The 144,179-nt window shown below is 42.5% G+C and overlaps 1 protein-coding gene, 1 long non-coding RNA gene and 2 pseudogenes across 5 annotated transcripts; 3 read left to right on the forward strand and 1 right to left on the reverse strand.

Moving 5' to 3' along the window:
• Positions 1 to 672: 672 nt before the first annotated feature.
• On the forward strand, positions 673 to 76,926 carry MAP3K21 (mitogen-activated protein kinase kinase kinase 21). Of its 3 annotated transcripts, XM_002717355.6 has the most exons (10): positions 673 to 1,780; positions 22,283 to 22,463; positions 28,637 to 28,785; positions 29,671 to 29,846; positions 39,502 to 39,742; positions 61,583 to 61,705; positions 66,965 to 67,115; positions 67,473 to 67,570; positions 69,059 to 69,823; positions 73,926 to 76,926. In XM_002717355.6, the coding sequence occupies exons 1-10, from the start codon at positions 961 to 963 to the stop codon at positions 74,327 to 74,329; spliced, it is 3,108 nt and encodes a 1,035-aa protein (XP_002717401.2). In that variant the 5' UTR covers positions 673 to 960; the 3' UTR covers positions 74,330 to 76,926. The 3 variants fall into 3 exon arrangements, with proteins under 3 accessions (XP_002717401.2, XP_089168407.1, XP_089168406.1); XM_089312280.1 differs by lacking the exons at positions 673 to 1,780; positions 22,283 to 22,463 and having other exon boundaries at positions 28,647 to 28,785; positions 29,727 to 29,846; XM_089312281.1 differs by lacking the exons at positions 61,583 to 61,705; positions 66,965 to 67,115; positions 67,473 to 67,570; positions 69,059 to 69,823; positions 73,926 to 76,926 and adding an exon at positions 44,135 to 44,250 and having other exon boundaries at positions 786 to 1,780.
• A 19,799-nt stretch (positions 76,927 to 96,725) lies between these two features.
• Positions 96,726 to 98,210, reverse strand: LOC100355066 (serine/threonine-protein kinase NLK pseudogene; annotated as a pseudogene).
• A 647-nt stretch (positions 98,211 to 98,857) lies between these two features.
• Positions 98,858 to 129,266, forward strand: LOC127483487 (uncharacterized). The gene is made up of 3 exons (XR_007909792.3): positions 98,858 to 98,939; positions 101,757 to 101,993; positions 129,120 to 129,266. It is a non-coding gene; the product is annotated as an uncharacterized LOC127483487 (long non-coding RNA).
• Positions 129,267 to 137,479: 8,213 nt separating this feature from the next.
• LOC100345097 (large ribosomal subunit protein eL24 pseudogene) lies at positions 137,480 to 138,004 on the forward strand (annotated as a pseudogene). Its single transcript, XR_016219327.1, has one exon. The product of XR_016219327.1 is annotated as a large ribosomal subunit protein eL24 pseudogene (transcript).
• Positions 138,005 to 144,179: the final 6,175 nt, after the last annotated feature.

The raw sequence follows: 144,179 nt of genomic DNA on the forward strand, positions 1-144,179 counted from the left end.
TCCGCAGGCAGCGAAGCGGAGGGCCCAGGAGTCCCTCAGGGTGCATGCCACTGTGACACAGCTTTAGACAGGCTTCCAAGTCAAGGGCTCACACTGGGCTCCTGCAGGCGACGTGAGCCGGGAGACTCGGTGCCTGACAATCTGCTTACGGAATGACGTCCAGAACGTGATTTCCTCCATCCCTGCTCACCCTCTCTGCTTCCTGATGGCCTCAGGTTCCCACTCTCTTACTAGTTGCCCCCAAAGTAACACGCCCATTAATTCTCCAGCCACTCCCACCGATGTTTAGAGAGGTGTCGACTTCCCAGCCTTCGCTTTGCCTTCATTTAAGGGTTTCTGAAAATGTACAGCGACTCGGCTGCCTCCGCCTGCCAGAACTCGTGGGGACTAATCACCAGGGCCCCGGGAGCGGGCGACCTGGCACCGGCGCCGACTGGGCGGGCTCGGGAGGGTGGAGCGGCCCAAAGGGGTTGGGCGGTTGGGCAGGGTGGGGACACTCTCTGAGGGGCGGCACTGACCTGCAGAGGGCCGGGCGGGAGCAGGAGGTGCTGCGGGCTCCGGGGCCGGCTCCAGGGAGCTGGGCGGGGCCAGGAGGGCGGGCCGGCCCGGCCCAGGAGGCGGGTACTGAGGGGCCGCACAGACCTGGAGAGGGCGGGACGGGCCCAGGCCACGGCTAGGCGGGCGTGCGGCGGGGCGGCCGCAGGCCCAGCGCGCCACCATGGTGCGACAGCGCCCGGGGGCTCGGGTATCGCTGGAGCCAAGGAGGCGGCCGAGCAGGCACGCGGGCTGAACTGAGACCTTCGGGAGTGGACGGGAGCAACGCCGTCCGGGTCCGACTCCTGCCCACCAGCCTCCCCTCAGGCGCGGACGGTCACCCCGCCGAACGATGCGCGTCCCCGGCCGCCCCGGGGGCTGAGCCCGCCGCTCCGCGCTCTGCCCTCGCCCCACCGGCTGCCCCCCATGGCTTTGCCCAGCGCCGAGGGTGCGGCCGACACGCCGGTGTCAGCGGCCCGGGGCGCCCGGGCCGGCTCCGCGTCGTCGTCCTCCGGCTCCTCCGGAGGCTCGGCCTCGGCGGGCCCCGGGCTGTGGGCCGCGCTCTACGACTACGAGGCGCGCGGCGAGGACGAGCTGAGCCTGCGGCGCGGCCAGCTGGTGGAGGTGCTGTCGCAGGACGCCGCCGTGTCGGGCGACGAGGGCTGGTGGGCCGGCAAGGTGCAGCGGCGCCTCGGCATCTTCCCCGCCAACTACGTGGCGCCGTGCAGCCCGGCCGCCCGCTCCGCGCCGCCGCCCGCGCCGCCGCCGCCACCGCGGCCCGGCTCGCCCGTGCACGTCGACTTCGAGCTGCTGGAGCTCAAGGAGCTCATCGGCGCCGGCGGCTTTGGGCAGGTGTACCGCGCCACCTGGCAGGGTCAGGAGGTGGCGGTGAAGGCGGCGCGCCGCGACCCGGAGCAGGACGCCGCGGCGGCGGCTGAGAGCGTGCGGCGGGAGGCGCGGCTCTTCTCCATGCTGCGGCACCCCAACATCATCGAACTGCGCGGCGTGTGCCTGCGGCAGCCGCACCTCTGCCTGGTGCTAGAGTTCGCCCGCGGCGGCGCGCTCAACCGCGCGCTGGCCGCCGCCAACGCCGCCTCGGACCCCTGCGCGCCGGGCCCGCGCCGCGCGCGCCGCATCCCCCCGCACGTGCTGGTCAACTGGGCAGTGCAGATCGCGCGGGGCATGCTGTATCTGCACGAGGAGGCGGTCGTGCCCATCCTGCACCGGGACCTCAAGTCCAGCAACAGTAAGTTGGCGGTGGGAGGGGGGGGCGCCGACCACCCCTGTACCAGCAGCGGGCTGGCTCCGCAGGGCGCAGTGCCAGGTGCCAGGAGGCGGGGGTCAGTCTTGGCGGCGCCGGCGCTATCTCATGCCCCGGCCTTGCAGGGCTCAGAGGTGCAGCTAATCCTTGGTTCCCTGCTGTGGGACAGGTGACAGGCCTGCCTTGACGTCCTTGGATGCCTTTTTAAAAACGCGGACCAGACTTGCTAGCAGATGCCACGTTTGTGAAATACCTGAATCTACTGGAGAGCCCAGGCGGCATTTTGGTCTTGCGGTACCGTGGGTGGGCAGACCTTGCCGACCAAGGCCTTCCACGGAGCGTGAGGGACCCGTGGTGGTCCTTCCCCACCTGGTGGCCCGCCTCAGTCACACTGCCCCTTGCCTTTCTCATTGCTTTTCTCTCACTTTAAACGTGGCTTCACTTATTTTGACTTTTCCCAAACATCTTCATTCGGATGTTTCTGTATATGAAATAAAATTCTGTCATTCGCTCGGTGAGTTCATTTCTCCAGACAAGAGGCATCTGTTTGTGCTGCTATGCATTTTTGGCTTAGGGGTAAGTGTACAGTCCTTGCCCAGGTACTTGAAATCTTAAAGACTTGGGCTGTGTCTCTTACCTTTTTGTTATTTATTTGAAAGAGTTACAGACACACACACACACACACACACACACACACAGAGAGAGAGAGAGAGAGAGAGAGGGATTCCATTTGCTAGTTCACTCCTAAGATGGCCAGAGCTTTATCCAGGCCTCCCACGTGGGTGCAGGGGCCCAGGCACTTGGGCCATGTTCCACTGCTTTTCCCAGACCATTTGTAGGGAGCTGGATTGGAAGTGGAGCAGCCAGAACTCCAACTGATGAGATGCCACAGCCACAGTCAGTTTTTCTCACTGTGCCACAACATGGGCCTCATCCCTTATGTTATTTATAAATCAAAGAAGAACTGCAAGCAACATTAATTTTTTTCTATATAAAAGAGCTAATAGATTGACCGTTTGAAGTTGTTTCTTTAATATTGAAGATCATTTCATTTTCTTAGCATGAGGTGAAATCTCATGAAAGAGTAAAGGTTGCGGCCTGAACTGGCATTGGCCTGCCACAGCTGCATGTCTTTCAGCCTTGTAAAACCTGCTAGGACAGGAGCTAACTGAAATGGAAACATTGTCCTCTGAGTGCAGAGAGAAGCCTGACAAGAAGGAGTGATATATTTGCTGCATTCTTATGTTCTTTCCTATTCAAAATTCTTCAATACTGAAAATTTACTTGAAAATTACCACTGTAGCATTTTCATTATGTGCAGTGGAAGTAACTTGAAGGTTGTAGCTTTATACAAGCATTGGATACTTTCAGGTTTTATGACCTTTCTTCCTGGTAAGTCTCTCATTATTTAGATTGCAACTGCTGAAACAATGGGAGCAAAGTCTAACAAAATACGGTGTAGAAAGTGGTAGTGGTAGAGGTGTCCTGAAGGCCACGTGAAGGCGTCTGGAGTGATTTGCATGCATGTAGACTGGTAAAAACAAAACACATGATTTGCATTGCACTTTTTGTAAATGTTTTAAACTCAATACAGTCTTCACTGCCAATTTGTGCTTTTTCCCCTAAAATATGCTTTTATTGAAAGAAATGTTTAATCAGCTGCTGTAGAGCAAGTGACTTTCCCATGTGTGCTGCTCAGTGACATCCTGCAAACCTGTGTCTGCTGGGCGCTTTCTGCAGAACCAGGTATTTTAAGGACAGCAGCAACATCATTCCCTCCTCTGCGTCTTGGCAGGTGCAGCAGCTGTGTGACAGTATGGAGGCTGGCCTTCCACAAACTTATTCTGTTCTGAGACATCAAATCTCCAACAGAAACACCTCCAATTGCATAGCCCCTTTTATGAAAGAGTGACAGGGACTGTAGCTTTTACATTTGCACTGGACCTAGTGTTGTTTAGTTGCAGTAATTCTTGAGGTCTCTGTTCACACAGCAGAGTGTGGTTGCTAGTGTTTATAAAGCATCTGAGGGACTGCTAATCCATGCTGCATTTTTGCAAATAGTGAACGTGTTTATGTAAGATGTAAACTTTGTTTTAAAAAAATGTGCTTTTTTATTTGAAATTCAGAGCTACAGAGGGGGGAGGGGAGGGAGGAATGGCAGAGAGAAATCTTCCGTCTGCTGGTTCACTTCCCAAATGGCCACAACGACCAGGGGTCTGGGCTGATCTGAAGCCAGGGGCCAGGAGCTTCCTCTGGGTCTCATTCATAGGTTCAGGGGCCCAAGCACTTGGGCCATCTGTAGCTGTTTTCCCGGGTGCATTAGCAGGGAGCTGGATGGGAAGTGGGGCAGCCAGGACTTGAACAAGTGTGCACATGGGATGCCAGCACTGGGAGCTCCGGCTTTACTCGCTACACCACAGCGCTGGCCCCGAGATGTAAACTTTTTAAAGACTCCTATCGTTATTAAATAGTGAAAGGAACACAACCCTGGAATAATAACTATGGTCAAATAATTTGTATGGACGCAAGAAAAAGTAGGACAGTTGAGTGTAGACTATGTGTTCATAGTAGATATTATATAATTTGAAGGTGATTGCATGCTACTAAGTTTTTCAAAGACTTCTCACACTTAGAAAAAAATTCTCACTTTCTGGAGCATGTTAATTTCTATAATTGTCATGTAAGAGTCCCTTTAAATTGTTATACCCTTCAAAAGACTTAATTGGCTAGTCCCCAGCCTAGCCAAATATTTGTTATCATATGACCATTATTATGGTTATTTAACTATCACAAAATGAAAATGTGCCTCAAGTGTGTGAATCATAGTGCCTAGCGCATAGCCTTGTTTTGGCTGTTTCATTTCACTTGTTCAATGAGTAAATTCAGGTATTTTGGAATTCTGCTATAAGTGAAGCTCCAATTTCTTGTTCAGACTTCTGAGCATAGCAGATACCCTATTAAAGTATATTTGTTTGACTTTACTGGATATTTGCTAATGGTGGTAGTGAGTTAATGATAATGTAAACAGGTTTCAAAGATCAATATTGAATTTTATTTTCACTCCAAAGTCTACTTATGTAACAAAGAGCCAGTGAAAGACAGCTTGGAACAAAGTTATTGGAAATTATTGTTTAAAACAAATGTTTAAATTTGTCCAAAGGATATATTACTCTGGACAGATTTTCTCTCATCTTTTCTAATGGGTCTTACATTTTTATCATATCTTGTGAAACAATGTCTATGTTGAAATTGTAGCTATTGTGTTGTAATGATATAAATAACGTTGTCCCTTTGTTAGCAGCAACAGACTGAAAGTTGAGCTAGATTGGTAGTCTTTAAGCATCATTCGTGTTGTAAAACCACTGAGTCTGGTAACTCCCAGTGTGCACAATAAGTAGAAGACACTGTGCTTAAAGTCTGTTCATGTATTTCAGCTAGGGAACAGTAGAAGGCAGCTTTGGGTTGTTGTGGAAGTTGCTCCTGAGCTTCAGCTCGTTTATTTGATACCTCCTGAGTGCCTACCGTGTGCCGGTCACCCAGGGACACACTGCCAAGCCTGAAAAACCTGCTGACATAGAGTTGAGCCTGGTAAGAAAGACCAGAGGACATCCATGCAGCTGCAGTTATGAGTATGTGGTGCTATCACGAAAATAAAGTCAAGGGTTGGAGAATGACCAGATGGAGGATGGGGGTGCTCATTCAGAGAGGTAGTGCAGGGAAGCTGCTCTAAGGAGCATGAAACTGTCAAGCCAAAATCCAGGCAAACGAAGATGGAGCAGCAATGAGCCTGGCTTATTGGAGGAGATGGGAGAAGACAGCGGAGGCTCAGGTCTCCAGGTGGAGAATAGAGGGCCAGGCAGGCATGGATCAGACCTTGTGGCATCCATCCATGTTGGATGGATGTTGGTTAGATATTGGATTCTCCTTCATCAGAGGAGTCTTGGAACATTTTGTGCCGAGGAGTAGCGTGATCTGATCTCTGAAAGAAGACATGGGCTGAGGTGCAGGAGAGACTGCTGTGGCCTGTGAGTTAGGGCTGTTCAGGTGGGCCATGGTGCTGGCTGTAGATGTGGTTTTCAGAGCAATTCCTGGGGGAAGTGAAGCTAAAACAGCACACATAGGAATTGCTGAAGATGGTTAGAATTATTAGAATTTAGTCCAAGTGTTTTATTTATCCTGGCACAGTTCAGGTTTGAAGGAAGATCATGTGGTGTCCTTCATGTTTCCTTGTTTCTTTTGGTAATGTTGCTTACTATAATCTACCTTTTATTTTCTTCAGAGGAAAATGATGATTCAAAATGATGAGCCACACATTAAAGTAGCCACTTAGATACTTTTTATGTCAATGGTTAAGCATCTTTTATCTTGATGTTGTTAGACTTTCAGACTAGTTATCTATTATTTTACAACTACATTTAGACTCTATAAATAGACTAAGTAATATTTATGGCTGGCGCCGCGGCTCAATAGGCTATTCCTCCGCCTGCGGCGCCAGCACTCCAGGTTCTAGTCCTGGTTGGGGCGCCGGATTCTGTCCCGGTTGCTCCTCTTCCAGTCCAGCTCTCTGCTGTGGCCCGGGAGTGCAGTGGAGGATGGCCCAAGTCCTTGGGCCCTGCACCTGCATGGGAGACCAGGAGAAGCACCTGATTCCTGGCTTCGGATCAGCATGGTGCGCCTGCCACAGCGCGCCAGCCGCAGCAGCCACTGGGGAGTGAACCAACGGCAAAAGGAAGACCTTTCTCTCTACCTCTCTCTCTCTCTCTCTCACTGTCTAACTCTGCCTGTCCAAAAAAAAAAAAAAAAAAAAAAGTAATATTTATTATAAAATGTGATTTTTAGTCCTTTTACTGGGACACACTGCAAAAGGGATCTAATTTTTTTTAGCTTTCCCTAGCACAGTGTAAATAAAGAAACTATTGAGAAAATTATAGCAAATATAATCTCCAAATAAGATGTTTAAATAGCTCATAACAGTGATTTGGGGTATCTCTTAATGACACTGTTATCAGTTAAAAGACGAATGTCCTCTCTCCTTTGTTCTTTTACTGGAGGCACGTAGCTTCATGCTATAGCTGCTTCCTGTTCAGGGGGCATAGAGAGGTCAGTCCAGGTATCTCTGTAGTAACAGAGACCTAAATCTACTCTTGGAACAAGGTTAGCTGTAGGCTATATCTTTATTAATAGCAATCTCAATACTGTCAATGCATCTTTCCCTACCATTTTCATACTTGAATATTAAAAATATAAATAGACCACTTTTTTTGGGACTTTTGGGCAGGAGCCATTATTTAGTTCTAGCTTATGCAAACCATACATATCTCATCATTTTTTGTAGTCATTATTAGTTCTATCGAAGCATGGTAAAGGAAGGCAGGGAGGAAACCTCTATGCCACCCATCTCAGAAGGTCATGGGTAAGCCTGTTTTCTCACACTAGCCTTTGCGTGTTAAAATGTACCAGAACAGGGCAGTGAAGGGTAAGAGCCTTCACTTTAAAGTGCCAGTGTCATTGTATACTAACTGTGTGACCTTGGCTATGTTTTATAACTTCATGGAACCTGAATTGCTTGATTTCTGATATTGTATAATGAATTCTTCTCCTGGAGATTGACAGAAAATCTGCCTAATGTTTCTTACCCCTTCTTACCCCTTCCAAGGCAGCTGGTAAACACTGGCACAGAAGTATATGGCCTTCTCAGGGAACACTGAATGGTTGGGTGTGGCTAGAATGGAAAGCGGGAAGGGAACAGGCAGTTTGCATGTGGCCAGGCAGTGAGGGCCTTGGATGCCAAACCCTGCTGTGTGGCTATTTCACAGCACAGGAGAGCCATGGAAGCTTCTAGAGGAAAAAAGTAGTGCAGTCTACTCCTCATAAACAGAGATCGTCAAAGAAAACCAAGGCCAGCTCCCTTATGACCATACTGTCAAGGATGGTGAGAACTGCAGTAACTAATAAGATGATTTACTTAGACTTTGGTTTGATTTTAATTGTTTATCATTTACAATTGGAGACTAGTTTTTATAATCCCTGGTTGTGTAGTATAAATTTAGACGACTTTCTGTCTCTGATTTCTAGCTCCTTCTAGAATTACAAAATATTATCTAGATTTACCACATCATGTTGACAATTTTAACTCCAAATGTCAGGGACTGTCCCAAACCCTGCAAGGTAACTGAGATGCTCCCAAAAGGTGGACACACCCTGATGATGAGATTTTATAGGGCAGAAGGGTTCCTGGGGAGGCTGGGAGAATGGGAAGGATTTTATTGTGGAACCTATAACTTAAGTTTGTATGATTGACCCCTCTTTGGGAATTTAATAGTTTTGAAGATTTACTTTTTTTTTTTTTTTTTTTGAGAGGCAGAGGCAGAAAGAGACAGAGTATCTTCCATCCTTTGGTTCATTCTCCAAATGGCTGCAATGGCCTGAGCTGGGCTGATCTGAAGCCAGCAGCCAGGAGCTTCTTCTGGGTCTCCCAAGGAGGTGCAGAGACTCAAGGACTTGGGCCATCTTCCATTGCTCTCCCAGGCCATAGCAGAGAGCTGGATTGGAAGTGGAACAGGCACGACCTGAATTGGCGCCCATATGGGATGGCAACACTGCAGGCTGCAGCCTTACCTACTATACCACAGCACCAGCTTCAGAAATTTAATTTTTAAAACTCATATTCAAGTATTTCTTAATGCTAAGTGAGTGCTTTTGACTAGATGGTTGTGATAACTGGATTGATTTAGGGCTTATTGACTGCTGAGCACTACTCCTAGGCTATCTTCAGTAATTTTGCACAGCAGCCTTCTGAGGCAGGTACTGTATCATCCTTGTTTTATAGGTGAAGGGCCTGAAGCCAGGAATTAATTGACTTGGTCAAAGTCACTCAGCTTGTCAGATATTAGGGTTAAGAACTGAATACACGGCCTGTGATTCCAGCACTCCAGCTTATAACCTGTCCATAGAAAGCCTAGATTAGCGGTTGACCAATACTTGTTTTTAGGACTCCCAAAGAGCTTTTGTTTCCATGGGATATAGCAGTTGATACTTACCCTATCCAATGTTTAAAATGATACATTTAAATTATTTAGTAAGACAGAAATAACAATGGGCCCATTACATGTTTAACATAGAATTTTTAATGGGGAAAAATGGGCCCATATTTTCCAAAACAAATTTATTAAGGAAGGTGACATGCTTTACACTTCTGAAGCTCACTTTAGTGCCCCACTTTGATGGGAGACACATAGGTACTCATAGGTGCTCCTGCATTCCATCTATTGCCATGCTAGGGACCCACAGGTCCCGGGGACATGTACTAAGAACCTCTAAGGCTAAAGGATTTGTTCTGTTGGTGGAGAATGGCATTCTCTGGAGCAGAAATTCCCAACAGAGCATCAGATAACAAAAAATTCTGATACAACAGGATTTAGTCATGCATTTCCTTTCCAACATTTTTGGAAATCCTGAAATGCACAGAATTTTAAGCAAACATTTACATACCCTTTGACTAGAACCTGCCATTAACATTTTACCGACTTGCCTTAACACAGATCTCTCATCTATCATTCATTAGTGCATTCAGTTTATCATGCAGCAGCATGTGTGTGTGTGTGTGTGTGTGTAAAATCTTTCAGTTGGTTCTAATAGAGAGCCAAATTTGTGGACCAGATTTGTGGATTCCTTCTCATGGTTGGTTATCTGGGTTGATATATAAATTCTCCCATGGCCACAGGCTGTATCCAAATCAAGTTAATGATGGTTGGAATGTGCTGGGTGAGAGTATGCTTGGCTTTTCCTGTGGCTCTCAGGAAACGAACACGTGTAAGGATGTGACCCTCTGCCTCTGAGGACAACTGGTGATTGTGGTGTTTGAGATTTGAGTACTGACTGCACTGTATGTGGGCCTGGCTTTCTGGATAGGTTGATGTGAGGATCCAGTGAGATAGTGTGTATCTGGGGTTAGCAAACTTTTCCTTTCTAGGCCAGATGGTAAACATTTTTAGCCTTGCAGGCATCATGGTTTCTATTCCAGTTCCTCATTGCTGCTTTAGCTGAAAGCATTCCTGATAATGTGTAAACCAATGAGTGTTGTTGTGTCCCAATAAAGCTTTATTTACAAAGGAGGCATGGTGTGAGATTTGGCCCATTGGCTGCAGTTTGTCAATATCTGATATATGTCAAAGTGTGTAATTAACTCTAAGGCAAAATCTACATGTAAGCTTGTAGGTAGTTGCATTTTTTTTAAAGATTATTTATTTATTTGAAAGCCAGAGTTACACAGAGAGAGGAGAGACAGAGAGAGAGAGAGAGTCTTCCATCCGATGGTTTACTCCCCAGTTGGCCGCAATGGCCAGAGCTGTGCCAATCGGAAGTCAGGAGCCAGGAGCTTCTTCCAAGTCTCCCATGCAGGTGCAGGGGCCCAAGGACTTGGGCCATCTTCTACTGCTTTCCCAGGCCATAGCAGAGAGCGGGATCAGAAGTGGAGCAGCCGGGTCTTGAACTGTCACCCATATGGGATGCCGGTGCTTCAGGCCAGGGCTTTAACCTTCTGTGCCACAGCACCAGCCCCATGCATTTTTATATTTAGTTTAGGGACACTTGGAGTCCTTTAAATATTTCCTAATTTATTTTTATGTGAACCCAATGATACTAACAACTTTCTACAACTCTATATAAGCTAAAAGCATTTACTTCTTCTTTATTCTGTACAATGTGGTACCATTTAATCATAGTTATCATTTTGCTTGTGGGTAAGGGTATTTTAATTTGGCTGAGTTGGTTGATACAGGTTGGTCACGCAAGCACGTGGGGAAACAGTCCATGGCTTTGTTCTCTGTGGCAGAGCTGAGATCTGCATGTTGGGCAGGTCTGCTTGTGACTTGGGTTGATAAGTTGGGTCAAGGAGAAGGCATAAAGTAATAAATTGCTCTTGTAACTGTTTCATTCCCTTGGCTCATTGTTAGTTTGTGCATTTTTTTCAACTATTGGGAAAAGAGCAAATCATTTGCCATTTGGGGAAGTATTTTGATTTTACATACCGTGTTTGAAGATTTGGTTTCATAGGATTTTAAGTGAATTCTGTAAAGTTTTCTGCAAATAATACATTATTTTGCCAAAAATGTTGCTTTCTTTTTATAAATATATAAGTTTAGGATATTCTAGAAGATTCCTGCTTCAGTTTGCTTCACTGTTAAAATACGAAGTAGGTAGATTTTGGAACTAGATTGCATATAGAATGCAATCTAATACGTTTTCTAAGTTTTCTCGTGAACACTGAGTATTATATGTGTGCATGAAATGCCTTGTTCTGTGAAAAGTGGTTCAGTTTTGTGGTGAGCATGCTGAAGCTCTGTTTTAGCTGACTGCTTCTATATTTTCCTTAGGGAAGTCTGGTATTTGCTAAGTTAATGTGTTCCTTCATACAACGGTTACTTATTGATAGTGGACTGTGTGCTAGGACCATCCCTAGGCTCCTGGACATTTAGTAACTAAGAAGCAGGAAAAAATTCCCTCCCCTAATGGAGCACACATCCTAGTGGGTGAGACAGACATTAAGGAGAATAAATAATAAAATATGTAGTATGCTGAATAGTGGTGAGTGCTTAGTGTAAAAACCAAAGTTGAAAAGGAAGATGAAATTGATGGAGTGAGCAGTACAGTTTTGGACTGTCCAGGAAGGCCTTATAGAAAAGTTTGATTTTCAGCAAAATCTGAAGTGGAGTTGATCATTTGGGGAAGGGCACTCTTATTAGAGGGAACAGAAGTTGCAAGATTTCTGAAACAAGTACCCAGTAAAACAGGAAAGGAGTTAAGGAGTATGGAAGAGAAGGACATGAGGGAGAAGCAGAGGTCAGTAAGGACATGCAGGGCCTTAAGAGGTCTTCCGAGGGTTTTGTGGTCCATGTTCCATTGGTAGCAGTTTGAGACTAGAGGTAGGTTGGAAATATAAACTTGGGAATCATCAGCATAAGCTGGTATTTAAAGCCCTGAGCTTGGCTGAGATTACCTAGGGAATGAGTGTAGATAGAGAAGACCAGAGGTCCAAGGCCTGAGTCCTGGAGTCTCCCTAAAGGTCAAGGAGGTAAGGAACCAGGAGGAGACAAAGTGAGAGAGTGTTCTCTGGGGGCCACCAAGAGAGTTTCAGGCAAGAATGTTCGGCAGTAGCAAGTGCCACTGATAGATCTGTATTCAGATAACTTTCACTATGATGATTTTAAAAAGTTTTCACTTAAGAAAAAAAGATTTATTTACTTATTTTAAAAGAGTTACAGAGAGAGAGGGAGACACACACACACACAGAGAGAGAGAGAGAGAGAGAGAGAGAGAAAGAGATCTTCACCCCACTGGTTCACTCCCCAGATGGCTGCAATGACCAGGGCTGGGCCAGGCCAAAGCCAGGAGCCAGGAGCTTCATCCTGTTCTTCCACATGGGTGGCAGGGACCCAAGCATTGGGGCTATCTTCTGCTGCTTTTCCCAGGCCATCAGTAGGGAGCTGGATCAGAAGTGGAGCAGCTGGGACCTGAAATGGTGCCCTGATGGGATGCTGGTGTTAACAGGCAGCAGCGTTACCCACTGCACCACAGTGCGGACCCTTCATTCCTTCATTGTATAATATCCTAATACATTTTCAGGAGGCTAGATGTGAAATAGTTTTATGTAATTAGCAGCTGACAACATGACACAGCTTGTAATAATTCATTTTCATATTCATTCTTAATAGTATTCATTATCCATTTACTTGTTCATTTAACTACTTGAACATAAAAAATGTTAGTTGCAATACATTAGTTAAAAAAAAGACATAAGTTCTGTCCTCAAGCTACTTTTCTTTTTATAATTTCTAAAAATTCTTTTAATTAATTAATTAAATTGTGTGTGAGAGAAAGGTCCCCCTCCCACCCCATCCACTGGTTCACTCTCCAAATGCCTGAAATGGCTGGGACTGGGCCAAGCTGAAGAAAAGAGCCAGGAACTCATCCAGGTCTCCTACGTGGGTGGCAGGTACTCAACTACTTAAGCCATCACCTGGTAGATCCCAGGGTGTGCACCAGCAGGAAGCTGGAGTAGGGGAGCATAGCTAGGACTTGATCCCAGGCACTCTGCTTTGACATGTGAGTGTCTAAAGGACATCTGAACTCAGGCCAAATGCCTTACCTTCAAGCTACTTTTGATTTAATAAGAGAGATGTGACTGTATCTAAGTATAACCAGAACGGCACAGTCCAAATGTGTTAGAAATGTAGGGAATAAGACTGCTGAGAAAAGACAATGAGAATGTGTTCGTTGTGTATAGACTTACCTAGTTCTGGAGCAGGGCAGTATTGAGATTCCACAGGCTAATGGACTTGGTAGCAGCCTTGTAGTTAATGACTGGACTACTAGTCCCGTGCTCTGGTGCCGTGGTGCTCGAGTGGGAAGTAAGGTTTTTACAGTGAGTGGAAGGGAAGGTTGTTTCCTAAGTAGGCTTCCAGTACATGGAATTATTAGAATGTAGGGTTCATTTTGTACAGTACAAACAAGCCAGAAAGAGATCAAGAAGGGACTTGCATGTAGGCCAGGATGAAAGTTTGGGATTTACTCCACAGGCTGGTGAGTTGGGTCTGGGGAGGAGGCGGTAATGTCACAGTAGAAATGGATAGAAAGCAAAGGGAGAGACATTCTGTGGTATGTGGGAGGTGCAGAAAGTTGCCAGTTGTTGCCTGTGAATCCTTGATCATTGTCAGAGTTGAAATTCACAAGTCACTTTATGACTTCGGATTGCAAGAAGTGATGTTTGTAAATATATTTGTTCACACTGTTGCTTTTCTCAACTTGTTTTCTTGCTTAAGACATTCCTTTTGGATAATATATTCCTAGTTAATGATTAACTGAAATCCATTTGTCTCATTAAGTGGAATTTGGACACAGTGATCCTATAAATGTTGGAGAGAGACATTATAATTGCTTTTTAAAAAATATACATTCTATTCTATAACTCTGAAAATACCAACATGAAGCTTCAAAGCAGCTGAAAAAAAAATCAAGAGTCTCAATGGTTGAATGAATAGGCTAATTACAAGGTTATAAAAACCACTTGTTAAAAAATAGAAACAACAAGGGACAAATGTCTTCACTCAGGTCCCAGGAAAGGGTGCTCACAAGGGTTTGCCACTTCTCTGGCCGTGAATGTTTGTGTACCCGGGTTGTACAGGGTATTGCTGGTAGGCAGCGAGTGTCCTGCGGTTCTCCCTGAACTGACAGGAAGCGGAAGTTGGCCGCCAACCTCCTGTCTTTAGGCTGAAACCTGGCCAGGCTCCTGATTATATTACCTGTTGTGAGACAGGCTATTTTTGGTTTCGGTCACACTGCCCAAAAGATAAGGAATTTCAGGAATTCTGCTGGAACACCTCCGAAATATAATCCCAAACAATGGAGCCTTTCATGGAACTCTAAGTGTCTAATATTCAGATTGTTATTGTAACTTGTTTCTGTTAGTTCAAAGTGTGGAGGCTTTTAGTTCCTATGGAAACTTTAGACCTGGAGAAGGAGGATCCTGCCTTGCAACACATACTTATATCACTTGCTGCCATCATCCATGGGTAGGCAGGGAGCTCATTTTTTAATATTTCATTTTCTTTCTCACATTTAGTTCTGTTTTCATTGATGTCAGAGCTGTCTGGCCTTCGCATCTCAGGGGCTGCCAGCCTTCCCTCAGGGTCTGCAATTTGGTACCAGTTTTGGGTTTGAGGCCTATTTTATTTTATTTGTTTTATTTTTAAATAAATTTACTTATTTATTTGAAAGAGAGAGAGAGAAAGAGACAGAGAGAGGTCTTCCATCCACTGATTCACTTCCTAAATGGCCACAAGGGAGTGTGCCAGGCTGAATCCAGCCCAAGATACCCCCAGGGGGCCCCTGTAGACAGTCAGCAGGAAGTAGCCAGAGAGACTCATCGTCGCCCCCTTTCCTATCATCAGAAGGTCAGGATGGTAGCTTTGGGATCTGCATGGAAGGAAGGCCTACACTTCCGGGAATGGAGAAGTCCCTACCTGTACTTGCGGGGGAAGAAAAGTCCTTGTCAAGGTCCCTGCGGGTGCCTAAAGGTCAACCAATGAGGATCAGACCCGCCTCAACCTTTAACCCCCAAGCCCTGAATCTATAAAAGGAGCTCTCCCAATCTCTGACGTGCGACTTCCCCGGCCCCCGCTCTGTTGCTCTGTTGGGATCGGGGGACCTCGCCTGGGAGCAGAACCCCAATAAAAGCCTGTGAATTAATTGATTCGTTCTTCTGGGAAGATTTGTTACACACTGGACACCTTGCAGCCAGGAGCCTAGAACTCCATCTGGGTCTCCCACGTGCATGGCAGGGGCTTTAGCACGTGGGCCAATCTTCCACTGCCTTCTCAGGCATATTGGTAGATAGCTGGATTGGAAGCAGAGCAGCTGGGACTCTAACCCATGCTCATATGGAATGCTGGTGTCACAGTCTTAACCCGCTGGACCACAATGCCTTTGTATGTGGATTTATATAAAAATGTGCTCTGGAAAACAAAGTTTTATAGGACCATAATCCATTGTTATCATCCATTTGATGTCTTTTTGATGGTTGGAACAATTATTATTTAAAAGTCAAATTAACTGCTCTTATAAGGGGGCAAGAGGAGGTAACAAACTACTGTTGTTTTGGTTTTCATTTCTGTGATTCCAGTACATAAGGATAAAGGATTGAGGCTCTGAATTTCCTTTCCTGTAGGTATTTATTTTTCTTGATGTTCTTGAGTTATAAGGACCAAGAAGGAAATATGCCTTTAGCTGACATGGAAGAACATTGAAAAATTAATCTCTTCAGCAATGCACAAAATAAGGTTGATTTCTGCTTGCCTTGCCCCCTTGTTATAAGCAGTAGCGTTATGGGTAGCACGGAGGAGGGAGGAGAAAACGGTGATGCAGACTGCAGCTGAAACCCAGCCCTGTGTGTGCAGCCCTTTGAACCTGCATAACCTTTGCAGATTGTAATTCTCACCTCCTAGACTAGAGTGAGGGTCAGATGAGATGGTGAGTTGTGTGGAAGCAGCTCCACAGAGCAGGGTGTTAGCAAATGGGAGGCAACATTCTGATCGGGACTGTAGTAATTATTAACAGAAGCTATTCCACTGAACATTGTGATATATGAGGAGCTGTATTAGTGTTATGGTGGGTGCAGGAGAAACTATAAAATACAGCTCCTGGGATTAAGGAGTTTGGATATAACTTAGGCAGAGAAATCTTAGGTAAAGCAAAAACTGACAAAGCAATATAAAATCTGAGCAATGAATGATAGAACAAATAAAATAGTATCCAGTACGCAGGAGGTGTTCCTAAGGAAATTGGACGTTGAACATTGGTACAGTCTGAGGGATCTTGGGCAAGTTCGTGGAATACATATTGTGAAGAAACGATCCATGATTTAGAAACTTTTTACACCAAAATAAGCTGATTTTTTAAAAAAGATTTATTTATTTATTTGAAAGTTAGAGTTACAGAGAGAAAAGGAAAGACAGAAAGAGAGGTTTTGCATCCGCTGGTTCACTCCCCAAATAGCCTCAATGCTCAGGACTGGGCCAAGCCAAAGCCGGGGGCCAGAAGCTTCTTCTATGTCTCCCACATGGCTAGCAGGGGCCCAAGCACTTGGGTCATCCTCTGCTGCTCTTCCCAGGCCATTAGCAGGGAGCTGGACTGGAGGTGGAGAAGCTGGGATACGAACTGGTGCTCATATAGGATGCTGCCCATTAAAACGCAATGCCACCCCTCCATTCCACCTTTTTTTAAATTTATTTATTTATTTGAAAGTTAGAGTTACAGAGAGAGAAGGAGAAACAGATAGGAAGCTGACCTTTTAATTCCATTTCTCCACAAGCATTTTGAAGTACCCTCAGATAAGCAGGAAGACTAAGAGGCTGTTGCAAACAGAAGTGGATCTCTAACTCCTTTTCCTTTCTCTCCTTCCTTTACTGACTGCATGCCTCCCTGTGCATGTTGGAGAGCATTGAGAATGGAGTAAAAAAGGTGGTAACCATGGACTCATACCCACCCTAAACCTGATTCCCCATCTCGCTAATGGATACAACATTGGAAAAAGGGTCCTTGCTCTCTAAGTCTCATAGTTACAGGATCAAATGGGAGAAGAAATGTGGCAATACATCCATTGTTAGTATTGGTTACTTCTCTAGTAAGTCCCTCTTCAAATATCCCTCCGTGTTTAAACCTAGTGTGGGTCATCTCCAGTTGCATTAAATTTTAAGACTAATGACAGCATGATGCAATGAAGTGCAAATCCATTGCTAAGTGAAATTTCAGACTTTGCCAGAGACATAGGATTACCTAAAGTCAGGGTTAAGCCACCATCTGCAGCACCGGCATCCCGTATGGGTGCCAGTTTGAGTCCCAGTTGCTCCACTTCCAATCCAACTGCCTGCAAATGCACCTGGGAAAGCAGTGGAAGACAGCCCAAGTTCTTGGGCCCCTGCACCCATGTGAGAGACCTGGAAGAAGTTTCTGGTTCCTGGCTTCAGCCTGGCCCAACCCCCTGGCCTTTTCAACCCTTTGGGGAATGAAACAGCAGATGGAAGATCTCTATCTCTGACTCTCCTTCTGTCTCTGTCTCCCTCTCCCCCTTTCCCCCTCTGTTTCTCTGCCTCTCTGTAACTCTGCTTTTCAAATAAATAAATAAACCTTTTTTAAAAAGATTTTTAAAAAAGATTTGAAAGATTTATTTTTTAAAAAGGATTTATTTTATTTATTTGAAAGACAGAGTTGCAGAGAGAAGTGGAGACAGAGAGAGAGGTCTTCCATCTACTGGTTCACTCCCCAGATGGCTGCAATGGCCAGAGTTGCGCTGATCCGAAGCCAGGAGCCAGGAGCTTCCTCTGGGTCTCCCACGTGGGTGCAGGGGCCCAAGGACTTGGGCCATCCTCTACTGCTCTCCCAGGCCATAGCAGAGAGCTGGATCGGAAATGGAGCAGCTGGGACTAGAACTGGCGCCTATTTGGGATGCTGGCGCCTCATTCCAGGGCTTTAACCTGCTGTGCCACAGCACCAGCCCCAAATAAATCTTTTTTTAAAAAAGAATGCTTAGTGTCCCAGGTTCTGTTCTAAGCACTTTATTAAAGATTTTTATTTATTTATTTGAAAGTCAGAGTTACAGAGAGAGAGAAGGAGAGACAGAAAGAGAGAGAGGTTTTCCATCCACTGGTTCACTCCCCAGTTGACTGCAATGGCCAGAGCTGCGCTGATCCGAAGCCAGGAGCAGGAGCTTCCTCTGGGTCTTCCCACGCAGGTGCAGGGGCCCAAGGATTTCAGCTATCTTCCACTGCTTTCCCAGGCCATAGCAGAGAGCTGGACGGGAAGTGGAGCAGCCAGGAGTTGAACTAGTGCCCATATGGGATGCTGGCACTGCAGGTGGCAGCTTTACCCACTACACCACAGCACCGGCCCCATCTAAGCACTTCACATGCAGTACTATCCATTTAATCTTCACTATGATTTTTTTTTTTTTTGACAGGCAGAGTTAGACAGTGAGAGAGAGTGAGACAGAGAGAAAGGTCTTCCTTCCGTTGTTTCACCCTGGAAATGGCCCCTACGGCTGGTGCACTGCGCCGATCCGAAGCCAGGAGCCAGGTGCTTCCTCCTGGTCTCCCATGCGGGTGCCCTACATAACCTTTGCAGATTGTAATTCTCATGTAGGGCCTAAGCACTTGGGCCATCCTCCATTGCCTTCCTGGGCCACAGCAGAGAGCTGGCCTGGAAGAGGAACAACCGGGACAGAATCTGGCACCCCAACTGGGACTAGAACCTGGAGTGCTGGCACCACAGGCGGAGGATTAGCCTAGTGAGCCGTGGCGCCAGCCCTCACTATGATGTTAAGATGTAGGTGCTGCCCTCATTCCCAGGACATGCAAGGCAACAACAGCGCAGAGGTCTGAACCAAGCAGGCTGGCATTCAGTTCATCACTAAGCTCTGTCACCTCTTTAGATCAACTGATACTTAGCCAATGACAGAGGAGAATGGGCACTTTGAGGGTGAGAAGTTTCCGAAAGAAAAAGAAAGCACTTGTGCAAAACTTACAAAAGTGGCCAACGCGTGCAGAACGCGATTAGAAGCAGACTGCTTGATCATCACCGTGCTTTACCCCTGTGACTTCAGACAGATCACTCGGCATCTCTGCACCTCGGTTTCCTTACCTGTGACTTAGAGATGACGGTGTCTACCTGAAGCATTGTGGTGTGGATGATATGGTGAAAAGACCTCTATTGCTCTCTGACAAATCGAATGCACTCAGCCAATGTCAACCATTCCCACACTTGGGAAAGTGTCCCTCTCCATGATCATATTCCGCAAACCAGACATGAAGAATACCTTGTCCTATGCCATTCTCCAGTTTTTTTGGATAATTAAACATTTCAGTTACTTGTTTTTTTTTTTTTTTTTTGTCTTCTAGGAATTTGTACATAGTTGATAGCATATTTCTGACAAAAATGTCATTTGATAAATGGGGAAATAGACTGATTTTTACATTATTTTTCAGGGTAAAACCTAAAGAACAGTTCTTCCACCCTCACACATTTATTTTTTGTGAAATTTGTATTGCTATTTAAGTGGATTCCCCTTGTCATTTTAGTTTTTCAGTATGATTTCTCCTTTGGTAATTAACGCCTATCTTTTGGGGATTTTATGAGGATTGAATGAAATAGTGCATGTAAGGCATACAGTGAGCACTCAGTGCTTGTGTGGTGATATTTTTTCTTAATTATTTTTATTAGCTGGAAATGGCATGAGCAAAGTGCAGATATAAAAATATAGGGTGGGGTCGGTGCCTCGGCTCAACAGGCTAATCCTCCGCCTAGCGGCGCCGGCACACCGGGTTCTAGTTCCGGTCGGGGCGCCGGATTCTGTCCCGGTTGCCCCTCTTCCATTCCAGCTCTCTGCTATGGCCAGGGAGTGCAGTGGAGGATGACCCAAGTGCTTGGGCCCTGCACCCCATGGGAGACCAGGAGAAGCACCTGGCTCCTGCCATCGGATCAGTGCGGTGCGCCGGCCACAGCGCGCCGGCTGCAGCGGCCATTGGAGGGTGAACCAACGGCAAAGGAAGACCTTTCTCTCTGTCTCTCTCTCACTATCCACTCTGCCTGTCAAAAAATAAAAAAATAAAAATAAAAATAATATAGGGTGGTGAAGTCACCACTTAGGATGTGCACTTGCCACAGCAGAGTCCTGGCTCCTCTGCTTCTCATCCAGCATCCTGCTAATGTGTACCCTGGGAGGCAGCAGGTGATGGCTCGAGTCCTTGGGTCCCTTCCACCCATGTGGAAGCTATAGACTGAGTTCTGGGCTACTGGCTCTGATCTGGCCCAGCCCTGGCTGTTGGTGGGCATTTGGAGTGTGAACCAGTAGATGGAAGATCTTTCTCTCTCTCTCTCTAAAATAAAATGGAAACAAATATATTTTAAAATTTATTTCTTCTGTTAGAATTAAATAGCTACTGTAAACCAGATTCAGCAGACTTGGTCCAAGAATTTGAAGAGAGATTGTACATGTTTCTCCCAGTCTACCTCTGCCCTGAGAAACCTCTCCCTTGCCACCTCTCTCTCTCTCCTCCTCCTCCTCTCTCCTCACTCTTCTCTCTTCTCTCCTCTCTCCTCTCTCCTCTCTTGGTCTCCCACTCACTCAGAGCAGAATCTACTGCAGGAGCAGAGTTAAAAACAATTATACACTGTGCTTCCTAAATGTTTTAATAGAAACACACGGTTCATGTGCTTACAGAGGAGGAACATGTTACGTTGCTCAGGGCGATTTGGAAGTTTTCCCTGGGACGGTAATATCCAAGCTGCACAATGAGCGTGTCTGGTGTGAGTAGATGGAGCTCACCTCCAGGAGAATGAGGTGCAGTTTGCAATGTAGGTTGCTATGCAAATACAGAAGCTCATGGATGCCAAGGTTAGGAGTGTGGAGATTGTCCCTGAGTTACAAGGACCATGAAGTTTTCTTGTTTTTGATGCAGGTTTGTTCAAGTCTGACTTACATACGTCAGTTCACCCCCTGGGGGGCTGTACAGTGTGATGAGTTTGGGCAGATGCTTATGTAATCCTTTAAGCACCCCCACCACCAAGGTCTGGAATTCCTACTTCCATCACATCCTCCAGTGTCCCTTTGCAATCTGATCTTCTCCTTCGCCTCTGGCAGTCACGGGTCTGGTTTCTGTCCCAGCAGTTCCTTATTCAGGTTATGTACCTGGTATGTCTGGCTTTGTCCACTTCCCATGTAATGGTTTTGAGACTCATCCACGTTGTTGCCATGTGTTGGTAGATTGCTCATGGAACGTTTACAGAATGAAAGAATGCCATGATCTTGTGGGAGTCTGCAGTAGGTTAGAGGGGAGAGAGCGCCTCCCCGGGAGTGTTTCTGCGGGGTTCCAGGCAGAGGAGAGTCAGCCAGAGGTGGGGAGTGCGGGGGGCTCTGATGGAGGATAGGATAGGGAGGGCGCAGGCAGGGAGGGACTGAAAGTGTGTTTGCTGTAGCTGAAGGGACAGGAGAGCTCAGGGACGGACGTGGACGTGGGCCTTGTCCCTGGAAGAGGCTCTTGTGCATCTTGTGCCTCTCTGAGGGAGCTGGGGAAACCCATCGGATGAAGTTTCTGGAAAGTGTTTACTTTTTTGCTAAATTCCAAGTATGTGGATGATATCTGGAAAATTATCTTAATGATTTTAAAGTCTCCATAAGCATGTTGCAGATTTAATATAATATTTGGAAATGAATTATGGTAATATTTCATCCATTTGCAGTGTGTACTGGTATTTTGGGTAGGATACACTGCATTTAAGTCAGGAAAGAATTCTTTGGAAGAAAATAACATTTTTTTTTTACGTCAGGTAAACTTTCACAGACTTCCTGATCTTATCTGTGGTATCTTAGTAAATGTTTCTTGCCCTTAGAAATCATTTACTTCTCGTAAAGAGAAATACTCATAAAGAAGTATGCTGAATTGTGGCTGTGGAATTTTTTAAAAACTCATAACTTGAGGCACAAATTACCCACTAAAGGTTATGATATGCAGATGTGCATGCTGTGAGGTAAAACGGTGAAATACATGCTTATTCTTGTTTTCTCTGCCAGCTACAGTGAAAATTGTGTTCTAAATGCTATAGAAAAATTGTGACCGGGGCAGGTATTGGCCTAGTGGTTAAAGTGTTACTTCCACATCCCGTATCTGAGTGTGTGGGTTCAAGTCCAGGCTCCACTTCCAGTTCTATCTTCTGGAAGGCAGCGAGTAATGGTTCAAATACCTGGGTCCCTGCCACCCACATGGGAGACCCAGATGAAGTGCCAGGCTCCTGCTTTTGGCCCTGTGTAGCTCTGGCTGTTGTGGCATTTCTGGAGTGAACTAGTGGATGGAAAACCTCTGTCTCACATAGATAAAATAAACAAAACAATTTTGACTGACACAGGAATCTAAAAGTCTGCTTCGTTTTGTTTCTCTTTAGTCTTGCTGCTGGAGAAGATAGAGCATGATGACGTCTGCAATAAAACGTTGAAGATCACAGATTTCGGGCTAGCAAGGGAGTGGCACAGGACCACCAAGATGAGTGCCGCAGGCACCTACGCCTGGATGGCCCCTGAGGTCATCAAGTCGTCCTTGTTTTCCAAGGGAAGCGACGTCTGGAGGTGAGTGCGTACTGCCTGGAGGTGAGTGCGTGTTGGCTTCGGGAGGCGTCAACAGAGACTGGTTGCTAAGCCCCATTTCAGTGAGTCCCAAAATATTCACTAATTCTGAGCAACCCTAGCACAGGCTTTTTTGAAGACAGTGTTACGCTTTTTTTTTTTTTTTAATTTTTTATTTTTGACAGGCAGAGTGGACAGTGAGAGAAAGAGAGACAGAGAGACAGGTCTTCCTTTTGCCGTTGGTTCACCCTCCAATGGCCGCTACAGCCGGCGCATTGCGCTGATGCGAAGCCAGGAGCCAGGTGCTTCTCCTGGTCTCCCATGTAGGTGCAGGGCCCAAGGACCTGGGCCATCCTCCACTGCACTCCTGGGCCATAGCAGAGAGCTAGAATGGAAGAGGGGCAACCGGGACAGAATCCGGCGCCCCGACCGGGACTAGAACCTGGTGTGCCGGCGCCGCAAGGCGGAGGATTAGCCTATTGAGCCATGGCACCGGCCTCAGTGTTATGCTTTTGATCAAGATAATCATAATGTCAATGGAACGGGTAACAAGGGTTTTTTTTTTTTTTGTCATAATCTATTTGATAGGAGAACATTTTTGTTAAATCTGAAGTTTTATTAAAGACTGGTTATAATTTAACACTAATGCTAAGATTTCGTAACGCCTAAATAAAATTTAATTTTCACTTTAACACATTTGTGATTCCTTGTGGATCACAAATAGTATTAGCATGGAAGGAGTTTGAGAACAAACTTTGGACAGATTCCTTCATTTTGTAGATTGCATCATGGGAAAAATAAAGCCTCCTGTTTGAAGATGGAAAGCTGCACCCAGTGCAGCACCACGTTATCTTGATTTCTTATTCATTATGGAGATGAAGATGCTAGCAGCAGAACAACAGAGGCGCGTCACACTGCTCAGTAGTTACAGGACACCCAGAGCTTCCTTGCCTTTATTTTAATGCTCATAGAAAATCCTGTGTGGCAGGTTGGATTTCCAATTTCATGATCAAGAAAAATTGTTTTTCTCCTTTAATCTCTGGAGGCAGTGAAATTATTCCCTCAAATTCACAAATGCATTCAGTGGCAGAGACCCCTGTTGGTAAAAATGCCATAAAATTGCTTGCACTGCAAGCTTAGCCTCCACATTGAAAATGTGATCTAATTGTTTTCCTTATAATGTTTGGAATACTTGTCAGTTGAGTTGGTGATTCCATAGTGTCCTAGGGCTTGTTTAAAAAATCCAAGTGCCCAAACCTCACCCTTTATGTAATGAATCAGACTCTGCCTGTCGTAGCTGAAAAAGTCTCTTTTTATAAAGCATTACAAGTGTTGTCATTGATTTAATTACAGTAATTTTCTAGCCATATGAAAATAACAAATTGCACAAGGGAAACTGGCTATTTTTAAGAAATTATATTTTAAAACCCTAAAACTATTGAAATGCATCATAAATCAATTTTTCATTAGAATAATATGTGTAAAGACTATAACCATTTTGAGTGCTCTTGTTATAAACTGTGTAGTTGCAATGTATACAAATGCTGTGCAATCAGTCATGCTCTATAGCGATCTTGTGAATTATAAAATACAGAAGAATCAGAAAGCAGGGAGAAAAGACTTCTAAATGAAGTCATAATATGAATTTTTTAATTAAAAAATTATTATTATTATTATTATTATTTTGACAGGCAGAGTGGACAGTGAGAGAGATACAGAGAGAAAGGTCTTCCTTTGCCGTTGGTTCACCCTCCAATGGCCGCCACGGCCGGCACGCCGCACTGATCAGATGGCAGGAGCCAGGTACTTATCCTGGTCTCCCATGGGGTACAGGGCCCAAGCACTTGGGCCATTCTCCACTGCACTCCCGGGCCACAGCAGAGAGCTGGCCTGGAAGAGGGGCAACCGGGACAGAATCCGGTGTGCCGGCGCTGCAAGGTGGAGGATTAGCCTAGTGAGCCGCGGCGCCGGGTTAATTAAAAAATTATTTTTATTTTTTTGAAAGACAGTTACAGAGAGAAGTAGAGCCAGAATGAGAGGTCTTCTATTCCGCTGGTTCACTCCCCAAATGACCACAAGGAACAGAGCGAGCTGATCCAAAGCCAGGAGCCAGGAGCCAGGAGCTTCTTCTGGGTCTCCCATGTGGGTGGAGGGACCCAGGGACTTGGGCCATCTTCTACTGCTTTCCCAGGCCATAGCAAAGAACTGGATTGGAAGAGGAGCAGCCGAGACTTGAACTGGCTTTAACTCACCGTCCCACAGCACTGGCCCCAGAATATGAATTTTTTTAAAGATTTATTTATATTTATTTGAGATTACAGAGAGAGAGAGGGAGAGTCAGAGAGAAAGGTCTTCCATCTACTGTTTCACTACCCAAATGATCCCAATGGCTGTAGCTGGCCCTGTCCAAAGCCAGGAGCCAGGAGTTTAAGGTCTCCCATGCGGGTGCAGGGATCCAAGCACTTGGTCCATCTTCTGTTGCTTTCCCAGGCCATAGCAGATCAGAAGTGGAGCATCCAGGACACGAACTGACGCCTATATGGGATGCCAGCACCCCAGGTGGAGGCTTAGCTCACTATGCCACAGCACCGTCCCCAGAATATGACTTAAGTGCATACATTCACTGGAGAAGTCTGCCTCCGCAAATCTGTTTAGTTGTAATTTATCCTCAGTTTTACAGAGGGTGATAATCTGATTTTTTAAAAGCAGTTATTTAGAGAGGGGAGAGGGATGCCAGTGTGGTAATAGTAGAAACTGGTAGCTGAAAGCAAAGTGCATGAGAGGAAGAAAAAAGCATGACCTAATATGAGTCAGACTGAGAGACTACCTGCACTGACAGCCACCCGTCTCCAGCATGCAGCAGTACGGGCAGGCACATCGTAGAAGGTCAGGGTGGGTGAGGGCAGGGAAGGGCATCACTCTGAATTATACACCTGTGGCTCTAGAACCCTGTTGCATCATGTTCTCATACAGATAGTCTCATGCAGGCAGTGCTGCCTTACCCGCATTGTGCTGGGGACTGGGGACTGGGGATTTCCCGACTGTCTTCTTCTATTCCCCTCCCTTCTTCCTTGGCAGTTGTTATACTGCCTGGGAACTGTCCTGTGTGTTGAAACAGATGCCATCAGCTACTTTTACAGTAGCTCTTCTGATGACAGCGGTTTTACAGATTAGGTAGCAAAGGCACTGAGATGTTGCAAACCTGGCTCTGGGTGATAAAACTAGTAGGGAGCAGATTCCAGTGCCAGGCTGTGATCCAGGACCGCTAGCAGCGCAGCCCTGAAGCCTTATGCTACTGAGTTCGGGAAAGGCTGGATTGCACTATCTCCTACCTAGGAAGAGGTCAGAAAAGTACATATTACGTTTTAGAAAAAGTTCTATCAAATTAGGTATATTTTTCTCATTTTTTTTCATGATATAAATCCTCTTCTCTCAGAAAAATGGCCTATCATGGATTATTCATTCTCTGACACTTCCAAGAAGCCAAATTATATGTTTTTTGTTTATTTTATTTTGTTATTGTTATTTGCCAGTAACTTTTTTTATTTAGACATGTTTTAGTTATTCTCTCTAAGAATGTTTTAGGCCCCTCCTCTGAGGTGATTTTTCTTAATCTGTGAGTTCAATGTGCTTATTCTTGAAATTATTAAGGCCTCTACTAATGAACTCTAATACAGATAATTGTTAAGAAACTAACCAGATAATTTGAAACATATTTCTTTTTTTTTTTTTTTTTTGAAGTATTTCTTTGAAAGGCAGAGTGACAGACAGACACAAAGAGAGAGATATTCTACATACTGGTTCACTCCCCAGATGGCTATAATAGGCAGGTCTGACCCAGGCTGAAGTCAGGAGCCAGGAACTCCACTTAGGTCTCCCACATATACAGGGGCCCAGTTACTAGGGCCATCTTCTGCTGCTTTCCCAGGCAGATTAGCAGGAAGCTGGGACCCAAACCCATGCTTCCATGTGGGATGCTGGTATCCATTGTAAGCTATGGCCTAACCTCCTGCGCCACAGTGTGGCCCCTATTTCCTTTTTAAGTTTTTCTTTTAAACAAAACAGTGCTTTGAGGTGATAGAGCAGATTTCACTGCTGTTTTATAGGTGAGTTAGTTGAAGATCAGCTTTAAGGGCCTAGCGAGTGGAGCTGTACCTTGTGAATCCAAATTCAAGTTTCTGCCTCCAAATCCTGATGCAGTTACTGCTCCCACTGAGCCCCCAAGGCTTAGCTGCAGGGCCTCAGGGATCAAGTACCTCTACCTAGGACCAGTAGAACATAGCTGGAGCATTCCCAGGGCCCTTTGATTGGCACATCCTATTGTTTTCTGCATTCTCTCTCTGAATCTCTCTGAATTAATCCAGAGTCCAGTAGGCACTAATGGACAAGTCTTTAAATTAATGATCATCATATCCAGGGATGACATGAACCTAGAGCCAGGAGAGTTTCCAGCCCTTTGTAGGTTAGGACTTCTGAGTGGGCTTTTTCTGTTGTACCCGTGATATTGTGAATCTCCATCTCTCTCTCTCTGTGTCTCTCTTTTTAATGATTTGTTTATTCATCTGAAAGGCAGAGTTACAGAGAGAGAGAGAGAGAGAGAGATCTTTCATCTACTGGTTCACTCCCCAGATGGCTACAACCTCTAGAGCTGGGCCAGGGCGAAGCCAGGAGCCAAGAGCTTCATCTGAGGCTCCCATGTAAGTGGCAGGAGCCCAGGTACTTGGGCCATCGTCACTGCTTTTCCCAGGTGCATTGGCATGGAGTTGGATTGCAGCTGGGACACGACCTGGCACTGATATGGATGCCAGCATCACAGGTGACAGTTTTACCAGCTATACTACAATGCTGGCCACTCCATCTCTCTTAAGACTAGGAAGTAATCATATGAGTTCTGTAACCAAATTTATGTAAACACTGGGGTCTTTGTCTTTCCTCTAATCATCATTTACCACCTTCTGTCTGCTGTGTTGAAAAACCATGCTTAAATGTAATGTGAAAGCAACACATGGTGTAATGATTAAGTTGCCTTTAAATTTCCAACTTTTTTTTTTTTTTTAACTTAAAGCTAATAGGATTTTGAAAGGTCAGGACAGTAAATTGGGCTCACTAGTTATGTTAAACATGACAGTGTTTCTTATATGCTCATGGATTTGACCTTAAAGTCAAGTGGATCACCTGGAGTAACTTCTTTTTTTAATTAACAGAAGATAATAGAGTGTACTTTGTTTTGAAGAATAATTAAGGAAAATAAAATACTGACAAGTACAGTAGAACAGAATAAATATGTATAAGGTGCAGGGCTCATTTCTATGTCACTTTGTGCAAAGTTGAATTTTGGGGTATCTTTGCGTCTGTGGGATGGACAAACAGTGAAATGTTACTCTTCAGCTTCTTTTAAAGCATTTATTTAGAAATTCTCCTGTGTCTTTTCCCATTCCTCTTTGTGACTCCTTTTGTCTTTGAGGAACTGAAGTAGCAGGAGCAGGGATTGGGGGGTCCCACGCGTGAATGCTTTGTTGTTGTTCCTTGCTTTTTACTCCCTTTTCACCTCACCTTCCTGCATTACAAGAAGAAATGTCCTGTCCTTGCTAGGAGGCACAAGAGGCCCACACTGATTTCTTTTGTCCATTAATGTTAAGCAAGCCAGTGGAAATGTTAATATATAAAATATCAAGGGAGAGGCAGAACAATAAACAGTTTCAAAAAAAAAAACCAGTTTAAAAATAATTAAGCAGCATGATTGCAGCTCAGTCTTGTGTTGAGCAACTTGAGATTTCTCTGGGACTGGGCTAATCAAGTATCCTAACAGTCCTTTAGAGGTTTGATTGAAGTGGGGTGAACATGAGGTAGAAAGAGAAACATCAGAACAACCACATTTCTCTGAGAGTCTGGCAAACACTGGACTCTGTTGAAACCCATCGGGTCCACTCTAAGCTTTCATATTCATTAGGTCATTTTAACTTCTAGAATGAATGCCTATGTGATTCCTAGGAAGGCATGTATTTGCATGGGTTTGAGTTGTTAGGTGGAAGAGCTTATCTCCCACCTTGGGACAATACTGCACAGGGCTGTGCTGGGAGAGAGGTTCCTCTTAGGAGCTGGAGGCAGGTACCGTTGTGTTTATCCCACCAACTGTGTTGGAAGGAAAGCTTCATCATGAAAACTTTGCTTTCCAGCTATGGAGTGCTGCTGTGGGAACTGCTCACGGGAGAAGTCCCCTACCGTGGCATTGATGGTCTCGCCGTGGCTTATGGGGTAGCAGTCAATAAGCTCACTTTGCCCATTCCATCCACCTGCCCCGAGCCGTTTGCCAAGCTCATGAAAGGTATTTGTGCAGCCTTTGTTTTGTGTGTGGGGTCAAGGAGAATTGCTCATTAGAAAAGACATAACCAAGAAGTAATTTCTGTGATGCCAATTTTCAAAAGCTTTTAAGAGATTCTGCCATTTCAAGAATTAGAAAGCTTGTCTTTGATCTGAAGTGTTAAGTAAAGTTTTGATGAACTAAGTAACTTAAAAACGATCCAGTTTTATCAGTGACTCATTTATATACAAAACCCAACTGAATGGTAATAAAGTTTTCACCGAGTACACTTGTAGTTCAAACACGATATTGATTTGGCTCCAGATCTGCTCTTTTAAATTTAACCTAATGATCAAAAATGTTTTACAACCTTAACTGGTGTGGTTTTGCCATGACCTTGTCTATTTGATCCTTATCTTTTAAAAATTAACTCACTCTTTTTTGTAAGTAGCAAGTTACCTTACTTGGTTATTAGACTATTTCTTAGAACTTCTCTTGTGATTATAACATTTCAGAGAGGCTTTCTTGAGCTGGCTTATGTATATAACTGTATCAGATAATTATCAGGCACAGCAGCTTTGGGCTGGAAACACGGAGTTCATGACAAGGTGTGGAAAGCATGTGTGCATCTATTACGTGTGGTATAATGTAGACAAGACTAGCTATATTTAATAGTACTATGCATGCCTCTGATGTGCACACTGTCTGAAAGAAAGCATTTTGGTTTTTCAGATCATAAAATCAAATCTTCAAGAAAGGTGGTGCTATAGACATTGGCTTCTGTTAGAAGGACAGGCATAAAATTGCATTTCTGTTTCAGTGCAGAACATTGTCTGGAGGCTCTGGTGGCTTGGAGATAACCTGCACTGTGCAGAGAGATGGAATTACTGTGATTCTTGTTTATTTTAGAATGCTGGGAACAAGACCCTCATATTCGCCCATCATTTGCCTTAATTCTTGAACAGCTGACTGCTATTGAAGGGGCAGTGATGACTGAAATGCCTCAGGAATCTTTTCATTCCATGCAAGATGACTGGAAACTGGAAATTCAACAAATGTTTGATGAGTTAAGAACAAAGGAAAAGGTGAGAGAGCTTTTTTTTTTTTAATATTTGTAGGTTAAGATTCTCTTATTCTATGTATTATTTTAAAGATTTATTCATTTTATATGCAAGTCAGAGTCAGAGAGGTAGAGACAAAGAGAGACCGAGCTCAGCCAGAACTGAGCCGATCTGAAGCCAGGAATCAGGAGCTTCTCCCAGGTCTCCCACACGTGTGCAGGGGCCCAAGCACTTGGTCATCTGCTGCTGCTTTCTCAGGAGCATTACCAGGGAGCTGAACTGGAAATGGAGCAGCTGGGACACAAACCAGCACTTTATGGAATGCAGCGATGTAGATGGTGACTTTACCTGCTATACCACAGCTCCAGCCCCAAGAGAGAGATGTCTAATTACATAATATAATCAGTTATGAGCATCCTGGAAACTATGACCCAAGAGGCACTGTTAGCGTTATTCTAAAATATTTTCAGATATCAGTGTTTCTTGATTTCTTCCTTCAGATTAAAAATAAAAACAATCAGAAGTGTACTCAAAATGAATAATTGGGAGAATAAAGCTTTTTTATTTGTGGACCTTTCCAATGTTTAAAAAAGGAGAGACAATAGCATAATAAACCGTTTGTATGCATTAACCAGATTCAATCATTGTCATAATCATTTTAGCATTTTATTCATTTTCTCTTCCCTGTTATCATGGTTTTAAAGTATGTACTTATTTATGTGAGAGAATGAGAGAGTTCCCACGAGCTGGTTCACTCTCAAAAGATGCAACAGCTGGACTTGGGCCAGGCTCAAGCTTTAGAGCCAGGGACTCAATACAGGTCTCTCATATGGATGTCAAGAATCCAATTACTTGAGCCTCCCCCCTCCCCCCCCCCAATTACCTTCTGCCTCCCAGGGTCTGCATTAGCAGGAAGCTACAGTTGGGAGTGGAGCTGAGACTCTTAACACAGGGATGTGGATGTCTAAACTGCCAGGCCAAACACCTACCTACCCTTGCCGTATTTTAAACTGGAGAATTTTAAATCATATCCTAGATTCATATCATTTTACCTGTAAGTGCTTCACTGTGTATTTCTAATTGGTTAGAATATTTTAGAATAACTTTCTTGCCATTGCTCTATTAAATGATTAACAATAATATCTTACATGGTCCATGTTGAAATGTTACAAAGATTTTTTTAAAAATATTTATTTATTTGAAAGAGTTAGAGAGAGAAGGAGAAGCAGAGAGAGAGAGAGGTCTTCCATCCTCTGGTTCACTTCCCAATTGGCCACAACCACTGGAGCTACGCCAATCCGAAGTCAGGAGGTCTCCCATGCAGATGCAGGAGCCCAGTGACTTGGGTTATCTTCCACTGCTTTCCCAGGCCACAGCAGAGAGCTGGATCAAAAGTGGAGCAGCCAGGTCTCGAACTGGCACTCATGGGATGCCAGCACTGCAGGCAGTGGCTTCACCTGCTACACCACAGTGCTGGCCCCCACAAAGATCTTTTATAGTTGACTTTATGGTTGATTTGGGCAGATTTTGTACAAGATCTTTGTGCTGTTTTTCATTACATGTTATAAAGTCTCTTGAAGTTCTCTCCTATTTGCCTCTTCTTATTTCCAAGACTCTTACTTTATTGGAGAAACCAGGAGAATGCATACATTTTGAACTCTTTAACAGAATGATTTGTGTTTGGTTCATAAATTTCAAGGGGGAAAAAATAAGCCTGTATGTTAAACATACAGATACCACAGTGCACTTGCAAAGAGAACTATGGGAGGTAAAAACATGCCTAATTAGAAGGCAGAAAAGTTCAGCAGTGAGTTGACTTGGCATGGTCACTTTAGAATGGTGACAATTACTTTAAAAAAAAAAAGATTATTTATTTGAATGGCAGAGTTACAGAGAAGCAGAGAGAAAGAGAGAGAGAGAGAGAGGTCTTCCATCCACTGGTTCACTCCCAAATGACCACAATGGCTGGAGCTGAGCTGATCCAAAGCCAGGAGTGTGGAGCTTTTTCCAGATCTCCCAAGCGGGTGCAAGGACCCAAGGAATTGGACCATCTTCCACTGCTTTCCTAGGCCATAGCAGAGAGATGGATTGGAAGTGGAGCAACTGGGACTCACTCAAACTTGTGGTGCCCGTATGGGGTGCTGGCATTGCAGGTGGCAGCTTTACCTGCTATGCCACAGCACTGACTCCAAATAGTGACAATTACTATTAAAGGGCACTGAAGACCTCTTCATTCAATTCATAGAATGTACTGTTTTCATAATATTTTTAATATTTTTATTTGTTTGAAAGGCAGAGTTACTAAGATAGAGACAGAGATCAGTGCTCTGGTATACCCCCTATATGACCTCACTTACCAGGTCTGGGCCAGGCTGAAGCCAGCAGCCAGGAGCTTCATCTGGGTCTCCCTCATGGGTACAGGGACCCAAGCACTTGGGCCATCTTTTACCACTTTCCTGGGGCCATTAGCAGTGAGCTGGTTCGGAAGTGGCTCAGCTGGGACACGAAATGGTGCCCACATGGAATGTCTGCATCACAGGCAGTGACTTAACCTGCTGTGCCACAGTGCACATTCCTTCATAGCATCTATTTAATTAAAGACATTTTTGTGGTACATGGGCACTTTGATAAATCTCATCTGAAGTGTATAATAGTTCAATAGTTTTAATTCTTCTGTTGTACATACAGTGTTTGCACATGTATAATTATAACATGTTGAAGTACAATGTTTTAAATTATTGATTACCTTATATTAACTCACATAATCTTCTGGAAAGAAATTTTTTTATACCATACACTTGTGTTGCTAAGCTAATAGAATTCTTTTTAGGCAGGGGATTTTACTTTGTTTCAATAAAGTGTTCATTTGTTTATTTGTTAATATAGAATGTTGGCATGTACTACTCATAGAATCATAGCTAAGACTAAACTTCCCATGTTAAAGTTGTGAAGTATGGCTTTGCATGATTTCATTAGACATTCACACTGAAGGCTCATAGCCAACCTGGTAGTTACAGTGCATAAAGTTTAACATCATGCTCCAGTATAGATAAATCTAATACTGGGTAGATTCAAGTGAGTTGCAGAAGAATAGTTACATTATATACCACTTACACAAATATGAAACAGAACTATTCCAGTGTACAAAAAAAGGGATGGAAGTATAGGCAGGGGCAGGAACACACCAATTTAGTGAGCAGCAGATCTGAGGAAGCAGGGGATAGGATCAGAGTATGGTGCACAAGGGCCTTGAGCAGCTCTGAGACACATGTAAAAATTCAGCATCTATTAAATATCCGTGACATATGCACAGGTGTTTTGTACTTTAAAATGGTTAAGAAATATTGGTTAGACAGAAGAATGGCTGCTCAAGTCATTCTTCAAGAAATCAATGTGAAGGTAATTTCACTCTCTTGCTTCGACGTTTTGGGGTTTTCTAAGTTTAAAATTATGGCCCAGCTAAGTACAACCCAAGACCGTGGCACCACTAATACATACATAGAATTTGTCAGTAAGAAAAACTAACCCAGGTTGCCCTGGTCAGAACACGCCCACAGCATTCTGAGTGACCCTGAGCGCCTCCCAAGGACAGAGGCCCAGAAGGCAGGGAGCCTGGAAATCTGAGTACTTGGAGAACAGAAGTAGCCCAGCCTGGGGCCAGGAAGGTCCGGCTAATGCTGCCCTCCAGTGCTGGGAGGCCTTCCAAGTAGAGGAGGGAGGAAAGAAGTTGCACATTGTCTCTGGGTTTGGAGGTAATGACCTCAAGGTGAATGCCTTAGAAAATGTGAGTGGACTTGGGCTGAGGCTGAGGCTGAGGCTGAGGCCCAGTCCCAGGGAGTTCCAGGAACCTTGCTTGGAATGCTGGGAAGCCGCCCACTGGGTGACACTTTAACTCCTGCAGTTCTTTCAAGGATTACATTCGTGATGCCACTGAAACTTGAACACGTTACTTAAAATGACAAGGAAAAGACTTTTTATTTTAAGAAAACATTTCTCCAAATTACTTTCAGGAATTCTAAAAGTAAGTGTTTAATCACAAACAAATATATTTGGGGGACTGGAAAGTCCTTTGAGGAAAAACAAAGCTGTAAATCAGAATTTAAATTTGGAATGGATGTGATGTGTATATGTTTTTAATTATTTGTGAAGCTGTAAGATATAGCCAGACCAGTGAATTAATTCTTTTTTTTTTAATTTTATTTATTTATTTGAAAGGTAGAGTTACAGACAGTGAGAGGGAGAGACAGAGAGAAAGGTCTTCCGTCCATTGGTTCACTCTCCAATGGCCGCAACGTCCAGAGCTGCGCTGATCTGAAGCCAGGAGCCAGGTGCTTCTTCCCGATCTCCCATGCGGGTGCAGGGGCCCAAGGGCTTGGGCGATCTTCTACTGCTATCCTAGGCCACAGCAGAGAGCTGGATTGGAAGAGGAGCAACCAGGACTAGAACCAGCACCCATATGGGATGCTAACACTGCAGGTGGAGGATTAACCTACTGCGCCATAGCGCTGGCCCCCAGTGAATTCATTCTTAACTACATGTGGCCTAAAAACAAAAGCAGGCTTCAAGAACATGTGTCAGCTCTCTCCATTTTGTGGTGTGTGTTACACTTTAAAAAATTTTTTTTTGTTTTAAAACTACTTTTTTTTTAAAAAAAGATTTTATTTATTTGAGAGATAGAGTTACAGACAGTGAGAGGGAGACAGAGTTCTAAACCATTGGTTCACCCCCCAGTTGGCTGCAACAGCTGGAGCTGTGCTGATCTGAAGCCAGGAGCCAGGCTTTTCTTCCCAGTCTCCCATATGGGTGCCGGGACCCAAGGACTTGGGCCATCTTATACTGCTTTCTCAGGCTATAGCAGAGAGCTGGATGGGAAGTGGAACAGCTGGGACTCGAACTGGTGCCCATATGGGATGCTGGTGCCACAGGCAGAGGATTAACCTACTGCATCATGGTGTCAGCCCTGTGTGTTATACTTTTCATTGATTTTTGAGCTATCCTTTAATGGTGTCTTTTTTCTTTTTATTTGATTTTTATGCATTACTCCTTGAAGAGTGTTTAGAGTATCTTGTGAACCTTTTAATTTGCAGTTGAAAAATATGTAATACTTTTTTTTTACATAAATGTTTCTTTTTTTTTTAACACATATTTATTTATTGGAAAGGCAGAGTTACAGAGAGGCAGACACAGAGGTGCAGGGAGATCTTCCATCTGCTGGTTTACTCCCCAAATGGCCACAACAGTTGGATTTGGGCTGATCCAAAGCAGGAGCCAGGAGCTTCTTTGTGGTCTCCCACGTGGGTGCAGGGGCCCAAGCACTTGGGCCATCTTCTACTGCTTTCCCAGGCCATAGAAGAGAGCTGGATCAGAAGTAGAGCAGCCAGGTCATGAACCAGCGCCCATATGAGATGTTGGCCACTGCAGGTGGTGGCTTTACCAGCTATGCCACAGCACCAGCCCCATTTTTTTTTTTCCTAAGATTTATTTGCATAAAGCTTTCTAACTGCATCTTTTTGAAGGAATAGAAAGTACAGTGTATGTGCCCTATCTCCCTTTCTTGTTGACTGATTACTTAAAGTAGGAGGCGTCAGACTTGGAATTAATGGTCAGTAACTTGGCTGTGGTCTGTGTTATTCAGTAAACTGCAACCTCCATAGATACCAGGTCCTCCCTAAATTCCTGGCTTCTTATCTCGGAGTGTCTGTCTGTGTGCGTTCTGTGCCTGCACCTGTCTTTGAACCACTATGTGAAGGCATACCATTGTTAATGATTAACAGCCCCTGTCAGGGAGCCGGATTGGCTATTACTAGAGTAGCCTGTGCCAGGCAGTTCAGTATCATTGCTAGTAATCTCATCAATCAGAAGTATTGTTTTGTGTGCTTCATAATCTCTAAGTATTCAAAAGATTTTAATGCTGCAGATGCTGCCCCCCCAATTTTTTTACTTTTGACTATTTAAAAATTTATTTTGAAGAAAGATTATTTTGTTGCTTTCTTTTCTATCTTATTTTTTTTGTACTCTTAGGCAAGTAATTTTTTTTAAATTCATGAAGTTGTTGCAAGGGGAATCATTTTATGTTGGAATTTGGCATTAAAGATGGTTTCTTCCTCAGTTACCATAGTAACCTACTAAAAAGCCCCAGTTGAATTTCCTGCCCTTATCTCGTTCTTAGGCCATTTCATTTAACAATAACTAATTGGATTAATGTCAGCACCACTGAAAAGTAATATCTTAACAAAACAGTGGATAATAATGAGTTACAAATTGGAAGTTTACTGGAAATTATCCATGTCCCCAGATATACTACATTAAAATCTCCTGTTTGTCCAGACCAGTTGGAGAAATGCAGCAGTTAAGAAACAGATTACAAAATTATTCTTAGTATATAACATTTTCCTTCCTTTTCAAGAAATAAATTCTCATTTATGTCTGGCATAAAGAAAAAAATACCAGTTTATTCTAGAAATTAGATTTTGCTGGTTCATATTATCAGAAGCAGAGTAGCTTGAACATCAATTGGTGTAAAGTAATTCTCCTGAAGTTTTGTTTGTATGAAAAAACTTAATTCAAAGGATATTTCAAAACTGAATCTCAGTCCACTTTGGTAGAATTACTAGAAATTCAGAATTAGACTTGAACAAAATAATTTCTGTGTTGTTAGCACTTCCAGTTTCTCCATGAGATTTATTTGTGGGAGGATGGTCTTCCATGTGTGTTTTGTTTTACATGACAGGTGGACTCCGAATACTCTTTAGGTCCATCCACAGAAGTCCAAGGCATTAGTAGCCTTGAATTGACCTTTTAGTCACATGATTTGACTAGTTTCTTCCATATACCTCCATCCTGCAGTCTGTCTTTCATTTTATTTTCTCACTTTTTTTTTTTAAAGATTTATTTATTCGAGAGTCACAGTTACACAGAGAGAAAAGGAGAGACAGAGAGAGGTCTTCCATCTACTGGTTCATTCCCCAATTGGCCACAACGGCCGGAGCTGCGCCAATCTGAAGCCAGGAGCCAGGAACTTCTTCCAGGTCTCCTGTGCGGGTGCAGGGACCCAAGCACTTGGGCCATCTTCTACTGCTTTCCCAGGCTATAGCAGAGAGCTGGATCAGTAGAGGAGCAATTGGGACTCGAACCAGCACCCATATGGGATGCCAGCACTGCAGGCGGCTTAACCTGATACACCACAGTGCCGGCCCCTTTTCTCACTTTTTTTTTTTAATAATTAAAGATATATTTATTTATTTGAAAGGCAGAGTTAGAGAGAGAGAGAGAGAGATTGAGAGAGATTCCATTTACTGGTTTACTCCCTGACTGGCTACAATGGCCAGCTCTGACCAGGCCAAAACCAGGAGTTTGGAACTCCATCTGGGTCTCCCACATGTGTGGCAAGGACCCAAGCACTCAGACCATTTAGGCTGCTTTCCCGGCTGCATTGGCAGGGAGCTGGATTGGAAGTACAGCAACCAGGACTGTTACTGGCAGTCTTATGAGATGCTGGCGTCATAGGCAGTGGCTTAACCTGCTGTGCCACCATGCTGGCCCTCCTTGCAGTGTTTCCCTATGGATTGGTATGGTGAGGTGGCCTACTGAGAGCACTGCCTGGTTATATAAAGTAGGATATATTTGTACCACACTCATAGTGCTAGGTGCTCACAGACCAAATCTCCACCTGAGAAGGGATCTACAACATCAAACAAAGATTGTGTTGTTGGGGATCTTTATGATTAAATTTTCCTGGAGCACTGTTGAGAAAAATCTGCAGATGCCTTGATCTCTATGGAAGAGCTTTCTGTTCTGTGAAGAACAAAAAGCAGTTTGGCTAACAGGAACCTTTACATCTGTAGTAAAGAAGAGCATACTTCACAGAAACGAAATAAGAATGGTCATGTACGGGCTAAGTGTTGTGGCACAGCAGGTGAAGTCACCACTCAGTTTGCCCACATCCCCTATTGGAGTGCCCGAGTTCAAGTTCCACCTCTGTTTTCCATGTAGCTTCCTGCCAGTGTGCACCCCCAGAGACAGCCGATGATGGCGTAAGTACCTGGGTACCTGCCATCTACATGGGAGACCTGGAGGCTCCTGGCTTCAGCCTGACCTGTCCTGGTGGTTGTAGGCATTTAAGAAGTGAACCAATAGATGGAAGATTCTCTCTCTTGCTCTCTCCCTTTCAAATAAAAACCAAGTAACTTAACAAATGGACCTATCTGTGGTTTTAAATCTCTTTATAGTTCTCAATTTTACTTCTAGATAGCTTTTTTCTAATAGGAATAAAAGTACTTTTTAATGATAGATGTTCTAATCTCAGAGGTTCATTAATTCTAAAGTTTTGCTTTAATCAGTAAGTGGAGGAACTTCCATTAGTTCTTTCATGAGATGTCTTGTAAAGTGATAACTTTCCTTATGTCCCACTTTTTAATATAATCCTGAAAAGTTCTTTGTTACTGAATTTATTTTCTTTTGGCTCATGATTTCAGAGGTGTCGCATTTTAATTTCCAACAGGCTTTTAGGTGACACCTATTACCTTAGCTTTGTTTATTCCCTCGGTGTCTTCACCAAGACGTTTTATTCCCTAAGCAAACTCTTAACATGTTCTGAAGGAAGTCCCCAAATAAAGAATTGCAAGTAAAGAATTGCAGTCTTCTGTAATTAGAATAATTATATTTTAATTAGTTGAGCTCTAATTTTTAGCTTTATTTTAAAATATGTCATTCACGTGTGTACTTTGTTACTGTGTGTTATGTACATATTATTTTTTAATTTTAATTTTTTATTTATATGAAAGAGGAGCGATGCTGTGGCATAGCGGGTAAAGTCATCACCTGCAGCACCGGCATCCCATATGGGTGCCAGTTCTAGTCCCGGCTGCTCCACTTCCAATCCAGCTCTTTGCTATGGCCTGGGAAAGTAGTGGAAGATGGCCCAAGTCCTTGGACCCCTGCACCTGCATGGGAGACTGGGAAGAAGCGCCTGACTCCTGGCTTCAGATCAGCACAGCTCCAGCCATTGCGGCCAATTGAGGAGTGAACCATCGGATGGAAGACCTCTCTCTCTCTCTCTGCCTCTCCTCTCTCTGTGTAACTCTGACTTTCAAATAAATAAATCTTTTTAAAAAAAGAAAAAGAGAGACAGAGACAGAGATGGACAGACAGAGATCTTCCATCTGCTGGCTCACTTCCCAAATGCCGGCAACAGCTGGGGCTGGACCAGCCTGCAGTCAGGAACCTGGAACTCCATCTAGTCACCCACATGGGTAGCAAGGACCAAAGTTCTTGGGTCATCACCTGCCGCCTACCAGGGCACGCATTAGCAGGAAGCTGGAATCAGATGCCCAGCTGGGACTTGAACTCAGACACGCCAGTATTTTCGTATGCACACCCCTAAAGTACATTTGCTGTGTCAGGAGATTCTGAAGGCCAGAGACGGAGAGAGAGAAATGTTAAAATCAGGTGCAGATAGTTTGAGATGCCTCCTTTAGGATCAGAGGAGAATGGAGCCTGTGTGAGGGCTTTGGTTTTCATCTTAGCTAACGCAGCGCTAGACAGGTCCTTAGCTCCTGATTGCCGTGTCCCATGTGGACCAGAGTGACCAGGGGTGGAGCAGTGTCCGTCTGTGTACGGGAACCCGGAGGCCTGACTTCGCCGTGGCGCCTGACGCCTGTGCCCGTGCGTCTCTGCGCAGGAGCTGCGGTCCCGCGAGGAGGAGCTGACACGCGCCGCGCTGCAGCAGAAGTCGCAGGAAGAGCTGCTGAGGCGGCGGGAGCAGCAGCTCGCCGAGCGCGAGATCCACGTGCTGGAGCGCGAGCTCAACATCATGCTCTTCCAGCTGAACCAGGACAAGCCCAACGTGAAGAAGAGGAAGGGCAAGTTTAAGAGAAGTCGGTTAAAGCTCAAAGACGGACATCGGATCAGTCTGCCTTCAGGTATGAATCGATTTGATGTTTCATAAAGATGTTTGTGCCTCATCCTTTTGAGTCTCAGCTGCTTCTGGGCTTCATTCTAACGGGAAAAGCTGGGGAAGTAGGATTCTGAAACTGAAACATTAAGTACCCTCGGTTGACGGCTTAGATGCTGGTCCTGATACAGTGACCTGCGTCCCCACCAGTGAGGCAGCATCGGGAATGCATGGCAGTTGATTGCACAGTCTTTCCCCGTGCTTTCATGCTAATGGGTGGATGATTGATTTATTCCTTTTGAAATCAAAGCCCTGAACAGCATTGTGAAAGTCCAGGACACCTGTGCTGTTGCTATTTTGTGAAAGTCCAGGACACCTGTGCTGTTGCTATTTTGTCGTCATTAATTTTATTACTTCCACAAGGATCTGTAACATTCTCTGACGTCTGAGCTCCTCTGGGACACTGATACTGTTGTTTATCACCTTCAACAAAATATCTCAAGTCCTTCCCTTACTGTCCTGCTTTCATCCAAGGGTTCAAAACCCTCGAGTTACAACAATCCATCAATCTTAGGGAAGCTACTAAAACCATGTGTCAAACATTACTGCATCCCTTTGGTAAGATGATTGGGAGAAACTAAACCAAACAGAAAACAGCAAACATGCATTCATTCATTAAACTAAGTTCTTTAATATTATGTATGGTACCAGATCTCAGGAAAACCTAAATACCCCTACGATGTTTTGTGATTATCTAATACAGGAAGTGTGTTCACAGAACAGGAGCAACTGACACTTTGATAGCATGTGTATTGAATGTCTCTGTGTCTCTGTGTAGATGGGTATTATATGTGTGAGAGTGCTCTTTGTGGATACAAGTATTTTCCTGTGATGTTTGCTAATGGCATGGAGATTGGATTTAAATTATAATGATGACAGCTTTGTTTTATACAGCATGTGTATAAATTGTTTTGTAAAGTACTTAACTACAGCACGCTGTGATGTGTTAGGTCATTGTAGATGCCCTCAACTGGTTAGAAGGTTGCTGGGATGTGATAGTCCTAAGTACTCAGTATACATTTTTGATCATTTGGTTTGATGAGCTGAGGAGAGGCCATGGGTCCTTTATACATTTTATCACTTTTATACATTTTCCATCCCTCTGGAAAGAGAGAGGGTAGTTTTCCAGGTTCTCTTCTGATGTTTGCATATGATGCCAGCTGTCAGTTGCTAATGAAAACTTTTTTATTTATTTATGATGAGTTCTACTTTTAAGCCTGGGTGACAGAGAATTTTTTGTTTATTTGTTTTAAGATCTGAATGGTTTATTTGTAAGGCAGAGAGAGAGAGACAGATAGAATGATAGATATCTTCCATCTGCCGGTATACTTCCCAGATGATTTCAATGGCCAGGGTTGGGCCAGTCTGAAACCAGGAGCCTGGAACTCTGTCTGGGTCACCCATATGGTGGCCCAAGCGCTTGGGCCATCTTCTGCTGTTTTCCCAGGCACACTAGAAGGGAGCAGCCAGGACTCCAGCCAGCACTCACATGGGATGCCCGTATTGAAGGCAGAGGCTTAACCTGCTGTGCCACAACTCTGGCCCCAACACACTTTTGAGAACATGTATGAATTTTCTTTTCCAGTTGTCAGCCTTGTCAGCTTTTTTCTCTCTGTGTTGGGACTGTGCTATAATAATTATATACAGGGTTTCCTTGGATACTTGGGACAAAAGAATAATATGAATCTTAATGGAAAGGGAAATAAACATGGAGAAAAATAAGTAAATAATTCTGATGGTTCTTTCTCTTCGACATAGTGATTAAATATCTTGGTATACCTAAAGCCAAACTTTATCTCTTGTTTTTCTTCTCAAATGTTCCTTGGCTAAGCAGACTAAATATATTTGACTATTTTTGCCAGATTTAAAAAAATTATTGTTTTGTTCTATTTGGGTTTTCTTTTTGTGAAAATAGATGGGAAATTTTTAGGTAATAAATATTTATTTTAATTCATTTGAAAGGCAGAGAGAAGACGAGAAAGAGAATCAGAGAGCTATCTATCTGCTGGTTCACTTACTGTCCAAATGCCTGCAACAGCTGAGGCTGGGCCAGTCTAAAGCCCAGAGCTGGAAACTCATTCATGGTCTCCCACATGAGTGGCAGGGACCCAAGTACTTGATCCATCACCTGCTGCCTCCCAGGGTGTGCATTATGAAGCTGGAATGGAGGACAGTGCAGGGACTCAAACCCAGACATTCTGATATGGAATGTGGGTGACCCAAGCAGCGAATTAACTGCCGTGCCAAGTGCTCTTCTAGATGGGGCATGTTTGTTGTACATTTATTTACTTTATGATGCTTAATAAAAGTTCCCAACTAAAGCATAACCACAAAATCTTTTTTTATCATTTTATTATTATTTTTTATAGAAAGCTTTTGTTTTATAAATATAAGTTTCATAAGTACAACTTTTGGATTAAAGCGATTCTTCCCCCCATACCTGCCCTCCCATCCCCAAACCATCCCATCTCCTATTCCCTAACCTATCCTATTCTTCATTAAGAGTCATTTTTAATTATCTTTATATAGAGATCAACTCTATACTAACAATTTCAACAGTTTGCACCCACACAGACACACAAAGTATAAATACTGTTTGAAGACTAGTTTTACCTTTAATTAACATAGTATAACACATTAAGGACAGAGACCCTACGTGGGGAGTAAGTGCAAAGTGAATCCCATTGTTGATTTAACAACTGACACTCTTATTTATGATGTCAGTGATCACCCGAGGCTTTTATCATGAGCTGCCAAGGCTATGGAAGCCTCTTGAGTTCACAAACTCCGTCATTATTTAGACAAGGCCATAATCAAAGTGGAAGTTCTCTCCTCCCTTCAGAGAAAGTTACCTCCTTCTTTGATCGCCCTTTCTCACAAAATCTACTTTAACATTATTATTCATCATGAAGGAATGAAACTCAGCTTCTGGAATTAAGCCTAAGAGTTACCTCTTCTTCCCACAAGAGGGCACTGCATTATTGTAATACTGATAGCCAATATTGAAACATTTTTTCTCATTAGATTCCTCCAACTCCACCCCCCCTCCTAGATTTACTTGTCAGATATCTCAGATTATGACAGACATCCAGAAAGGGGAATGAGAACTATGAAAATAGTTTGTTGCATCCAATATTATCATCTGCTGGGAAATTCTTTGGGTTATCAAATTCTAGTTCTGTTTAATATTACAGTACTTTGAGAGCAGACATTTGGTGGAGTGGTTATAATGTCACTTGGGATACCTGCATCCCATAGTGGAGTATCTGAGTTCAGGTTCCAGCTCTGCTCCCAGTTCCAGCTTCTTATTGCGGCACACTGAGAGGCAGCAGGTGCTGACTCAGGTATTGGGCCTTTGCCACTCACATGCGAAACTAGAATTGAGTTCTGGGCTCCTGTGTGTTGCAGGCATTTGAGGAGTGAACTAGTGGATGGGAGAGCTCTCTTCTGTCTGTCTCTGCCTTTCAAGAAAATAAGCCTATGTTTAAAAATAAATTTTGGGGCCAGCGCTGTGACGCAGTAGGTTAATCCTCCACTTGCACCGCTAGCATCCCATATGGACGCCGGTTCTAGTCCCGGCTGCTCCACCTCCGATTCAGCTCTCTGCTATGGCCTGGGAAAGCAGTAGAAGATGGCCCAAGTCCTTGGACCCCTGCACCCACATAGGAGACCCCAAGGAGGCTCCTGGCTCCTGGCTTCAGATCGGCTCGGCTTCAGATCGGCTCAGCTCCAGCTGTTGCAGCCATTTGGGAAGTGAGCCAGTGGATGGAAGACCTTTCTCTCTGTCTCTCCCTCTCACTGTTTATAACTACCTCTCAAATAAATAAAGTCTTTTAAAATAAATAAATAAATTTTAAAAGAAATCTGGTACTCTGAAAGAAACATCTGAGAAATGAAGATTGAATGGTTATGCTTTCCCATTAGGGAGTTGCCCTACTGAACTTCTTGGACTCCTTTTGTAGCATTTGGTCTGATATGTAAGTAGTTTAGAGAATGGCTGCGAAACTCCCACAGACTGTTCCTTTGTGTTTGCACCTGTAGGTCTCTCAAAAATATACTAAATGGAATAATTAGTTCATTTGTAATTTTGCCCTTAAGAATCTTATGAGTATGTATAACTATAATGGCTTTTTGCTGGAAAACTCATATATAGTCTTACTCCTGTTTGAATGCCTTCTTGGCTGGTCACCAAATAAGGAACATTAATGCTCAGTATAATCTAGGAACTACATTTTTAATACTATACCTTTGTGATTACTCAATTTCTAAGAATTTATAAAAAGTGTGAATACAGTTGCTATTATTATTTTTTGGCCACTTTAAATTACTCTCTCTGTATTATGTTTGTTTTGAACCAAAGGTGGCTTCTAAAAACAAAGCAAAGAGGTTTTTAGAGATTGCAGAAGTCGGCATTTGTGTCAAGCAGTGGAATTCTAACCTCAAGGACCTGCAAAGGCCACCTGCCTTGGTGTGAGAGTGAGTATGAGAGTGAGAATGAGTGTGCTCAGAGGGGCAGAGCAGGTGTCTCAGCGGGTGCTGTGGAGGAAGGCCCGCTTGCCTGGCACCTTGATCGTCCCACGCAGGCTCTCTGAGCATTGTTAATGAAGTGTCTGTATTTCCACAAAACCTGTGATCATGGGCAGGCCAGTTGCCATTAACAGATAATCTTTTTTTTCCAATTTATTTATTTGAAAGGCAGAATTTTACAGAGAGAAGAGAGAAATCTTCTATCTGCTGGTTCAGTCCCCACATGGCCAGGGCTGGACAAAGCCAAAGCCAGGAGCCTGGAGCTCCATCCTGGTTTCCCATGTGGTAGCTGGCACCCAAGTACTTGGGCCATCCTTTGTTGCTTGCTCGGGAACATTAGCAGAAAGCTGGATCAGAAGCAGAGCAGTGGGGACTAAATGTGGGATAAATATGGGATGCCAGTGTCGCATGTGGCTGCTTCACCTGTTGTGCCATAGTGCCAGCTCTTGATTCAAGTAATTTGTCATCGAGAGGTTGTGGCCTGGTGCCTTCTGATGCAGACTGGAGGGCCTCTCTTGCTGTGAAAGTTCGCTGAGAATTGCTTCTACATGCAGCAGCAGTCCCGTGGCTGGGTGAGCCTTTGTACGTCACTGCCATCTAAAACAGCACTATTTCTTTCTTGCACTGCTTGTTTCCACCACACCAGCTGCCCCAGATCCAGTCCTCACGTCCTCCTGATCTGCTTTCACGGTCTGCTTTTTTTCTCCTTTCACTGCTCTGACTGAAGTTGCCACACTTTCTTCTTTGGTGGGTGGAAGAAATCTCCCAACTGGTACCTCCCTTGCAGGTCACGTCCACCCTGCTCTGTATTTCTCAGCAGTTAACATTAAGCACTGGTCGGATCCTGTAGATAAACCTTGGCACAACTTTCTCATTGAACAAATACTTGAGGCTCTACAGTGTACCAAGTAGTAGGGGTTATGATTCAATAGATATGCCATCTGTACTCAGGTGACTTAGAATTTTAACAAAGAAAATATTATTTCAGCAATGTTTCTTAAGTTCCCTTTATGTGTAAGGTGCTGTCCAGTTTGGAGCAGGACTTGATGTGACAGAGGCTGGACTGCTTGCTGCCCCTACAGGGTTGACATTACATTGGGAGGGGCAGACCTTCGGCTGATAATTAAACCACTGCTCCTTTACTTGCTGTAATTATTAACTCTGGTGAGGGAAAAGTCATATGACAGTGATTAGCACGGGGGGTGTAACCTGGCCTAAGGCTTTCTAAAGAAGTAACAGTTCAGTTGAGACTTTACCTAGGAAGTTTCCAGATACAGAGGGGCAGGAAGGTGAACAGAGTTAGACAAGCACATGCAAAGAAAGCTCAGTTCCTGCCAGGAATTGAAGACGACTAGTGTAGGTGAGACCAGGTGTGACCGGGGTCCAATCTTGCTCTGTTTTATACAACTGGTGAGCCACGAATGGTTTTCACACCTGTCAAGACTTGAAGAAAATCAAAAGAAGAGTAATAATATTTTGTGATTCCTGACATTACATGAAATTCAAAATCCAATATCCATAAATAAAGTTTTACCGAAACCCATTTGTTTTCATACGGTTCAGGGCTCCTTCTTACTACATCAGCAGAGGTGTGTAGCTGCAACAGAGACGGCAAGGCCCACAAATGCCTAAAATATGTCACTTAGAATGTGGCACTTTGCAGAAGAATGCTGAGCCCTAGCCTGGATCCCAGAGAGTGGGGAGAAAATGGGGCAAGATAGGGCTGGAACAGCAGGGGGAACCCTGACTCAGATTTGCAGGGGCTTACAGAGGCTGTTATAGTCGTAATTGGAAGTTTAGGAAGAATGAGAAGCCCTTGAAGGATTTTAAGCAGGGAGTGAGTGACATGGTCAGCCATGCATTTTCTAATGCTTTTATTTTAATTTTAAATTAATGTTTAACAGATTCAGTGTGATTTGTAGATACAATTTTAAGAACATAATATTTACTTCCTCCCTCCCCTCTGTGCCGCCCACCCTCTTTCTTTCTCTCTCTTCTTTTATTGTTTAAGGTAGCATATTTTAAAATTACATTACAGTAAAAGTCTTAATACTTCACAAAATAAAAATTTAACAAGTGAAAAGAAAAAAGGCCTTAGTTTAGTGAGAATATAGACAATGGCTGCAAACAATACTTGAATGGAAAAGTGACCATTTCATCCATATATAGTAAATTTTAATGTAATCAGAAATCATTAACACTATAGTAATATAACGTTTTTAACCACTGATTTGACAATGTTATAAAACAAATTATATAGAACTATATTTGCAGTAATACTGATATATACAGACATTTCTTTTTTTATTCTCTTTTGTTTTTTATATTTTAGCTTCCACATGTAAGGGAGAACATATGGTATTTGTCTTTCTGGGACTGGCTTGTTTCACTCAACATTTTGCTGCAAATTATCAAATTTCATTCTTTTTTATAGCTGAATAATTCCATTGTGTATATATACACCACATTTTCTTTATCCATTCATCTGATGATGGACACTTTGGTGGTTGATTCCAGATTTTGGCTATTGTGACCGTGCTGCTGTAAATATTGTGGTGCAGGTATCTGTTTGACATTGTGTTCAAGTCTTTTGGGTTTATCCCCAGTAGTGGGATTGCTGGATCAAATGGCAAGTCTATTTCTAGTTTTTTAAGTAAACTCCACACTTTTCCACAGTGGCTGTACTAATTGACATTCCCACCAACAGCGTATCAGTGTTCCCCTTTGTCCACATACTTGCCAGCATTTGTTATTCTCTGTGTTTTGTATTTTAGCCATTCTGACATGGATGAGGTGATACCTCATTGTGATTTTGATTTTGATTTTCCTAATGGCTAGTGGTGTTGAACATTTTTTCACATATTTGTTGGCTATTTGTATTTCTTCTTTTGAGAACTGTCTATTGAAATCCTTTACTCATTTCTTATCTGGATTGATTTTTTGTTGTTGTTGTTGAGTTTTCTAAGTTGCTGATATATTAAAGATATTAATCTTTTGTCACCTGGTTTATAAATATTTTTTCCCATTCTGTTGAATGTCTCTTCACTCTCTTCACTTGTTTCCTTTGCTGTGCAAAAGCTTCTGAGTTTGATATAGCCCCAGTTGTTTGGTTTTGCTTTTGTTGCCTGTGTTTTAGGGGTCTTGTCCAAGAAGTTGTCTCTTATACCAATGTCTTGGAGTGTTTCCCCTACGTTTTCTTCTAACAACTTCACAGACTCAGGTCTTAAATTTAAGTCTTTGATCCATCTTGAGTTGATTTTTGCATTTGGTGAGAGGTATAGATCTAATTTCATTCTTCTCCCTATATACATCCAGTTTTGCCAGCACCATTTATAGAAGAGATTATTCTTACTCCACTGAGCATTTTTGTCAAAAATCAGTTGGCTGCATATATGAGGATTGATTTCTGGGCTCTATTCTGTTCCATTGATTTATGTTTTGGTTTTTATGCCAGTACCAAGCTGCTTTAATTACTGTAGCTTTGAGTATGCTTTGAAATCAGGAATTGTGATGTCTCCAGCTTGGTTTTTCTTGCTCAGGATTGCTTTGGCTATTCTAGGTCTTTTGTCATTCCATGTGAATTTTAGGATTGTTTTTTTTTTTTTTAAACTTTTATTTAATGAATATACGTTTCAAAAGTACGAATAATGGATTACTATGGCTTCCCCCCCATACCGTCCCTCCCACCCACAACCCTCCCCTTTCCTACTCCCTCTCCCCTTCCATTCACATCAAGATTCATTTTCGATTATCTTAATATACAGAAGATCAGCTTAGTATACATTAAGTAAGGATTTCAACAGTTTGCTCCCACACAGAAACATAAAGTGAAAAATAATAGATGATTTTTTTTTAATGATGATGAAATCAGATCAGACCTATTGTCATGTTTAATCCCAGTGAGAGTCAAGTTGGGAGTTGATAGTTTCTTTTCTTTTCTTTTCTTTTTTTTTCTTTTTTTTTTTTTTTTACAGAGGATCAGTTTAGTATGCATTAAGTAAAGATTTCAACAGTTTGCACCCCCATAGAAACACAAAGTGAAATATATTATTTGAGTACTCGTTATAGCATTAAATCTCAATGCACAGCACATTAAGGACAGAGATCCTACATGAGGAGTAAGTGCACAGTGACTCCTGTTGTTGACTTTACCAATTGACACTCCTGTCTATGGCATCAGTAATCTCCCTATGCTCCAGTCATGAGTTTCCAAGGCTATGGAAGCCCCTTGAGTTCTCCGACTCTTATCTTGTTTAGACAAGGTCATAGTCAAAGTGGAGGTTCTCTCCTCCCTTCAGAGAAAGGTACCTCCTTCTTTGAAGACCTGTTCTTTCCACTGAGATCTCACTCACAGAGATCTTTTGCCAGAGTGTCTTGGCTTTCCATGCCTGAAATACTCTCATGGGCTTTTCAGCCAGATCTGAATGCCTTTAGGGCTGATTCTGAGGCCAGAGTGCTATTTAGGGCATCTGCCATTCTATGAGTCTGCTGAGTATCTCACTTCCCATGTTGGATCACTCTCCCCTTTATTTATTCTATCGGTTAGTGTTAGCAGGTACTAGACTTGCTTATGTGCTCCCTTTGACTCTTAGTCCTTTCATTATGATCAATTGCGAACTGAAATTGATCACTTGGACTAGTGAGATGGCATTGGTACATGCCACCTTGATGGGATTAAATTGGAGTCCCCTGGTATGTTTCTAACTCTACCATTTGGGGCAAGTCAGCTTGCGCATGTCCCAAATTATATATCTCTTCCCTCTCTTATTCCTACTCTTATGTTTAACAGGGATCACATTTCAGTTAAATTTCAACACTTAAGAATAACTGTGTATTAATTACAGAATTAAACCAGTCATATTAAGTAGAACAGACAAAAAAAATACTAAGAGGGATAATGTATTAAGTTGTTCATTAACAGTCAGGGCTATGCTGATCAAGTCACCGTTTCCCATAGTGTCCATTCCACTTCAGGAGGTTTCCTTTTTGGTGTTCAGTCAGTTGTCACCGATCAGGGAGAACACATGGTATTTGTCCCTTTGGGACTGGCTTATTTCACGCAGCATGATGTGTTCCAGATTCCTCCATTTTGTTGCAAATGACTGGATTTCGTTGTTTCTTACTGCGGTATAGTATTCTAAAGAGTACATATCCCATAATTTCTTTATCCAGTCTACCGTTGATGGGCATTTAGGTTGGTTCCAGGTCTTAGCTATTGTGAATTGTGCTGCAATAAACATTAGGCTGCAGACCGCTTTTTTGTTTGCCAATTTAAATTCCTTTGGGTAAATTCCAAGGAGTGGGATGGCTGGGTCGAACGGTAGGGTTATCTTCAGGTTTCTGAGGAATCTCCAGACTGACTTCCATAGTGGCTTGACCAGTTTGCATTCCCACCAACAGTGGGTTAGTGTCCCTTTTTCCCCACATCCTCGCCAGCATCTGTTGTTGGTAGATTTCTGCATGTGAGCCATTCTAACCGGGGTGAGGTGGAACCTCATTGTGGTTTTGATTTGCATTTCTCTGATTGCTAATGACCTTGAACATTTTTTCATGTGCCTGTTGGCCATTTGGATTTCCTCTTTTGAAAAATGTCTATTGAGGTCCTTGGCCCATCTCTTAATTGGGTTGTTGGTTTTGTTTTTGTGGAGTTTCTTGATCTCTTTGTAGATTCTGGTTATTAACCCTTTATCTGTTGCATAGTTTGCAAATATTTTTTCCCATTCTGTCGGTTGTCTCTTCACTCTCCTGACTGTTTCTTTTGCAGTACAGAAACTTCTCAATTTGATGCAATCCCAATAGTTAATTTTGGCTTTGACTGCCTGTGCCTCCCGGGTCTTTTCCAGAAACTCTTTGCCTGTGCCAATATCTTGAAGGGTTTCTCCAATGTTCTCTAGTAACTTGATGGTGTCAGGTCGTAGATTTAGGTCTTTAATCCATGTTGAGTGGATTTTTGTGTAAGGTGTAAGGTAGGGGTCTTGCTTCATGATTCTGCACGTGGAAATCCAATTTTCCCAGCACCATTTATTGAATAGACTGTCCTTGCTCAAGGAATTAGTTTTAGATCCTTGATCAAATATAAGTTGGCTGTAGATGTTTGGGTTGATTTCTGGTATTTCAATTCTGTTCCATTGGTCTATCCATCTGTTTCTGTACCAGTACCATGCTGTTTTGATTACAACTGCCCTGTAGTATGTCCTGAAATCTGGTATTGTGATGCCTCCGGCTTTGTTTTTGTTGTACAAGATTGCTTTAGCTATTCGAGGTCTCTTGTGCCTCCATATAAATTTCAGCACCAATTTTTCCAGATCTGAGAAGAAGGTCTTCGGTATCTTGATTGGTATTGCATTGAATCTATAAATTGCTTTTGGGAGAATGGACATTTTGATGATATTGATTCTTCCAATCCATGAGCATGGAAGATTTTTCCATTTCTTGGTATCCTCTTCTATTTCTTTCTTTAAGGTTTTGTAATTTTCATCGTAGAGATCTTTAACGTCCTTGGTTAAGTTTATTCCAAGGTATTTGATTGTTTTTGTAGCTATTGTGAATGGGATTGATCTTAGAAGTTCTTCCTCAGCCATGGCATTGTCTGTGTATACAAAGGCTGTTGATTTTTGTGCATTGATTTTATACCCTGCTACTTTGCCAAACTCTTCTATGAGTTCCAATAGTCTCTTGGTAGAGTTCTTTGGGTCCCCTAAATAAAGAATCATGTCATCTGCAAAGAGGGATAGTTTGAGTTCTTCCTTCCCAATTTGTATCCCTTTAATTTCTTTTTCTTGCCTAATAGCTCTGGCTAGAACCTCCAGAACTATATTGAATAGCAGTGGTGAGAGTGGACATCCCTGTCTGGTCCCAGATCTCAGTGGAAATGCTTCCAACTTTTCCCCATTCAATAGGATGTTGGCTGTGGGTTTTTCATAGATTGCTTTGATTGTATTGAGGAATGTTCCTTCCAAACCCAGTTTGCTTAGAGTTTTCATCATGAACGGGTGTTGTATTTTATCAAATGCTTTCTCGGCATCTATTGAGAGAATCATATGGTTTTTCTTCTGCAGTCTGTTAATGTGGTGTATCACATTGATTGTCTTGCGCACATTAAACCATCCCTGCATACCAGGGATAAATCCCACTTGGTCTGGGTGGATGATCTTTCTGATGTGTTGGTGCATTCTATTGGCGAGAATTTTATTGAGGATTTTTGCATCTATGTTCATCAGGGATATTGGTCTGTAATTCTCTTTCAGTGCTGCATCTTTTCCCGGCTTAGGAATTAAGGTGATGCTGGCTTCATAGAAAGAATTTGGGAGGATTCCCTCTTCTTCAATTGTTCTGAATAGTTTGAGAAGAATTGGAGTTAGTTCTTCTTTAAATGTCTGGTAGAATTCAGCAGTGACTCCATCTGGTCCTGGGCTTTTCTTTGTTGGGAGGGCCTTTATTACTGTTTCAATTTCTGTCTCAGTTATGGGTCTGTTTAGGTTTTCGATGTCTTCCTGGTTCAATTTAGGTAGGTTGCATGTGTCCAGGAATCTATCCATTTCTGATAGGTTTCCCTGTTTGCTGGCATACAAGTCCTTGTAGTAATTTCTGATGATTCTTTTTATTTCTGTGGTGTCTGTTGTTACATTTCCTTTTTCATCTCTGATTTTATTGATTTGGGTCTTTTCTCTTCTTTTTTTAGTTAGTTGGGCCAATGGGGTGTCAATTTTGTTTATTTTTTCAAAAAACCAGCTCTTCGTTTGGCTGATTTTTTGTAATGTTTTTCTTGATTCAATCCTGTTGATTTCTTCTCTGATTTTAATTATTTCTCTTCTCCTACTAGATTTGGGTCTGGTTTGCTGTAGGTTTTCTAGATCCTTGAGGTGAATAGAAAGCTCATCTATTTGGTGCCTTTCCAATTTCTTGATGTAGGCACCTATTGATATAAACTTTCCTCTTAACACTGCTTTTGCTGCGTCCCATAAGTTTTGGTATGTTGTGCTGTTATCCTCATTTACTTCCAGAAATTTTTTGATTTCTCTTTTGATTTCTTCTATGACCCATTGTTCATTCAGGAGCATGTTGTTCAATCTCCATGTGTTTGCGTATGCTCTAGGGATTCCTGAGTTGTTCATTTCCAACTTCATTCCTTTATGGTCTGAGAAGCTGCATGGTATGATTCTAATTCTTTTGAATTTGCTGAGACTTGCTTTATGGCCTAGTATGTGGTCAATCCTAGAGAAGGTTCCATGTACTGCTGAGAAGAATGTATAATCTTTAGCTGTAGGATTGAAAGTTCTGTATATATCTGTTAGATCCATTTGGGCTATAGTGTCGTTTAAATCTACTGTATCCTTGTTGATCTTCTGTCCTATTGATCTGTCTATTTCTAAGAGTGGAGTATTGAAGTCCCCCAGTACTATTGTATTGGGGTCTAAGTCTCCCTTTAAGTCCGTTAACAAATCTTTTAGATAAACCGGTGCCCTGTAGTTAGGTGCATATACATTGATAATTGTTATATCTTCCTGTTGAATTGATCCCTTAATCATTATGTAGTGTCCCTCTTTGTCTCTCTTAACGGTTTTTGTGGTAAAGTTTATGGTGTCTGATATTAAGATGGCTACGCCTGCTCTTTTTTCATTTCTGTTGGCATGGTATATCTTTTTCCAGCCTTTCACTTTCAGTCTGTATGGATCTTTGTTGGAAAGATGTGTTTCTTGTAAGCAGCAAATAGATGGGTTTTGTCTTTTAACCCAATCAGCCAAACGGTGTCTTTTAACTGGACAGTTCAGGCCATTCACGTTCAATGTGACTAATGATAAGTGGTAACTTTGCCCTGCCATTTGCCAAAGATAAGTTCTAATATATGCTTTGAATTCCCTGTGATCTTTTGCTGTGAGCTTTCCTTCCTTGGTTTCCTTCCTTTACCTTCTTTCATATTGATGACCGTGTTTCTTTGTTTCTGTGTGTAACACATCTTTAAGCATCTTTTGCAGGGCTGGACGAGTGGCAACAAATTCTTTCAATTTCTGTTTGTTATGAAAAGTCTTTATTTCACCTTCATTCACAAATGATAGTTTTGCAGGATATAATATTCTGGGCTGGCAGTTGTTCTCTCTTAGTACCTGGGCTATATCTCGCCATTCCCTCCTAGCTTGTAGAGTTTCTGATGAGAAGTCAGCTGTGAGTCTGATTGGAGATCCTCTGAGAGTAATCTGACGTTTCTCTCTTGCACATTTTGTGATCTTTTCTTTATGTTTCACTGTGGAGAGTTTAATTACAACGTGTCGTGGTGAGGGTCTCTTTTGGTCGTGTTTATTAGGGGTTCTGTGAGCTTCCTGTACTAGGATTTCTCTGTCCTTCTCCAAACCTGGGAAATTTTCTGCTAATATCTCACTAAAAAGGCCTTCTAATCCTTTCTCCCTCTCCATGCCTTCAGGAACTCCTAGAACCCGAATGTTGGGTTTTTTAATAGTATCCTGAAGATTCCCGACAATATGTTTTAGATTTCTAATTTCCTCGTCTTTTCTTTGGTCTGACTGTATCCTTTCCTGTTCTCTGTCTTCTAAGTCCGATATTCTCTCTTCTGCTTCTCCCATTCTGTTTGTAAGGCTCTCTATTGTGTTTTTCATTTGATCTATTGAATTCTTCACTTCAGTCACTATCCCAGTTTCCTGTTGTACTAGTTGTTTCGTTTCATTTTGATTCCTCCTTAATATTTCATTTTCACGAGAGAGATTTTCTATCTTGTCCATTAAGGATTTCTGTAGTTCAAGAATTTGTTTTTGAGAGCTTCTTAATGTTCTTATCAAATTTTTGAGATCTGCTTCTTGCATTTCTTCTATGTCATCATCCTCATAATCTTGAATTGGGGTGTCTTTTTCATTTGAGGGCTTCATGGTGACTTCCTTGTTTTTATTACCTTGGTTTTTGCGTTTGTTATTTGTCATATTGGAGATATTTGGTTTCTTCACTGTGGTGCTTTTTCTTGTTATACTATGACTCTAGATTAAGTGGACTATCTGTTTTTGATGGAGCCTTAGGGCTTGAGATGGGTGTGGCCTGAGAGCTCTGTTTGGTGTGCCAAAGGTGACACTCCCAGGTTAGGCGTGGTAAACCTCTCTCTCTCTCTCTCTCTCTCTCTCTCTCTCTTTTTTTTGATTCAAAAGGGAAGTTATTCTGCACAGCTGAACGAAGTTGGAGGTAGTTAGCAGGCAAATGATATACCCACAGGAGCCAGAGATCAGAAGCTCTTTCCCAAGGACCACACAGGGAATCTGTTCGGCCCTTAGAGTGGGCTCAAATTCTCCTTCAGTCTCCCACTGGGTTGCCAAAGTTACGGAATTGTAGCGTCTCTGGAGAGTGCTCACGTGAATTCCGTGAGTTCTCTCCCCCACCGTCTCTTTTTTCACAGTCTCAGTTCAGTAGCACCATAAATTTACTAGGTCCTAATCTCCTGTTAATTCGCCCCGCCCAGAGTCAGGTTTTTCTGCTAGGCTCAGGGCCGGTGCAGACCTGAGGTCGCTCTGCTTATGACGTATGTCCAAGATGGCGCCTGCTCTTTGTCTTGCTCGCCCTTGAGAGGTGAGCGGAGAGAGAGAAACCCGTGTCCGTACCAGTCACCTTTTTTTTTTTCCCTCTCTCTCTCTTCCAGTTAGCTTGGTGAAGTCCCCCCCGCCCCGGGGGTCGTTCCCTCTAGTCTCCTCTCTCCGCTTGCCTGCTGGTGTTTCGGGTTATTGAGGTTCGGCTCACCTCGCGTTCCAGCGCTGGTGTGTTGAGTCTGCCGCTGGTGTCCCGAACTGTGGGCTCCCACGCTCTCCACGCAGGTCTGCTCCCCTTCCAGCGCCGATGTGTGGACTCGGAGCCCTGGACGTCCCAAGTCTCCCCGCTGTTGCACTCCCCTTCGAGCACTTGCGCGCAGACCCTGCAGCTTGCGCAGCTCAGTCCCGCGGCTCGGTCCTGCGGCTCGGCTTTCGCGCGCGGTGGGCGACCTTGTTCTCCCAGTAGGTCCTCCGATTCACGCCCACTGGATCCAGAAGAGTTTTGTCTGCAATATTTTCCTGGTTCTTTTTTCTGAGGCTACCGTAACTCCCCTTTTATTAAGCTAAATTTTCCCGGACTATCGGTGCGCGCCCTCACTGTTCCGCCATCTTGGCTCCGCCCGAGGATTGTTTTTTGTAACTCTGTGAAGAATGTCATTGGTATTGTGCTAGGAATTGCATTGAGGCTGTAAATTGCTTTAGGTAATATAGACATTTTGATAACATTGATTCTTCCATTCCATGAACAAGGATTATCTTTTCTTTTTTTTCTTTTGCCCTTGATTTCTTTTATCAATGTTTGATAATATTTATTGCAGAGATCCTTCATTTCTTTAGTTAAATTTATTCCTAAATATTTTATTTTTTGTGTCTGTTGTAAATAGGATTTCTTTCATGATTTCTCTTTCAGCTGAGTTCATCATTAGCATACAAAAAGCTACTTTTTTGTATGTTTATTTTGTAACCTGCAACTTTACTCAATTGGTTTATCAATTTAATGGCTTTTTAGTGGAGTGTTTAAGTTCTTCCATGTACAACATCATGTCATCTGCACACATGGATAATTTTACTTCTTCTTTGTCAATTTTGATGCCCATTATTTCTTTTTCCTCCCTAACTGCTCTGGCTAAAACTTCCAGTACTATATTGAATAAGAGTGGAGAAAGTGGACATCCTTGTCTTGTTCCAGATCTCAGGGGAAATGCTTTCAGTTTTTCCCCATCAGTATGATATTGGCTGTTGTTTTCTTTTGAGGAATGTTCCTTCTATACCTAATTTTTGGAGGGTTTTTAGCATGAAGGGTGTTGAATCTTATTAAATATTTTTTCTGCATCCATTGAGATGACCACATGGTTTTCTGTTCTTCAGTGTATTGATGTGATTTATAATGTTTATTGATTTGCAAATGTTGAACCATCCTTGCATTTCTGGGATAAATCCTACTTGATTCTGATGTATGATCTTTCTGATGTGGTTTTGAATTCTATTTGCTAGTATTTTGTATATTTGCATCTATGTTCATTAAGGTCTGTAGTTTTCGTGTCCTGACTTTTTTGATTTTGGTATCAAAGTAATGCTGGCTTCATAAAAAGAGTTTGGTAGGATTCCTGCTGTTCAGTATTTTTTATTTTTTATTTTTTAATTTTTTTTGACAGGCAGAGTGGACAGTGAGAGAGAGAGACAAAGAGAAAGGTCTTCCTTTGCCGTTGGTTCACCCTCCAATGGCCGCCGTGGCCGGCGTGCTGCGGCCGGCGCACCGTGCTGATCCGATGGCAGGAGCCAGGAGCCAGGTGCTTTTCCTGGTCTCCCATGGGGTGCAGGGCCCAAGCACCTGGGCCATCCTCCACTGCACTCCCTGGCCACAGCAGAGAGCTGGCCTGGAAGAGGGGCAACCGGGACAGAATCCGGTGCCCCAACCGGGACTAGAACCCGGTGTGCCGGCGCCGCTAGGCGGAGGATTAGCCTAGTGAGCCGCGGCGCCGGACTGCTGTTTAGTATTTTAGAATAGTTTGAAGACTATCGTAGTTACTTTCTCTTTGAATGTTTTGTAGAATTCAGTAGTAAAGCCATCAAGTCCTGGCCTTTCCTTGCTGGAAGGCTTTTGATTATTGCTTCAATCTCATTGCTTGTGATGGGTCTATTTAGATTATCTGTATCTTCTTGATTTAATTGTGGTAGATTATATTAATCCAGGAATTTATCCATTTCTTTGAGGTTTTACAGTTTATTAGCAAATAGGTCTTTGTAGTATTTTCTTATGATCCTTAGTATTTCAGTGGTGTCAGTTGAAATGTCTCCTTTTTCATCTCTAATTTTATTTATTTGAGTGTTTCTTTTTTTCTTTGTCAGTCTGGCTAGAGTTTTATCTATTTTATTTATCTTCTCAAAAAAACCCAACTTTTTGTTTTGTTTATCTTTGGTATTATTATGTTTCAATTTTATTTATTTCTGGCCTGATCCTTATTATTTTTCACCTCTTGCTGATTTGAGGTTTGATTTGTTCTTGCACATTAGATCTTTAATTTGAGACATTTCTCTTTTTTGAATGGAAGCATTTAATGCTATAAGCTTATCTCTTATTACTGCTTTTGCTGTGTCCCACAAGATTTGATGTTGTATTTTCATTTCCATTTATTTCAAGAAAGTTTTTGATTTCTTTTTTCATTTATTCTATGACCCATTGATCATTCAGTAGCAAGTTATTTAATTTCTAAGTATTTATGAGCGTTCTGTTGTTCTTGTTGTTGATTTCTAGTTTTATTCCTTTATGGTCTGAGAAGATACATGGTATGATTTCAGTCTTTTTAAATTTGCTGAGACTTGTCCTATTGGAAAGCCTGTAAGTATACTGAGACTTTAAAGAAGTTATTTTCACAGAGTTTACATGGATGGTTAGTGGTAGTGATGTGAGCATAGTGTGTATTAATTTCTACTCCAGGCTGTTGCCTTGTACCTGGATGAACATTCTAAGTGCAGACACATATCAGGTACACAAAGTGATAAAAATTTATTCTAAAGGTGAAAAAATGAGTACATGCACACACACACAAGCATGGCTTTCTCCACACAGAGAAATGCTTGTCATGAGTAGGCAGTGGGCCAGAAGATTACCTGGAAGAGAAGAGATGGACGTGGGAGAGGGAAGGGGCATCCGCACAGCACCTCCAGCCTTGGTCTTTGATGGAAGAGAGAGAGAGCGCGCCCCTCCAAGCTGTTTACCTAATTTATGAGGAGGGGGGTAGTATCTCTACAGGTGTGAAACCACCTGGAAACTATATGGCTCTTCCACAATTCCACATGAAGTTCAATATCCACATTTCCATGATGTTTCCCTCCACCCCACTTAGGTCCTGGATGAAGCAGATGTGTGCTGGGATAGGGATCAGTTTGATTGACAAGTAAGAGGATAGAATTACGTATGGGGGCTTGTGGTGACTTCCAGCTCAGCAGACCTGCCTGTCCCACACCAGTAGCACTGAGATTCAAATCCAAGATTGCTAACTCTGGAACCTGAAATACAAACATCTCTTGTGTAACTGTAAGAAGAATGTATAACACAGATTTATGAGATATTTTGTGCTTGATGAGTACTTAGGGACAGGGAGAAGACAGATTTTCTGACGTCTAGCATGAATAATTAGATAGATGATTTTGCCTCCCAAATTCCCACTCTTGTTCATCTCAAGTACCAGGTGGGTCATTTAAGTTCTTTAAAGTATAATTTCCAAAGAGGTAAATGATAGCTCTCTTACAAATGTGAAATGAATACGTGTCAAAGATTTTATTCAACTCATTCATTAGTGAAAGACCAGATAAAACTGGTTGAAATGAAAATTTGAGGTGTTAGGTATTTATGGGCAATTGAATGAAGAAGTGTCAGGGTGAGATTGCTGGGTGAAATACAGACCTGCTTACTGCTCAGCATGGCAATCGCCCATAACCTTTGGGATCGTGTTTTTCATCAGACAGAAATTATTTGCATCATCACCAGGCAAAAATCTAGAAGTTAACTTCTGTCCCTGATGAGCTGTAAAAGTAGACCCGTCAATAGAAAATCAAAGGTTAGGCTCTCACCCAGCACTGAAAGGACAGCCAATAATTTCTTTGGCCTACATCCAAGTTTTGAATAATTTTCCTAACAGTTTACAAAGTTTTCCCAGGCACTCTAATCCTCCCTCTAGTGATATATTACTGTTTATTCCGTGTATTCCCATATTACAGTTACGTAATAGTAGCTGTCATTTGTAGAGTGCTATGTCCACAAAAGGCTTTTACTCTACATTTTCTGTTTTTATTTATTTATTTGAGAGGGAGAAAATCAAGTTCATATTCTCTACTTCACTTCCCCAAATACCTACAACAGCCAGCGCTGGCCCAAGGCCAGAGTCAGAGAGGGGAACATAATCTGAGTCTCCCTCATGGGTGCTGAGGACTCAGTCAATTTAGCCATCACTGTTGTGGTTTTTTTTTTTTTTTTTTTTTTTTGACAGGCAGAGTGGACAGTGAGAGAGAGAGAGACAGAGAGAAAGGTCTTCCTTTGCCGTTGGTTCACCCTCCAATGGCTGCCGCAGCCGGCGCTCTGCGGCCAGCACACCGCGCCTATCCGATGGCAGGAGCCAGGTGCTTCTCCTGGTCTCCCATGGGGTGCAGGGCCCAAGGACTTGGGCCATCCTCCAGTGCACTCCCGGGCCACAGCAGAGAGCTGAACCCGGTGTGCCGGCGCCGCAAGGTGGAGGATTAGCCTACTGAGCCGCGGCGCCATCACTGTTGCCTCTCAGGGTTCTGCCTTGGCAGGAAGCCGAAGTCAGGAGCTAGAGACAGGTATCAAACACAAGCTTTTCAATGTGGAATGCAGGGATCTTATCACTAGGCTAAACACGTGCTCCTCATTTTCTGTTTTAATCACTGCAACAACCTTGTGAAATATTGTTTGCATTTAACAAATCTGGAGACAGGCTTGGAGCAGTTCCTTGTTGATTTGAGATCCATGGTCTGATAGGAATGTAACCAGGATTTATTTTCTTTTTTTTTAATATTTATATTTTATTTTATTTAATGAACATAAATTTCCAAAGTGCAGCTTATGGATTACAATAGCTTCCCCCCCCTATAACTTCCCTCCCACCCACAACACTCCCCTCTCCCACTCCCTCTCCTCTTCCATTCACATCAAGATTAATTTTCAATTATCTTTATACAGAAGATCAGTTTAGCATATATTAAGTAAAGATTTCAACAGTTTGCACCCACACAGAAACACAAAGTGTAAAATACTATTTGAGTACTAATTATAGCATTAATTAAACACCTAAGAGTAATTGTGTATTAATTACAGAGTTCAACTAATAGTTTTAAGTAGAACATAAAAAATAATAAAAGGGTAAAGTATCAAGTTCTTTTTTTCTTTTTTTTTGTTTGTTATATAGTTATTTTTTTAATTTAATAAATGTGAATTTACAAAGTGCAACTTTTGTATTGTTGTGGCTTCCCCCCCAACCTCCCTCCCTCCCGAGGCCCTCCCCTCTCCCACTCCCTCTCCCATCCCACCCTTCCTCGAGTTTCATTTTCAATTACCTTCATATACTGAGGATCAACTTAGTATATACTGAGCAAGGATTTCAACAGGCTGCACTCACACAACCGCACAAGGTATAGGGTATTGTTCGACTAGTAGTGTTGTTTTTTAAGTTTCATAGTAGAACACATTAAGGACAGAGATCCTACGTGGGGAGCATGAACCCAGTGACTCCCGTTGTTGATTTAACAATTGGCACTCTTATTTATGATGTCAGTAATCACCCGAGACTCTTGCCGTGAGCTGTCTAGGCTATGGAAGCCCCTTGAGTTCACCGACTCTGAACTTGCTTAGTCAAGGCCGTATCACAGTGGAGGTTCCTTCCTCCCTTCAGAGAAAGGCGCCTCTCTCCTTGATGGCCTGTTCCTTCTGTCTACCTTCTTTCATAACACAACTCTGTTACTAAAAAGCACCACTCGACTTTCCACAGACCAGTATGTTATCCTCTTGTGCATATCTATCATTTCCTTTAAGAAATTTAGCAAGAAAGGATTTATTTTCATTTTCTTAAAATCTATGAGAAACTGACTGCAGGTCCCTCTTTCTTCCTAGAAGATTGTGAAGCTCCACAAAGACCTAGTAACGATTCATTTTTCTGTGTATGTATAACTACGATATAAACCCTGAATTGTTTAGTGACTTGAACCCTGAATTAAAGATAAGAAACTAACATAAGAAACAGATTCTGAAATACATGTCATAGTTGCTATCTGGCCATTTTTGTTTTTATTGCTCTATGTAAAGAACATGGAGGGCCGGTGCCGTGGCTCACTTGGCTAATCCTCCGCCTGCGGCACCGGCACCCCGAGTTCTAGTCCTGGTCGGGGCTCCGGATTCTGTCCCAGTTGCTCCTCTTTCAGGCCAGCTCTCTGCTGTGGCCCAGCAGTGCAGTGGAGGATGGCCCAGGTCCTTGGGCCTTGCACCCGCATGGGAGACCAGGAGGAAGCACCTGGCTCCTGGCTTCAGATCGGTGCAGCGCGCCAGCGGCAACACACCAGCCATAGCAGCCACTTGGTGGGGTGAACCAATGGAAAAAGGAAGACGTTTCTCTCTGACTCTCTCTCACTGTCTAACTCTGCCTGTCAAAAAAAAAAAAAAAAAAAAAAAAAAAAAAAAAAAAAAAAAAGAACATGGACTAACTTAAGACAATGGAATATCAATTCTTACCTTTTTTCATATCCAACAGATTTCCAACATAAGATAACAGTGCAGGCCTCTCCCAACCTGGACAAACGGAGGAGTTTGAACAGCAGCGGTTCCAGTCCACCCAGCAGCCCCACGATGCTGCCCCGGCTCCGGGCTATCCAGTGTAAGCTGTCACCACCACCACTTAGGGTTTTTGAGTTCACTTCAGTTTCTTGCCTTGGATTCCAATGAAGCAGATGTGTTTTTGTATCAGGTTGTAAGTAAGCATGTAACATTTACTAGGTGCTATCAACAAACTTTGCTGTTATCTCCCTTTGTCTCATTTTCTTACACTCAGAACAGCTCAGATTTTTCAGATCCTGCACAGTTGGTGATATGACAGGATACCTCGATTGAAGAGTGATTTGCCACAACTTAAGACTTTTTTTTTAAACACTTGCATATAAAATTAACCTGAGCTAACTGTAGCAGAAGTTGCATATTTACAGATATTTTGAAAAATGGACTTGGGTATTTAGGAATACTTCCATGGCTTTTCTTGTTTTGTGAGGACAATTTAGTTAGTTCTTAGAGGTGTAAACTTTAATCTGCTTTAGGTTTGAGCAACGTAATATTTCAAAATGCCGTGCAGCATTTTGGGTGTAGAAAGAATGTACAGTCCAGAGGAAACAAGGCATACCACTAAATTTCCTGGCAGCAATCATTTAGACACTGAATTAGGGTTTAGTGTGAGATGAAATAAACGTAGTGATTTTTTCAAAGGTGAGTCCAACTAAACCCCACAATAGAGCAGAAAGAGACAGTGATGAATCCCTGTGTAGGTCTGTAAGCCATGTGGTGATGAGCCCCCATTATGTTCATCATATATTAAGAGCCTGGCCTTCCTCCACCAAACTTAATTTCTGCTCTTTGTCATCCTTATTTGGGTAAAAAAATTCCCAAAGAATATTTCCTCTAAAGGGGCTCACACTGAATTTCATTTATTTTTTCTTTTGGAGATGAAAACCTTGGCACCAGCTGAGAGATTTCTCTTTTACTTTTTGGCAAGCTCCTGACAGCAGTCTCCTCGTAGTGACAGAAAACTGGGATCTAAAGAGGGTGTAGTCTTAGAACTCACAGTACTATCATGCCGTTACAACTGATTTGTCATCCTGAGAGTGCATTTTTCATAAGCCATGCTTTGTACCTTGCCTTTGCCCAGGCAGGGTAAGGGTTAGTTAAAGGAGTGAGCAAGGGCGTTGCAGCTGGTCCTCCAGCTCTGGCAGAGCAGGAGTGAATGGTTCGCCCTCGCTGAACAGTTTCTCTGCCCTCAATCCCTCTTCCCTGTGTCTTCAGGAGCTGTCCTTGGGAATCCCACCTTATGGAAATGGGGAGTGGGGTTGGGCAGGCTAAGATTTGCTTGTGGGATATCAAGTAAATCCCAACGCTGTAGCATGGAAGTGAGCCTGGTTAGTGAGGAACATCATCTGTGTCCGTTCTCCGAAGTAATAGACTGTCGGAAGTAATAGACTGTCCAAACAGGACCAGCTTCCTGTGCAGGAACACTGGATTCATGTTCTCTAGCCCTCATCATGGTCATCTTCATTGTGGCCCCAGGTACTGCCAAACCGACTCCTGCTCATGCCCGTGTGATCCTGGCCACTGGGCGTGCAGGTTCAGGACAGCCTGACAGTTGACCGTGAATGCTAGAGCTACTCTTGGATTGAGTCCCAATCTGGTCCCACCCCTGTGACCTGGGCAAGTTCCTTAACCTCATCACGTCTCAGACTGTTTCTGTGAACCGGGGAGGATAGTGGTGTTGCAAGGCTCCATGTTCGGATCAAGCACTGACAGCACTCAGAACCTCTCTGGGAGCTGAACCACTGTTATCGTCATTTTTACTGCAGTGGCTCTGAAGTCCTTGTGGCCTTATGGTCTGTCACCATGGCCTGCCTGCTATAGTGTCAGCATATATTCATTGTGAAAACGTGGCCTCTTTTAGGTGCTTCAGTGTGCATTTATGTGCACATCCAGCTGGGGCGATGGACTTCATTTCTGATGGACAGTTGTTGATATCATCTGGCACACTGACCCACAGGAATAACCTGGAGTATGAATAATTGATTGTGGGGCCTGGTGCCGTGGCTCACTTGGTTAATCCTCCGCCTGTGGTGCTGGCATCCCATATGGGCACCGGGTTCTAGTCCCGGTTGCTCCTCTTCCAGTCCAGCTCTCTGCTGTAGCCTGGGGAGGGCTGTGGAGGATGGCCCAAGTGTTTGGGCTCCTGCACCCACATGGGAGACCACGAAGAAGCACCTGGCTCCTGGCTTTGGATTGGTGCAGCGCTGGCTGTAGCAATCATTTGGGGAGTGAACCAATGGAAGGAAGACCTCTCTCTCTCTCTCTCTCTCTCTCTAACTTTACTTGTCAAATAAAAAAAAAAAAAAGAGTAATTGATTGTGAAAGCATCAGAAGCAGCAGAAGTCCCTCTGAAACTGGAGGGCAGTTTTATGTATTGAGAGATATGGAATCATTTCAGTAAAATTGAACAAAAGAGAGATTACCCCAAAATTTATTAAAAAATACCAAAGAAATGGGCCATACAGTGTAAGCAAGACTTGGATTAAAAAGGGAATATCTCCCCACCATGCGAAAAGGATCATTGTGTGCTAAAGAGAACACCATCTGATACTCACACAGAATACCTGTTTTCCCACTATTTTTCCTTCCTATAGTTACCTCTAGTTGACCCTAATAACTGATGTTGTCATGTGATATATATATATATAGGGCACGCTTCCCTTTGAGTGTAGGAGTTGGTAGAATTCACTGATCCCCTGAGAATTGCAACTTTTTAGGGCATTGTCTCATGGTGGCTGAAGTTCTTAAGAGCAAAAGCACATTTTTTCCCTGTTATTGGATGAATTCAAATGTCAGGAAAGTCAGTCACATAGCTTCCTGCTGTTTCACCATCCTGCTGCCATTGTACATTATGACATGTTTCCCAATAACAGAATATCATGGTAAATGGTTAAACCTAGAGTATGTATTTTTCTAAAAAGGTGGTACAAGGTGTAAACTTCAGTAACCTGCCCCTCCCCTACCCCATTCTACTCCTCAGGCTACACAACTGACACACACCAAGACAACTGTGCTAACTAACTGGAGTTGATGATGACAAGTCCATGACAGGGAGAGGTGGGAACAGTAAACCAAGAGCTCTATACAGGCAAAGACCTCGTGTCCGTCCTGGCACCTGGCACAGTTGTAGTAACAGTTAACATCCCACAGCACCTGCTGTGCTGTGGGCTCTCTTCTGAACTGATTCCACCTGCAAATCCATTTGATTCTCAAGACAGCTCATCCACTAGACACTCTTGTGCTCGCCAAGTGAGACACTGGGGTATACTCAGTTGATAGCTGTGAAGCTAGATTCAGATGTAGTCTCTAAATTGTGCACCCTTCACCATACCTCTTCCAGCTTCTTAGGACAGTAAACACTCAATAAATATTGAGACAAAGAGAAAACAGAAGAGCAAATCTAGAAAGAGAGGGGGAAGTGGGAAGGGAGGAGGAGGATGTGGAAACTAGAGGCGAGAGGCTGTTCTGACTCAGGTAAGCTGTGTAACTGAGTAACTCAGGGCTGAGAATCCCTCTTCCTAAACCTTTCCTGCCCTGCTCTCCCCTGTGTGTCTCATTTGAATGAAATGAGACGTTTCTCTAATTCTACATAAGACTCTATTAATAAAGAGTGCACAACTTACTCAAAATTGGCACACTCATACACATGCATCTACATATGTCTCTCCTCTCTCTTTCTGCATATATATACACACACACATTCTTACATCTATATATACATTAAAGTTTGGAAAATATTGGGAGAAGAAATAAGACATCTCTCTTGATGACTCCAATAATTTGTTTTTATTTATTTATTTGAAAGGTAGGTAGATAAAGACAGAGACAGATCTTCCATCTGCTAATTTACTTCTGAGATACGTACAACAGCCAGAGCTGGGCCAAACCAAAGTCAGTAGCCAAGAATTCAGTCTGGGTCTTCTACATTGGTAGCAGGGGCCCAAATATTGAGCCATCATCTGCTACCTCTCAGAGTTCTCATTGGCTAGAAGTTGGAATTAGAAGTGGCAAGCTCAGGCATTCTGAAATGGGATGCAAAGCACCCCCAACTGGCATCTGAACTGCTATACCCAATACCTTCCCTGATGCCACAATTAAAAAAAAATACCATGAAAATAAATTTCTCTCTTTACATAAAGAATCATGTCCCTGAAAAGTAAATACTTCAATAAAAGTTTGATGTGTGTAATAACTTCTCCCTTGTGTTTATATACACTCATGTCTAAACAAAATTGTGAATGAAAATGTGTTATATGTAACATACATAATATACACATTGTCATTTTATCTATAGGCCATTTTTCATGATCACAGAATATTCCCCTGTGTATACATAAAATTGTTTCAAACTATTTTAGACCATCTAGCATGTTCAGAATTATTTTCCTAAGTTTATAGTAATGGCAATTTTTTTTCTAGAGATTTCCAAATCAATTGTAAGAGTACTTAAAGCATTTAAGTGTGTCAGTGAAATATGGATATTATATATGTATTTAAAACTCTCTATGAAGTGGTGAAAAAAGGCAAGACTCAGGAAACTATTCAATATTTTTCAAACTTTTTTTGAGAGAGAGATGGAGAGAGATCTCCCATCTCTTGGTTCATTCTCCATATTCCTACATCAAGTAGGGCTGGGCCAGGCTGAAGCCAGGAGCTAGGAACCTAATGTGAGTCTTCCACATAGGTGGCAGGGACCCAACCACCTGAGTTGGGTCACCTGTAGCCCTCAGAGTGTGCATTAGCAGGAAGCTGAAATCAGCTGATTGTTTTTTCAGCCCAAACTGATCCCAGGCCCTCCGATATGGGATGAGGGCATCCCAAGAGGCATCTTAAGCACTGTGCCAAACACCTGTCTGTTTTCCGATTGCAGAAGGCAGCTGTAGCCAGTCTGTGGGGATGAGTAAGCAAACTGGTGATGACTAATAAAAATTGGCATGAATTATAATTTTAAAATACCCATGTCATCAGCACTTCGATTTGGTTTAAAAAGTAGGGTACTAAATTCATTTTAAGTTAAATGTTTCTTTTTTCCAAGTAAAATGAAATCTTAACTGTCTGAGAATATTATTAGCTAAGTCATTCATTCTCTGCTGCCAATTTACCTCAAATTTGTATCTTTTCTGTTAATTTATTCTGCTGCTTTTGCTATTTTTATGATTAGAGAAAGAAATTTGTAATAGGGTAAACAAAATAGTGCACCTTCATTGTTTTCATGTTTTGGGCCAAGTAGTTTCACAGCTGATTTGATTCATTTAACATTTTTAACAAAGCTGCTAATAGCTAATGATGGTGCTCTGTTTAGTGACTTCAGATGAAAGCAATAAGACTTGGGGGAGGAACACAGGCTTCCGACAAGAAGAATTTGAGGATGTAAAAAGGAATTTCAAGAAGAAAGGTTGTACATGGGGACCAAATTCTATTCAAATGAAAGAAAGAACTGATTGCAAAGAAAGGTACGTGTGGGGTGTCTGGTGGCATCCTTTGTGTGCCAGATTCAGAGCTGTGCTTGTGTTACATCACATTGGGCTGATTTAACTTTCAAAAGCCACTATATTAATACAGATACATGAATATTAATTTTCAAGGATGAGTTTATTGTACTAGATCATTATTCAGATAAGGGGTTAAATATTTGCTCTGGTTTTTTTTTCTGTCTCATTGTGAGGTCTTATCTGTATTTTGTTAGTTCTTCAAAACTCACAGTACAACTGTGTTCTGTTTATTGTCTTGCAAGTCGCGTTGACATGCATCTACTGAAGCCTCATTTGTGTATCCTTTATTTGATGAAGTTAAACATCTCTCTCTTATAGGATAAGACCTCTCTCAGATGGTCACAGTCCTTGGTCAACTATCTTAATAAAAAATCAGAACACCATGCCCTTGGATTCGTTGTTTGTGGACCAGCCAGGTAAATGTGCTTCAGGAAGCAGACTGTGTTTGATTTGGACTTAGCAGCTGAGTGCTCTGAGGCTTGGCTTAAATAATCTCATGTGGTCACTGCAGTAGCACAGGGTTAGCGAGTGATAGCATTCCTTACAGCTTTACATAAGCTCAGAAGTTATTTTCCATTGAGTCTTTGTGGGAGAAAGTCACTAGGTGCCACGTGTTTTGGGGGAATTTATAACTTTCTTCTTTACCAGAAAAATTAGTATCATACTTATATAGAATGAGATGAATTTAGAATAGAAGATAGTAAATATGAACATGTAGAGCCCCTGAAAGTTCTATGAAGTTAAGAGTGTGGCTTCTGGTTATATAGCTACCTGTTGGCATGCGGAAATCCTGGAAAGCAGGGTAACCATGGAAAACTACCAACTGGAGAGTTTTACATTGGAATTTTTAAATGACTCATATTAACTTATTTTTAGCATTCAGTGTTCATTTCATATTCTACTATTAAAAGGTTCAAGAATAGAAATTATTGAAAAACTTCAAGGATGGCTATTAACAAAGAAACTTGGTCTTTACCCTTCACAATTTGAGGTGGCCCTTGGATACCATGATCAAAGTAGAGATGTTTTAGCAGAGCATGGAGTAAGTTTCTTGAGGTTATTGTTGGTGCTGTGCTCAGTTTTACAAGCAGTTACCAGTCACCACTCAGGTTTCTGCTCTCTAAAGGAGAAGGGAGCTCGAGGGTGAGCATCATTAGAGATCACAAGGGCTTCGAGTGGAGGAAAAGAGCCTCCCGTGCAAAAGGCAACGAAGGCGCGAGCCAGCCTTGTTTGCAGGCACACCAGCCCCCAGAGTGCGTTTTAGGTATAGTGGGATGTGATGGTGGAAAAACTGGAGGGTCTCTCTACTGGGGACTTTCTTCCTTTGGATTGGGGACTTTATTGTTTGATCTATTCATTGCTAAGCACAAAAGTGATGGAATCAGTTTAGTTTTTAGCTATAATTTGTGCCTGTAGGATTCCGGAACCTCTTTGGAAATACTCATCCATTGTAGTGGCCCCCAAACTTCAGTAAAGGCCTGTACAACACAGACCGCTGAGCTCTGCCCCTGAAATTTCTGATTCCTTGGACTGGAGTAAGCTAAGAATGTGCTTTTCTCCAAGTCCCCAGGCGCTGCTCTAGGCGACACGCTGCAGAGCAGTTCTTTTCCTCAAGGCAAGCTGCAGATAATGGAGCCTGACACACTGAATGAGGTGAAATGAGGAGAAGGCACATTTCGTAGGATGTGGGTAGCACCCATGTGTCTCAGTAGCTTGGTTTCTGTGATTGTTTCTAGAGGTAGAGTCCTGGAATCTTGTTCCTTAAAGTCCTCCTGACAAACCTTGGCTGAATTGAAAAGGACTCCCTGTGTTTGATTACTTGGTTTTAGCTGTGTTTCACAGGCTAGTGAAAATAATCTTACCATAAACTTGTACTACAGTGTGTGTGCTTATACTTTATTTAGGTGCTTGTGAAGAGACAAAACTTCCCCCTGATGGATTAGAACACAGAAAACCAAAGCAAATGAAATCACCCAGTCCAGCCTGTGTAGATCTACCTCTTTGGAAAGATGGTCAGAGAGAGAATCCCGTAGAAGCTGAAAGCTGGGAGGAGGGCACCTCCGTGAGCTCTCCCACGGGTTCTCCTCAAGTGACTCCTACAAACAGCCTAGGAAGATCCGTCCAGAGGAAGAAGACAGAGTCAGCTTTGTATGCGTGCACGGCACTGCTGGCATCCATGGCTCTGGGACTAGACATTAGAGAGCTTAGTAAAGCACCAGCTGCTGATGATCTCTTGCCCAAAGAAGAGAAGAAGAAACGAGAAGGACTCTTCCAGCGGGCATCCAAGTCTCGCAGAAGCGCCAGCCCTCCCCCAAGGCTGCCCAGCAGTGCACCCTCTCTCCCACCCGCAGCTGCTGCGAGCCTTTTCTCTGTGTCTTCTCTGTCCACCAAGTGCTTGCTGCAGCCTGATGCGGAAGATCTGTTCGTGGACAGATCCCCAAGGTGTGACTCCAAGATACACACTCCAGGTCTTTGTCCTGCTGTTTCTGAAAGTAGCCATGAGCCAACCCCCACGCCAACCCTCGAGACTGATCGGAGTGTGTTGAAAACCCTGCCTCCTCCTGTTTTGGGGCAGACGCGTGGGAATGTGCCTTATTTTGCTTCTTCAAAAGACAGAGCCTCGTGTCACAGGAGGACTAGGTCTGAGGGGAACCCACTGCACACCCTGAGTAAGTTGTATTAATAAGATAAAAGCATCAAGCATCATTGTAGAGCCTAGGATGTGAAATAGTATGGATATGGTTTATTTTTTCCCAGTGGTTGCATTTAATCATTTGTTTTTACTGTTCACATTGGATTTGAATTTTACCTTCCTCTTCTCTTTTCATTTAAATACAGTTTGGAGTCTGGGAAAAGTATATTTGAATTTCTGTAACTTCAGTATTGCATGGCAAGGTAGAAGGTGCAGATGGAGAATAACTGACCCCTTTCCCCACTTCTATTTTAGAAAGGACAGGTCATTTAGTTGGAACTGCAACTGGCCTTCTAGCCTCCCCTGGGACACCATGTCTCCTGTACCCCATGACTTCATTGCAGGGTTTGTGTTAGGATTGAGTTCAGCAGGTGTATGTGTTTGCTAGGGCCGCCACAACAAAGCGCCACAGGCCGAGGGTTCATTCATTGTCTCACAGTTCCCAAGACTGGAGGCCCGTGGCAAGGTGTCAGTAGGTGTGTTCTTCCTGAAGCCCCTCTTCGTGATGACTTACAGACAGCAGCCCTCTCCCTGGGTCTTCACATGGTATCTCTTCTGTGTGTACCTCTGTCCCAATAGAAGGACACCAGTCAAATTTGATAAAGGGACACCCTAATGACCTCATTTTTCCTTAGTCACCTTCATAAAGAACCTGTCTCTAAATATAGTTGCATTCTGCGGTGCTGCGGGTCAGGGCTACAACATACGAATTTTATGGAGACATGGTTCAGCCCATGACAGCAGGAGATACCTTATTGGTGGGTAATGCTGTAGACAGTTCCATCAGTTGTGTATCCAGATGTGAAGCTCCAAAGGAAAAATCGTACTTCCTAGTAGATTTTTCTGCTCCATTAAACAAGAGGGGCTCAGCAACCTCTGGTGTTTCCATAGCACTTCATAGACAATAAAGCACTTTGACAGAAATTGTTCCTCTTACTGTTTAGGGCAACTGTATTATACACACCACCCCAATTCAGCAGCAATGAAATTAAAGTTCATGGAAAATTAGACTTATCTAAGATCACACAATTCGAAATTAGGATTTATACTTGGGATCTATACTTAGTATACTATATCATGGTTCCTTTCTCATGGTCCCTTTCTCTTCTTTAGAGCTGTGTTCTCTCCATTCCTAAATTTGATAAATATTTTTTATTTCATTATACTGTGATGTACTATAGTGTTACTTACCTTTGAGATTTCTGGGGCTGATTGGCACTTTCGTACTGACCTTTAAGGAGGCTCTGTGCCTGCTTGGGAAGAATATGTGATTTGGAGTCATTAGACTAAGGTTCAGGCTCTAAATGTACCACTTAATTAAGTTTGTGGTCCTGGGAAATTTATGTGACATACTTCCTTGTTTGAATACCTTTATTAAAGGACATCACAGTATCATGGTTTGTAGTATAGAAGCTATCTGGATTCAGATTTTCTGTGGCCCATTTATCCCTGGTATGCAGATCAATAAATGTGATATACCACATTGACAAACTGAAGAGTAAAAACTATCTGAGTAAAAACCAATAGATTCAGGGAAAGCATTTGATAAAATACAACATCCTTTCATGTAAAAACCTTAAGCAAATTGGATATAGAAGGAACACACCTCAACACAATCAAGGCAAGATAACAAACCCAGAGACAACATCATATTAAATAGGGAAAAGCTGGAAGCATTTCCACTAAGATCCGGAACCAAACAAAGATGCCCACACTCACCATTCCTATTCAGTATAGTTCTGGAAGTTTTTTAACCAGAGCCATTAAACAAGAAAAAGAAGTCAAAGGAATACAAATGGGAAAGGAGGAAAATCAGATTATCCCTTTTTGCAGATGATATGATCCTGTTCATAGGGGAACCAAAAGATTCCACTAAGAAATTATTGGAATTCACAAGAGAGTTTGGTAAGGTGACAGGATATAAAATTCACACACAAAAATCAGTAGTATTTGTATATACAAACAATACCATGGCTGAGAAAGAACTTGTAAGATCAGTATAATTCACAATAGCTACAAAAACAATTTAAATACCTTGGGCTAAATTTAACCAAGGATGTAAAAAACCTCTACAATGAAAATTACAAAACATTAAGGAAAGAAATAGAAGAAGACACACAAAAAATTGGAGAAATTTTCATGTTCTTGGATTGGAAGAATTAATATCAAAATATCCATACTCACAAAATAATTTACAGATTCAGTGTGATCCCAATCAAAATACTGAAAATTGGTCTTCTCAGATCTGGAAAAAATGATCCTAAAATTCATATGGAATCACAAGAGGTCCTGAATAGCTAAAGTGTTATAAACAATAAAAATAAAACTAGAGGCATCATAATACCTGATTTCACAACATATTACAGGGCAGTTATAATCAAAACAGCCTGATACTGGCACAAGAATAGACATATCAACCAATGGAGCAGACTAGAGACCCCAGTAATTAATCCACACAGCCACAACCAACTGATCTTTGACAAACAAGCTAATCACATAACATTATGTGCCTAGTTTCTTCATCTACAAAATAGGAATGATAATAATACACTTATTTAATCTTTATTGCTCTTAGAATGTGGTAAAATCAAATGGCACAGTAAGTGCTGTGTAGGGGTTGACTATTATTTCTCCTGTATGTGAAGATCATTACCATGCCCTTGTATATCTGTTATGAAAATTAAATGAGGTGAAGCATACAAAAAATGCTTTGTGAATTGTAAAATGCCTTTCTAGGGTTGATTATAAAACTGTGTTAAAACTGAAACTGCCTTCATTCTCTTCATCTTTCCTGCTAACTCTTTAAATACTGTATTTGGACATGCTATTTTTCAGGTGATTGTTCATTGTCTTTAAATAAGTTTTATAATTTATTTAAGTTGACTTTTATAAGTGAATAGAGCAATGATAATTTACAATGGCACTAGGAGCATTCCCAGCACAGTCATCCCATAAAAAAGATTTTTTTTTCTCTCCTAAGCCAACAGCAATTTGCTGAAATGATAATAAGTCAGTTCTTCAGTACAGACAAGAGAAAAGAGATAGCATGTAAAAACCTAACTACTTTTGTATTTTCATTGATTTTTTTCAAGTTATAATCTAAAGTGGACTATAATCATGCTAAACATCATTTCTAAAGGCTTAAATTTGTTCCAGGCCAACTGATTTTTTTTTAACTTTTATCTAATAAATATAAATATCGAAAGTACAACTTTTGGATTATAGTGGCTTTTCCCCCCACAACCTCCCTCCCACCCACAACCATCCCATCTCCCACTCCCTCTCCCATCCCATTCTTCATCAAGATTCATTTTCGATTATCTTTATATACAGAAGATCCACTTAGTATTTACTAAGTGAAGATTTCAACAGTTTGCACCCACACAGATAAACAAAGTATAAAGTACTGTTTGAGTACTGGTTTTACCGTTAATTCTCATAGTACAACACATTAAGGACAGAGATCCTACAAGAGGAGCAAGTGCACAGTGACTCCTGTTGTTGATTTAACAATTAACACTCTTATTTATGACGTCAGTAATCACCTGAAGCTCTTGTCATGAGCTGCCAAGGCTGTGGAAGCCTCTTGAGTTCACCAACTCTGATCTTATTTAGACACGGCCATATTCAAAGTGGAAGTTCTCTCCTCCCTTCAGAGAAAGGTACCTCCTTCTTTGATCCAGGCCAACTGATTTTAAAATAGTGAAGTATATTCTCTTTATAAAACACTGACAATGATTAGTTAGCTCTGTTTACAGATATAATTTCCATGAATACCTTACAGTATGTTTAAAATATATATATATATGTGTGTGTGTGTGTGTGTGTGTGTGTGTGTCCTAACAATTGTAAATGGTTTGGAGATTTTTGGATTTATTAGCATTTTATTTGAGAGAGACAGAGACAGAGCTCCATTATCTGCCAGATCTCTCCCCAGGCCTCCATCATCCCCTGTGGTCTCGTTTTTTGTTGATGTTCACTGAAGTGGTCACCTTGGTCATCTCACAGAATTTGCATCACAATTATTTTTCTTAAGTTCATTGTCTCTAATTGCACGCTGCCTTTTCTTTCTCAACCAGCCAACGCTGTGATTATCTCAGCCCCCAGAGCCTCTGAACTGCCACCGCACTCCTCACCCGGCCCTCCTGGTGACCCTGCACGCGAGGTCTCGCCTGAGAGACACGGAGCAGCTGCTGTGCTGCCTCGGCCTCGCCCTGCCTCCCTGAGAAGCCGCTCAGACGTGCCACAGGCGCCCCCACAGAGGACAGCGTTTCAGCCTGCACAGGGCCCTCCAGAACTGGGCCCCGCCTGTTTTCTTGGTGCCAAGGAGAGAACTAAATTCCATGTGCCTTGTTACATGCCTTCCTTACTGGACGCCGACGTGGAAGGCCAGAGCAGGGACTGCACCGTGCCTCTGTGCAGAATGAAGAGCAAACCTCACCGACCATCCATCTATGAACTGGAGAAAGAATTTCTGTCTTAAGTGAAGTGCCTTATGTTGTTCAAGCATTTCTTCTTTTAAAGTGAACAAATGAAAACAGCGTATCTACCTTTGAATTGTCTCATGCTGCTGTATTTTCAAAAGCTGTGGCCATGTTACTAAATTAGTAATGGAAGTCCAACTTCTCAAACAATGTCCTGGATGGCTTCTAGCCATATATGTTGTTTTTCCACTGGATTCTTACCTAGTAACTTGAAACACAGAAAAGTATAAAACAAGAAGCGTGCATCCAGGTAACACTGTGCTGAGTGGAGTTACTTTAAGCACGGTAGCATAGCTTTTCTCTCATTTGTGTTCTCTTCTGTTTGCAATAGAACTGTCACGAGGCTCGCTATTTCTGTCTCCTTCCTTCCATCTTTCCTTCTCTTTTTAAAAATGTCCTTTCCTTTCCCTTCTCTTCTTTTCTGTTACTGGTGCAACAGAACACCAAGAAATCACTATGGATTTCTTGACAAATAAGATATTAGTAAATAAAAGTGTCAACTTAAAAAAGCTGATGACTGGAATAGATACAAATCCTACTTAAAACACTAAATTCAAACATAGGCATAAATGCATAAAAATTTGTCCCATTCCCACTTACGTTATGCAATAACATTTCCCTGTTTGAGGAAATTTTACTGAATGTAACTTATGCAATTTTTACTGAATGTAACTTATATGTATTTCATGCATTAGAACTCCAAAATAGATGTTAAAAGATCAGTGCTTGACATTTGGCTACAACTATATCGTATGCCTATAAACACAGCTAATCCAAAGGTTTTTCTTGTAGAAAGCAGTTTTCCTCTATCAGAAGCCATTATTTGGTATCCAGAAGTACAAAACATTTTCATCCTCTAGTAGAATTTATTTTCTCTATTTGAATGCATAGCTAACTTGATAACCCCAAATATACTTAAGTATTGCCAACTCAAGAAACAGCAGAACTGTTAGAATTTTGTTGTTATTTCACATTTAATTTAATTATGGATAATTGTCAGACATCTGGTAAGATAAGCTGATGTGGTAGAAAAGAAATCTAGATTTTCAGAAATGAATTTATAAAATCGATCTTTGAATAGCACCTCAAGATTTTAAATGATTTAAGAATTATTTATGAATCACTTTTGTAATCATGCTTATGTGATACAAACAGACTACTAGGGTATTGCTTGGGTTTTCTTTGTTAGATCTGTTGTACTTCTCTTCTGTCACTAGAATATGGTTATTCAAAAGACAGGCAGATATTTAAATTTTTCCATAAGATGAAACACTGACTGCATTTCAAACACTGATATATCATTCAAAGTTGTACCTTAGTTAAGTTTTGTTGAGTAACTGTAGTGTCAGCAATCTTAAAATAAATCAGATATGGGCCAGTGCCGTGGCTCAATAGGCTAATCCTCCGCCTGCGGCGCGGGCACACCTGGTTCTAGTCCCGGTCGGGGCGCAGGATTCTGTCCCGGTTGCTCCTCTTCCAGGCCAGCTCTCTGCTGTGGCCCGGGAGTGCAGTGGAGGATGGCCCAAGTCCTTGGGCCCTGCACCCCATGGGAGACCAGGAGAAGCACCTGGCTCCTGGCTTCGGATCAGTGGCCATTGGAGGGTGAACCAACAGCAAAAGGAAGACCTTTCTCTCTGTCTCTCTCTCTCTCTCACTGTCCACTCTGCCTGTCAAAAAAAAAAAAAAATCAGATATGATGAACTATCTCACTTATAATAACAAAAAGGAGAAATCATATTATTTGGCCATTTTGAAACATCTTAGCCCCCTAGCAGGATTGCCCCAGCCAACGATGGACAGGCCATCAAAGACTCCCATTAACATTGTATACTGTGCCCTTAAGAAAAAGAAAATCCTGTATTTTGGATTCCTGCAGCAAAACCTCAGGTACTTAATACATTTTGCTGTATTGTCCTCTGATGTGGTTTCATGTTTGAGTAGTTACTGAATTAAGATAGTGGAGATTTGATTTCCTCAAAATTTTATTGTATTTGAAAGCATAGTTGGCTGCCTCATGGTTAGTCATTTGGAGGCAGGTAACTTCCAGCTAAAAGTAAAAGAAATGTGCGTATAATCAATATGTGAAAGAAAACACAGAGACTATGTCCTCAGTATTGCTTCTACCCAAACATCTCTCGCGTGTGGTACTTGTTCACGTTTGTGTGTGTGTCTGGGGGTGGGGGGTGGTCATCTGTCTTGTCTCTCTCTGTTCTGTTCTTGCTCCCCTTAGGGTGATTTTCGTGAACTCTACATTTTGATGAATTTAGAATTGAATCTGTGTGAAAAAGATAATTGCAATATGAGGAATCAGCCTCACATGTTACTGCAGATAGTCATTTTTTATTGCAATCTGTTGTACTTTTGTGATTTTCTCTGTGTGCTGGTATACTGAGCAGGATCTGGTTATTTATTTTCATAGAGATGTGTTAGCTCACAGAAAGATAAATTAAGCTGATTGCTGTTAGTCTACAATGGAGGTGCTCCCGCTGCAGAGGTGTAAGGCATGGGCCTGATGTGCTGTATTATGAAGCCTTGTGACTGAAAATATGTTTACATATGTTGTCTATTTTTTTAATAAACTTTTTTTTATAGCTGATCTGTTCGCTCAGTGGCTTTGATCTGCTCCTGATGATTGTGACTCTAGTTTGTAATGGTTTATTTTGTATTCAGTAAGGTAAAGTATGTTAATAAAGATTATCAATGCTTACTAAGCCAGATACTACTCTGCTACATTCATTAAAATGAAGATCGTGAAATGATTCTTGGGGTTGAACACATTTCACAAATCATATAATGAAATACTTTATTTATTCAAAATGTTGTTTGATTTACACATGCACTAGGAAGTTAATGGTAGTTAAGATAGTGGAGATTTGATTTCCTCAATATTCTATTGTATACAAAATTGTATATTTTGCAACTCAGCTTTTCAGAAGGCACAATTTTGTAGGATGTAATTGTGCCACTGCCATCTACGTGTTCATTCTATTATAATTATAATCATAGTATAGAAGATTAAGGTATCTTACACGTGAGCTTTGTAACTGGTGTGTGAAGCTAAGAAGATACCTTTCACTTACCAGAAACTTCAGAAGACTAGAAATGTATGAAGGCAGTGTGTGGGCAGTGTTGGGCTGAGTGGGTAAGATACCACTTGGAATGCTTGCAGAGTTCCTGGGTTTGAATCCAGATTCTGCTTCCAATTGCAGTTTCCTATGGATGTACACCCTGGGAGGCAGCAGGTGATGGCTCAAGGACTTGGGTCCCTGACCCCCAAGTATGAGACCTGGAATAAATTTCTGGCTCCTGGCTTCTGCTTGACCCAGCTCTGAGTGTTGCCAGCATTTGGGGAGTGAACCAGCAGATGGAAGATTCTCTCTCTCTCTCTCCCTGCTGAATGAACAAGTAAAAACTTTAAGAAAATTAAAGTACTATATTAACTAACAGTGGTTCATACAGTGAGATGATCTTCTATGTAAGTGTAAAATGAAATAGAAAGTGATAAAATATGCATATGCAAAATAAAGTATTTACTATAGTCTGAATGTGTTCTCCAAAATTCATGTGTTGAAGCCCTAACTCCAAAAGTGATAAGAGGAAGGAGGTGATCAGGTCAGAAAGGCCTAATCCGTCTTCCCCTCTACCATGTGAGGACGCAGTGAGAGGGCACCGAGTCTGAACCAGGAAGAAGGCCCTCACCAGACACTGAATCTGCAGCCCCTTAATGTTAGAGTCTCCAGCCTCCAGAACTATGAGTGCGCAGTGCAGGTTATGTGCAGCTGATCTGGGGGATGGAAGTGAGCAGGTTGTAGCTCAAATACTGCACCTTCTGTGTTCTCACCAAGATTTAGTAGTTGTTAAAACCTTTTCTGTGCCGGTGCTGCCGCTCACTAGGCTAATCCTCCACCTTGCGGCGCCAGCACACTGGATTCTAGTCCCGGTCGGGGCACCAGATCCTGTCCCGGTTGCCCCTCTTCCAGGCCAGCTCTCTGCTGTGGCCCGGGAATGCAGTGGAGGATGGCCCAAGTGCTTGGGCCCTGCACCCCATGGGAGACCAGGAGAAGCACCTGGCTCTTGCCTTCGGATAGGCGCGGTGCGCCGGCCCTGGCGGCCATTGGAGGGTGAACCAACGGCAAAGGAAGACCTTTCTCTCTCTCTCTCTCTCTCTCTCTCTCTCACTGTCCACTCTGCCTGTGTTAAAACAAACAAACAAACAAACAAACAAACAAAAAACAAACCTTTTCTGTATGCCCTTAAACGACACTTTCCAGAGGCCTTCAATGCTTTTTTCAAATCGTTTTTATCATCATGCTTGTTTCCCAAGAGAGTAAGTCTTTGGAGCTCCTCATACTGCCATCCTGTAAGGGAATAATATTTCAGAAGCTCATCTCTCACACCTTTGTGAAGCTTTTCCTTCTGCTGGTTCATGTGAGATCACATGTTTACTAAGCCAGATACTATGAAGGTCATAGCTTTTAGTCCATGACTTTAAATACATTTCTCTCTCAATAGTTTTTCTTTTTTTAAATATTTATTTATTTGAAAGACAGAGTTGCAGAGAGAGGAGAGGCAGAGAGAGAGGTCTTCCATCTGTTGGTTCATTCACCAATTGGCTGCAATGACCAGAGCTGAGCCGATCTGAGGCTAGGAGCCAGGAGCTGCTTCCAGGACTCCCATGCGGGTGCAGGGGCCCAAGGACTTGGGCCATCTTCTACTGCTTTCCCAGACCATAGCAGAGAGCTGGATTGGAAGTGGAGTGGCCGGGACTAGAACCAGCTTCCATATGGAATGCCAGCACTGCAGCCGGCAGCTTTACCCACTATGCCACAGTGCCGGCTCCCAAACATGTACTTTTTTATAAAAACGATTCTGCTATAAGAATAAAAACAGTTTTTACTTAGGTTTGATCAATGAACTACAGTGACCCTTGGTTATGTGAAAGCACTGATTAAAAACTAGAAAAATCTCTCTTATTGCTTAATAGCTATTAAATTATTCAATAAACCATATAATTGCCTATGAAACAGGTAGCTATTTATATAGGTGCAAACATGATGAAAATCCACAGATTTGTTAACAGTTGTTCCTCTTTGCATCACCCAAAAGCTGAAGCCTCCCGGTTGTTCGGATGGGGTTTTCTCCTTTTTGTGCACTAGGTGGTGCTGTATACATATTATTTCACAGACAAGGAAGCCCTCACTGCTTGATTATCTGAAGAATCATAGCCAAATTAAATCCTCCCCCCAAAAAAGACAAAATAATGGATATGACTTGTGAAGGTGTTGGAAAGATGAGAGGAGCAAAGGAAAGTGATTTCTCAGTAGTGGATACACAAGAACAAGAAAGCTCTATAAGCGGATTTTTTCTATCTGTCCATTCCAAATAGGAGTTGAATAGCTATAAAATAGGCCAGGTCAAATCTCCAAATGTCTATATCCAATCTAGGCAGAATTGAACCAGAACATCTCAAGTAGTAAGAGTCCTACCATCCTTACACACTGGCTGAAAGCAAACTTCCCCTCTGCCTCCAACAACCAACTAAAAAAGATCTGCTCAAGAAATATTCTTTAATAATGACTTACCAAACATAAACTGATCTCATATTGTGTCCCATACTGGACACTGAAAGCACACCAAAACCACACAGTACACTTCACACTTAAATGCACAACACATAAATAACACATGAACTCACACATAATACCTACACACTTAACATCTACAGCACACACTCAAACATATACATGTAACACATACATACAACATACACTTGGAATACACGAAACATAAATGCTGATACATATGCACTCCCACACACACTCATACACCCAACAGGCAAAACGATTCAATCTTGATGGAGGGAAGCATCTAGAATGAAGAAAAGGCAGAGAGGACTCTAGACACAACCTGACCAGGCTTCTGATCATCACCTCTGACTTGCAGGATACAGCAAGAGCAATGGGAAAGTTCTTTAGGGACAGACTTAGTATAGCAGTTAAGATGCCACATTGGAGTACCTGGATTCAGTTCTCTACTCCAGTTTTATGCCAATGCAGAACTTGGGAGACAGCAATGATGGCTCAAGTTATGCCACCCATGTTGGAGAGGAAAGGATTGCTTTTCTGGTTCCTGGCTCCTGCTCTGGGCCAGGCCCACTGCTGAGAGCATTTGGGGGAATGAATTAGCAAATAGGAGTGTACTCTCTCTCCTCTCAATCAGTTAAAAATTTTAAACAGTGTTCAATTTCAAGATTTTCTTCATGGACAGAAGAGTAGCAAAATTAAAGAATGCAATAGTACTTTACATAATGACTTCAATCTCTTGTATATCATGAAAATATGTGGGAGACAACATTAGAAATCTCTGAATTTGCTTTTGTCTCATCACTGTATTTACAGTTCTCTTTGGGGCATTTAATTGATATAAATCACCCTGGAATGTTCTGGGTAAGTATAGTTCCTTTCTCTCTGGAGGTCAGCCTTCTTTTTAAAGTGTGTCTAATGTCATAACGATGACTGTTAAATGTAGTGTCAAAAATGTTTGAATCGGTAGCATCACAGTTTTTCACTCCAGTGTCCCATGATTTTTTGTTGTTGTTATCTGGCTCTGACAATGTAGCAGCTCGTTTGATTCCACTATGTGTCATGCAGGATTTCACAATTATTAAAGCAATACCCTTCTATTAGGATAAAGAAAGGTATCAGATCTACACATATTAATTAAATCCTGCAGTACTTGCTTTCCTGTGCTAGGCATCACATTTTAAAGATCTGCCATCACATGCCCTCTGCAAAGTAAAATTTGGTCCACAAACCTCTACCGGCTAAGATGGAGGAAGCTGAGTGAAACAATACTGTTGGTGTGGCCCATAGGATAATTACAGAAGAAATACATCTGAACTGAGAAAACACTGAAATTACAGAAAGAATGTACTGCACAGGTATATCATCCAGAGATAACCACTGTTAATGTTTTAGTCAATATTGTTTTCTTTCCAGATAGATAACTATACAGACAGATGGAAAAACAGATGTTTGAAAACAAAGCCTATTGTACTTTCTTCCCCATGCAGCCTTAAAAATAAAATATTTATTTATTTAAAAGGCAGGGAGGGGCTGGCACCATGGCTCACTTGGTTAATCCACCGCCTGTGGTGCTGGCATCCCATATGGGCACTGGTTTTGGTCCCAGCTGCTCCTCTTCCAGTCTAGCTCTCTGCTGTGGCCCGGGAGGACGGTGGAGGATGGCCCAAGTACTTGGGCCCCTGCACCTGTGAGGGAGACTGGGAGGAGGCACCTGGCTCCTGACTTCGGATCGGAGTGGTTCCTGCCAGAACGGCCATTTGGGGGGTGAGCCAATGGAAGGAAGACCTTTCTCTCTGTCTCTCTCTCGCGCGCTGTCTATAACTCTGTCAAATAAAAAAAAAATCACAAATAAATAAATAAGGCAGGGAGACAGAGAGGGATCTTCCATTCACTGATTCCCTCCCCAAATGGCCTCAATAGCTGGGGTTGGTCCAGACCAAAGCCAAGAGCCCAGAACTCCATCCAGGTCTCCCATATGGATGCAGGTACTCAAGTACACGAGCCATCTTTTACTGCTTTTGCAGGCATATTAGCAGGGAGCTGGATTGGAAGAGGAGCAACTAGGACTCAAACTGGCACTCCAGGGTGGGGTGGCCATAATGCAAGTGGTGGCTTAACTTGCTGTGCTGCAACGCCAACCCCTCCATGCAACCTTTTATCCAGAACATTTCCACTATCAATCAGCATTTTCATACGACATGAGTTTTCATGACTGTATAGTATACACCTTATGGTTGTATCATAAATCAGCATTTATCAGCATTATATAAAACTGTCTGACAACCATTCTGTTTTAGCTTCTTGTAATTTTTTAAGAGTCCAGGTTGACATCAGATTGCTTGGGTGCAAATTTTCACAATCCTATGTGCTTCCTAAGTGGATGTCCTTGGGCGAGCATTACAGACTCCAAAAAGCCTCATTTTCCTAATCTGTAAAATACTATAACAATAATAGTACCCATCTTATAAAGTGAAGATTGAATGAGAAAGGGAATGCAAATGCCTGGCACAGTTTCTGGCACATAGAAAACCTTCCATAAATGCTAAACAAATTATTAAGCATCTGTCTGCACACATCAAATATTGTCTTTGGATAGATTGCCATGTGTGGGGATTATTTGGTTAAAGGTTCTTGATACCTATTTAAAACCCACCTCTTTAATGCTAATAAATGAATAACACCTAACATTCCAGGGACACTGACTTCTTTGCGTATCCAAATGGAACTCATGGGCCCACTCCCTAGAAAAAAAGTATTCACATGTACATTTAAATGACTTTTAATTGACACACAACAATTATATACATTTATGGGACACACTGAGATGATTCCATACATGTAGCTTTTCTAACTCCTTATCAGTTTTTTTTATATTTGGGGACTTCTAGCTCTTCACAAAACAACTAATAATTTTTATAAACTGTCGTCTCCTTGCTGTGCTGACCAGCACTAGCACTTTTTCCTCTGTCCAGCTATATATTGGCATCCATTATCCAACCTCATTCTATCTCCACTCACCCTTACCCACCCCAGCCTCTATGGATCACTCTTCTCTCTTCTTCTTTGAGATCAATTCTTTTTGGGTGAGGTCATTCAGTATGACCACAAGAGTTTGATAGAATGTTGAGTGATCCGTGGAACCCCTAAACTCCATTTATGGATCATCTAATATTTTTTTAAAGATTTGTTTATTTATTTGAAAGTAGAGTTACACAGAGAGAAGGAGAGGCAGAGAGAGAGAGAGAGACCCTCCATCTGCTGGTTCACTCCCCAATGGCCACAACGGCTGGAGCTGCGCCAATGCAAAGCCAGGAGCCAGGAGCTACTTCCATGTCTCCTATGTGGATGCAGGGGACAAAGGACTTGGACCATCTCCCACTACTTTCCCAGGACACAGCAGAGAGCTGGATAGGAAGTGGAGCAACTGGGACTTGAACTTGAACCGGCGCCCATATGGGATGCTGGTGCTGCAGGCGGCGCCTTTACCCGCTACATCACAGCGCTGGTCCTTTAATATTTCTTAGATTTCATATTAAGACAGATTGATTTCAATATGTAATCAGTATAAACATTTACATCAATGTATTTTTTTGGTCATACAGTACTATTAGTGATATTTTTCTTCTAATTTCAGACAGACTTTTTGTGACAATAAAATTTACAAGATCTACAAAATGATATCATTTATAATTACTCATATCATGATACTGGATCTTTTTCTTCTAGTTGTTTTTCATTAATTAGAGATCACTAGAATCTTTCTTGAAATCAGTCAGAATTCAGTTTTCTATGTAGGAAGCAAATTGAGGGGGCAGCACTGTGGCGTAGTAGGCTAAGCCTCTGTGGTGCCAGCATCCCATATGGGTGCCAGTTTGGATCCCTGCTGCTCCTCTTCTGATCCAGCTCACTGTTGATGGCCTGGGGAAGCGGTGGAGGATGGCCCAAGTGCTTGCGCTCCTGCATCCGCCTGGGAGACCTGGAAGAAACTCCTGGCTCCCAGCTTCCAATCGGCTCAGCTCTGGCTGTTGCGGCCATTTGGGGAGTAAACCAGCGAATGGAGGACCTTTCTTTCTCTCTATCCCTCTCTATCTGTGATTCTACATCTCAAATAAATAAATAAATAAATAAATTTTTTTTAAAAAAATTGAAGTTCTATATTTTTTAAGTTTTCCTCAGCAACAAGACCCTTTCATGAAATGAAACCTTATTTAGCACTTTGGTAAGATAGATTATTATTATTATTATTATTTTTGACAGGCAGAGTGGACAGTGAGAGAGAGAGACAGAGAGAAAGGTCTTCCTTTTGTCGTTGGTTCACCCTCCAATGGCCACCGCGCCCAGCGCACTGCGGCCGGCGCACCGTGCTGATCCGATGGCAGGAGCCAGGTACTTATCCTGGTCTCCCATGGGGTGCAGGGCCCAAGCACTTGGGCCATCCTCCACTGCACTCCTTGGCCACAGCAGAGAGCTGGACAGGAAGAAGGGCAACCAGGACAGAATCCAGCACCCCGACCAGGACTAGAACCCAGTGTGCCGGCGCCGCAAGGCGGAGGATTAGCCTAGTGAGCCTTGCCGCTGGCCAGATAGATTATTTTTTAATAAATAAAGCTACTGAATGTTTAAAATTACAATATGTATATTTTATAAAAGCCCATGTATTTCAACTGTAAGTCTTTTTGTAAAGGATCTAAAATTTTAAATTGGGGTAGCAGATAATAGTTGTAACTTTAGTGTTTAATCTATCCTAATAACTTATTTTGGTTGAGCAAGAATGGAGAAAATCCTCACTCACAAGTCTAATGGAAAGATTTTTTTTTTTTTTTTTACCAAACAAGAGGCCTTGTGATCTCAGAACACTTTTTTAAAAAATTTTTTTAATTTTAATTTTTTATTTTATTTTATTTTATATATATATATATTTTGACAGGCAGAGTGGACAGTGAGAGAGAGAGAGACAGAGAGAAAGGTCTTCCTTTGCCGTTGGTTCACCCTCCAATGGCCGCCACGGCCGGTGCACTGCGGCCAGCACACTGTGCTGATCCGATGGCAGGAGCCAGGTACTTATCCTGGTCTCCCATGGGGTGCAGGGCCCAAGGACTTGGGCCATCCTGCACTGCACTCCCTGGCCACAGCAGAGAGCTGGCCTGGAAGAGGGGCAACCAGGACAGAATCCAGTGCCCCGACCGGGACTAGAACCCGGTGTGCTGGCGCCGCAAGTTGGAGGATTAGCCTACTGAGCTGCGTCGCCAGCCCTCAGAACACATTTTAATAAGTGACCCAGGAGCATGAACAAGGAACAATAATTATTTTCCTTTAAAATTGGCTTACTAATAATATCTAATCTGTGCACATTTTCACACCATAAATGTAAAAGTCAGCAAAAGCCTCCAAAATAAGTGCTGACGTTGTTATACATTGTATTTTCTCAACCTGACTTGTTAAATTTTTGCTGTAATGAGAGCAGAAAGCTGCTTGAATATTTGCCTTTCTCAGGCAATTATTACGCTTAAAGCATGTGTACTGTAGTAATAGCTTGCAAATGCAACTTTATGTGAGAAGGTAGGCAAAAACAATTTTATAAACACAAAGTATTGGATTATATTCTCAAATTCTGTAGCAATTACAAAAAATTCAAGTAAGATGTACAGATGATAGAAATTTACTCCCCAGCACAAAGCAAACTAACTTATAGGTGGTCTCCAAACTCTTCTTGAGTTTGGTTAAATATTAACTTCTCCAGTCATGGAATAAGCTCCATGAAGTCAGATAAAAATCCACTTTTTAATCTGAAAGTTGCACCTATGAAACTTTAAATAATAGCTTTCAATGAAAAAAATCCACTTTTAGTGAGAGAGCAATTGCTAGGGGTCAGGAAGCCTGGAGCGCACACAGGGTTGTCAGTTACTTGCATTCCCACAGCTACAGAGACCATCGATCCTCCATTTTTCAAGAAAGAAGCTCGGGGCCAGTGCTGTGGCACAGAAGGCTAGGTCTCCTCCTGTGGTGCCAGAATCCTATATGGGCACTGGTTCTAGTCCCAGCTGCTCCTCTTCCAATCCAGCCCTCTGCTTGTGGCCTGGGAAAGCAGTAGAAGATGGCCCAAGTGCTTGGGTTCCTGCACCCACATGAGAGACTGGGAAGAAGCTCCTGGCAGACATTTAGGGAGTGAACTAGTGGATAGAAGACCTTTCTCTCTGTCTCTCCCTCTCTCTCTAACTCTACTTTTTAAATATTTTTTTTAAAAAAGAGGAAAGAAGCTAAATTATGCCTAGTGTAAAGAACACTTGAGGTCTACCATGAAGATATATAAATACAAGTTTCTGAAGGGCCAAACTACCTGCAAATAACGTGTGTTCTGCCAGGACAAAGACCAATACACTTAAAGAAACACAACAAAATTCAGCACTCAAAGATGTAAAATTCGCAATGTCCAGCACCTATAACAACTAGTAGTAGATATGCTAAGAAACAGAAAAATATAGCCCATCTCCAAGTTAAAAAAAAATCAATAGAAATAGATTCACAAAAGACAGAGATGATAGATTTAGCAAATAAGGGAGTTAAACAGTCATAGGCCCAGATATTTGGTCTAGCATTGGAATCCTATTTGGGATACCTGTATCCTACATATCAAAGTGCCTGGATTTCAGTTCTGCTCTACATTCTAGCTTCTTTCTAATATGCATCTTGGAAGACAGCAGGGGCAAAGGCTCAAATGACTGGGTCCCTGACACCCACATGGGAGACCTGGATTGAGTTCACAGCTCTTGACTTTCGCCTAGCCCAGCCATAGCTATTGCACATATTTGGGGAGTGAATTAGCAGATGGGTACTTTCTCTCTCCTCTCTCTCCCTCTCAAATAAAAGTACATAAATAACTTCTTAAAAAGCTATTATAAAAATTTGATATGCTAAATGATTTAAAGGAAACATGAACATTATGAGAATAGAAACAGAAGTATGACAGAGTTTAAAATATGTGCTATCAATTGTGCATAAAGGAATCCACAGAATGGAGGGAAATATTTGAAAATCATATCTCAGACATGGGGTTAGTACTCTAAAATATGGATATATATAAACTACAATTCAACAACAACAAAAACCAAACAATCCAATAAAAAAATGGGCAAAGAAGAATAGACTTTTTTTTCCACGGGAGATACACAAATGGCCAACAGACTTGTGAAAAGATGCTCAACATCACTAATCATGAAAGAAATACAAATCAAGACCATCATGAGATATCACTTCACATCTATTAGGATGGATATTATAAATAAACGAGAAATAACCAGTGTTGGCCAAAACGTGGAGACATTGGAAAGCTTGTACACTGCTGGCAGGAATGTAGACTGCTGCAGCTGTCGTGGAAAACACTAAGGTGGTTCCCCAAAAAATTAAAAGTAGAATTCCCATATGATGCAACAATTCCACTTCCTATTATATACTTGAAAGAATTGAAAACATGGACTTAAATAGACGTTCGTACACCCGTATTAATAGCAATAGCCAAGGGGTACAAGCAATCCAAGTATTCATTGATGGACAAATGGATAAGCAAAATGTGGCACATCCATACAAGGGGATAGCGTTTAGCCTTACAGAAGGAAATTCTGGGTTGAGCATTTGGTGTAGTGTTTAAGACACCTTGGGATGTTCACATGCCACATCAGAGCACCTGGTTGGAATCCATATTCCTCCACTTCCATTCCAACCTCCTATGGAGGTATGCTCTTGAAGGCAGCAGATGATGGCCCAAGTACTTGGGTGTCTGCCAGCTGTGTGGGAGATGTGGGAGGGTGCCTCCCACATCTGGGCTTCAGTTAGGCCCAGCTCTAGCTTTTGCAGGCATTTGGAGTAGTGAAGCAGCAGAAGAAAGATCCTTCTTTGTCTATCTCTGTCTCTATGTTTCAAACAAAATAAAATAAACAAATATTTTTTAAAAAGAAGGAAATTCTGACACAGGCTATAACATGGATGAAACTTGAAGATGTAACAGTAAGCGCAATCAGCAAGTTACAAAGGAACAAATATTTATGCTGTGTGATTCCACTCACATGAGGTTTCTGGTATAGTCAGATTCTCAGAGACAGAAATAGAATATTGGTTTCCAGAGGCTGAAGGGAAGAGGGGTTGGGGAATTAATGTTTAATATAAGATTTTTTTTTTTTTTTTTTTTTTTTTTTTTTTTTTTATTTTTGACAGGCAGAGTGGACAGTGAGAGAGAGAGACAGAGAGAGAAAGGTCTTCCTTTTTGCCGCTGGTTCACCCTCCAATGGCCGCCGCTGCAGCCGGCGCACCGCGCTGATCCTGGCAGGAGCCAGGAGCCAGGTGCTTTTCCTGGTCTCCCATGGGGTGCAGGGCCCAAGCACCTGGGCCATCCTCCACTGCACTCCCTGGCCATAGCAGAGAGCTGGCCTGGAAGAGGGGCAACCGGGACAGAATCCGGCGCCCCAACCGGGACTAGAACCCGGTGTGCCGGCGCCGCAAGGTGGAGGATTAGCCTATTGAGCCACGGCGCCGGCTTTAATATAAGATTTTAGTTTGCTATTGTGAAGAAGTTCTAGAAGTGGATGGCAGCAATGATGATACGACAATCTAAATGTACTTAATGCCACTGAACTTTACATTTAAAAGTTATTAAGAGGCTGGCGCTGTGGCACAGTGGGTTGAGGCCGTGGCCTGAGGCGCTGGCATCTCATGTGGGCACCGGTTCTAGTCCCGGCTGCTCCTCTTCCTATCCAGCTCTCTGCTGTGGCCTGAGAGAGCAGTAGAGGATGGCCCAAGTCCTTGGGCCCCTGCACCCACATGGGAGGCCTGGAGGAGGCTCCTGGCTCCTGGCTTCAGATTGGCGCAGCTCCAGCTGTTGTGGCCATCTGGGGAGTGAACCAGCGGATGGAGGACCTCTCTCTCCATCTCTACCTCTCTCTGTAACTCTGTCTTTCAAATAAATAAAATGAATCTTTAAAAAAATTATTAAAAAAGGCCGGTGCCGCAGCTCACTGGGCTAATCCGGGTGCTAGTTCCGGTTGGGGTGCCGGATTCTGTCTCGGTTGCTCCTCTTCCAGTCCTGCGCTCTGCTGTGGCCCAGGAAGGCAGTGGAGGATGGCCTAAGTGCTTGGGCCCTGCACCCGCATGGGAGACCAGGAGAAGCACTTGGCTCCTGGCTTCAGATCAGCACAGTGCACTGGCCGTAGCAGCCATTTTGGGGGTGAACCAACGGAATGAAGACCTTTCTCTCTGTCTCTCTCTCTCTCACTGTCTAACTCTGCCTCTCAAAAAAATTTATTAAAAAGGCAAATTTCATGTGATATACATTTTACCACAACCAATAAAATGGAATGTCTAGGGATAAAAATGATACATACAATTAAAAAGTCAATAAACAATAAATACAAAATAAATTCCCCTCAAATATTCAGATGTGTGTGTGTCTTTTTTATGGTAAAAGCACAAAAACAGATCCTCTCTTTGGTGGATCTGCTGGATCTACCTTTTTATTTTTATCTTCTGATTTTTATTCCTAAAACAAGATCCCTTTGACCATGGCCTTGTGTAAATATGATCAGAGTCGGTGAACTCAGGGGGCTTCCATAGCCTTGGCAGCTCATGACAAGAGCCTAGGGTAATTACTGATGCCATAAACAAGAGTGTCAATTTGTTAAGTCAACAACAGGAGTCATTGTGCCCTTACTCCTCATGTAGGATCTTTGTCCTTAGTGTGCTGTACATTGAGATTTAATACTATAACTAGTACTCAAACAGTATTTTTCACTTTATGTTTCTGTGTGGGAGCAAACTGTTGAAATCTTTACTTAATGTATGCTAAACTGATCTTCTGTATATAAAGAGAATCGAAAATGAATCTTGATGTGAATGGAAGGGGAGAGGGAGTGGGAAAGGGGAGGGTTGTGGGTGGGAGGGATGTTATGGGAGGGAAGCCATTGTAATCCGTAAGCTGCACTTTGGAAATTTATATTCATTAAATAAAAGTTAAAAAAAAAAACAAGATCCCAAGTGATGCTGCCTCATTCCAGGTCACTTTTGTAGACCATATAATATGTCTTAATATGAGGATAGAAAATCAGCCTTAGATTTCTTTGTTTTCTATGGTTATCTTTGTATAGAAGAAAAATAAGCTGTAAATAATGCTTATTTAATAATGAGAATTTTGTATGATTTTGTGTGGAAGATGAATATATCTTATAGTGTGTTCTTGGGTTAATGAAGAGCTGCAATAAACACCACAGGATACAGGTTCTACTCATATTTCACAGTAATCTATGGTCTCTCAAACACACAGAATGAAGTCAGAGCTAATGTTTTCCATAAGAAGAAGTTGTAGGCAGGGGAAATGTAACTGTTAAGTTGACATCCTACAGAGAGAGAGTAGAACAGTGGTTACCAGAGGCTGGTAAGAGTGAGGGATGGGGAGAAGGTGGTTGACAGAAACCAGGTAACAGCTGCATATTCTAATGTTCTAGAGCAGCACCCTAGATAGCCCTATTTATAGCATGCTCACCACTTGAGATACAAGTGAAGATACTTCCCATTTATTAGTAACTAGTTGATTGGCGAATGTGGACTTCATAGGGTACAAACAGAAAGGAAATTTATCCATTCTTACAGCTTATCATTTCAGCCTGCACTTCAACTTGTTTTTTCCTGGCCCAGATTGAAATCTCAGGTAAATCCTCATGTCTCTGCAATTACTTGCAGGAATCAAAATGTTCAATCTGGCCATCTGATACTTCTCATTCTACCGTCTCCTCTCCCTCAAGTCAGTGCTACCTCAGCATGTTCTGCAGCCTCTAATGTCCTCCAGCAGTATACAACAAACATGGTTGACAGTAATTAGTTGTTCACTTCAAAATAGATGGTAGAGAGGATTTGGAATCGTTCCCAAATCAAGAAATAATAAATGGTTGAGGATCTTGCTCTGGTTGTGATACACTGAATGTATGGATTGAAATGTCTCATTATATCCCATAAATGTGTATACTTAGTATGTATCAACTAAAAATTAAAATATATTTTAAAAAAGAAAATGGAGTTGTTATGAGTTGGTGTTGATGAGACTATCAAAACGTCTACAAGTTTTGTGTGTGCAGCTGAAAACAAGATGGCACCAAACTTGATCTTGACTTCTGATCAAATAAATGAACCTGCTCTTGTGTACATTTGAGCCAGAAATGCAGTCCAGTATAACAGCTGAGCGATGAGAGAGCACAGGACATCACTGTCTGCTATGCTGAAATCAATAAACCCAGAGAGCAGGAGCCTCATGCTTCCCCAGCAACCCCTCAGGTCAAATTATCTGGGAGCCAATGGTCTAAGAAATGAGGAAGGGAGCTCAGGGATTAATTGCTCAGTCCTTCATTAATCCAAGATAATCTGATTAATGTGACTAGGTATAATATTTGGACGTAGGTAGTTAAAGACGCATACGGTAAGCCCTATAGTTAGTACCTAACATGTAAAAGAGATGTTGAAATTCCAGGACATTTAGTTCTGAATACTTTTATTTTGGTTAATTGCAACTTCTCATTCTTCAGATGAAATATTTGAGTCTTGCCTGCTGTTGTCCATGGGATGGAATTTTCACACTTCCTCTCTCAGAAAATCATGATCTTGAACATTTTCTTCACTTGGTAGTTGAAAGTATGATTCAGAGGTTTCCTGCTGCTCCAAAAAGCAAGTTCAAAAGCTTGCATCAATTACTATCTCAATCCTAATATGAAAAATTTCAGTAGGAGGTCTAATTTGCAGATTCAGAATATTTAGCAAATAAAATGTGAATGTTATTTTTTAAAGTATTCCCCTTTTTGACAGCAAAATATTAATTTTTTGAGTCCAAATTTAATGATGCATAATGTGGTACAAAATCTAAGCTCTGTATATGAGTTATTTTCAACATATCCTGCATTTTTGGATGACTTCGAGAACTTTTGTTGAATTGCCCTATTCCTAGCATGTTCATCACTTGAAATACAAATGAAGGTACTTCTCATTTATTAGTAACCAGTTTATTGGAGAATCTGAACTTTATAGAATACAAACAGAAAGGAAATTTATCCTTTCTTACAGCTCATCATATCAGCCTGTTCATTTTTTCCTGGCCCTGAGTGAAATCTCAGGCAGATCCTTATGCCTCTGCAGTTACTTTCAGGAACTGTTCAATCTAGCCATCTGATACTTCCCATCATTCTACCCATCTCCTGTCCAAGTCAGTGCTACCTCAGCAGGTCCATCTCCCCTGCTGGCCCTGTCTCCCATAGGACTGGGGGATATTGAGATAGGCAAGGGGAAGAGAGTTTTCTCTGCCAGTATGTCTGCAATTAGTGTTGGCTGGCTGCTTGGCATAGCAAATGTTCAGAGCTGACCTTCTCAAAGTAAGAGGTTGTCATTCTTTCCTCTGAGATGGTCCTGCTGGGGACTTCTTAGGGCAGTCTCCTCTCACTGTCACAGCTAGCCCCTGGCTTCCAGCAACCAAGCTCCAACATCTCCAGGAGTCCATCTGGACAGGGTCCATTTCAGGACAGCTCCAAGGGCTCCATTTGTGATCAAGTTTGGCCCCTGGGACACATGAGCTTTTCCCCTTTGTATATTTTCTCCTGTTTTCATGACCTTACTTCTGAGCATTTGAGGAGTGAAACAATGAATGGAAGATGTCTATCTCCTTCCCAAATAAATAAAAAAAAGTTGAAATATTCACAAATATTTTAAATATTTTAACAAAATTACAGTTCAATGGAGCTGGAGCTGTGGCATAGCAGGTAAAGCCCCCACCTTTAGTGCCGGCATCCCATATGGGCACTGGTTCGAGACCCGGCTGCTCCAGATCCTATCCAGCTCTCTGCTATGGCCTGGGAAAGCAATGGAAGACGGCCCAAGTCCTTGGAGCCCCTGTGCCCAAGTGGGAGACCCAGAGGAAGCTCCTGGCTCCTTGGTTTGCATCAGCACAGCTCCGGCTGTTGCAGCCAACTGAGGAGTGAACCAGTGGATGGAAGACCTCTCTCTCTCTCTCTCTGCCTCTCCTCTCTCTGTGTAACTATGACTTTCAAATAAAATAAATAAATCTTTAAAAAAAATAACATGGTGAGAGTCACTAGAATGCCAAGTTTCTATCTTTTGAATATAATGTTGCTAATCCTATTTTTAAATTTAGTTTCCTAGAAAAGCATTATCCAAAGTCCTAAGGGTTGAATAAAATATTCTTGGCCATTTTCCCAATAGAATAATACAAAAAGATGGAGTTTTCTTTATTGTTTTGTGGGTTGTGTTCATCACAGAAGGGGAGAATAGGAGATTGGACAGTCATTCTTCATTTGCTTCCCCAAAGTAGTTCATGCAAACATTTTTCACCTTTGCCCAACAGAGAGTGGAAGAGAGTTTCTTGCAGTTCAAAAATCACTTACTATATGGTGTGCACCAGTAATCTTTTGCTCATATGCGGGAACCATGCTCTGTATTCCCTGGTCACTAATAACTACAGACAGGCATGTCGGGACATTAATAACTTTTGAATGCCCACCTCGAGCAAGGCTTTCTCTGTGTTACACATCTTAATGGTCCTTTGCAGAATGAGGGGTATCTAGCATTATTCAGGCTGAATTATTTTTGAAAGCCTATTTAGGCATAAAGATTCAGAAAAATTATATTCAGACTTACAGACTTTTAGATTTTATGCTTTTTGAATCAGGAAGTTGTAAAAACTTGTGAGTTTATGCATTTCAGAAAATAACTCGCGTTTATACTGTCACTTTAACTGGATACATTTTTAGGAAAAGTACAAATGTGTCTGGATGAGTTCAGTGCAGTGAGGCACCTGAGAGCTGCGTCTCCAGGGGGACATTGAACTGCATTCCTCTCCTGAGCAGGCTTTCATAACGATTATTGAAATTATGATCATGAGTCTGGAGCAAGGTTACTTCAAGTTCAGCATACATAAGAATAATTTAGTATTTTGCACAAAAAATTACAAGTTCTGAGGCTAATTTTGTAGAGCTGTAACGAGGTTGAGGAATAAGCACTTAAAACACACATCTCCAGGTAATTCCAATGAGAACATTTCTATAGACCCCTCACAGACATTTTGGCCTGGTGAGAATGAACTTGACTTCAGGGAGCAGACTGCAGTTTCAACACTAGTCTGCTGGCAGCAAACGCTTCACATACAAATATACTCACACAAACACAGGCAAACACACACAAACATATACACAAATACACTCCTCCTTACACATGCACTCAATCACACAGTGTACATTTAATGTGGTTCCTGCAATGGATTCAATTATTGTTTTCATAAATTAGACAAGATTCTCATTTTTCTGAAAGTAGATGCTTAAGCTTAGGTCTTATTTTTTCTTCTGGGAAACTCATTTATGTAGAGGTGTTTCTTTCAATCTTAGACAGAATTGTCCTTAATCCTTCGGTATCACTATACACTGTGTCAATGACCATGAGTACCTTTAATAAATTTGATAACTCAAAACTGATAATCCATGAATGGGGCAAAAAAGAATAAAAACAGTTTGGCTGCAGGAATGCTTACCCCACACTAAATCTCCCCTCCCCCTTTACTTTTCAAAATCTGACACATTCTCAAGTTAGTTTCAAGGGCTATAAGAATTCTTAAGAATCTTCTAAAAGTGGCCGGCGCCGCGGCTCACTAGGCTAATCCTCCGCCTAGCGGCGCCGGCACACGGGGTTCTAGTCCCGGTCGGGGCACCGGATTCTGTCCCAGTTGCCCCTCTTCCAGGCCAGCTCTCTGCTGTGGCCAGGGAGTGCAGTGGAGGATGGCCCAAGTGCTTGGGCCCTGCACCCCATGGGAGACCAGGAAAAGCACCTGGCTCCTGGCTCCTGCCATTGGATCAGCGCGGTGCGCCGGCCGCGCCGGCCATTGGAGGGTGAACCAATGGCAAAGGAAGACCTTTCTCTCTGTCTCTCTCTCTCACTGTCCACTCTGCCTGTCAAAAAAAAAAAAAAAAAAAAGAATCTTCTAAAAGTAATTAATTTTAAAATACATCATTGTCAATTATATATTAATTATGCTCAAACTAATCCACTCCTGAAAATTTTAGGATTTTCAGAATAGTTGAAAATCTCTCCTGATTAACTTGAAATACTCAAATCCTTCAGATATTTTAACTTAGCAAATAGACCTCATTTTATCCCATTGTTATTGTGGTTTACGTGGCACTGTTTGATAGGGCAGGAAAGTGGAATCAGGATCATTGCTCTGTGATAGGCTTTCAGCCAAGAATAACATTTATACTGATAACTGAATTGCAAGGATCAGTAAGATTTTTAGTTGAAATTTTCTAAAATACCTCATATTTATTCTGGCTGGTGAGGAGAAAGGGATTTAACCTAAGTAGATAGTTATTTTCCCCTGATTATGCGCTCAAAACTGGAGAAGACTTTGGTAGAAGAAGAAAAGGATGATCATCACCAGGAAATGAGCAGGAGAAATTCTGTATGTAAATGAGTACAACAGAAGATCAGAATAAAAGAAGAAAGGTTATGCCTGTGTGTTATTTGTGAAATGCAACGAAACAGGGTCCCTGAATTGAGTCAGGAGGGTGGCAGTGAGAGGAAAAGGGAAGAAGCTTATAGCAAATTTCTCATTGAAGATTTGGTGAGAATTAGCCTTAACCCATCATCCTGTACAAATCAAATTGTTTTAACCATAAAAAATATTTCTCAACTCCCACTATGCAAGGATAACAAGAAATGAAAGTATGAGTTAGCTCCAGTGAACTCCTCCAACCTGAACTAGGTGGTTTCACAGATAAAGTAGGTATCATAAAGTAGATATCTGTTACTATCTTTTTTTTTTTTTTTTTTTGACAGGCAGAGTGGGCAGAGAGAGAAAGGTCTTCCTTTTCCGTTGGTTCACCCCCACAATGGGCGCTGCAACCCACGTGCTGCGGCAGGCGCACCGCGCTGATCTGAAGCCAGGAGCCAGGTGCTTCTCCTGATCTCCCATGCTGGTGCAGGGCCCAAGCACTTGGGCCATCCTCCACTGCCTTCCCGGGCCACAGCAGAGAGCTGGATTGGAAGAGGGGCAACCAGGACAGAATCTGGCGCCCCGACCGGGACTAGAACCCCGTGTGCCAGCGCCGCAGGTGGAGGATTAGCCTATTGAGCCACGGTGCCAGCCACTATCTTTTCTAATAATTTATTTGAGAGAGAGGGAGAAAGAGAAAGAGAGAGAGAGAGAATTTTCCATCCACTGGCTCACTTCACAAATGCCCCTAACAGTCAAGGCTGTAGTCTGGAATGCAATCCAGGTCTCCTATATAGGTGGCAGGAACCCAACTACTTAAGCCATCACCTGCTGGTTCCCAGAAGTGCATTAACAGGACTTGAACCCAGAGGCACTCCAATGTGAGATACAGCTTCCCAGTTAGCATCTTAACTGCTGTACCAAATTTCCACCCCAACCTGTTGTTTTTATTTCCTGTCTTTCATTTACCTACCTTGTGTAACTGTACCCTTTCCTGTACTTCTCCCTATATGATTCTATCCAGGCTGATATCTGCTGCCATGTTAGTTTTGGGGATGGCCATGTGACCTAATTTGGGGCTCAATCAACAGACACTTCTTTTTACCCTGTTTGACTTGAAATTTGACTTGGTATAGGGATTGGAACAACTGTCATCTGCTACTATTATGTAAGAATTCAGGTGGAAGCCAAACACGGGAGCCAGAGCCAAGGTATGGACATAGCAGAGTCCCAGTTGCATTATTTGAGCTTTAAATCCAGCCATGTCCATAGTTAGCTATATCCCAATATTTCTCAGCTTTTGAAATTCAGTAAATCCATTTTCACATTTGCTAGCTTGGGTGTTTTATTTTGAAAGATGAGTATGTGTGCCTTAGCGCCTTCACAAGCCGTCCTCATTGCTTCCAGTGATGGTGTACCCGATAGATCTGTGATCAAATCCTACTGCTGAATGGGTCTCTGTGCCTGAAACAATATTCTTCGTCCTAGTAGTTCTGCAAAGATACATCCGACAGACCAGATGTCAATATCATTGCCGTAATGATGGCTGCCCATCAGGATTTCTGGAGCCTGATAATACTGAGTAACAACTTCCCGAGTCATATGACGGGATTCATCTAATTCTTCAACTCTGGCCAATCCAAAATCACAATTCTTTAGAATACAGTTGCTGTTCACAAGCAGATTCCCTGGCTTAATGTCTCGACGCAAAATGCCAGCTGAATGGAGATATTTCAAACCTCTCAAAATCTGATAAAGAAAAACTTTGACATGATCTGAGCTCAGTGGTTGAGGAGACACAATAATTTTATGTAGGTCACTCTGCATCAATTCTGTGACAACATATATTTCTTCAAAATAGTCAATGTGTGGAAGTTGGAGTATGTCAAGGGCAGAGAGTACATTATCATGTTTAAAAAAACACAACATAGGGGCCAGCGCTGTGGCGCAGTAGGTTAATCCTCCACCTGCGGCGCCAGCATCCCATATGGACGCCAGTCCTGGCTGCTCCTTTTCCCATCCAGCTCTCTGCTACTGTCTGGGAAAGCAGTAGAAGATGACCCAAGTCCTTGGGCCCCTGTACCCATGTGGGAGATCTGGAAGAAGCTCCTGGCTCCTGGCTCCTGGCTTCAGATCCAGCTGTTGTGGCCATCTGGGGAGTGAACCAGCGGACAGAAGTCCTTTCTATCTGTCTCTCTCCCTTTCACTGTCTGTAACTCTACCTCTCAAATAAATTAATAACATCTTTAAAAAAATACACAACATCCTCAATTCCCGGAAGACTCTTTTGCAAGAGACCAGATTCTGGAAGACGTTGGGCATCTTTTTGAGTGCTACTCTCTTTCCATCTCTTGGATCTGTTACTGACCAAACAACGCCAAAGGCTCCACATCCAGTCGGTCTATCCGGCTCAATGTCCAGCTGCTGTTGTGGGTGATGTGAGTGCTGATGAAGGTGTGCCTTCACAGTGGCAGGCTGCAGCAGCCTGTGCCTGAGCTGGGGCTGCTGCGGCTGGTCCAGGAGGCTGTCCCGGTGCCAGTGATGGGAAATACGGCTGTTGCTGCCCAGGGTTTAACATGGCTTTAGCTGTGGCCTTTGCTGCCATGCAGGGTGGACAGCAGCAGCCGACCCCTGATGAAGGTGGGGTTGAGGGTGGTGGTGGTGGTGAAGGTGTGGAAGGTGGTGGTGATGGTGGTGCTGGTGACCTGCTGCTGCAGATGTACCACCATTGTAAGCTGCCATCATTTTTGCATTGGCTCTTGTGCCACAAAGAGACATTAAAAAAATGCCCTTTGATTGGAAAGCAAACTGGGTCAAGCTGTCATTTGGCCATTTAAAAATGAAGAAAAACCACTCACTTCACCTCAGAAAACATAGAGTGGAACTGGCTTTATGTCTTCATCAGTCAATCCAGACAAGTTAGAAGATCTTAGTGTTTCGCTTTTGGGGTGAGTGTGAGTGGAAGGGTGTGGGTTGCTCCCCAATAAAAGCTAAACAAAGGAAAGAAAAAAAAAGAAAAAGGTGAAAAGCACCCCTTCCCCCCAGAATTCCTGCCACCAGTGGGTACTAAAACTCCACTCTTAAATTGGGAGAGGTTCCAACTTTGAACGTGGGAATAAAGGCCAAGCCTCCAAACCTCTAGAACTCCACACACGAAAAGGATCAGGTAACAGAGCACCCTTGGAATCTCCTAAGGTTGGCTCATCTACGCCTTCCATTCCCACATCCTTTTCCAAACACCTACCACCTCCTCAAAAACACAACTGGTAAAAATTCCAACCACCCTAAGTTAGACAGATGGGGGAAATATTCAGGGAAGGCAGCTTCCCCCCACTTCGAACTCCCCAACTCTACATCTCCCCCAACTCCTGGCCGCCTGGCCCCGGTGGGGGCGGGGGCAGCAAAGTTTGCTCGGCAGAAAGAGCCGAGGGAGGAGGCTGCAGGGGCCCAGTGAGGCGGGAAGACAGGCAGGACGGAGAGGAGAGAGAGAACGGGGTAAAAAGGAAGGTAAGGCGGTGCAGGGCGGGACGAAAGAATAGTGAGCAGCACTCTGGACGCCTCGACAGAGGGAACCGCCCTGGGGGGAGGCGAGGGTCCCGGGGCCAGAGAACAGGAGCCCCGGGAAGGCGGGCGGGAGACGGAGGGAAGCGAGCTGACTCCTGCCCCCGCCGCCGGCTGCTTCAGCTGAGGAGGGTTGTGGGGGAGAGCGGGTGGGTCCCCTGGTGACGGCCACCTCAGGGCTCAAGGCTGCTCCGTCTCTCCCCCTCTCCCCTGACCCGGCTTCCGACCCTGCGGCCACTTTCTCCTCTGCAGCCGGTGCGGCCGCGGCCGGACTCACCTCCCCTAGGGAAGCCGGATAGACGGAGCCAGCGGCGGATACGCGCAACCAGCCGCTCGCCGAGGACCCTGTTTATTTTTCTTTAAGATTTTCCGATACCATATAAAATTTAGAAATTTGACAGTTAATTTTGGTAGCTAATTACAAATGAGTGGTCAAAAATACATTTATTTTTCATTTAAATGAATTGAGTTGAATGGGTTTCCATTTCTAAAAATACTAACATTTCTTATTTTGAAATGTGAAAACATCTTTATTTTTCTTCAGTGTGCGATAGCTTCTTCCCTCTGCACCATGCATCTCTCTCTGAGTGACTCTCCTTTTTTATAAACACAACCCCTACAATTCTTACTCTTGTGATTTTGTTCTTTCTCCAGGATTTGATGCTATCAATGAGATTTTTCTTACAGTATTCAGTTTCTTTATCAGGTCTGTGATAACTAATTTTGTTATCAACATGGCTGTGCCAAGGGGTGCCCAGATATTGGACTGAACATTCTTTTGCATATGTCTGTGAAGGGCTTCTGGGTGATATTAGCACTGCAGTCAGTAGACTTAGCAAAGCAGGTGGCCCTCCCTAATGCCCAGGATCTGAACAGAACAAAAATGCTGAGGAAGAGGGAGCTCTTCTTGCCTGGCGGGCTTCAAGCTGGAGGACTGTTTTGTTCCTTGCCTTCCTTTGGACACAGACTGAAACCACACCTCCACCTGGGACTCATGCCAGGAGGTCTCGAGACTGGAGCTACACCATCAGCTCCGCCAGCTCACCCTATAGATCCTGAGACTTGACAGCCTCCATTGTCTCACAAGCCAAGTCTTTGTAATAAATTTCATTGGGTAGTTGCGTACAAGCTTATTCAGTAGTCTCCTCTTATCCGTGGTTTCATTTTCCTCAGTGTCAGTTACCCACAGTAAACAATGGCCCACAAATATTAAATGGAAAATTCCAGATAAATTCATCTGTACGCAAGTCCGTGCTTTCTGAGTAGCATGATGGAATCTCATGCTGTTCTGCTCTGGTCCACCTGGAATGTGAAGCTTCTATTTGTTTGCCATCACCATTCTGAAGACACTACAACCCCACTAGTCACCTAGTAGCTGTCTCAGTTACCAGACTGACATCATATTGAAGTACTTGTCATCAAGCAACCCTTATTTTACTTAATGGCCCCAAAGTGTGACAGGAGTGATGCTAGAAATTCAGACATGCCAAGGAGAATCTATAAAGGGCTTCTTTTAAGTGAAAATGTGAAAGCTAATAAGAAAAAAAAAATCACATGTATTAGTGTTCTGCAGCCACAGCCCCACTTAATTGCTGGCTTTTGGATCCCTTACAAATCTGGCCTCTCCTAGTGCCAAAGAAACTGTAGCCCAGGGGAAATCAATGGCTCTTGATTGCAAAGCTTTGTGCCCCTTTTCAGTCCTCCTTTGGGGCCTTTCATGCTGAAACTGCTAATAAAATGTCCTTTTAAAAATTACAAAAGTTTCATTGTATGAAAGTTGAAAAGTTCAGGAAAGTGCAGCAAAGACACCTGTATTCACAATGCTCAAATTCACTGTTAGCAGTTTGATTCATACTCCCTTGACTTTTTCAAACATTGTGTATATTTACTTAAACCTAAATTGGGCATCATGTGACATATTCTTTGATCATTCTTTTATTTTTTTAGAAAGATTTATTTATTTAAAAAATAGAGTTACAGAGGCAGAGATGGAGAGAAAGAAAGGTCTTTTTTTTTTTTTTTTAAAAAAGATTTATTATTTATTTGAAAGTCAGAGTTACTCAGAGAGAGAAGGAGAAACAGAGAGAGAGAGTCTTCCATCCATTGGTTCACTACCCAATCGGCTGCAATGGCCAGAGCTGTGCTGATACAAAGCCAAAAGCTATGAGCTTTTTCCAGGTCTCCCACTTGGGTGCAGGGTCCCAAGGACTTGGGCCATCTTGTACTGCTTTCCCAGGCCATAGCAGAGAGCTGGATTGGAAGTGAAGCAGCTGAGACTTGAACCAGTGCCCATATGGGATGCCGGCACTGCAGGTGGCAGTTTTACCCACTATGCCACAGTGCCAGCTCTGAAAGAAAGGTCTTTTATCTGCTGGTTCACTCCCCAGATGGCCGCAATGGCTGGAGCAGAGCTGATCCAGTCCGAAGCCAGGAGCCAGGAGCCTCCTCTGAGTCTCCCCTGCAGGTACAGGGGCCCAAGCACTTGGGACAACTACTGTTTTCCCAGGCCATAGCAAAGAGCTGGATAAGAAGTGGAGCAGCCAGGACTCGAACTGGCACCCATATGGGATACAGGCTCTGCATTCGATGGCTTTACCCACTAAGCCACAACATCGGCCCCCACTGTTTTATTTTTAACATTTGATGGATGGGTATTTTTCCATGCCAGTAAATATTATTTTGCAACAACTGTTTTCATGTCAACAAGTCTTTTCCATCATACTAATGTAATAAAATCTGTTTTTATATCATTACCATTGTTAGGTGTTTAGGTTGTCTGCATTTTTAGGAATGTGATATCAACATGGCTGAAACTCTGCAGGAGTACTGTCAACCAATGGATTCTTGAAGATTCATTTGGAGGAAGACCCAGCAAAGTCTGACTTGGGCATGTAAAGCCTCGGTAGCCAGCTGACATTCTGTCTTTCAGTCCTGAGATGACAGCTGCAAATATCCCAATAGTATGGAAAACCTCCCTCCCAAAGCTGCGTCAACCCAGAGGTAAGATGTATTAGGAGGCTAAATGATGTTGGGAAGAGTGGGCTTGGTGCTGGGAAGAGTGGGCTTGGTGTTGGGAAAAACAACTCTTTCAGTCTTTGGTTAAGTCTTCTATTCAGGAACATTCTATTTTTGGAATAAGGTGAGAGCTTTTACAAGTCCTGTGTATGTTATCATACATAATTTTAGCAACCTGGAAACAGTTCTCAAAGAGTCAATTTGCCACCCTGAGGTTCAATTTTCTCACATCCAGTGTAAGTATGTGCCTTAAGACATATGCTAAGATTCTTTTCAATTCTGAAATCCTGCAACCCTGTGCATAGAAATAAACAAAGAAGTTTTCCTAGCTCTTCTGTGTGGACTACTCAGACAGCTGCCATATCTAACTAGCATATTCCAAAGAAACACAGATGTATGGAGCCATGACACACATCCTAAGAGGAAAGTCTAATCCTGGCAGCAGAACTTTCTGGGAACTAGCAAGAATCAAAGTGGGAAAGACTGAGTGATGTGGGCTGATAAAGTGAAGATCAATGACGAGCCCGTGATTAGAACCAATAAGCATTTAATTCATTTGTTTAAATGAATTCTTTGCTGGAGTGGATGTGGGGAGGAGGGCCTCTGATGGGCATACAGGAAAGGATTCTACCTCTCTTCTGATTCCTAAGTCTTGTGTGAGTCTGTCTCATTGGCAATACCATATTCCAATCTTCACTGTTCCAGAAGTCTGTGGAATGCAGTTCCCAGGCACTCAGTGCCCATGCTGAGCAGAGGGGAACAGAGAAGACTGGGAAGAGAACTGTTTGCCAACAGGCAGGATCTGACTTAACTTTCTCTCTTTTTTTTATTTTCTCAGATTACACAAATAGTATTTTTTCTTATCTTTCCTGTCCCTTACTTCTGAGCCAAAAAATTGCCCAACTTTCTATCAATTCTCTTTGTTGTTCAAGTATATGAACTCAAGTAGTTCAAAACAATTGCCTGAATAAAAGAATAATAATAGAAAAGTTCTCTAATGATGATTAATAATGCACAAATGAAGTTAGATTCCTTTCTTAGTGGAAGGCTTTTTGAAATTGTCTTAATCATGTAGGTGAAGGTCATAGACAAAAGGGATTATTTTTCTTTAAATTTAAAAATCTAATCAGCTGAAAATTACCATGACCTTTGTTCTGACATATGAAAGCCTTCTTTTGATTTTCTTTGTGCTAGTAAGTTAATGTAGAAGGCAGTTTCTGAGCATTTCCTAAAAACATCACCACCAAAAATCTCTTGCCAGAGCCTCATTAGCTGCTGTCATTTATGGAAGAACAAGCTCTGGGCTTTTATCAGACTAATACCCATAATGTTAGTGCGTCCTGTTGTGTCTTTGTTGTCTTTGAAGAAACTGTGTGGTGCTGGGAAAAATAATTGTATGCAAAGATGACACCTAAGGGAAGAGAGTGCACCCAAAGAAATGGCCAAGTTTGGATTTGTCATACTGTATGGATTTTCCATTTAGCTCAAGTGAAGGGATAATATTCACAAAATATTTTCAGAACCAAGGCTTATTCCAATTAAAGCACTCTGATAGAAGGAGAAGAAAATATGGAGCATATTTTTAAAACTTATTTATTTGAAAGACAGAGTAACAGAAATTTGATTTTTATCACTGTGATAGTAAAGGTACTACCTCTGTCAACCTAGGAGTTGAATACAAAGAGCCAATAGAGTACTGGCCTCAAATTGCCTTCTTTTGGGGAATGTTTCTCAAAAATATTTGTCAAAATAAAATATTAGAAAGCTTGTCTTGCTCTTAATTTTCGTTTTAAAAAGCCAAAGTGTTCTTTAAGGAGAAACTTTGAATTGCATAAGATCCACAATACTGCAGTCATAAAATGATGTTCCTGTAATAGAAGATGAAAAAGAAAGAGCCAAGTGAAGAGGTCTCCCCTCAGAGGAAATTGCAAGGGTAGTGCCATTGACCAAGAGGGTGCTGAGGAAGGGAAAGACCAGGGAGAGTTTGTGCTGTTGTTAGTTTGCTGCTAAACAATGCAGATCTTCAGTGTGTGCCTTGTCCATACAGAATTTCATTGTCTAGTAATATTTTGAGGTAGGGATTTTCTCACATTCCATATTGTACCAAAACCCACATTTTTGCTGAAAATTAAGGTATGATCATATTTCACTGTTTCAAGTCCCAGTATTTGCTTTCTTTAGTTGTCTAATTGTAGGATGCTTCTTTCACCATAAGCAAAGGACTGTCGGAATCTAAATGATACCAGTCTGTTGTCTGATGATCTGTGCTCACTCAACAAGCACATTTTATCTTCTGGGCCTGTGCTGGCTGTTTGAGGAATGAGAATGGCCCTGACTCACCAGCACCAAGAATAAATCTCTCTAGAGGATCTGTGAAACCTTTCATTCAATAGCTTAAAATCTGTCATTGTCTTTTCCTCTGATAGGTGAAGCATTTATTAGTTGCCAAGATCTACTTATTTGGAAAACACTAAGCAAATGTAGTCATTGGACATGGCCTAGCCTATGTTTTAATATCTGGATACTAAATCTAAGAGATAAAATTAAACAATTTCTCTTGTCAGTCTGGAATAATAGTTCCATCTGCAAGGAGTTCTTCCGGCTCAAGTTATACACTTAAAGAATTGACTCTGCTTTCCAGAACCATATGATACAGTCAAGTCTGAGAGGTGGTTTAGGGTAGAGTCCCTCATTATTAAATGTATAATCACCTTTGAATCCGGAAGACATGCTTTCACAGTTTTTTAATTCACACCCAGAAACCACAATTCATAAATAGAAAAAAATCAAGTGAGTGGCCTTACAAACACAATAAGCCTCAGAGTTATTTTGAATAGTGATATTCACTTTTTTGTCTTGCGTTAGCTTAAGGCATTAACCACTAGACTGGAAAGCACAAGACCATTGTAACTTACAGGTGGTAGGAGTCAGAGAAGTTTATTGCCTAGGGGAAGCTAATCAACTTGAAGATAGAGCAGGTCCTAGAGAATTGGTTTGCACAAGGGGCCTTCAGAAAGGTCATAGAAAAAGTACATTATGAAAAGTTACGTGTTTTTGTGTCCCAAAATGGCTTTACTTTTTTTCAAATGTATTACTATTTTAAAATTTTATTTAGTTATTTTTATTTATTTGAAAGGTAGAGAGAGAGAGAGAGAGAAGAGGGAGAGAAAAATCTTCAATCTGCAGGTTCACTCCCCCAAATACCTGCAACAGTTAAAAACTGGCCCAGGACAAAATCAAGAGTCCAGATCTCAACTGGAGTCTCCTATGTGAGTGGCAGAGACCCAAGTACTTGGGCCATCACCTGTTTCTTCCCAGTGTGTACATTATTAGCAGGAAATCGGAATTGGAAGTGGAGCTGACACTCAAACCCAGGCAGTCCAACATGGGATGCAAGCATCCCAGGTGACATCTTAACCACTGCACCAAATGCCCACCTCTAAGCTTATCTTTCCTTACATCTTTTCACATGAACCTTTTGAGGTACCCTCATATATAATGATGAAATAGTAATAACAGTGTTACTGGTAATACAATGAACCTACCTAAAATGTGATTTGACCTTGTATCACTTTGATTTAAAATTCATCAGTGGCTCCCATCAGTTAGTTTGACAAACATTCCCTTAGCCTGTGTGGGGCTCCTTTGTGGAGCTCCAGTGGCTGGTATTTTGAGCTGTCACTTATCCTGCTTTCCAATCCTTTATACTCTGATTTGTGGCTCAGTTTATCTGTGTGTTAGTCAGCTTTTCATCACTGTAACAAAAAACTGAGAGAAAATAAATATAAAGGAATAAGAATTGTTTTGGCTTGTACTTTTGGAGGTTCTCAGTCCAAGATCAAGTAGCTCCAGGTCTGGCATCCAAAGAGGGTGGTGGATGGTAGAATGCGTGCATAGGAGGGAGCACATGGTAAACTAGGAAAAAGAGAGACGGGGACATGCTCCTCATTTCTGTCCATGTCGTCTCTCCTGAGAAGTCCGTCATGATTCAGTCATGGGACTCTACTCTAGCAGTCTAATCCAACCCAACCCTTCATATACCATAATTGGATCAAGTCTGTGCCATTGTCAGTTTATCAATTTATGACTTTGGGGATTAAATCTCTGCATGAGCTGGGGAGTCAAACTTGATCAGGTCATACTGACCGCAGTGTCATGTTGTGGCTAGGATTGTGCAGGCTCTCATTGCCACCTGGACTTCCTATCCTACTTTCCTCCAACCCATCTCCATTTCCTTCCTCATCCATTGTCAATGTATATTTTGTCCTCCTGGCAAACTCCTACACATCCCTCAAGATTCAGCTTAATGGTTCACTTTTCTGAAATGCCTTTACTCTGTTCTCAAATCGCATCAATCATTATAGCTAGGGCTTGATTACCTGTTTCTTAGTAGAGACTTACTAAATATTTGCTTAATGAATGTAAAACAGCACACAACCTCAACTAACTGGGATGACTGAACAAACTCTTGTCCTCCTAAATGCAAAATTCTCATAACTAGGCATTTTAATATGAATTAAAATTTATAATTTTCCATCAAAACTAATAAAATAAATGTAATTTAGTGCTATATTTTTGGAATCTATTTGAATCTTCTACACCAAACCTTTTTACATGTTTTCACTTGCAAATTAAAGAATTTTGGATACTGAGAATGTTATTACTTTCCAAAATGCTCTAATACTAAATCTCAAAACTGAATGAGACTTTATTTTTTATTATTAATTGCTTAAATCTAGACCAAAGAAAGCTTGGAAAGCTTCCAGGCATATCCACCATCTGGCTTTACTGTGTATGGTTCCAGAATCTTGTAAAGATGTAAGACAATGTAAAAGGGGTCACTTTCCAATAGGTTTAAATCAAGAAAGATGATGCTGTCTTCTTCACCTCATAAGATGCTGTATTAGTGACAACCCAAGGCTGTTTTGGAATCCCATATCTCAAAGAATGGGGTTTAAACAATTGAGTTTACCAATGCTCTCTCACAAAGAGTGTTGAATGGTATTGACAACAACAAAAGAATTATTTGCATTAGAAGATGAAAAAACATGAAGATATATAGGTGGAGTTGCTATAGATATGACTTACCTAAATTTGTGTTGCTAGTAGCCAAGTCCATGATAGAAGTCTAGTATGTGAGTAAATAAGCAAAGAGATTACTTAAAATTTGTAACATTCACGAACCAGCTTAATTAATTCACGCCTTGACCAGAGAAGGTGAAGCTATGTTTCCCTCTGCTATACATCCCTTTGGTACTTCCAGAGCACTTTTATGCCGTAAATGCTGTGCATTCATTGTTTTAGTCTACGAAGCTGTAGACTCAATGGGTCAGAGATTTATTCACTCTGGTACCCCTAACAACTATTATGATGCTTTGCATGTGGTAGGCACTCTAATTGCAGAATAAATTGGTAATTACAGGATATCGTAACTTTGTCTTTCATTTACTGTTGTGAATCTAGCCCATAAAACAATGCCAATATGTTGGTGTATGTCAGAAGACCCCAGGAAACATTTCTGAAGTAAATGAATATTAGAGGCAATCTCTTCCACTTTTTACCTTTGAGATGAAGATACATCTGATATGTGCCTAACACAGTGCCTAGAACACATTAGCTTCTCACTACGCTTTTCTTTTATCAGCTTTGAAATGCAAAATGAAGTGTCCAAGTAGAAAAAAAATAATTAAAAATAAAACTTCTTTAAACATATAGCACTCTTGCAGGAACTGTTGCTATAATCAAGCAGATAGGACATTATCTCCTAATACAAGGAAATACTCATCAGTCTTTAAAATGATTGTTGATATTTAATGTTTGAGATAATGAAATGGTAGAGTTGAGAAGACTCTGAAAGATCACCAAATCCTCCCTCTAATTGAACAGGGAGGATAAGTGGTATAGTGGTTAAGGTGCCACTTGGAATGTCTTTATCCCATACTGGAGTGCCTGAGTTCAAATTCTGGCACTGCAACCAATTCTGGCTTCTTTCTAATATGCATTCTTGGAGGCAACAGATGACAGCCCCAGAACCTGAGTTCCTGCCACCTAAGTGAGAGAGGCTAAAGATTGAATTCCTAGATCCTGGCTTCAGACTGGCCCAGCTTCAGAGGTTGTGAGCATTTTTGGGGAGTGAACCGACAGATGGAAGATCTTTCTCTGTTTCTCTCTCTCTCTCTCTCTCTCTCTCTCGCTCTATCAAAATAATAAATAGGCCGGCGCCGCGGCTCACTAGGCTAATCCTCTGCCTTGCTGCACTGGCACACCAGGTTCTAGTCCCGGTCGGGGTGCCGGATTCTGTCCCGGTTGCCCCTCTTCCAGGCCAGCTCTCTGCTATGGCCCGGGAGTGCAGTGGAGGATGGCCCAAGTGCTTGGGCCCTGCACCTGCATGGGAGACCAGGAGAAGCACCTGGCTCCTGCCATCGGATCAGCGCAGAGTGCCAGCTGCGGCGGCCATTGGAGGGTGAACCAACGGCACAAGAAGACCTTTCTCTCTGTCTCTCTCTCTCTCACTGTCCACTCTGGCTGTCAAAAATAAATAAATAAATAAATAAAATTAAAATCAGACAGCCTTAAGATAAAAAAATTTTCAAAAATAATAATAATAAATAAAACTTTTAAAAGAAAGAAAGAAAAGGGATTTTCTTGAGCATTAAGCAGCTGGCCATGTGTTCAAATGTATTTGGTTGCCAAATAAGAACAAACTTCAGGTATTGTGTCCCTAACTTGGAGCTCTTTGCATTATATACTAGGTGGCTCCAATAACAATTTATGTCAAGAAGAAGGAAAGTATTAAGCCTTTCACTTATCTATATAGATGATGATTTCTAAAAACTAAAAGAAAAGCTATTACTTCTACATTTTAAAAATGTTTTTGGGGAGGAGGTGGGAGAAGAATATAGCTCTGTGATCAACATACCTTGAACTTCATGAATTCCTCACACTTTTAAGATATTAACATGAACTCAAAGCTAGTGTTTAACAACAAGAGATGCTTAAGCCCCATGCCCAGGAGAAACTGGCTACCCGTGGGACCCCAGAACCTGTGCTTAACACAGGAGACAGGTGTATAAAGTGTTTAAGAGCCAAAAATCTCATTTAGGAGCAAGTGGGGAAATGATGCTCCCATGCTTAGAACTCACAGCCCTGGAGAGTTAACTCCAAAGGCAGAGAACACATTTCTGAAATTAGCCTGTTGGACTCAGAGCAAAGTAATTCAATAATGTGGCTTATGGAGTCATAAAGGCTGGAGTCCAGGGGCTGCTGTTTGGTTCAGCATGTTAAGCCAGAATCCAATATGTGCACTTGTTTGAGTATTAGCTGATCCACTTTTTTTTTTTTTTGACAGGTAGAGTTATAGACAGTGAGAGAGAAAGACAGAAAGGTCTTCCTTCCGTTGGTTCACTCCCCAAATGGCCGCTATGGCCAGCGCTGTGCTGATCCAAAGCTAGGAGCCAGGTCTTCTTCCTGGTCTCCCATGCGGGTTCAGGGGCCCAACCTCCACTGCCCTCCCGGGCCACAGCAGAGAGCTGGACTGGAAGAGGAGCAGCTGGGACTAGAACCCAGCACCCATATGGGATGCTGGCACTGCAGGCAGAGGATTAACCAAGTGAGCCATGGCACCAGCCCTGCTCCGCTTCTGATCCAGCTCCCTGCTAATGTGCCTGGGAAAGTAACAGATGGCCCAAGTACTTGGGTCCCTTGCTACCCACATGGGAGACCTGGGTAGAGTGCCAGGCTCCTGGCTTTGGCCCATCCTAATCCCAGCCATTTGTAGCCGTTTGGGAAGTGAACCAGTAGATGGAAGATCTCTCCCCCTCCCCCTTTCTCTATAGCTGTCTTTTAAACACATAAATCTTTTAAAAATATCTTTAAAAAATTTAGACTGGAATCTAAATTCCAGTTGTATTACTTCCTAGTTTATCTTCGGCAACCTTTAAATTTTTCAAAGATTCGGTTTTCTAATTTGTAAAATCGGTATGTTAATGATAATCATGGGGGACGGCACTGTGGTATAGCGGGAAAAGCCAGTGCCTACAGTGCCCACATTCTGTATGGGCACCTGTTGGAGTCCCAGCTGCTCCACTTCTGATCCAGCTCTCTGCTATAGCCTGGGAAAGCAGTAGAGGATGGCCCAACTTCTTGGGCCCCTGTGCCCTCATGGGAGACCAGGGAGAAGCTCCTGTCTCCTGACTTCAGATCAGTACAACTTTGGCTGTTTGGCCATCTGGGTAGTGAACCAATATATGGAAGACTTCTCTTTCTCTCTGCCTCTGCCTCTCTGTAACTCTGCCTTTCAAATAAATAAATAAATCTTTTAAAATAATAATCATAATAATTTGTACATGAATGAGGCATTCAGCACAGTGTATGGCATTTACTGAGGATAAATTATTGTAAACTTAGTTCCAAAATATTCCATGGGCATAGAAATTTCTAGGAACATGTTTTCTCAGCAAAGCCAGGTTCCATTCAGCAGGAACTAATTTGTTTGTGATTTTCTGGCAAGCAAGGGGATTTAGAAACTGGCTTCCCCTGGAAACTCAGCCTGGCATTGAACCCACAGCAGGTGGTTCAAGGACACTTGCACTTTCCTCTTCTCTTCCCTCCACAAACTCTCCCATTTATCTCTTTTACTGACAGGACGAAGCACAACCTTTGTTCTATCCTGTCCTCTACTGACCTTACTCGTGTTCTAATTCTCTCCGAGAACTCAGTGTGTGACATCTGGTTATCCAGGAGTACTTCTTCCTGTAAGGGGTGAGAAGGTGCCATTACCTTGTGGAATTCCACACTTGCCCCATGCGCCCTCCAAGATGGGAAGCAGGGCTGCATTTTAAGGGCAGCCCATTTCACTACAGTCAACACCTTCTTTAAACGTCTGTATTCTATCATGTGCCAAGCCTATGTAGGAACTACCCAATCTGGGAGGCAGACAGATGCCAAGAGGCCCCAAGAACTTCACAAAGCCCTGCTGCACTTGCCTTCTGAGTAGGCATCCAGAGAAGGGAGGAAAAAAGGGAAGTGATTTGGTGTTCTCTCTCTCTCTCTCTTTATTTTTTTTTAAGATTTATTTATTTATTGGAAAGTCAAAGTTATACAGAGAGAGAAGGAGAGGCAGAGAGAGAGAGAGAAGTCTTCTAACCGGTGGTTCACTCCTCAATTGGCCGCAACGGCCGGAGCTGTGCCGGTCCAAAGCCAGGAGTCAGGAGCTTTTTCCAGGTCTCCCATGTGGGTGCAGGGGCCCAAAGACCTGAGCCATCTTCTACTGCTTTCCCAGGCCACAGCAGAGAGCTGGATAGGAAGTGGAGCAGTCAGAACTCGAACTGGTGGCCATATGGGATGCTGGCACTGTGGGTGGCAGCTTTACCCGATATGCCACAGCGCTGGCCCCTGGTGTCCTATTTCTTAGAATTTTGGACCTGAGAAAGGTTTCCTGGGAAACCCACTTAATGCTGAGTATTCTTGGAAAATGGCTCCCTGAGCTATAATTCCCAGGTTGGGAGAAGAACTGTTCCATGAATCCCACGAAAGTGCAGGTTGTTCCCAGAGCAGAAGGAAACAGTGTTTCTCAGGGGTGTGACCCAAGGAGAAATGCTAAGGTTGGCTGTGGGGACCAGGTGGCGTCCATGAAATTTGTGTTGTGTGTGCTTTTATTTTCTAACTTTCTATCTTGGTCTCAGTGAGCCTGTGAACTCTTGTGGGTCCAATCTCTCTGTTCCCAGCAGAAAACAGCTAATAAATTGATTGAACTTAGTTGTTTGGTGATTTAAAGCTTAATCAAATTTAGCTTAACCTTTTTCCAGGGGTGTTTGGATTTTAAAGGATAATTATCAGACAGGCTGTGTTTAACTGGAAAAAAAAAAGATTCGTCAAGGTGGCATTCCCAGCAACAGAGAAGGAGGTGTGTGGCCGTCCCCACAGGGATTCCCCACTACTCTTACGTTCACTCAGGAGTTACTTGATGTCTGGTCACAGATAAGAACTGTGGACAAAGGCAACTCTAACCACTTCTAATGATCTAAGGTCTTCTCTCTCTGCTCTTTGCAAAGTAGCTATACCTTTCCTACCAATGTGATCATGCAACACACAGCCCATAGGAATGGAATTTTTTTCCCTTTATATTTTATTCATTTGACAGCCAGAGAGACTTAGAGATCTCACCTGCTTGTTCATTCCCCTTAATTGCCCTCAACAATTAGGACTGGCTTAGTCTAGAGCAGGGAGCAAGAAATGGAATCCACATGAAGATAGCCTGCGCCATCAGCATTGCCTCCTGGGGTCTGAGTTAGCAGGAAGCTGGAACCAGGAATCAAACCCAAGCACTCCTAGGTGAGATGTTGGCATCTGAGCCAGCAGGCTAAACACACATCCAGGACCTGTTTTTCAAACCAAAACCTGTAGATGTCACTGTTGGACCCATCTTAGCTTGTTTCTCTCCTTAAATTCAAGGTTTCCTGTGTTTCTTTTAAACAGATGTCTAGATAAAATGGGCCTTTTGGTCTCAGAGGCTAAAGGAAAAAAAAAAAAAACCTTCCTTTTTCTCAGACTTCTGTTGCCTGCTTTGTGGGGAGCGGATGCTGGCTGGTATGAGCTGGGGTTGGAGGCAGGATTGGATTTTTTTCTACAGTCGCTTTCCTAACTTAAAATAGGCTTCTCCCCTGCTGAACTCCCTAGCAGCTTCCCCTCTGGGTTCTACTGAACTACTGAGCAGCCCTTCTAAGGTGGAGGTACTCTCTTGCCTCTCAGTCATTCCCTAATAACTCTTTGTAATCCTTTATAAAGTAGAGGGCTCAAAGTATGGTCCACAGACAAGTTTCCAGGGGACCATTTCTCCCTGGTTTACGACAAGATGAGGCACAGTGTCAGAACAGAAGTTAACTAAACAACAAGCACACCATCGAATTCAGTTCATTGTCTTCCTTACCATGACTCCCTGGATGTGTGTTCTGATGCAAGCTCCTTGTCTTGTCACAGATGGGCGTTTTGAGGTCTGTTTTAGTACATGAGCAAGACGCCTTCCTCCAGGAAATCTCTCATAGTTCCCCACACCCACCTCCTCTCTCCCTTGATGACCAATGGCACCATATTTGTACCTTTGTCAAAGCACCTGACACACCACATCATAACCATCTGCCTTTCCTGAGTGCTTTTTAAGCATCTCTCTATAAAGGGCAAAAAAATCCAGTGAAAGGGTCAATGAATGCATTTTTAATTCTGGTAATTTCTTTTGTACGTTAATAGCAGGTTAAGAATTTTTTAACATTTTGTAGTTTTGGATATTGTGGCGCCATCCTAATGTTTGAAGTCTCCACTAAGATTTCAGAGCTGGAATAGATGTAGTCTTTAAGATCAATTACCCTTTTACCCTTCTCAATGGCATCATGCAGAACCTGGGAAGTTAATCCACATCCACGTGAATAAGAGGTTCCTGTTTATTGCCGTCATCTTCAATTGTAAACACGGTGGAGGATGATGTCTGAGATGGTTAGCCCTCACATCCAAGTTCGGAGATACTGGCTCTTTGCCTATCTCCCCTCTGGAATCTTGGGGTCTTGGATGTGTTCAGGGCTGTGAGAGAAGGTCAGGTGGAACAGAGGTTTTATGGTCTCCTAATGTTCCCAGGACACCCCCTTGTTTCTTACTAAAGCCCAGATTTTCTTCAAGGAGTATCTAGAGCTTTCAGGGGTCATGCGATGCAGAGACCTAGCTGTGATTTTTCAGAAGACGCAGTTTCAAGAGTGTGTTTGCTTTTCCCTGTGCTTTGCTCCTGTGGCTAGTAATAAGCCTTCTCTTTGTCAGACAATAGATCACCCTCAGCTCCAGATTTGAGAATTGTAAAACTGTAACCAACCCACAACCCATTCAGCCAAAACAATGTCTTCCTACCAAGAAATCAAATGGGCAAGAGGAAGATAAAACTCCCCAGGAGAAAGAACTAAAGAGAGGTAAAGCATAGCTGGTTCATCAAATTCCTGAGCCTCTGCCTCTTGACATGAGAGTCTTTTCTTCCTCCATGCCACACGTGGTTGTCCGGTACTCTGTTTGTGAATGAAAACTTTAAATAAATTTTCCAAATGCAGCTACACAAACATTTTTAGTGTTAACGCTCCTTACTCTAACCCTGATTGACATTACTAAGCTATTTTAAGGCTAAAATAGCCAGAAGAAATGAGTGTGATTGGTGCTGCCTGGGTGGTGTTAGACTTTGCGTTACATGACTAATTCAGTTAACTTAATTTTCTGTTCTCAGTAAAATTGGCCTTCCACGCCAGGAAGATCTTGGATTAAAGGCAAAAATTAAAGGTAGCCTTTGAATTGTTGCCAAAGGAGATTTCATTAGCAGTGATTATACAAGTCTGACATTTATAAGATGACTTGAAATTGTCTAATTGCATTTCTATTACCTCACTTGATCCTTTAAAACAACATTTACTTTTGTCATTTTAAGAATGAATAATTTGAGACTCAGAATTTCAGGTGTTTTCCCTGAAACTTCACGGACAGTAAGTGGCCAATCAGGACCCAATGTCATACATTCTGGCCCCAGGTCTGGCATCTGCCATGCCTTTGGCTTTGGCAAGGCCATGAGAGGTATCCTCTGGAGAGTTCTGTAAGCTAAGAAAGAGCAAATACTAAATCTGTGAGAGATTATCAAAATCACTCTTCTTGGATAGGTGTTTGGTGCATGTGGTTAAGATGTTGCTTAGGCTGCCTGTATCCCATATTGGAGTCCCTGGGTTCAAGTCCCTGCTCCATTTTTGATTCTAGCTTTCTACTAATGTGGATCCTGAGAGGCAGAAAGTCAATGGCTCAAGTACTTGGGTCCTTGCTACCTACATGGGAGACCAAGATTGAGGTTTTTTTTTTTTTTTTTTTTTAATTTTTGACAGGCAGAGTAGACAGTGAGAGAGAGAGACAGAGAGAGAAAGGTCTTCCTTTGCCATTGGTTCACCCTCCAATGGCCGCCGCTGCAGCCGGCGCACCGCGCTGATCCGATGGCAGGAGCCAGGATCCAGGTGCTTTTCCTGGTCTCCCATGGGGTGCAGGGCCCAAGCACCTGGGCCATCCTCCACTGCACTCCCTGGCCATAGCAGAGAGCTGGCCTGGAAGAGGGGCAACCGGGACAGAATCCGGCGCCCCAACCGGGACTAGAACCCGGTGTGCCGGCGCCGCAAGGTGCAAGATTGAGTTTTGGGCTCCTGAATTAGGCCTAGCTAAGTCCTACCTATTGTGGGCATTTGTGGAATGAACCAACAGATGGAAGATCTCTAGCTATTTGTCTTTCTGCCTTTCCAATAAATTTTTTAAATGGAATAAAGAAATAAAATGTTGCTTATTTAAATATTTATTTATTTGAAAGGCAGAGTTACATAGATAGGGGTGGGGAGAGATCAATCTTCTATCCACTGGTTCACTCCCCAAGTGGCTGTAATGGTCAGGGCTGGGGGCCAGGCAGAATCTAGGAGCCAGGAGCTTCATCATCCAGGTTTCCTATGTGAGTGGTAGAGGCCCAAGTACTTGGGCCATCTTTTGCTGCTTTCCCATGCATTAGCAGGCAGCTGGATTGGAAACAGACTTGAATTGGCACTCATAGGTATGCCAGAGTCACAGGTGGCAGCTTAACCGGTGATGCCATGACATTGGCCCCAAGAAATAAAAATTTAAAACTAGAAAACTAGGGAGCAAACTGTTCTTTCATCCTGCTATCAGACAGGAAGGATTGAAATAAGATGGCCACCTCCAGTCTGTAAGGCAGGGTCTGTTAAGTCAGAGTCTGGTGGTGTCTGAGACGCACATGCTTCTCCTAGGCTCTAATCAGGCCTTCACAGACAGGTCAGTATCTGCTATGGCCAACTCCAGAGCAGCAGTCTCTAGAACCTTTCTTTTCTTTCAACATCAAGGATAACAACATGCAACATATAGCTTCTTTGAACATCACTTGTCTCTCAAGTACAAGATGAGTTTAATGATTTGGAGATGGGGGTAGGGGCAGAGCACATTTAATCATGCTAAAAAAATAGTCTGTACTTTAATTTACAAACCATATCCTTTTTATCATAATTTCCTTCTATCCTCAGTATTAGCAGCTGAAATCTTAGAATTAAATGAACAGCTCCCAAGGTGTCCATTAACCTTGCCAGTTGGAGGTAATTATTTCACTAGAGCTGTAACCCAAGCTGAAAATATTACATGTTTCAGCATAAAGTAGCTAGAAAAATCTGCTGAACATTTCATCTGATCTCTTCAAATTTGCTTGTGAGGATTGCAATGAAAAGGAAATGTAAGTCACATCCGAAAATTGCTCATCTTTGTTAAGCTATGCCAGTTTGAAGGTCTGAAAGAAGGATATTAATAATGTGTTTATTGAAGACAGATTAAAATAAAATCTTTTGTCTACCTTTGTGTTTTGATCACCCAGACATCAGCTGTAGGAATATTTCAAAATTAGTAATAACAGAGGCTGGATTAGCCTCTCTCCACCAGAAAGGCAACAGAGGCAGAAGCAAAACCCTCCACAGTTGGCCCATGGTCCTCAGAACTCAAGTAAGAACTGACAAAGCCTGCTGGCAACAACGCCAAAATAGAAAATAAAACCCAAATCATGTGGAAATGGAAGAAAGAAAAATGGGAGGATAAGAGGGAAAATAAAGGGGTGAGTGTTATAGTACAGCTGTTTTAAGGTGCTGCTTGGGACACCTGTATCCCTTATCAGAGAACCTGGGCTTGATTCCTGTTCTACTTCACAGTCCAGCTTCCTGCTAATGCATATCCTGGGAGGTGGCAGGTGATGGCTTAAGTAGTTGAGTCCCTGTCACCCACATGAGAACCCAGATGGAGTTTCTGATTCCTGGCTTGGGACTGGCCTGGTCCAGGCCTGGTCCAGGTTGTTGTGGGCATTTGGGGTGTGAACTAGTGGATAGAAGATTTCATTCACTCTCTCTCTCTCTCTCTCTCTCTCTCTCTCTGCATGTCTCTGACTTTGAAAAATAATAATAAATAAATATGAAAAAGAAGAAGAAGGGCCCCAAACTGTAAGCCTGTCAGTCACTGAGTGTGGAGGTTGCCTGCCTCAGCTGGAAGGGCCTGTACACATGCGAGTCTACACTTCTTGTCCTGTGGCCACCTGAAGTAGCCACTGTAGTGCACACCAGATGACCACACAGGCTGCTGAAAAGTCAGGGCTATTGCTGCCAGAGCCACACTTGGTCATAACCTTGAGCCAAAGCCACAGAAACCTGTCTGTGTGGGTCTCTAACTACGTCATATCCCTACATGGGGACAGCATGGTAAGCGTTAAAGGAAAGGCAAGCAGAACTGCTGAACAGGAGTTAGTATTGTGTTTTGCAATGAAGGACCACCCCCCACAACACACAAAAACACACATACACACACACAGAATGGAATACCCTGCAACTGACAAAAACAATGACATCTCTACTTCCTGACACAAAAAAACTGACTGTTGAGAGCATCAACCACGTCTGAAATAGCCCTGTTATTTAATTTGTTGTCAATAATATGAGCTATTTAACTATTTTTTTAAAAATTTTTTGCCAGGCAGAGTTAGACAGTGAGAGAGAGAGAGAGAAAGAAAGAGAGAGAGAGAGTTATAGACAGAGAGAGAGACAGAGAGAAAGGTCTTCCTTCCATTGGTTCACTCCCCTAATGGCCGCTATGGCCAGTGCTGCGCCGATCCGAAGTCAGGAGCAGGGTACTTCCTCCCGGTCTCCCATGTGGGTGCAGGGACCCAAGCATTTGGGCCATCCTCCGCTACCCTCCCGGGCCACAACAGAGAGCTGGACTGGAAGAGGAGCAACTGGGACTGGTACCCAGCGCCCCAACCGGGACTAGAACCTGGGGTGCTGGTGCTGCAGGCGGAGGAGGATTAGCCAAATGAGCCATGGCGCTGGCTGAGCTATTTAACTCTTTAGACTGCAAATATACATATAGTTTTCTCCAAACTCAGAGAAAAAGAAAATAAAGCGTGAGGTCTTTCTTCAGGTGTTACCCTCGCCTGTGTGATAATTCTGCCTGAATTCTATGGGACTGTGCAGTGTGCACTGCCTTATAAGCCCAACCCCTACAAATCAGCTGATCGTCAATATCCTACTCCTTCACCTTTTCTATTTCCTGCCAGTTTACAGAGCCCAGCCTTGCTCCATACACACCAGCAATGCTCCATCAGTGCTGGTCAGTTCAGTAACACAGCTCCTGTTTGTTCTTAACTGTGTTTGCTAGGCCATGGGAACATTTTATTTCTTGAGTTAAGACAACTAGAAAGACAAAATATGGTCTCGATGAGAAGTAATGGCCCATCAGTGAGAAGTTAAACCCATTTTGCATTCAGCATTGTGTGATTTACAAGCTCTATAAGGAATAATTGCTGCCTTTGGGGAATCTGCAGTGTGGATGGGAAAGCATGCAAGGGTAAACAGGGATCATAGCAAGCAGAAAAATGTAAACAACCCCCAGGCATCTGTCCTTGCTGAGGCATTGTCACCAGAGGAGAGATTGCCTAATGTTTCCCAGAGACCCCACACGGTGGCCCCCCACACCTTGGCAACTTCGGTGGGTCTGGCCTACAGCCCACAAACTTGGAAATTTAATTTTCCCACTTGTCTCTTAAAGACAGACTCACATCCACTAAGTTCAAAGACTGACACTGAAAGGCTGAACACCAATTTGTTAATTCATTTGAGAAATTATTGTTAGGGAACCAGAAGACTCCCACTGGCCAGTAGGTTTTCTGCCTGCTGAAAGACTTGTACAGCAAGCTCATGCAGGGTGAGAGGGCTGAGGAGGCAAGTGAGGCTGGAGCAATGGGAACTGACCCAAGTGCCCAGCTGGCACCTGGGTACCCAGCCACTGGGGCTGTCCAAGGCCTCACCCCATGGGGCTAGACTGCTCACTGAGTGGTGGGACTCATGCTGAAATGAACTAGTGAAGTAGGCCCTGTTCATTACAGGATCCAAAAGGAATAAGCAACCAGGATGCTGGTCTCAAGGGGATATAGCTGTTGGTAGAAAAATGGACATTGTTGATGCTAGATTTGTTTTGGTATTAGCTATGTTTCAAAAATTGAAATGCTCTTTAACTGATAAATGTTGTGTATAGCATGTTGTTTTAAAATATGGACACATTGGAGAGTGGCAAAATTGAGCTAATTAGCATGTATTAACCTCACATACTTGTCACTTAAAATCAGAAGCACTTAAAATCTAATCTCTTGGTGATTTTCCAGAATATAGCAAACTATTATGTTAATGAGTATAGTCATCATGTTATACAGTAAGGCTCTTGAACTTATTCTTTCTGTCTAAATGGAATCTTGTATCCTTTATTAACACCCGAGAGGCTGGCGCCGTGGCTCACTAGGCTAATCCTCCGCCTTGCGGCGCCGGCACACCGAGTTCTAGTCCCGGTCGGGGCGCCGGATTCTGTCCTGGTTGCCCCTCTTCCAGGCCGACTCTCTGCTGTGGCCAGGGAGTGCAGTGGAGGATGGCCCAAGTGCGTGGGCCCTGCACCCCATGGGAGACCAGGATAAGTACCTGGCTCCTACCATTGGTTCAGCGCGGTGCGCTGGCCACAGCGCACTGGCCGCGGTGGCCATTGGAGGGTGAACCAACGGCAAAGGAAGACCTTTCTCTCTGTCTCTCTCTCTCTCTCACTGTCCACTCTGCCTGTCAAAAAAAAAAAAAAAAAAAAAAAAAAAAAAACAAAACCAAAAAAACACAACTAGAAAGTATTAACACCCGAGAAATCATTTGTATAGCCTTCTTTTACAAAAGCTCTTTCAAATATTGGATGGAAACTAAACCTGATTTTGGCCAATTAGTATGAGAGTACCTCAAGAAGTTTGGAAAATGGGATTAAAAGATAGGTTTATTTTGGTGTAAAAAAATTTGAAACCCATACACATAGAGAGTTTCAAAAAGTTCATGAGAAATGTGTATTATGCCAGAGATTTTAAAAAATATTTTGAAACAAAATTTTATTCCATTTTCCATGAACTTTTTGAAGCACTCTCATGCTGCATCACTGATAAATACGCTCACGTGCTGATAACTTACTCTCGCCACTTCTGTTATTCATGTACTACTTGGAGAGGACTAGCCTATGCTTTGAAAAAATAAGTTTATTGTTTAAACTTTTCGCTTTAAAATTTCACAATTTTAAAAATTTTGCCACTTCCTGTCTAGACATTATATATGCACACATATACTATTTTTCTCAAAAACAGATATTAATATCACGAAGTGAGAGATTCATGATAATGGTAATGATAATGTGGGGAAAGAAGGGTATATTGTCATGCACAGTATGACTCATGGAAGCAGTATTTATAACTATATATCAAATGATAGGACATCCACACAATTTTTATACTCTTTACTCTTTTATTAACTTCCACAAATAAGAGGAAACATGATATTTCTCTTTTTGGGTCTGCCTTATTTCACTTAGCATAATGATCTCTTATTCCATCCATTTTGTTGCATATGTCAGAATTTCATTCCTTTTTTTTTTTGGCTGAGTAATATTCCATTGTGTAGACAATATTTCCTTTATCTGAAAGCTTATACTTGTAATTGACCTTAATCTCCAAGAAAGGTTAGAGGAGCTCCAAGTATAGCAATGCTGAGGATTCATCTTCATGAAAACTTTTTTGACACCCAGAAGAAAAAGTGAAATAAGTAAATAAAGGGATGTGGTAGGAGAGACATCTGAGTGATAAAGAAGTAGGCAGGGAAGCAGCCATGTGCAGAAGAAGTCAAGAGTATGGGGTGATCTCATCGTTACCCACTCTTATGATAACTAATGGGAGTCCCAGGAGAACTGCATTAATTCCTTCTCAGGCTTGCACCTAATCACCTTCCCAAAGGCCCCTCCTCCTCAAGGCACCACCACCTCTTGCATTACCAGAGCAAGAAGCAAGCTTCCAACACATGAATCTCTGAGCGACAAATCATATTCAAACGACAGCATCTGTGGACACCAAAATCTGAGGTGCTCAATTCTCTTGCATAGAATGTTCTAATATTTGCATACAACCTATGTATATCTCCCCATTTTCTTTAAATCATCTCTAGATTTCTTATAATATCTAATACCATGTGAATGCTGTGTAAGTAGTTGCTACACTGTTGTTCACAGAATAAAGACAAGGAAAGGCAGTCTGCACATGTTCAGCACAGATGCACCCATCATAGGACTAACTACATAGTACCAGATCTGTGGTTGGCTGACTTTGTAGATGGAGGCTGTCTGGGTATAATTGTACAGTGATGCTGTGAGTCCTGAGCTCAGGGCTTTGCAGCTTCCCTCTCCCCCTTTCTCCACGCTGTTGTCATCCTTGAAGAAAAGAAACCAAGTGCAGGGGAAGCTGATCTCAGCTGAGGACCCAAGTTTACAAACAAGCCCAACTGAAATCAGGAGCAAATCAGTGACTGTGTTTTTAGGCTGCTAAATTCTAGGGTGGTTGGTTATAGCTCTGGGGGTGTTTGTAACAGATTTCTCACCCCCTACGTGTCTGAAACAGGCTTTGTGAGTAACGGCCTGGGTGCTGCCACAAGCTGTGCTCCTCTCCCTCCTCACTGTGTTTTCAATGTCTTCTAAGGGCCACTGCTGTGGAGGGGGACCCTCATGGTCTCCCACTTGCATCCCTGCAACAGCCTTGCCAGCTGACTCAGCCCCTCCTCTCCAACATCCCTCCCCTGAGAGGCCTCTCTTCACCTGGTCAGGGGCAGAGCCATTCGCTGCCCAGATTCCCTTCCCAGCTGACCTTGTTCCCATGCATGTGGCTCTAGCTGCTTTCCCTTGAACTACGCACATTCTGGTTTCAAGAGATGTGGCCCTTACTGCACAGTAAATGCCCAACACACATTTGTTGGGTAAACGAATGACATCAAAGGCCCCCATCCACTACTCAGCTTCCCACTAAGCATCTTCCCTCTCTAATCACTGCCACACCCTAAACATGGTGGCCAAATAACAATAATGTTATGAAGGTGATGCTGAATTTTGCTAGTTAATTGCTTAAGTACATATGGTTTATTAGAAGGAAATCTACCCTTCCTCTCTTAGGATTCTCTCCCTGGGAGATTTGATCCAAACAGGGTTGTGCCTGTGATATTCCAAGTAGAATGACGTCTGTGAGACCATTGGCCATGACAGTGGCCTTTCACTACCAGCAGGTCAAAAATGAGTATTGTTCCTGAGTCACAGTCTCACGTGTGTCTTCTGTGAGCATGGCCCTGTTGGCCCATGTTCTTGAGAGAGCAATGGAGAACACCAGAGGGCACTGAGTCAGCCTTGGGTAGTTCACGTGCACACATGTGGTTGTTGTTCTTTGAAACAGAACTGCTGAGCCCAGGGCAGAGTACAATGACATCTACTACCTCCTGGGTGCTAGCATACAGTACACACACCAATCCTGTCAATGGCCACGAGACCCTTGTCTGAAGCCAGGCCCATCATCCAGTTCTAAAATATATGGTGCTGGAGCAGGTCTTTGGTCTAACAATTTAAGACACTTGTTAAGATGTCACATGTCAGCTCAGAGAACTGGGTTAGAGCAATTCCAACTTCTTACTGATGTGCATCCTGGAGGCAACAGGTGATAGCTCAAGTAGCTAGGTCCCTGCTATCCAAGTGGGAGACCCTGATTGAATTCCTAGCTCTTAGCTTCAGCATCAGTTCAGTCATGGTCTTCATGCTATGCTTTTTCCTTCACATTCACATCTATGGTAAAGTTTAACTTACAAATTAAGGAAAGTAATTAATAATAATAATAAAATGGAATAATTATAATAGTATGCTATAGTAAAAACATATTTAAAACTCATGAATTGATTATTTCTGGAGTTTTCCATTTACTATTTTTTTAAAAGATTCATTTTATTTATTTGAAAGACAGAATTACAGAGAGAGAGACAGAGGTCTTCCATCCACTGGTTCACTCCCTAACTGGCTGCAACAGCTAGAACTGCGCCGATCCAAAGCCAGGAGCCAGGAGCTTCTTCCAGGTCTCCCACGCAGGAGCAGGAGCCCAAGGACTTGGACCATCTTCTACTGTTTTCCCAGGCAGAGAGCTGGATCAGAATAGGAGCAGCCGGGACTAGAACTGGCGCCCATATGGGATGCTGGCACTTCAGGCCAGGGCTTTAACCTGCTGCATCACAGCGACGGCACCTTTTCCATTTGCTATTTTGGGAACATGGTTGACCCTAGGTAACTAAAATGGTACAAAGCCAAACAGTGAATACATACTCTTTATACAAGAGTAGCCAAAGTAATTGTGAAAAATAAAACTAAATCAAAAGTGTATATTGTAGCAGTTGGGGTGGTGGGAGGAGCAGCAGCAGCCAGGCAGCCCAGCTTCACCAAGGCTCTCGCTGCGCCATAACCCGCTGGCACCCAGCATGTTCCCTCCCCACCACCAAGATGCCCTAGAGGAAGGGTAGCTCTGCAGAGCGGGTGGTGAAGGAGGAGTTCAAGAGGAGGTCTTAAAGCTGGCTCTCGCAAAAGTGGGAGTGAAGCCCAAGAAGGCCGACGGGAAGAGTTATCAGACAAAAAACTGCAAGCAAAGAGGAAAAGGGAAGCAAAGGGGAAAACAGGCCAAGGTGGCTAAACAAGAACCTAAAGATTTGCCTGCAAAAATGGAGAAACTAAAAATGAGAGAGAGAGAGAGAGAGAGAGAGAGAGAGAGAGAGAGAGAAAGAGAGTCTTCCATCTGGTGGTTCACACTCCAAATGGCTGCAGCAGCTGGAGCTGGGCTGGACTGAAGCCAGGAGCTTCTTCCAGGTCTCTCACATGGGAGACCCCAGTACTTGGATCATCTTCTGATGCTTTCCCAGACATGTTGGCAGGGAGCTGGGTCAGAAGTAGAGCAGCCAGTTCTCAAATCCATGTCCATGTGGGATGCCGGTATTGCAGGCAGAGGCTTAATCTGCTATGCCACAATGCCAGCCCCTGTGATCATAATTTATCTGAACTTTGCAACATTTTCCTTCTTAGTTCTAACCACATCAAATACATGATACTAAGATCACATTACAAATGCAGTTCTAATTACAAAAGAATTGACCTAGTACATGCTATCAAATTATTGTTGATTCTCCATATTCTCAGTAGTGTTTATGGTAAGATTGCTGTAAATACCTAACAACTGCACCTTCAAGATTAGGTTCACGTCAGCCTCTGATCCCATTCTCATCAGCTAACCAGTATGTAGCTTTTTTTGTGTGTTTCTGTTTATAGACATGTTACTTAGTGTTGTTGACTCATTAATGTTATGACTCATTAATGTTATACTCATGATGAACAGCACATCCTGAACATATGTGCCCAGCACATGTATTTTCTCCATAAGGCGCTTTGCAGCAATAGACGTCACTGGGACATGATGCCTAGAGGCCCAAAGTAAAATCACTGACAAGAACCGAAAGAGGACAGAATGACCTCGGCTGGGAATATATGTGTGCAGCAGCTCACATTTGTCACTGCTGGGTGTCCATGCATGAACATGGAAAGTGCCACAAGTATTGATTTGGGGGTTTTGAAAAATTTTGGCAATAGGCAAATCCATCAACATAGGATTTAGAAATAATGAGGATTGTAATTTTAAGATGTGGTATTTGGATACAAGTAAAATCTACATTGTGTTTTAAATGCTTAAGATTTTAAAGATCATAGCAATGACAAAAATCAAGCGTTTGCTCACTATTTTCCCCTTGATCTGCCATGCCCAGCCTCTGATGAAGCAGACGAGAAAGAAGCCACATCTGATTAATATCATACACCATGTCTTATCAGTGGTCCCTGTCTCCCTTCTTGTACAACCCAGAGGAATATTTTTATCAACTATTTTGTAAATGCAAGCTTAGTAGCTCTAGAAACATTTTTAAAATGGAGAGAAGCCCACCTCATCTTGAATTTTTAAAAGGTGAAAGCATTTGCTGGTTGTTATTTTTTGGTACAACTAGAAAATAGTGGCATATTGAATTATGGGAGGCTTTGACTCTCTTTGGTTTCAGTTTAACATTCCATAGGTTAGGAGAGGTTATATCTTACAATACAAGGCATACTAAATGGCAATTTGGAGTCTCAATTGTTCATTTAATCTGCTTTGAGGGGCCTGCACTGTGGCACAGCAGGTTAACGCCCTGGTCTGATGTGCCGGCATCCCATATTGGGCATCAGCTTGAGACCCAGCTGCTCCACTTCCGATCCAGCTCTCTGCTGTGGGAAAGCAAGTCCTTGGGCCCCTGCATTGGTGTGAGAGACCTGGAAGAAGCTTTTGGCTCCTGGCTTTGGATCAGCCCAGCTTCAGCTCTTGTGGACAATTGGGGAGTGAACCTGCAGATGAAGACCTCTCTCTCCCTACCTCTCCTCTCTCTGTGTAACTCTGACTTTCAAATAAATAAATACATACATATTTTTTTAAAAAAAATCTGTTTTGAAAATTTTGAATTACTTCTCCCATGTTGTTTAGTAGAATTGTTTCCTACAGAAACCGGTGCCCATATGGGATGCCGGTGCTTCAGGCCAGGGTATTAACCCGCTGTGCGACAGCGCCAGCCAGCCCTACAACACTCTACTTTTGGTAATGAGTAAGGAAGGACAGAAAGAAAAAGAGATTCTAGTTGCCCTATCTTTCCCATTCCTGCTAGGTCATTTTCAGTATAAGTGATTGGCCAACTTACGAAGTTATTACATAAGTAAGGAAGACTATGAGAGAATCTCTTAGTTATTCATGTTTTCTAGAATGCCGTTGCCCTCTTTATGATTTCAACAATAGTCAAGGCTTCCCATGGCTATCAGAACCCTAGCTTATGCATAAACACAGCATGCTTGCCTTGTACTGCTTTCAGTCTCCCAAACATCCAGGATCCATCCGAATTCTGTGCTTGCAGATGCAGAAATGCTACGTATGAACGGGATGGCAAGGAGTGGAAGTGGCCATGTACTTATACACGTGCTCTGTTATCCCACCAACTTCACTTGCAAATATCAGTTGAAAGACAAATTGATTAAGAATATTTGCATGGTGGTTGACAGCAGAGCATTAAACAAAGCACAGAGATCTTCTGAACACAGGCCCAGAGCAACAGCACAGTTTGCATACCCATGAAACCAGCCCTGGTATCAAGGCATAGATGCTCTCATTAGGTCATGTTTGTGCTCTGCATCAGAAGTACATTGACTGTGAAGCATGTAAACATTGAGCCCCCAGAGACTCTCATCTGCCCAGGAGCTCACCTATTGGAAGAGGGTGAAAGCCATAGAATCTTCTGGATGGGAAGGAAATTAAGATTGCAATAGGAAGTATCTCTCGATAAATTACTGAGAAATATTCTAAAGAGATCTCAGAAGAAAACAGACCTGAATTTTCTACATTCCAGTAATTTGTTTTGAATTTGTTATACATTCTAAAACAATTACTTTCATATTTAATTCTGTAATTGTTTTTTGGAAGAGATGTTCCAAATGATACTAGCTTCAGGCTCCAGAATATCATGGCTGTGCTGAATTCAGGAGGGAAAATAGAACTGCTAATATGGTTGTTCTCATCATACTAATCAAAGAACCCAAACCACAGGAGCCTGTGCTTCATTAACTTTACACCTGTCACATTTGCCTTCCAAACACAAGACAACATCTGAATCCCATTCCATGGAATCCCTATTTTTCTTCACCATCATGCCAGTGTTCCATTCCCTCCAAGGTCCACATGCTGTGTCACAGTTTATCTCAATAACATACATTATCTTTGTAAGATTATTCTTGAATGCTGTAGGGAATTATTTTTCAGGGCGAAGGGCCTTCAAATTGCTTATCTTTAGAATAAACAATTTTTTTTGCTAGAACAACCTAAGAAATTCAATAAATTTGGGGCCAGTGTTGTGGCATAGTGGGTTAAGCTGCCACCTGAAATGCTAGTATCCCATATTATATCACTGGTTTGAGTCCTGGCTACTCTGCCTTTGATACAGTTCCCTGCTAATGCACCGGGAGAAGCAGCAGAAGATGGAGCATGTACTTGGGCCTCTGCCAACCATGTGGGAGACTTGGATAGAGTTCCTAGCTTCTGGCCAAACCCTGACTGTCACAGCCATTTAGGGAATGAACCAGTTAATGGAAGATAATATCTCTCCTTCTCTCTGCTCTCTCTTTCTCTGTCATTCTGCATTTCAAATAAATGAAAGAAATTCAATAAATCCTTGAAAACTGACATGAGATGTTGAAAGCAAAAAACAAGAACTTCACTAGGTAAATAATGACTTTCACTGAGCAATGAATCAGTGGACTCATTTTGGACCTACTGAACTTAACAAGACCTACATGAGGCTGTTAATGAGAAATGGTCAGGAATGGAGGGTTGACTACCTAGAGGACAGGGGTAGGGTAAATGTGCTGAATGTCAAGAGCAACTCAGAAATCTTTTGTGTCAAATATCAAGAGCACAGGTAGATGCCAGTTTTGGCAAAAGTTCCAGGCAACAGGCTTGGCCATCAGGGCCCAGGCAAGCTAGGCAGCATTGTGACCCAGCCAGGGAATAAAGCCACGCTTAGAAGGGCACCAGCATGGAAGCAAGCAGAACATGAGCAGGTGAGGAATCCTCCAGTCTGGGTGAATTTTGGCTAACAGAGAAGGAGAGGAAGACACAGCTGTGACTAAGGGCAAGGTGACTATCCAAAATCAATCCCTGGGGAGGTAGGCTGGGGTGTGGTGGTGGGGCTTGTCCTCAGAAATATTGCAGATTTAATGAACCCACTGTGCTCCCAGTTTGCTTTATACAAGTTCCAATGGTTGGGGCAGGGATGACTCAAAAACTAGAATGATTGGGACTCTAGGGGGGCACCTGTGGCTCCATTGGAGAACATGTGGAGCATGGTGGCTAGAGAGTGAATGTGAATGTTAACAGAACCACATGGAAATCATCAATAGGGTAATGTTTCTATAGGCAGAAACCCTACAGACTGATAAGTATTCTCACTGTCAAGAAGGAAAGTTAACTAATGCCCTCTTCCAATGTGGTCAGAGTGTATGAGGGAGATGGACAACTTTTTTAGAGGATGGAGACAGAGCCATGGAAAACAAGGTAGTGGAGAACCACTCTAGAGAACAGAACCTAGCCCAATCAAGGAGCACCCCTTTACCTCCAGTGTGGAGGGACTGGCATTGTTAAAGTAGGCAGATATCAAGTTTCCTGTGGATTGATGACTGCTCAGTTTTCCTTATTCTTCCTTTTTTCAAATGGAGGTGTTTGTTGTAGTCACCTTCTTTGCTCCATCATGTTGTATTGGGTATGTGAAAGGAAGATTATATCTCTATAAATCTATATTGGTATCTATGCTATGTCTGTATATCTATATCTGTATTATCTGTGTCTATATCTATCCATCTATCTATCTATGTGGACTTGTGAGAATCCAACTTGGTGTCAGATGTTGTAACTTTGCAAGACTTTGTTAGTGAGTGAAATTTGGGAGTATATGTGAATAATTGGGGCCAATAGAGCAGACTGTGTACATCAAATTATTGGTTCCAATTCCTTACTCTCTGGTAGCAGCCTTACATATCCTCATGCTAGCCATTTACTCTGGCCTCTGAGTGAAAGGTCCAGTCCCCTGCACCTTCACTTTGGATTTTGCCATGTTGTTTACTTTGGCCACTGAGATGTTAGTTGAAAAAATGTAAGCAGAAATTTGAAACATGCCTGTATGGATGGACTTTGACTCTTGTGCTTGAGTGAATAGCATTCCCAAAGCAGGTTCTAAAGCTGAACCTTTAGGCTGGGCCCAAGAGTGAAACACAAGGAGAGATCATAAGCCCCAGGTATCTGCTGATGTAAGAGGTATGAAACATAATGGAGCAGATCTGAAACCACTAGAGCTTGGAGTTCAAAACCAAGAGTGCTGAGCTGCTAGCCCACCCTATGCAGATCCATTGACCTTTGACTTAGGGAATAAATATGTGTTGTTTTAAGCCTCTAAGTTTGGGCTTAAAACTTAGAGAAAATTGTTATGAGAAGAGATGAATTATGCAGGAGATTGTATCAAAATTGAGATTTTTAAAATAAAAGACTAATTTCTTTGATTTCAGCTTGAGTTAACACAAAGCTATAACACCTTCAAACTATGGACTGGAAGCTGTTACAAGAATCTGGAATTTCCATGTTTTGCAATTACTCAGCAAAAGAAGATGTACAGCAGTCTTACTACAACCTGTTTCAGATCTGTTATACCTCAGGTAAGCAGCTCCTTGCATGTTCTCCTGGCCCCCCCGAGGCATCTCTTCCTAGCACAACAACCAGATGGTATTGGTACAGAGACCAGGAATGGCAACCTAGAAAGTTACTGAGAACAAAACATGTGAAGCATCTGACACTTGAAATATGGGGGCCACCAGCTCTGGGGCCTGAGAAGAACTCTGGCAGCCATACTGACCTTTGTGTATAGCCACACATTTCATTTCCACGGGCTTCTTTTCTTTGTCTCACTGATTGCTCCTTTTTCTGAGCAACCTGTTTGTATTTTATGGGTGGAATATCTCTTCTCTCTCTCTCAGTATTTACTATGGTTTGTTTTGTTGTTTTCATTTTCATCTTTTGCCAGTGCTGTCTCTGATTTTTCTCCAAGTTACTTTTCTTATGTTGCTGTTTTGTTTTTTCTAATTTTCATTTAAGACTTTTTTCAAATGCTTTCCTATCTCTGTCCATTCCTATGTAAGAGGACCTAGATGTTTGGTGGAAGTTCTTTCTTGGATGGCTTTCTTCCCAAGGATCAACTGGGAAGATGCGGCAGTGAATGGAACTTTTTGTTGGGGAGCCATTAAATGACTGGGGAAGGCAGTGGAGGATGGCCCAAGTGCTTGGGCCCTGCACCTGCATGGGAGACCAGGAGGAAGCACCTGGCTCCTGGCTTAGGATTGGTGCAGCGGGCCGGCCATAGCAGCCATTTGGGGATGAACCAACAGAAGAAAGACCTTTCTCCCTGTCTCTCTCTCTCTCACTAACTCTGCCTGTCAAAAAAAAAAAAAAAAATGACTGGGTTGAGGCTTTTTCTCAACAAGGGGCCATTCTGTTTCTCCACAAAAGAACCATGGGCATCTTTCCTGGGAGGGCATATATTGGCCCACGAGTCATCAGGAAATGGGATAAGAAGAAATAAGTTGAAATTCTCTTGGTTCATTTTGGAGATGCTCACTGTTCCTGGAGTTCCATACCACATCCTCTTCCACCCAGTGTCATAGAATTCAATATGTCTCTAATTTTTCCAGAAAATAAATTCAATCCCATTCAGGGGAATAGACGGAGGGATCCTTATAATGAGGTCTGGGGAAGACCAACAGATTCCAAATACAAAGTCCCCTGTTTCTAGTTTATGTTGCTGTCCATGATACCTCCTGCTGATGCACCTGCAGGTATCCAGTGAGTCCACTTCCATCATACTTCCCTTTGCAAGGCTGCCATGTAACTTATTCCATCTAAGCCTCTATTCTTCTTCCAAGTCCAAACATAAGTTCAACTCTTTCGTTTGCTCTCTTCACCACTCCTGTTTTTGGCTCCTCCCAGAATAACTTTAAATTTTTGTTTTATTTAATTTTATCAGGGTTTGGTAGAGAAAGGAGATAAACAAATGTGGCCCATTTGCTAAACTGAACCAAAAGTCAATTTCCAACTTTTCATTTAGTCTCTGAAATTCCTAGTGCAGAGATGTACATAGAATAGCCACTCACTACGAATGTGCTTGCCAGTGAATGCAGTCATGAAAACATGAATATGTTTGTGTGCTGTGAACACATGTATGTGTGAATGTGCATCTCCAAAGTACTGTCTGCCTTACCAGGTGACATTCATTTATGGGAAATATCATAACTACAACCTTTCACCTGTTCATTAACTCAAGATTATTTTCACAGGGATTTCCAGTTAACTCTTAATAGGTTTCAGAATTCAGTGTGATATATCTCTGAAACTAGTTGGTCTCCTGAGGCCATTACAAGGCATGCAAGGTATTCCTCCTCTCTGTTGCTGCTGAACACACTTGATCTCTCACCACAGCCCCACTGCATGTTCCAATCAAGAAGAGCCAAGAAAATGATTTAATGATGCTGCCAAATGTCCTGCCCTCAGAATGCAGATTTTCTTCAGAATTCTATTAGAGAAATGCCCTCCAACCATCTCCATGCCATACTGTATGTTATCTGGGTCCCAAAGTATCACTGCATGTGACTGGAGCCTCAGATAATATCTACGTAAAAACAGCTCTGTCAGTCTCATCTCCAGTCCAGAACTTCTGCTGTGAAAACAGACTGCTTACCTCTAAGGCTCATCCCTGCTTATTATAATTGCTGAAATTTAGTTCAAAGGAAAAGAACAGATGCCCTGAGTCTCATCTCCTATGTTGTCCTCATTCCTCTTCTCCCCCTCAGATTTACCCTTGACTAAACCCTTCCTTCTCCCCCAGGTTGCAAGCAGAACCCCTTGCATGTGAATAGAGGCCATGGAGACTAGTAGTGAGAGAGGGGCAAGATATTTATTCTAGGAGAGCTAGCTTCTAATCAGCCAGCCGTAATACCCTGAAGCATGTGGGTGGTCTGTGTGAGTGTACATGCATATGTGTTTCTTTCCAAGCTGCCATGAACTTGGGAATGGGGGTTAAAAGATAGACTTTCCTTTGTTCTTACTTTTTATCAATTTCCTTAGAATGTTGGATAATGTGGTAGATTTCTTAGGTAACCCTTTCAGCACTTAATTAAAACTCTCCCATCAGGGTAAAGAAGATAATACTGGACCTAAGCAAGTGTATGCTGCATTATCAGAGACTAAGGATTCACATGCCTTTGAGTTGTCTCAAGATGTCATTGTTGAGCTGTGGGCACATGGCTCAGTTTTCTCTGTAGTGATGACTTGGTAGGAACTGCAAGAAACCTAGCTATTGGTATTCTTATACAAGTTAGCTCGAATTGAAGGAGAAATAAGAAAACCAGAGGCCAAATGGGTATAATTTTCAGTGGAATGAAAGATTCTTGCAGGCAAATATTGATTCCACTGCTTGAAATGGGGGTATCGATCCTGCCCTCTTCATTGAAAGTACCAAGTTTCATTTTCTACTCAATTGAAGACTATAATTTAGAAGTAGGCAGTCTGATTAAGTGAGCCTGTAGGAGTCTAATGACTTACTTTGAAGGTCTCATGAAGTGTCCTGACTTTTGAAAAAATCTCAATATTCTTCAGGCTCAGAAGGAAAAGGAAACTTCATTGATTCTTTCAACAGTGGTATATTAAAACATTACCAGCAATCAAATTGAACTTCATTACAGGAAAATTTAAATGATGGCAGCATTGGGAGGCATTTTATATTCAAAATTGCTTATCTTCTCTCTCTTGCTCCCTGCAGCCATGACTGATATTCCATAGAGGAAAATGAGAAGTTACTCAAACCATCTCTGGTTGGCCTTTCACAATATATTGTGTCAGTCATGGGGATAAAGAGTCATTGGAAACAACTATTTAGCAGTCTGTGCTGGGCAGACAATAAAAATTTCAATATTCACAGGGAGAAGCACTTGGGGGATGAAGGAGCAATTGTTTGTATATCTTTTACTCTTTCTCAAGGTTACAAAAGCATCCTTTGCAGTTAATTGATGATTATCAATTCTGAATTACCATTCAGAAATCAGGATCATGCATGAACTTGCAGTCTCATTTGACAGTGAAAAATGTCACTGCAGAGAGAGTAAGAAGATTGGGCCTAGAATGCAAGTCGAAGTTCAGATTTCTCCCATTCTAATGAGGATTCCCCATGACAGTTACACAGGTTCCTTCTGTGAATTCTGTCCTTTTTTAAGATTTATTTTATTTACTTTAAAGGCAGAGAGAGAGAAAGACACACAGAGAAAGAAAATTTTCCACCCACTGGTTCACTCCCCAAATCACCACAGTGCTGGACTAAGCCGAAGCTAGGAGCCAGCGGCCTCATTCAGGACTCCTGCATGTCTGCAGGGGCCCAAACACTTGGGCCATCTTTCACTGTTTTCCTAAGGCACATTAGCAGAGAGCTGGGCTGGAAGTGGAGCAACTGGGACTCGAACAGGTGCCATATGAGATTAACCCACTGTGCCATAGCACCAGCCTCTGAATTTGTTTCAGAGCTACTGAACTCTGAAAGCATAGGAACAGGTACAGAGGAGACTCAGGGAAAGGATCACTTTTTAAACAATGGGCAGTGAGTCTGGTAGTCCTATCCCTGAGCTGCCTTTGGGAAGACGTGGCTTCTATTTGTATCCACATGCAGTGATGGTAGTGAGTGGGATTCTCCTCACACAGGATGCTGGCTATGGACTCACAGGCATTTGTTGTGGGAGCAGAAGATAATGCATTCTCCTTTCTTCTTCCTCCTTTCTGCACCTCTGGAGCCCTCAGGGTGTGCTTAGCATGGAAGCTGCAGTTGGGGGAGGCCAGACAGTGAGGGCGAGGCAGACTTCTCTGGGCCACTGCACTGTGCCAGGATCCCAGTGCCTGAGTGTGGCAGTGTACTCCCCCTTCTTAGGAGCAGATGAACAGCAGATGGCTGTGTACTTCTCAAGGACAGAGCCTGCGGCTTTTCCCAGCCAGTTACAAAAAAATGAATCTGGATGAATAAGAGGTTTTAGGACAAAGCGGAAAAGATTATGCTCTCTGTACCCAGGCTGCATAGCACGCCTTCCTGGATAGAGAGGGAAGTAGTGAGCTGAATGTGAACGTGATGGGCATGCTAGGAAAACCCACGCTGCTTCTCACGGGGCCTCTTTATGTCCTGAAGTCCCCAGAAGTAAGGAAACAAAAAATGAGAGGTTGATTTTCCCAGACACAAGTTTCTGCTTCTTTACCCACACAAGAAAGCAATAAGCCTGTTAAATGGAGTACCTCTTTCAGCCTTTAAACTATAATTCTCATCCAGATATAATGTTTTAAATAGATTGTTAAGCATAAAAGTAATGACACTGGATGACAAATGGTCTTTGTGGAGAGAATAATAAGTGCTCAAAGGTGGGAAGAGACTGTGTATCTAGAACTCAGTACAGTTTCATATACCAACAGGTTATATCATTGCCCACGTCAGTTATAGTGAGCAAAGGTTTTTTTTTTTTTTTTTTTTTTTTTTTTAAAGGAGCCCTTTCTGGGAGCAAGCATTTAGCCTAGAGGTTAAAATGTCATGTGTCACATCAGAGCACCTTGGTTTGATACCTGGCTCTGCTCTCAGTCCAGCTTCCTGCTAATACAGACCCTGAGAGGCAACAGTGATGACTCAGTTAGTTGGGTTCCTGCCACCCAGGTGGGACACCCAGATGGAGTTCCTAGTTCTCAGTTATGTCTCAAGTCTACCTCCAATTGTTGTGGGTATTTGGAGAGAACAAGTGGATGGGGTCTCTCTCTCTCTCTCTCCTCAAAACATTTTATTTTATTTTTTACATATCAAGAGCCCTTACAAGTGATAGAGGTACTGATAAAGTCCTTTGTGTTTAGAGTATGTTGAATTTGATAATAATTACATAAGAAACACGGTTGCATTTAGAGTAAAGTATTATACCCTATGCTTACCTGTTAGACCATAAATTCCTAGGGCCACCAGCAGCTTGCACAGAACATGGCACAAGTACACATCTGGTGACCATTTGTTTTTTGTTTAGTTTCGTTTCTTAATTTTTATTTATTTATTTTGAGAGGTAGAAATAGAGATTTTTCTATCCACTGATTCACTCCTCCAAGTGCCCACAACAACCAGGGCTGGACCAGGACAAAGCCAGGAGCCCAGAACTCCATCCACATCACCCATAGTGGGTGGCAAGGACCCAAGTACTTGATCTATCATCTGCTGCTTCCCAGGGTGCACATTAGCTCTATAGGAAGAAAAGGAATGAGGACTCCAACCAGGCACTCTCAATATGGGATGGAGGTGTCCCAAGTAGCCCTGTAACTGATGTGCCTAATACGTCCACGCGGTGACCATTTGTTGAATGTTGGCCTGGCTACAGATCATCTGTTCTCTCTTCTTGGAATCCCTTCAGTCTTAGAATTCTTCTTTTGTGGGCTACAGGTAGGGCTGTAGAGAACAGCAGATTGATTTAGTTATATTGAACACTTTTAGTAGGTGATCACAATGTTGAAAGGGATTCAGAGGTCAACTGTCAGCCTAGCTTCCTACTGACACAGCAGTCCCCTCTCCAGCCCCCTGTTCCCTGCTCTACCATTTTAGTCAGCATCTTCACTCAGCTCCAGTTGTTAGGAGATTCTCCAGCATGTTGAAACAAAATCTCACTGTTCGTTTTCTAAAGCAACTGCATGGAGCAAGTCGCTTCCTCTTCTACTCAGCCACCTCCAAGCAGTTGAGAGCAGTGATGCTCGCTGCCTTTAGTTTTCTCTTAAACCTCCACAGCCTCGGATGCTCCTCATGTGACAAAGTTCCCAAGTCTTTGACTTCCAAATTACATCTTCTCTGAGAATACTATAGGCAGTGGATGTTTCTCTTAAACTAGAGAGATTACAATGGAAAAGATAACATGACAGGGAAGATGGACACAGAACTCTGGTCTATAACCCTACTGCCAGTCCCTTGGACATAGATCATGATAATGTTGGAAAATTTTTAGAGAATGGGGATTACCTGCTTTGTACAATTGGCTCATTTAAAAATTTTGGTCTACAAAAGTATAAAAATTTTTTAAGATGCAAAGTCAGATCTTCTTTTACATTTGAGTTCTTGAATTATTCATTAAATGCAAGACTATAACTTTATTATTATTGAAAGTTGTTTTATTGGCTTCAGTCTCCTTGTATGATAATATTGACTTTAGCGATATTTGAATTTAGCACTCACAATAGGAGACATCCATTTAAACACTCAGGCATAGGAAAATTTATTGATGTTGCTTTGTCCTCAATCAAAAATTTAAAAATGATAAAAGGCCAGAATCAAGAAGTGAGTCTAGGAAAAACTTTCTAGCAACATCTTACAGATTGAGAGGGAACCGTTAAACAAAATATCTGCTGGCAGGTTTCTTTATTTTTTTTTTTAAGATTTATTTTATTTATTTGAAAGAATCACAGAGAGAGGTAGAGACAGAGAAAGAGAGAGGTCTTCTATCTGCTGATTTACTCTCCAAATGGTTGCAATGGCTGGAGCTGAGCTGATCTGAAGTCAGGAGCCCGGAGCTTCTTCTGGGTCTCCCATGTAGGTGCAGGGGCCTAAGGACTTGGGCCATTTCCCGCTGCTTTCTGGGGTACATTAGCAGGGAGCTGCATTGGAAATGGAGCAGCCAGGACTTGAACTGGCAGCCATATGGGATGCCAGGGCTACAGGCCAGGGCTTTAACTCGCTGTACCACAGCGCCAGGCCCTGGCAGTTTTTTTTTTTTTTTTAACTCATAATCAGTCTAATAAACAAAGCCATCCTTCTACTTATCCATCAGCTCATTAATCATAGTGATAACACAGGGCTTTTTGATAAATGGTTGCTGTAATCAAATTGTGTAATAACCTTGGTACACCTTTAATCTATTTTAACCATAATGGCAAAGAAGCATAATTTATTTTGGAACATCTTGTTGCTAGTATCCTGTATTAGATTCTGGGAGAAAACATCTTAATATTTTTCTAAGGAATCACAATCTGTTGACTTAAGAATTAAGTCTAAAATTTTCCCAGAGATTAATTTCAACCTTGAAAGCTTTTGCTATCTGACACTCTGCCATTTTTCACATTTAGAAAGCTGAATACAGGATCAGTGTTGTGGTACAGCAGGTTAAGCCACTGCCTGTAATTCTAGAATCCATTTGAACCCTGATTCAAATCTTGGTTGCTCTACTTCCAATCCTACTTCCTGCCGATGCACCTAGGAAGGCAGAAGAATATGGTTCAAGTACTTGGGCCCCTACCGCTCAAGTGGGAGACCTGGATAGAGTTCTTGGTTCCTGCCTTTGGTCTGGCTCAGCCTTAGCCATTTCAGCCTTCTGGGGAGTAACCCATCGGATGGAAGATCTCTCTTTCTGTCTCTCCCTCATTCTCTGTAACTCTGCCATTCAAATATAAATAACTAAATAAATGAGAAAATGAAATCAGTATATAAAAGAGATATCTATTCCCCCATGTTTATGGCAGCACAATTCACAATAGCTAAAATATGGAATCAACACAGGTGTCCATCAACTGATGACTAGATAAAGAAATTGTGGTGTATATATAAATATGTGTATGTAAGTATGTGTGTGTGTATGTGTGTTTGTGTGTATGCTTACATACATACATGATGAGTACTACTCAACTGTAAAAAGGAATGGAATCCTGTTTTTGGCAACAAAATGGATGCAGCTGGTGACCATTATGCTTGGTGAAAAAAGCCAGTCCCAAAAAGACAAATATCATAGGTTTCCCTGATTCAAGGTGGTAATTAATATACAGAGTTCAGAATAAAAGTAATATATATGATCTTTCTTCTTCCCGGGGAGCCGCCGCCATGAAGGTCGAACTGTGCAGTTTCAGCGGGTATAAGATCTATCCCGGACACGGGAGGCGCTATGCCAGGACCGACGGGAAGGTTTTCCAATTTCTTAACGCAAAATGCGAGTCTGCGTTTCTTTCCAAGAGAAATCCTCGGCAGATAAACTGGACTGTCCTCTACAGAAGAAAACATAAAAAGGGGCAGTCGGAAGAAATTCAAAAGAAAAGAACTCGTCGTGCAGTCAAATTCCAGAGAGCCATCACTGGTGCATCTCTTGCTGATATAATGGCCAAGAGAAATCAGAAACCTGAAGTTAGACAGGCTCAACAAGAACAAGCTATCAGGGCTGCCAAGGAAGCCAAAAAGGCTAAGCAGGCTGCTAAGGCTCCTACAAAGGCAGCACCTAAGCAAAAGATTGTAAAACCTGTGAAGGTTTCTGCTCCCCGAGTTGGTGGAAAACGCTAAGTTGGCGCATCAGATTTTTAAATAAAAATTGGAGTATAAAAAAAAAAGTAATATATATGATCGAAATTAACATTTTAAGATTTGGTTATTGTTCATAGCCCTTGTCTATACTCTTGAGGAACAATGTTTTTTCCACTTACTACTGTTGATTTCTTTATTTAGTGGAGGGCCAAACTTATGATTATAAAGTAATTTGAAAGTATGCCATTATAAAAATTAAAAGAAAAATAACGGGGCTTGCACTGTGGCATAGCGGTAAAGCCGCTGCCTGCAGCACCAGCATCCCATATGGGCACCGGTTCGAGTCCCAGCTGCTCCACTTCCTATCCAGCTCTCTGCTTTGGCCTGGGCAAACAGTAGAAGATAACCCAAGTCCTTGGGCCCCTGCTCCCACGTGGGAGACCCGGAAGAAGCTCCTGGCTCCTGGCTTCAGATCAGTGCAGTTCTGGCCATTGTGGCTAACTGGGCAGTGAACCAGAGGATGGAAGACCTCTCTCTCTCTCTGCCTCTCCTTCTCTCTGTTTGTAACTTTTACTTTCAAATAAATAAATAAATCTTTTTAAAAAATAAGAAAAGAAGGAGGAGAAATGGTGGAATAGAAGGAGGGAAGATATGGTGCAAAGTATCATTATGCCGTTACAACTGTGAATATGAAATACATGGAAATTATTCCCTTTAAATAAAAAAGTAAAAAAGTTTAAAAGGGAAGCTTATTGCCTGTGTCTGCCAGTGTTTCTGACTTTCTCCCGTATTTCTCTTTCCTCTGTATCATTTTCATCTTCATTCTGTCCCTGGTTACCTTGTATATGATTTGCCACAATTTATGTAAACAAAATCATACATTTTGCTTTGAATTAAGTATGTTAGAAAATATTTAATCCTTTAATTTTGATAAAGGGAAACAACTATCAAGCTGCTTCATTGAATTTTAAAAATCACATTGGGGTTTTAAAAATACATTTACTTGGCCGGTGCCGAGGCTCACTAGGCTAATCCTCCACCTTGAGGCGCCTGCACACCGGGTTCCAGTCCTTGTCGGGGCACCGGATTCTGTCCTGGTTGCCCCTCTTCCAGGCCAGCTCTCTGCTGTGGCCAGGGAGTGCAGTGGAGGATGGCCCAAGTGCTTGGGCCCTGCACCCCATGGGAGACCAGGAGAAGCACCTGGCTCCAGCCTTCGGATAGGCGCGGTGCGCCGGCCACAGCGCGCCGGCCGCGGCGGCCATTGGAGGGTGAACCAATGGCAAAGGAAGACCTTTCTCTCTCTCTCTCTTTCTCTCTCTCTCTCTCTCTCACTGTCCACTCTGCCTGTCAAAAAAAAAAAAAATACATTTACTTAAATATCAGTTACATTGGAAATAAATACATTGGAAATAAACCATTATCTTCTGTCCTTATTATATTACTTTTCACAATTATCTAAGCATTTTTGTATTTTGGATGAATAACAGAACAAGTTGACAGTATCGGCAATCTGATTTTTTTTTTGCATTAAATGCAAGAAAACACAATGCCGGAAATTCACCTCTTTTGATTAAACAGTGTCACATTTTAGCTTTATTGGAAATTTCTTTCAATCCAATTATTAAGAAGCTCTGTTTTTTGTTTAGTTTCCTGGGTGGTAAATAAGTGTTATCCTTGGCTTCTCTGCTAGGGAAGAGAAAGTAATTTGCAACATGGAACCCAAAAGAGAAAGTGATTTACAACATAGGGCCAAAAAACAAATGCAGTTTTCAGTACAAGAGATCTGCTCCACTACCTTTCTTCCACTGGCGCTTATTTCCTGAGGAACATTAATGATTTCATTCCCCACACCCCTCTTTTTAAAGAGAATGCTCTGGGAGTTAAGCTTCCACAGCATCCACCCATACTTTTCTTGTTGCCCAAAACCTTAAGTATTATCTTTATCATATCACTCCTCACACAAAAAAAATACTTACATTGGTTTCCTATTTCTTATTTTATCCTTTACTTCTTGAAATGCAAAAATAACATGTAACAAACTCAGAAAGAAATGGACTTTATTCATTCATTATTCTCAAAGGGGAACTCTTGATTGATGCCTAGTTTTTCTCATTTTCAACATCATAATATTGCCCATAAACAAGGCCCATAATTTAGTACCTATGTATAAGAATCTGTTGTGAGTGAACCCACACTCTGTAATGAAAGTTATCAGTACCATGCTAAAAATAACAGGATCCATATTGATGGATACGTGTCAAAGAGACACCAGAGCGAATTGAAAAAGCTCTCAAATGCCCAAAGCTGGAAAAATTGGAACAGTAAAAATAAACAAAGTCTTTCCTATGCCAATGAATCCTATGAATTCATACTAATACAAATAAATGGCTGAATAAATTAATGGGGAATGGGGAAGAATGGACAATTCTCCTTTGTAGAAGAATCTCAAGCAATTTATGCAGAGGCTTCACCCTTATAGAGGTAGAGCATATTCTCTACTACTTAATATTCCTTCTGAGAACATAGCTTTGGGGGAGGGGCAAGAGGGTAACTTTCCAGGGCAGAAAGGTGACAAACATCTCAGCTCCAGGTGACCGGGGTGACATCACTACGATCACTTATGTTACAGAAGTCACACTGGATAGGATGTGGTGAAAATGGCACTTTGCATCTCTGGCCCTCCTTTAAAACCTGGATATCCAATTTAATTATGACCAAAACATCAGATAAATTCTAACAAAGGCATTCTACAGGTTATCTGACTAATCCTCCTTGAAATTGTCAGTGTCACCAAATTCAACAAAAACTTGAGATACTGGCACAGCCATGGGGAACCTAAGGGAACATGATGACTAAATATAACCTGGTATCCTGTGTGAGACCCTGGAACAACAATGCATCTAGCAAAAGGGATTGCATTTTCCATCTTCTTTTATGACTGGTGTGGCCGGGGGCCCCAGGAGTGACCACTGAGATGTAAATATCAATTGTTGGTTGGAGGTGTGGGCATGGGATTTTGTGGTTAAGAAGCGTGTGCCCTACATTGGAGTGGCTGGGTTCAATTCCTATTTATCTCTGGCTCCTACTTCCTTTCGATGCAGATCCTGGTTGGCAGGAACCGTGTCTCAGGGGATTGGATTCCTGCCACCCACACTGGAGACTTGGATTGGGATCCTAGCTCCTGGCGTCATGGTGCCTCCCCTTCCCTCTGCCCCACAGGCCCTGGTAAACACTTAGGGAGTGGGACAACTGATGGAAGCTTGCTCTCTTGTCCCTATTTCTGTCTCAGTGTCTGTCTATTCCTGCTTCTCAAATAATTTTCTGAAATAACTTAAGAGAAATGATTGGATAAAGCTTTTTTGAACTGAAAGCTCTTTTCAAGAATGATAGACAGTTGGGTCCTATTTTTTGTGCTTCCTCACATTGTCTTACTTCCTATGTCAAAACTGACGTCGCTGCTGCAACTACAGCACCCTTTTGAGTAAGAAGAGGGTTGCTGAGAGTGGAAGATGAGCTAAGAAAAGAGCAGGAAAACAGAAGAGACAGGATCAGAGTCCCTCTGTTCTCTCTGTAGGTATTACCTCCTGGATTCTGTTATAGGGAAGGAATTTTAGCTATCTTGTATCATCCACCTTTTGCTTGCTTTCTATCACAACAGGTGATAAAAGTTTTTAAAAAGATTTGCTCACTTTCTTTTTTTTGGATTTATTTATTTTTTTTTTGAAAGGCAGAGTTATAGAGAGGCAGAGAGAGAGAGAGGTCTCCCGTCCACTGGTTCACTCCCCAGATGGCCGCAACAGACGGAGCCAAGGTGATCCGATCCAAAGTCAAAAGTCAGGTACTTCTTCCCGGTCGCCCGTGCAGCTGCAGGGGCCCAAGGACTTGGGCCATCTCCCACTGCTTTCCCAGGCTATAGCAGAGAGCTGGATTGAAAGTGGAGCAGCTGGGACTTGAACAGGAGCCCATATGGGATGCCAGCACTGCAGACCAGGGCTTTAACCTGCTACGGAACAGCGCCGGTCCCTACTCACTTTCTTTCCTTAAAGATATCAATACTCTCCAGACCTTTCATATTACTCTAATTGTAATGAGAAAATTCAAGTTGATAAAGGAAATAGCTTGCCAATAATTCCTGAACTCTATAAAAATGTAAAGCAGCCCATTTCTAAAAGCCCACATGCTTTCTGGGTTTGGAGATGAAACTGTTCTCCAAGATACATCACTTTGGGGTTGCAGTTCTCTCTTCTAAATCAGGTCTGCTTTATAGTATTAGGAGAATGCATTCTGGTTGTATTCCGTTTAACTGAGTGTTATCATTTGTTTGGTTCTTTAATTATCAATTTTAAAAGCCTTAGAAAACCATAAAGTATGCTGACCATAAAAGTCTCCCTGTGCGTAATCCCCACTCTTCAATAGTTCACTCGTTCTATAGTAGTGTTTTCTCTTGTGTTTTACTTTTTTTGCAAGACCGTTTATTTATTTGTAGTCAAATGGGCATTTGATTAAAGCAGAATAGACTCATATTAGGAATGCATTTGGCTGTGATTAATAGAAAAATCTAACCAAGTTAGGCTGCTTCTTGTGAGAAGTCTGGAAATAGAAAATTCAGCTTTCTACATCTCCTCAGGGTTGTTGTCATCATGGATGCAGATTCCTTGTAGTTTTCACTCTGTTCTTAATGGCCTCCAAATTGCAAGACAAGTGCTCTGTGCACCTCTGAGCATCATGTTCAAATTGCAGGTAAAAGGAATCATGAAAATTAAAAGCTAATGTTCTCTCTCCAAATCAGACATAATTCAGGAAAGAAAGTTCTCTTCAGATAAATATCCCCATGACTTATGGACCCAAACTGTGCTACATGGTAACACCTTTGGCTAGAAAGAGATCTGGGAAAATATCGATATCCAAACTCAAACTGGATTTTATTTCCTCTTAGAAAATAAGAAATGGTGAGGAAATCGGGTAGCCAAATAGATGATCTGCTGCATAGGACAATGCTATTCTCTTTGAAGAGTCTCAGTTGAAGATGAAGGGAAAGTAGAATGTAAAGAGAAGTACAACAAAACATCTTCCCACTAAAGAAATTTCCTGTAGACTAAACTATTTTGACAACTGTAAACTGCATTCTTCCTCTTCACTTGTCCTTTTCTGTGACATCATTGATTTGAATTGCAAGAGAAACTACCCATGAGAGTCACAGCAACCCTAAGCAAAGCAATAATGAGGCCACTTATCCATCGCTCTTGCTCCGTGCTAAGAAAAGTTTGAGAAGTCAAGGTCATCTCACTTATAATGAACCACCTTAAGAAGGATAAGGTTTTTGGGATTTTCTCTATAGGTCATTGCCTAAAAGAGATGGTTAAGCCTATGGCTGAATGACTTTTATGGGAGATTCTTACCTGGAACAAATTTGTCATTTTCTCTAGGCTTAGGAAGGTGAAGACTACTACATACTCTTAAGAGATTTAGTCAGCTCATAGGAAGTGAATTTTCTGAAGAGTAATTAGAAACAACTGCTCTGTAGGTATCTGTTAAGCATAAGCACTAAGAGATGACCCCTCAGAATTTTTCAGAATCCCAACACAATGCGTAGTTGATTGGATCTTTATAGGCAAAGAAAACAATATCAGTTGTTTTCGTACCTCAGACTCAACCCAAGTTTCTACCTGGTCAATGTAATAATAGTGCTTCACACCAAATTGTCAAAATGTGGTCTGCAACCAAGTACAAAAGGCTATAGCATGTGAACAGTCTGTGCAAACAGTGTCCAAATAACACATGATAACTCCTCTTCTCTTTTTAAAATTGAAGTATATTTTTAAATGTCAACACTTGCAATTTCTTCTTTTGTAAAAAAAAAAAATTATTTGAAAGGCAGAGGTGGAGGCGGCAGAGGAGACACAGACAGATTTTCCAGCTTCTGGTTCAATCCCCAGATGACCTCAGCCAGGAGCCAGAAACTCAATTTGGATCTTCTTGGCAGGTGGCAGGGTCCCAAGTACCTCAGGGTATGCTGTCTCAGAATGTGCTTTAGCAGAAAGTTGGATCAGGAGCAGAGGTCAAGCAACAGCCGGAGCTGCACCGATCCGAAGCCAGGAGCCAGGAGCTTCTTCCGCGTCTCCCACACAGGTGCAGGAGCCCAAGGACTCGGGCCATACTCTATTGCTTTCCCAGGCCATAGCAGAGAGCTGGATCGGAAGTGGAGCAGCTGGGACTAGAACCAGCGCCCATATGGGATGCCAGCACTGCAGGCGGC

This window comes from Oryctolagus cuniculus, chromosome 13 (assembly GCF_051225735.1).
Source record: "Oryctolagus cuniculus isolate XC-2025 breed Fujian yellow rabbit chromosome 13, ASM5122573v1, whole genome shotgun sequence".
Lineage (NCBI taxonomy): Eukaryota > Metazoa > Chordata > Mammalia > Lagomorpha > Leporidae > Oryctolagus > Oryctolagus cuniculus.

Excerpts from the sequence above, each read along its gene's own strand:
- MAP3K21 (XM_002717355.6), top strand. The coding sequence starts at position 961 with ATGGCTTTGCCCAGCGCCGAGGGTGCGGCCGACACGCCGGTGTCAGCG. Across the intron at positions 28,786-29,670 it reads GTTTGCCAAGCTCATGAAAG|AATGCTGGGAACAAGACCCT; the intron begins GTATTTGTGCAG and ends TGTTTATTTTAG. Across the intron at positions 67,116-67,472 it reads AGAACTGATTGCAAAGAAAG|GATAAGACCTCTCTCAGATG; the intron begins GTACGTGTGGGG and ends TCTCTCTTATAG.